At 34.3% G+C, this 144179-nt stretch overlaps 4 protein-coding genes and 2 long non-coding RNA genes across 6 annotated transcripts; 2 read left to right on the top strand and 4 right to left on the bottom strand.

Annotated features, from left to right (window-relative positions):
- Positions 1 to 3587: 3587 nt before the first annotated feature.
- On the bottom strand, positions 3588 to 25379 carry LOC138339470 (disease resistance protein RPV1-like). The gene is given in 17 exon segments (XM_069291071.1): positions 3588 to 7659; positions 7745 to 7790; positions 7869 to 8045; positions 18237 to 18256; positions 19408 to 19499; positions 19660 to 19735; positions 20072 to 20838; positions 21294 to 21345; positions 21692 to 21797; positions 21897 to 22278; positions 23489 to 23712; positions 23859 to 24118; positions 24375 to 24409; positions 24412 to 24448; positions 24491 to 24575; positions 24928 to 25280; positions 25341 to 25379. Coding segments are annotated over 17 exon segments (3117 nt in total). The 3' UTR covers positions 3588 to 7293.
- Positions 25380 to 36938: 11559 nt separating this feature from the next.
- On the bottom strand, positions 36939 to 40350 carry LOC544050 (ADP/ATP translocator). Its single transcript, NM_001247089.2, has 4 exons — positions 40282 to 40350; positions 38407 to 38917; positions 37921 to 38292; positions 36939 to 37555 (listed from the first exon to the last, which is right to left on the bottom strand). The coding sequence occupies exons 2-4, from the start codon at positions 38896 to 38898 to the stop codon at positions 37259 to 37261; spliced, it is 1161 nt and encodes a 386-aa protein (NP_001234018.2). The 5' UTR covers positions 38899 to 38917; positions 40282 to 40350; the 3' UTR covers positions 36939 to 37258.
- Positions 40351 to 46413: 6063 nt separating this feature from the next.
- On the bottom strand, positions 46414 to 64601 carry LOC101255059 (copper-transporting ATPase HMA4-like). The gene is made up of 9 exons (XM_004250827.5): positions 64331 to 64601; positions 62839 to 63127; positions 61634 to 62379; positions 61045 to 61516; positions 60762 to 60929; positions 59996 to 60250; positions 59244 to 59366; positions 47240 to 47725; positions 46414 to 46964 (listed from the first exon to the last, which is right to left on the bottom strand). The coding sequence occupies exons 2-9, from the start codon at positions 63094 to 63096 to the stop codon at positions 46572 to 46574; spliced, it is 2901 nt and encodes a 966-aa protein (XP_004250875.2). The 5' UTR covers positions 63097 to 63127; positions 64331 to 64601; the 3' UTR covers positions 46414 to 46571.
- Positions 64602 to 89552: 24951 nt separating this feature from the next.
- On the top strand, positions 89553 to 109261 carry LOC112940310 (uncharacterized). Its single transcript, XR_011212607.1, has 3 exons — positions 89553 to 89653; positions 108761 to 108818; positions 108900 to 109261. It is a non-coding gene; the product is annotated as an uncharacterized lncRNA (long non-coding RNA).
- Positions 109262 to 114066: 4805 nt separating this feature from the next.
- LOC112940304 (uncharacterized) lies at positions 114067 to 115121 on the bottom strand. The gene is made up of 2 exons (XR_003244289.2): positions 114559 to 115121; positions 114067 to 114485 (listed from the first exon to the last, which is right to left on the bottom strand). It is a non-coding gene; the product is annotated as an uncharacterized lncRNA (long non-coding RNA).
- A 6734-nt stretch (positions 115122 to 121855) lies between these two features.
- Positions 121856 to 136567, top strand: LOC101254561 (outer envelope protein 80, chloroplastic-like). Its single transcript, XM_004250826.5, has 16 exons — positions 121856 to 122615; positions 123566 to 123659; positions 123824 to 123906; positions 124013 to 124107; positions 124192 to 124261; positions 125206 to 125299; positions 131865 to 131949; positions 132052 to 132087; positions 132724 to 132877; positions 132956 to 133090; positions 134132 to 134202; positions 134293 to 134371; positions 134460 to 134575; positions 134700 to 134847; positions 135354 to 135423; positions 136013 to 136567. Exons 1-16 carry the CDS (start codon positions 122004 to 122006, stop codon positions 136165 to 136167), a joined length of 2097 nt encoding a protein of 698 aa, XP_004250874.1. The 5' UTR covers positions 121856 to 122003; the 3' UTR covers positions 136168 to 136567.
- The last annotated feature ends 7612 nt before the right edge of the window (positions 136568 to 144179 follow it).

The following is a 144179-nucleotide window of genomic DNA, read 5'->3' as shown; positions in this document are numbered from 1 at the left end:
ATGCTTATTTGTATTGAATCTGAAACACTATCGTGGGATTTGAATTCGTGATATGTTGATGAAAAATAATTTCGGCAATTGATGTTTATGCTTATGAAAAATGATTTAGGCTAATAATGTTTATATCGATGGAAAATGGTTTTGGTGATTGATGTTTATACCGGTAAAAAAATGCATTCAACGGATGCATGTACTAATATATCCCATTTTACGTGAGGTAGTTTGACTAGATAAGAAGTTTAAGAAAGAAATAAAGACTTTCAAAATTTATGGTTCAAAATGAATGATAGAAATTTGTGTGGTTGTAAATCATTTCATTAAGCATAAAATATACATCTTAGAGTTAAATTGTTATTTAATATAGAAATGTGTCATTCTCTTTTGGACTGACTAAAAAGGAAAGAAAGTCATATAAATTAAGACAAAGGAGTGCTTGTTATTAAATTGTCTGAATATTTGTTATGATCACCTGGGGAAAAATGAATGGTAGATATAATATTGTGTGATGTGCCACGAGTAGCTTGAATGATTATCTTGACTCACTTTTGATGATGTGTCATAATTGTGTGTGTGGATTGGTTATTGATATGAAATTTATCATCTTCTTATTATACATGTGAACATGCTTATTTGTATTGAATCTGAAACACTATCGTGGGATTTGAATTCGTGATATGTTGATGAAAAAAAATTTCGGCAATTGATGTTTATGCTTATGAAAAATGATTTCGGCGAATAATGTTTATATCGATGGAAAATGATTTTGGCGATTGATGTTTATACTGGTAAAAAATGCATTCAACGGATGCATGTACTAATATATCCTATTTTACGTGAGGTAGTTTGACTGGATACCAAGTTAAAGAAAGAAATAAAGATTTTTAAAACTTATGGTTCAAAATGAATGATAGAAATTTGTGTGGTTGTAAATCATTTCATTAAGCGTAAAATATACATTTTAGAGTTAAATTGTTATTTAATATAGAAATGTGTCATTCTCTTTTGGACTAAATAAAAAGGAAAGAAAGTCATATAAATTAAGACAAAGGAGTGCTTGTTATTACATTGTCTGAATATTTGTTATGATTACTTGGGGAAAAATGAATGGTACATATAATATTGTGTGATGTGCCACGAGTAGCTTGAATGATTATCTTGACTCACTTTTGATGATGTGTCATAATTGTGTGTGTGGATTGATTATTGATGTGAAAGTTATCATCTTCTTATTATACATGTGAACATGCTTATTTGTATTGAATCTAAAACACTATCGTGGAATTTGAATTCGTGATATGTTGATGAAAAATAATTTTGGCAATTGATTTTTATGCTTATGAAAAATGATTTCGGTGAATAATGTAATATCGATGGAAAATTGTTTTGGTGATTGATGTTTATACTGGTAAAAAATGCATTTAACGGATGTATGTACTAATATGTCCTTTGTAGGTCCTGAGCTCCTAATTAGCACTTTTGTAGTGAATGCATGAACATACAGGTTCTGTATGTGTCACAGATACTAGTTAGCCAATGTGTATCAACTGAACACACATGCTTCATTTTATATGACATTGCATTGCATTGTATTCACTCCTCATTGTCATTCTTGTCTTTTATGAGTGAGTTGTTATTTCATGGCTATCTAGATGTGACAGGTTACGGTGATACTATAGAGACTCTGATATGTGATATAACTGTGTATTACATGTAACGTGTTGCTCCGTTACTTGTAAAACTGTTAGGATGAGTTGGTTCTAAATACTATAGTAATTTTAGTTTGAAGAGGTTTAGAAAGTGTGACGGAGTGCTTGTGTTCGATATCACTTTACTTAGTGTTAGCTAGGAATGCTTGCTGAGTAACGTTATTATTTGGTATTTACTCCCTTTCTCTCCATACTTGTGTAGGTTACGAGTCTGAATCATCTTGATCGTCCTCTCACATCTTTATTAAGACTTACCTTTGGAGACGTTCGTGATCATCTCAACAGTTATCACATACTCTTGATTATGTCTTTCTACTATCTCATTATTGTATACTTGTACTTCTTTTAAATCTGTTGTATTATTTAGAGGCTTGTACACGTGACACTAGATTTTGGGGGAAAACTGTGTTATATTAAGAGTTTTGCATTATTATGTTATGTTTTGTTCTTGATTTCTTTCTTACTTTTGTTATTGCCCTTGTCAAGGATTGTTTAAGTTAACATGTATTGATGGGATAAGGCAGGTGTCACTAGATTTTTAGATCATGATAAGGATGAAGTCAAACCATCCCCTAAGGTCACAAGTACCTTCTTTAAGGACTAGGAATAGTAGAAAATCGAAATGCTCATGAATGGGAATGTTGTGAGACCCGATCCTACTAATTTTAGCTTTCAGCAATGGGAAAGGTGTGATGATATGGTCACAACTTGGATTCTAAATTCTTTGTCACCAGATCTGTGTGATATTCAAAATTTGTATAATATAATTTATATAATTGTTTACACTTGTGATGTTTGTAATTGTATAAATTCGTTTTTTTGACTTTTATAAAAATAACTGAATTATACAAATGTACCCGCAAATTATACAAACCTGTAAATTATACAAAGAGATTGCTTAAACTGTAGTTACTACCCATAAATATACAAACTATAACTATTAAATATTATTAAATTTATTTTGATGACTATTTGCAAAAGCTCCTAAAAATCATTTCATAACCCCTAACTGTAAAAGAAAGAAAATAAGAATAAGGTTCTTTAGAGATAATACTAAGGAAATTTTAAAATCAAAATATTGATGATAAAAATATTTTAAAACTATATTATAAACAAAATATATTTCTATTAATTTCACAATATAACCCTTTCCTGTAAATTAAATAAAAAACAAATAGTAGTACGATATTTTGCCTTCGTTTTGATAATTTGGAGCTTGTTGAACCACTTGAGCTTCTTGATCCATTTGCATCGTTTCCCTCTAAATAAAGGAATTATTTTTTTAGTATGCTTACAAAAGAATTATCTTAAATGTATTTGATATGACTTTAATTTAGGATCAAAAAGAATAAAAGTTTTTTAATTTTTTGATATATTTTGTGTTAAATCAAACTATGTCATTGTTTTTGAAACGGAAGAAATAATATGTCGTCTCTTTTTATAAATAGTTGGACCACAATATTTATCATTTTATAAACTTTATGTACTCCCGCCGTTTAAAAAAGAATGACCCTATTTCCTTTCTAGTTTGTTTTAAAAAAATGATCCCTTTTCTTTTTTGACAACACTTTAACTTTAATTTTCCACATGACATGCTTAAGACCACAAGATTAAAGGGCATTTTGGTACATTTGACATAACTTTAATTTAGAACCACAAGACTAAAAAAGTTATCTTTCTTTTCTTAAACTCCGTCCAAGTCAAATTAGGCCATCCTTTTTGAAACGGAGGAAGTATAAATTATTATATTTTGCTGATTTAAGAAAACACTAAATAAGAAAAGAAGGATAAAGTTATATTCCCTCAGTTTTAAAAAGAATGACCCTATTTTCTTTTTAGTCTGTTTCAAAATGAATAATCCCTTTCCTTTTTTTGCAACACTTTAATTTAACTTTTCACGTGACATGTTTAAGACCACAAGATTAAAGGACATTTGGTACATTTGGCATAACTTTAATTTAGAACCACAAGATTAAAAAATCTTATTTATTTTCTTAAACTTTGTTCCAAGTCAAACTAGGTCATCCTTTTTGAAACGAAGAAAGTATTAGTTTATAACGCAAGTACAAAATAAAAATGTTATATATAAAATGGAACGGATAAATTATTTAATTAGTGTGATAATATAAATGGAGAATTGTGGATGAAAATAATAGTAGTTTCTGGATGACTTTTGAATAGTTGATCCACAATCCTTCCTTGTATATAAGCAGCAAAGCGATAGTGAAATTGTATTTGTATAGTATAGTATGGAGCATCTTGTTGTTGATGAACCTTCAGAGGTATGTGAGGTAATGCCTTGTAAACTGGACTGGTCTCAACTGGAACTCAGTGATAATGGCAATGGCTGGGCATTTTGGAGCAGAAAACACAATGACAAGTTGGAGTACCAGCAATCTTCCCATTAACTCTTTTTCTTGAGAGTCTGTTGTGAATATTTTCCAATTTTAATTTTGTTTAGTTTAGCACTTTCTAACCCTTTTTATAACTCCAGCTTATTATGTTGTTTCCATCTTTCCAAATGAGAATTGGAGGATCCTATTTGCTATGGAGAAAATGTGGACTTCAAATATTTGTCTGTTTCAATTCTGGGCACCCATCAAGGTCAATGGATCTACTTTCCTGTCCACCGCGGATCAACCATTTGCTTTCTATAAGGGAATTGATAAGAGGCTCAAAGCTCTGTTTAGATACTTTGATTCCAATTGACAACAAGGAAATTTCATTTGGTCCCCCTTTTCTCAAGATGCTTGCCAGAATATAACCCCAACGTCTGAAGCTACTCCTCTGCAGAGTTTCCACTTATTCAAACTGCAATTCCCTCGGAAAATGCACAACTATCCCCTCAATCTATGCTCGAAATCTCAGAGACACACTTATACTACACTAAGGTCTTATTACCCTTGAACTTATTTTATAAGTAATTTTCTACCCCTTTTCGGCCTATGTGGCACTAACTTAAAAAAAAAAATCAACCAGCGTTGGGCCCATAAAACAGTGCCACATAGGCTGAAAAGGGGTAAAAAAATTATTAATAAAATAAGTTCAGAGGGTAACAATACCACTTTAATATAGTATAAGTGTCTCTGAGATTTTAAACATAAGTTGAGTTAGTACTTGTGCATTATCCCTAATAGTACAACACATGGAAATTTCTTTGACTTTCTTTTTCCCTTTCGCAATTTTCAAAGTGGCTATAATTGTGTAAGTAAAAAATTACTTATTGATTTCATAACGTAGATAAATATGATTGGACATTTTAAAATAGTACCGCGGATAATTATTATCGGATAGAAAAAGCAATTAGTGTGATATAAATTTAATAAAAATAAAATACTAGTACATTTTTTTGGCTTCGTTTTGACAATTTCCACGTTGGGTACAACGCAGAGCTTGTTTAACCTCTTGATCTTCTTGATCCATTTGCACCCGTGGGGAAGAAGTTCCCTGTACTTGACTCAATTTGTCAGTTGAACCCTTCTACTCATCACTTTGCTAAATTAACCCTTAAACTCGTAGTAAACTTGTTATCATCTTCCTATTCATGACATATAATTATCCCTTTTAATTAAACACATGAACACCAAATTGATATAAATTTATTGCCCTGCCTAAGGAATTGTCCAGAAATTAAAGAAAATTTTCATAATAATTTAGAAGAAAAAACAGAAAAGAAAGACTGACCTGGGAGAACCACACCCAAAAGCTAACTATTGAGGTATATAATTAGAGCCTGTTTGGATTCAGAATAGTTTTGAAGTGTTTATGTAAATTTAAAAAGAATATATTGAGCTACACAAATTTTCTCAACTCATAATGGAACATCCATTTACATTATATATACAAAAATTCTATGACTCAATAGTTATTAGGCATAATATATATATTAGACCCTAAACTTAACTTCAAATTTTAACTTTGACCTTCAACTTTCATAATGCAAAAACAGACACTTTCACTATTCAACTTTTAAATAAATAAACACATGAGTCCTACATGTCACAATACACGTAGGACACTACGTAGGACAAAAAATGACATGTAGGATGCCATGTGGAACATGTGTGTCTATTTGTTTAACTTTATACAAGTTTAAGTGTCTATTTGTGCACATCCAAAGTTGAAGTACAAAAATATAATTTAAAGCCAAGTTAAAGGGCACTAAAAATGCCTCTCCAGAGGATCTTAGGAAGATGGTGCGTATGCAACTTTACTCTTACCTAGTAAAGGTAGAAAAATTGTTTCGCACTCAAACATCAACATTATAAATAAAAATTTCATCCATCTATCATCGATACAAATTCCATACCATTTGAGAAGGGTACCAACAATGTAGAACATACACTTTCCATACCATTTTTTTTATGATACAAATTTAAGAAAGACAGAAAAATATTTGAAATTTGTGATGTAAAACAAGTCATAAACAGACCTTTGCATCAATCATTGCTTCCTTTTCATACTCCAGGCGAATTCCCCAACATACTTCTTCCCCAGATCTCTCCAACATGTAATAATCATTTGGGTTCTTCTCTTCTTTATTTTCAAAATCATGCCACAATGTTTCAAATGGTATGTAGGTACAACAAATGAAACGATCCTCAAACATAGAATATTCAAGATGTAGCTATACTCCAAGGAATAATTTCTTTCAGGGTCACACTTGCAGACCAATGTAGCTTCTAATCCTGCGTCCAGTCTAGTAGGACCGCAACTTATCCAAAAATCCATGAATTTATCACTATACCAAGATGGGTTCAACTCAATTGAGATTACATTTTGATTTATAAACCGGTCATAATTGAACAACTCTGGAATTTTGACTTCGGGAAAAGAAATTATAAAACAAGCCCTTTGGTGGAAGTCACACTGCATGCAATAGAAAATTATTATTACTACTAGAAATCAATTTAATGAGAATATATATTCAACATTCATATATGTGTGGGATAGATCAAAACCTGGATGTATTTCCTGAGAAAATGTTATAGGAACACATTAATATGTTCACTCGAGAAAGTTCCATGGTCGGATATTACGAGCCTACACATCTTAAGATAACAAATTACGAGATTTTTGCTACTATTCAAGGCTAGATGATAATCTGCAAATAGCTCCCTTAAATTTTGGGGTAGCTCTCTTGGCAGTTCAATAAGATTCTGACAGAATTGTACGTTCAGATGCTGAAGGTGTAAGAGTCCTTTGATGTTTTTTGGTAAACAAGAAATATTGCTTCCACTTACGTTCAAATTTTCCAAAGAGTGTAAAGATCCTAAATCCTCATGAAGTCCACTCAAGATGTTGTGATTATTAATATCAAGTGATGTCAAGGATGATAGACCTGATACTTGATTCAAGACAAAACTTGAGGAATGTTAAAATTGTTATTCATGTGAGAATCGTAACGTCCACAGTTTTCCAAGCTTAGTGATGGAGGGAGGTGGTTGGGAGATTGCAGCTTCGCTCGCATCAAGCATATGTAAATCTTGCAAATCACCAATGTTTTCTGGAAGTTTCTCTAGCTTTCTGCACCCATCGAGATAAAGACTTCGAAGTTTCATCAAATTGCAGAGGCAATCTGGTAGACTTAGAAGATCTCACAACCTGACAGATAGAGATATTCGAGTCCTCTTAGATGCCCAATGGATGAAGGCACTTCTCTTATCCTAGTAAAAATCAGAGTCAGCTGTGTCAAGTAATGCATATCTCCGTCAATTTCTGGAAATGTATCTAATTTTGGGGAATTAGATATCTTGAGCTTTTGAAGGGATTTCATCTGAATCGAGCTTGGAAGCTTCTTTAAGTTCTCACATCTATCTATTTCTAAAAATTGGAGCTTCTTTTGAACTCCAAGAGATATGGGGAGATTTACCAATCCAGAACATTGGTTTATTACAACCTGAAATACGGAGATATCTAAGATTTTGACTAGCGTCGGTAAAATTTTCAAGAACTTCACACTCAATCAATTGCAAATTGCTAAGGCTGCTGAAATATGGAGGTAAGTTTCTTATCCACGTGGATTTTACATAGAATACCGATAAGCACGGCATATCTCCACAGATTTCTGGAAATTCTTCTAAGCTTTGCATTCAAGTTAATTGAGAGTCTCAAGACATTCCATGCAGACAAATTTTGGAAGCTTCTTAACTTTGTGACAACCTTCCAAACTCAAATAAGTAAGCAGTCTGCAATGTCCAAAAGAGGGATGGACATCTTTCAAATTCACACACGTGTAAATTTAGTGTCTCCAAGTTTGGCATATCACCAAAATTAGGGGTTTTTCTTAATTCACAGCTAATCATGAGATCCAAATGCTTCAAGTTGCTCAATTTTTGTTTCCAAAACAACAAAAAAATGGTGAGCTTAAGTAGTACTCCTAATAGAAATATTTTCTCCAGCAAACTAAGTTTCTTGATCCTTCTTCGATTCACAATTTATCAAACTCAAACAGGACATGCAACAATTTTTAAGGTTGGGACCATATATAACTTGTACAAAAAAGCTATTTTCGCACCATTGTTTCTTATTTTGACAACATTTCAGCAGTAGTTGTAGTGAAATGTTTCGGACTAAAACCCCTTAGTTGAGCGGCAAAGATGGTAAAGCGAGAGACAATTGTTACATGAAAAATTGATAGAATTTCACACTATATTCTACTTGACTATCTTTTTTTTTTGGTAACAACTGTAAAAGATTACCATAACCATCAAAACCAATTACAACTAAGGAGCACCTTATTTCTATTAGCAGAAATGAGGCCTCCAACAAAACAAACAACTAATTACATCTCTAGTTCTCTAATAAAAAATCTACAAGTCTGTGCTCTCTTAGTTTTACAAAGTAAACGTATTCTCTCCCCTATCTCCTTTTTTTATCTGCGCGACAACCTCTATAATATATACATACTTATTTCTAAATTTCTTCCAGTTTCTAGCACGCCAAGTATGATAAAGCGCAGCTCCATAGCAAGCTGTTATAACCTCCTTCTAAAATTTCCTCCAATGCTTCTTCTTGATGTTTTCTAAGATTTGATGTATACCTCCAGCAGAAACCCTTACCCCTGTCAATTTCTGTATCTCAAGCCATACTTTTTTAATCCATTTACAATGCTCAAACAAGTGAGAATTATTCTCTATCACTTGTTCATCACATATGCAACAATCAGTCTCATCATCTTGAATTTAGAGCCTTATTTTCTTCTCTTATGTTAGAAGCCTACCGTGTACAACCAACCATACCAAAAATCTTTTCCTAGGAAAGGCCATAGAGTTCCATATTAATTCTGCATTCTTCAATTTTGGTCTCTGACCTATGATTGCCAAGTAGCTAATTGTAATAGAATACTTCTCATCCTTTGTAAGTTGATATGTGTCTTGAATATACCGTTCATGCATTTGTGCCTTGTGAGAAGTTAGTTTATTCCAATACCCATTTTACCCATAATGACTCATTGTTAACTATTAGTTGCCAAATAAGTTGTCCGACAGAGGTAACATTCCAATTACTACAACCTTTAATGCTTAATCCTCCTTGCCTCTTTGGAAAGCATACTTGTTCTCGTGATACTAGTGTAAACTTTCATTTATTCTCAGACCCTCCACATATATAGGTTCTACAAATTTTGTCCACTTCTTCCAATACACTCTGTCAAAGGATAAAAATTGCCCCCCAAAAACTCTGTATAGAAAATATTTATCACTTGTAGCCTACCTGCATACGACAAATGCTTAGAATAAGTCACAGTGATCCTTTGAGTGATTTCAGCAATGAGTGCATGACAATCCATCAACTTCCATTTTTTAGGAGAAAGACGTAGACCCAAATATTTAATAGGAAATTCCCCGACAGTGAACCCAGTCCTTATTAACAGTTGGTCTCTAATGCCATCGTCTACTCCAGCTAAAAACAAGCTTGACTTCTCCATATTAGCTTCCAGCCCAGACACCTTTGTAAAGTGTGCTAAGGCCTCCATAACTCTATTCACAGACTCCATATTACCTTTGCAGAAAAAACATCAAATCATCCGCAAAAATAATATTAGTAAGCTTCAATTTGTTACACATAGGGTGAAATCTAAAGTTTGGTAAATCCTCCATACTGTTAAGAATTCTAGACAAATATTCCATCACTAGCACAAATAGTAATGGTGATACAGGGTCCCCTTAACTAAGCCATGGTTTTCACCATTCACTTTGACTGAAAATTCTAGAGTTGTTACACAAAGCATAATCCATTTGACAAACTCCCCAGGAAACCCAAACCCAAGCAACATCTCCTTTAGGAACTCCCAACTAACCATGTCGTAAGATTTCCTCAAATCTATTTTCATTAGGCATCTTGGAGTAGCATTTTCCTATTATTGTGTCTCAATAGGTCATGGAAAAGAAGCACATTATGCATCATAGATCTGCCTTCGACAAATGCTGATTGATTTGTTGCTACTATATGACTCAAAGCATAATCCATTTGACAAACTCCCCAGGAAACCCAAACCCAAGCAACATCTCCTTTAGGAACTCCCAACTAACCATGTCGTAAGATTTCCTCAAATCTATTTTCATTAGGCATCTTGGAGTAGCATTTTCCTATTATTGTGTCTCAATAGGTCATGGAAAAGAAGCACATTATGCATCATAGATCTGCCTTCGACAAATGCTGATTGATTTGTTGCTACTATATGACTGATTGCTTTCCTTAATCTACTACAAATCATTTCCAATATGATCTTATGTATGATATAACAACATGAAATTTGTCGAAACTGGTTGGCAAACTCAAGACTTTCTATCTTTGGAACAAGAGCAATACTAGTAGAATTGAGTTGACTTAGAATCTTGCTGGATTGGAAAAATTCTAACACTGCGCTAGTTACATCTTGCCCTACAATGCCCCATGCAGCAATGTAAAAACAACTTCCAAAACCATCTGGACCTGGGCTCCAAATTCTGTTAATCTTGAATACTATCTTCTTCATATCATGTGGATCAAATGGTAGGATCAGCTCCTTTCTGTGCACCTCCGTAACTTCTTGTGCTTTATGATAGAGTGGAAATACCTTGTGTTATCATCTCCCAATCTAATCCATATAGCTTTACTACGTTGTTGCAAGAACATTTCAGCCAAATATGAAGAATTTCAAAACTTGTGATAAGCCTTGTATTCTAACTATTGACGTGCCTCATATGTAGGACAAGAATGTAAACCTTCCTGGGCTTTCTGTAAAGTATCCCTATTTGTATTGCCTTCCAACAACAATATTTTGAAAAACTTCTGAATGTAACCCATTAGACTTCGCTTTAAATGTTTAAGTCTCCTCACCACCTTATACATCATACAACCCTCAATATGTACAACCCATCCTTCCTTCATAATTGTCAAAAACTGAGGATGTTGTGCCCACACATTACAAAATTGGAAACATCTCTTAGCCGTAAGAATTTCTGATAGAGTGATTTTTGCAGGGCAATGATCACTTATGCCCTCAGGAAGGAAGATGGATTTACAAGAAGACATAATGTTCAACTAGTCTTCATTAATAAAAATCCAATCAATTTTTGAAAAAATTTCTCTGATTTGCATGTTTATCACTCCATGTATATCGAGGTCCCTGCGTTGGAAATTCTAGCAATCTACTTGCTATAACACAATTATGGAAATCTTCCACCTCCAACCATACTACAACATTCCCGCCTACCCCTTTAAAACAGAATTAAAGTCACCTAGCACCATCCACAGTTTCCGACACATTTTGCTTTGTTGCACCAAAATTTCCACAACTCCTTCCTTTCCTCCATAGTGTTAAAATCATACACATAGGAGATTTCAAATGAGATTTGTAGTGGTAAACACATAGCTTCACAAGTAATCAATTGAGTAATTTTCATTAGAGTGTTAACTCTATAATAATTAGGCCTCCATGTAACCCAAATTCTACCATTATAGTGATTATCTAAATTGGTGTCAAATTTCCAGCCAACAAACATCTTACTAGCTATTTCATCTATATTGTCCCTCTTAATTTTTGTTTCCAATAAACCTATCAAATTCATCTTTTGATTGTTGCAAAGGATTTGGACTTCCCTTTGCTTATTGGGACCATTAAGACCCCTCACATTCCAACTTAGGATGTTAACCATTCCCTAAAGCAGGATTAGCCAGTCCACTCACATTGCCGCTAATCTCCGAATTCACCTCCTTCCTATGTAAAATCTGGAATGAATTAACATTAGCCTGCTGATTGTGTCTTGGAGATGTCAACTGTGGTGTTCTTCCAGTTCTCACTGGAACCTGCCACCCTTCATTACTAGTACCTCCTTTTTCACTTTGTTTTCCTTTTTCCTTCCCAACATCATTGTGGTTTCTTGGTGTGACCTCACTACTGCTTTGATGTCTCATGGTAGTTTCTACAGTCTGTTGCGGCACCCATTCCATTCGTTGCGTCCCTTGCTTCACTTGCCCATCTCTTGGAATCTTCTTCTTCAATCTGCAGACTTCCTCACTATGTCCATATTTCTTGCAGTATTTACACAGTGTGGATTTCCAATCATATTGAACTGTTTGTTCGATAAGCTGTCCTTTTTCATTTTTGATATGTACTACTTCTGGTAATTGTGCCCCCAACTCAACCTCCACCAGTATTCTTGCAAAATTCAACCCACTCCTCTCCTCAGTGTTACGATTTACCATGAGAGGCCTACCTACTAGTCTTCCTATTTTACTTAGTCCTTTCATACTCCAATATTTGAAGTCCAACCCCAGAAATTTGATCCATATTGGCACTGTTGATAGCTCCTCCTTTGTGAATTCAATCTCTGGTGTTCACTCTTTGACAATAAATGGCTTATTATAAAAGTGGTAGATACCCCCCCCCTCCCCGTGATACTTCATGCTTTCCCGCCTCAGTTTTGTACCTCACTACTATCACCCTATTTTGAAGCTTGACCACTTTGTCTATACCTTGTTTACCCCAGATTTTGTGAATATATCCTTGTATAACCTGAAATGGGGGATGAGCTCCCAAAACATTGTCAGTTTTGCTGAACGCCTCTTAAAGTGAGTTTCCATTATATAGAGAGAATAAATATTACAAATCCCTAAAGATCCGTCATTCCTATGCCTAAAGACCAGCCATTCTATCTCTACAAATCTGCTATTCAATCCCTCCAAGTCCGCTATTTTATCACAATATTTATTCCTTTGATTATACAACAAATCGATATGATTATACTAATTTATATCACTATCTAATTACATTAATAAATACAATTATTTAGATTTCCATCATGCTAACATCCCACCTCAAATTGATGCCAGTGGATTAAGAAGCATCAAGTTTCCTACTAGGAACTGATGGCGTTGTCATGCCATAGATTTTGTAAACGCATCACCTATTTGAAGATCACTGGACACATGTGGTGTTGGCTGATAGAAGATTTCAAGAAGATATTCTTGTCATAAAATATGTGATCCTCTAAGATGAGAAGATATTTTTCATATCAAGATATGATCCTTTAAGATCTTGGATAATTGTAGTAATCTAGAATATCATATATGTGATTCTTTCTCTTAATTTAGGTGATTCTATTGCACAATCTTTTATGTATATATAAATCCATGTTCATGACATACAAAGATATGAATAAAATTATTCGACAATCTTTTTCCACATGGTATCAGAGCTTTAGGATTATTCCTGACCAATTTTATTCATCCTATCTTGAAAAATCCTATTTTGCTATCTTTGTCTACACAAACCATGTCTGAAAATGATAATGCCACAAATATTCCATTCTCTGCAAATGTTTCTGCAACTATAGAGAATAACTCTACCGTTTCAATTGGAGATTTGCAACATTTAACTTCAACGGGTAATAGTTCATTGGCCTTCACAGGTACTTCTTACTCTTTTACTACTAATGTCTCAGACACACTTCCTCCAATGTGGGTGGTTGATTCCGGGGCAACTGATCACATGACCAGTCTCTCTCATCTCTTCATATCATATTCCCCTTGTCCTAGCTATAAAAAAATAACTATAGCTGATGGTTCAGTTATTATTGTAGCTGGGCAAAAAGATATACCACTTGGAAAATCCTTGATACTTAAAGATGTCTTTCACATCCCAAAGTTATATGCAAATCTCATTTCTATCCAAAAAACTTGCAAAAGATTCCAAATGCCAAGTAACTTTCTTCCCTTCATATTGCTTATTTCAGGTTCATAACACGAAGGAGTTGATTAGGCGTGCTAGTGAGAAAGGTGGTCTTTATTGTTTTGATTTACACAATGGTGAATATATATCTCAGAATTCCTTGTCTAGTTATTTCTTGTCTGAATCTACCATGTCCAATAAAGAGAAAGTATTTCTTTATCATCGTCGGTTAGGTCACCTATCCTTTTATGCAATCAAAATGATGTTTCCATCTTTTTTCAAAGATTTGAATGTTGAGTCTTTTCATTGTGATGATTGTGAAATTGCAAAAAACAAACATATTTCCTTTCGAATTAGTCATTTCAAACTCCATTCTCTCTTATTCATAGTGATATTTAGGGACCCTCTCCTATTCCTAATATTTCTGGTGGTAGATGGTTTGTGTCATTCATTGATGATTGTACACGAGTTACGTCGATCTATTTTCTAAAGCAAAAATTAGATGTCAGACAAATTCTTCCTACCTTTTTAAATATGATTAAAACCTAATATGACGTGTCAATTAAAAGATACCGATCCGATAATGCCAAAGACTACTTCAATCAAAACCTCTCTGTATTCTTCCAAAAAGAAGGAATTATTCATGAATCTTCATGTGTCAATACTCCTCAACAAAATGGGATAGCATAAAGAAGAAATGGTTTGTTACTTGACATTACTAGATCACTATTGTTTCACAAAAAGGTGCCAAAACAGTATTGGGGGAAGTTGTCTTAATTGCTGCACATCTTAGTAATAGAATGCCATCAAGAATTCTAAACTTTCAAAGTCCGCTTGATACTCTTAGGAATTTCTTTCCAAATTTTGAAATTTCTAATAAATCGATTCTTAGAATCTTCGGAAGTATTGCCTATGTTCATATTCATTCTCAAAATGGAGGCAAGTTAGACCCATGTGCTCTTAAGTATGTTTCAATAGGATATTATCCTACTCAAAAAGGTTACAAGTGTTACCAACCATCATCAAAGAAATTCTTTGTTTCAACGGATGTCACATTTGATGAGAGTGAATCCTTTTTTAATCATCCTTAACATCAGGGGGGAGTCATTGAAGGGAGAGGAACCTCTAGACTTGTTACTATTTGATTTGTCCATTTCTAGTCATGCAAAATCCTTGCCTGAATCACCATTTCTTTAGTCACCTAAGTCTCTAAATCCAAATGAACCCATTGAGTCTCCTAATCCAAATATAGATAATGGAATTCTAGAGAATAATCTACCATTACAAGTACATTCCATAAGAAAGAGACTAACCAATCAAACTACTCAGTTGCAATCATCTCTTCCGATTACTGCTCGTGATACCCATCCTGAAATTGTTGAACCGTCAGAAACACCAAACCAAATTGATCATGAAGATAATCAACCTAATGACCTTGACCTTCCCATTGCACTAAGAAAAGGAGCCAGAATTTGCACGCAACACCTTTTGAGCCTCTCAATGACATATCAAAACCTATCCTCAAGTCATAAAGCTTTTCTCAGTAACCTCCACACAATTCCTATCCCTAGAAATTTGTCTGAAGCATTAGGAAATAAAGAATGGGAGAATTCTATGAAGGTAGAAATGGAAGCTTTGGAAAAGAACAAAACTTGGGATATTATGGAATTACCAAAAGAAAAAAGTTGGTCGGGTGAAGATGGGTGTTCACTGTGATATACAAGTCAGATGGGTCCATACAGAGATATAAAGCATGTTTGGTAGCAAAGGGTTATTGATTATTCAGAGACTTTTTCCCTAGTGGCGAAAATGAATACACTGAGAAGTTTATTATCATTGGCTGGAGTTTATAGTTGGAACCTACAACAATTTGGTATAAAAATGCCTTTATACGTGGAGACTTAGATAAAGAAATCTATATGGAGGTGCCACCTTGTTTTAAAAGCAAGAAGGGAATGGTGTGTATACTGAAGAAGTCACTCTATGGATTAAAGTAATCACCTCATGCATGGTTTGGAAGATTTACAAATGTCATGATAAAGTTAGGGTATCGACAAAGTCAACGAGACCACACTTTGTTCATACGACACTCAAAAACAGGAAAGGTGACAACATTGTTGGTTTATGTGGATGACATCATAATAACAGGTGATGATTCATAGGAGATGCAAAATTTGAAGAAGTGTTTACTCAAGGATTTTGACATCAAAGAGCTTGGGAAATTGAAGTATTTTTTGGGAATCGAAATGGCACATTAAAACAAGGAATCTTTATTTCGCAACAAAAATATGTGCTTAATTTGCTGAAAGAAACAGAAAAGTTAGGGTGTAAACCTGTGGCTACACAAATTGAATATAATCATAGATTGTACAATGCTCCAGAAGATTCAGTGGTTTATAAAGGTCTGTATTAAAGGCTTGTAGAGAAATTTATTTACTTGTCCCATACAAGGCCGGACGTTGCATTTGTTGTAGTGTTGTTAGCCAATTTATGTACGATCCAAGAGAAATGCATCTTCAAGATATCAACCATATTGTACAATATCTTAAAAAGGAAGTCCAAGAAAAGGAATATTATTCAAAAGAGGAGGATACATGGTTTATACAGATGCAGACTATGCTGGTTCATTAGTGGATCGAAGGTCATGTTCTAGATATTGCACATTCTTAGGAGGAAATATGGTGACTTGGAGGAGTAAAAACAAAATGTTGTAGCTAGATCAAGTGTAGGATCTGAGTTTAGATCTATTGCGATGGGAGTTTGTGAGTTGTTATGGCTAAAAATAATCCTTGATGATTTGAAGATAAGATGGGAAGGACCTATGAGGCTATAATGTGACAATAAATCAGCAATAAGTATAGCTCATAATCCTGTACAACATGATAGCACTAAAGATCAGGTGGTTGATGTTTTAACAAAAGGATTGCCAAAATGTTTTTCAAAATCAAATAAGTAAGCTAGGAATGAAAGATATCCATTCACCCGCTTGAGGGGGAGTGTTGGCTGATAAAGGATTTCAAGAATATATTATTGTCATCAAAGATTTGATCCTCTAAGATGATAAGATATTTTTCATATCAAGATATGATGCTCTAAGATCTTAGGATAATTGCAGTAATCTAGAATATCATATCTGTAATTCTTTCTCTCAATTTAGGTGATTCTATTGCACAATCTTTTATGTATATATAAAGTCATGTACATGACATAGAAAGATATGAATGAAATTATTCGACAATATTTTTCCATATGTGGAAGAGTAATGACTCCTTTATCTACAGTTTCTCGTATATAATGACAATCTACTTCGATGTGTTTGGTCCTCTCATGAAAAACTGGATTAATAGCAATCTGAAAGTACTTGTATTATCAACATGGAGAGGAGTAGGATGAGATTGAGGAAATCCAATCTCAGCTAGTAATCCACGAAGCCATACTACCTGGAAACAAGCAGTAGACATGGATCGTATTCAGCCTCTGTTGAAAATTTTAAAACATGATCTTTGCTTTTTACTCTTCCATGATATCAATGACTCTCCAAGAAACATGCACCAACCAGTGACTGAACGACGAGTATCAGGACATCCCCCCATTCAAAATCACTAAAAACATTAAGACGAATAGGAGAACCACTTGGAAAGAACAATCCACGAGTAGATGTTCCTAGAAGATACAGAATCATAAAACGAACAGCCACCAAGTGGAGATGACGGGGAGCTTGCATAAATTGACTAACTTGTTGCACTGCAAAAGAGATATCAGGCCGAGTAATAGTAAGGTAATTTAGACTCCCAACGAATTGTCGAAACATAGTTGGATTAGGAAGAAGATCGGCTTCCTCATGACGATACTTCACATTCAATTCCAATGGAGTATCTACGGAGGAGGAATCTTGAAGACCAGTCAAAGAAATCAGATCCTAAGTATATTTGTGTTGATTTAGAAACACACCTGAAGTAACATTATGAACTTCCAAACCCAAAAAAATATGTAAGAGTACCAAGATATTTCATATGAAAAGAATCTTTAATGTTATCTACATACACCAAAAGAAGAACACAACTTGTAGATGTTTTCCGAAGAAACAAAGACAAGTCATATTTGCTCTACTCAAAAGAAAATTGTAGCAAAGTAGACCAGAACTTATCAAACCAAGCTCTTGGAGCTTGTTTTAATCCATACAAAGACCACTTCAACTTGCATACATCTTATGTAGGTGATGAGAACAAACCAAGTGGAGGTTTCATATAAATCTCTTCTTTGAGATCACTATATAGAAAAGATTTTTGACATCTATTTGATAAAGAGACCAGTTCTGTGAAGCAGCAATGGCAATAATAGTTCGCACCGTAGTCATTTTTTCTACCGATGCAAATAGTCCACCCCATACTCTTGTCTATTACCATGAACAACCAATCGAGATTTGTGCCAATCAAGAGTTCCATCAGAATAAAGTTTAATTGAATAAATCCATTTACATCCAATAGGGCGGATATTTGAAGAACATGAAAGCATGTCCCATGTGTCATTTTCTTTAAGAGTCAAATGTTCCTCCTCCATTGCTTTTTACCAACATTCAAGCTTGGAGGCTTGTGAGTAACCTGTTGGAATAGAGATGGTGGATAAAGTAGAAGAAAAACCATACTGTTTAGGAGTTTGAGACACTCTAGTAGATCGCCGATGAGGCTCAAGAGGAGTAGGCCTTGAAAAAATCTCAGATTCTGATTGTGCAGCAATCTCAGGTTGCAGATCTATTTAAGGATGGGGTAAAGTTGGCCGACGTCGTTCATACGCAAATCTGGTTTGAACCGCTTAGAAGACAATGACAAATCCTAAAAAGTAGGAAGAAGAGGAGAAAAAGAAGATGACTGAATATGATTAGGAAAGAAATACTGATTCTCAAAGAAAATAACATTCATAGAAACACGAAATTTGTTAGAACTTGAATCGTAACAAATAAATCCTTTCTGGGATGTACTATAGCCCATTTAAGCACATTTAATAGACTCAACAGAGAGTTTATTGCGTTGAGAAGGAGGCAGGTGCACAAAACAAACACAACCAAATGTATGAAAACTATGATAGCTAGGATGCTTGTGAAAAAGATGATAATATGAAGACTCAAGGTTTAACACTTTAGATAGAAGTCTATTAATCAAATAGACAGCAGTAGACACAACTTCAACCTAATATTTAGATGGAACAGAGGATTCAATCAATAAAGTACGAGTGACATCCAAAAGATGACGGTTTTTACGCTCAGCAACCCTATTTTGTTGTGGCGTGTATGACCAAGAGCGTTGTGATACAATTCCTTTCTTAAGCAACAAATTATTGAATTCATGAGACATATATTCAAAAACTTCCAAAATCAGAATCAGATCTTAATATTTTGATGCATGTGGAAAATTGAGTCTCAACGTAATTCAAAAACTTCTTGAATATGGAAAACACATCAGATTTAGATCTAAGAAAATACACCCATGTAAACCGACTATGGTCATCTATAAATGTCACAAAATACTTGAAATGAGCATGTGAAGTTACTGGTGAAATTTCCCAAACATCCTCATGAATGGCATCAAAACACTTTGCGTGCCGACTACCAAAATCTGGAAGATGAAGAGTTTTACTTTTGCCTAATTTAAAAGTAGAACAATCAAAGGAAGCAACTGGAAATTGATTTTTATTTTCCAATAAACCAAAATTGCAAAAATGAGACAACACAATAGAATTTGGATGTCCTAGACGTTTATGCCAAACCTTATTCTTAGTAGTGGTGGAAGCAAAATCCAGAACAGGGAATAGCAAAGTGTATAGGAAACAATCTTCCAACTTTAAGCCCCTTCGCGATTATCGTCCCTAACACCTGATCCTGCACAAGGCAACCATTACGAGAAAATTTCACATTACAATTGTTATCTACAAATTGGCCAACCGAAATAAGACTAGTGGAGAGCTTCTTGAAATTTTTAGTAATATCCCCAACCTTGGTAATGTGTAAATAACTACCATTGCCAACCTGAATTTGTGTTGGACCATTATACTCATGAAAGTTTTTGAGTATATCAATTGAGTTGGTCATATGGTTGGAAGCGCCAAATTTAACAAGTCAAAATTTAGATATTACCTCATTACCTTGAAGTCCCAAAGTTGAAAATGCTGACAAGATCATTTGTTGTACCATTTAAGGAGTAATAACTAGTCCTACCGAAGATGATCTATCTGTAGTGGAATCATTTATCCCAACTTGGAAATCCTTTGTCCTACGATTTTGAGGACGTGTGGGACACTCTTTGATAATGTGTCCTTGTTGTTTACAATAATTACAGAACTTCTTACCACAATTGCGAGCAATATGAACATATTTCTTGCAACTGTAGCATTGAGTTCTAGTCATATCCACGCCATTTCCTTTCCCTTGAGCTTCAAATGCAACAGTGACAACATTTCCTTGATGAAAAACATTTTGTATGATGAGACGCTGCTCCTCACAAAGTAATTCCCTAAAACAGATATCCAACGAGGTAGATAGATCACAACTCATCAAGTTGGAGTGAACACTTTCAAAGTCAAATAGTAATTTCATCAAAAATTGATCTCGCTTGCTTTGTTCATGAACTCCTTGAATGATGAAGAGAGATTCAGAAGATATTTTAGCATAAAGGATATCGGTAAATTCAGCCCATAAGTTCTGAAATTCAAAGAAATAATCTTGAATGGAGAGACCTCCTAGTGAATACATAGCAATTTCATGTTCCAACTGAAAGCGCCTTGCGCTATGGTCTTGGTTGTAAACCTTTCGTAAATAATTCCACATGGCCTTTGCTGTCTTGCGTGGCATGAGATTAAGAACAATAAGAGGGTCAGTTGACCCTAAAATCCATGTCATCACTTGAGCATCTTTAATCTTCCATTGACCAAGCTTTTTAGGATCGGTAGGAATAGGATCGCTTCCATCTATATGGCCCCATAATTCTTTTTCGATGACAAATAGTTAGTGTTATGCGGAATTCGAGATAATACGAGAAAATATAAATGCGAAAAACAAGACAACAGATTTACGTGGTTCACCAATAAATTGGCTACGACGGGAAGAGGGGGAGCAGTTTTATTATGGAGAGGCAAGAACAGAATTCAGAATAGGGTTTGTCATAGCGTCTATATATAGTGCTAAGCTACGCCCTAACAGGCTTGGGCCCTAACAACGAGACCCCCGTTCTTTCTGTTGTAACGGGTCCGATTCAAGGCATTCAACAGTTAGAATTAAGATTCCCAGACGGAGTAATTTTTTCCCGTGAAACAAACATGGAAGGACTCGAACTGATATGACGACATGTTTTTAACAAGCTAAGGAAGATAAAAATGCAATCATGCAAAATAACCAGAATGACCAAGACTAAGATTCTAAGATGCCTTAACTTCCAAGATACTTAGGACTAACTTTTGACTAACAGTAAGCAGAACCAAAACTTCCAAAAAAATCTGGAAGGAACAACAGATGAAAGACACTAAGAATCAAAGCACTGAAAAAGGCTCTGATACCATGTCAGTTTTGTTGAATGCCGCCTCTCAAAGTATGAGTCTTTCCACTATATAGAGAGAATAAATATTACAAATCCCTAAAGATCTGTCATTGCTATCCCTAAATATCAGCTATTCTATCTCTACAAATCTGTTATTCAATCCCTCCAAATCCGCTATTCTATCAAATATTTATTCCTTTGATTCTACAACAAATTTATATGATCATGCTAATTTGTATCACTATCTAATTACATTAATATATTCAATTATTTAGATTTTCATCATTTTAACAAACATAACATACCACAACCTTACTCCGAAAATTGATTTCTGTTTTGATATCCTCTATCTCAATCTCCACCACCAATTTTTCCCTTACTTTCAATAGAGCCACATATTCCAACTTATATCTTGCATTAGAAATCTTAGCAATGTCAAAGTCATCCCAAATTGACCTCTTCTGTGCTTTAGAATGAGCCTCTTCTTCAACCTCATCTACCCATGATTACTTGGTACTGTTGGATGTACCCATTTGGTGAGCACTTGGTGGAGTTTGTAACTCCTTCCAAATGATTTGTGCCTCAGATTGTTGCTTCCATAATGCTTTCTTTTTACCTAGCGTCGTTCCTTTCGTAGTGGCATCAGTAGGTTCCCCAATTTCTATTCCAACAGTGAATGCCTCTAGTTCCTGACTTAAATCAGCTCTCTTATTCTTTGAATTGACAGTGCATTGTGTTCCCCCAACTTCCATACTTGATTCTGCTAATTGTTGCCCTAAATCGACATTTGTAGCTTCCATTAGAGCCAATTTCCTCCCTTTCTGCGTGTTTCCCTTCATGCTCTGCATCTCTTTTGCCATGATCGCCTTCTGTGTGGAAATACGAAACCCTCCTACACATGGTTGGCGCAATTTAAGTTAACTTGCACCGAGAGAGAAACATTCCCTTTTTTTAAGCTTATGTTTTAGACCCCTTGACTATCTTGTTGGATAAGTTCTTTCTAGAATTTCCATGGTTTCTAGTTATTACTCATGGTAACTCATTTGAACATTACTCTATTGGATTGTCATGATTATGAGTTCACTCATAGTACCTCATATACACTTATTCCATTTATTCTAGGATTATCATGATTTTCAGTTTTCACTTGTGATACCACATTCAAATGTAACATATCAAAGTATACTTATAAAACTGCAAATTATTCACTATACATTGAAAATATATATCAAAATATGTAACAACATGCATCAACTATTGTTTCCACGAAACACAACATCACCAACTAGTACCAATATGTACTAAGCAAATTGAGAAGTGTACATAACTTTGTATCACATTATCATGAAAAGCATAGGGACTGCAAGATTGGGCTTACCAAAGGGAAAATGTCAATTGTCTTGCATAATAAACAAAAGGAGCCTATTTTTACAACAAATAGTATTTAAAGACGGGACACAAGGAGGGACATTGGATTTCCATTCCACCTAATTAATTTGAAGATTTGATCAAAAATGAAAGATTAAAGTATGAGCTGCTGGACAGATGATGTGTTTGATTTAAGTCTTTGTACATTGGATTTACAAGTTTTAAGTTTTCACTTTACAAGTGAGAGCATAATAAATTTAAAATATTTATGTTAATTGTGTATATCAAAGGAATTAGTTTGTATATCAAAGAAATCAGAGATAGAGATAGAGAGTATACCTTGATGTTGGCCAAAGTTCAACAAGCCAACTTCTATGTACACAAAGCACCAGGAGCTGTGATGGTTCAAAGCTCTCTGGCAATGAAATTGAAGGATACCCCGGCCAACTTATAAGCCGCAAGCTCGAGGGAAGATAAGTGATAGCTCAGTTCGAGCTAAAAGTTCCACCACCAACTATAAGTATTTTTAAGCTTTGTATCCTCTTGAAAATATTGTTATAATTGAGAAAATCATTTTCAAAATAGTAATCATTTGGTATAGATAGGCTTTCCACCTTTTCAGTTATTTGTAAAGAATGAAACTTATGTATTTAATTGCTAACAAATAAAAATGAAACAAAAAAAAACAGAACTAAGAGCATATGAAATTATTACGAACGCTAAATATTGCTTACCAAGTTTTCTTTTAAAAAGGTCATAAACCTCCTCGGGAAGCCTTATTCTGCTGTTATCATACTCTTCCCGTATGACATTTTCACCCATTTCTCTTATCATATTATGCATCACGATACTGTTACTTATGTTGATAGATAACAGAGGTTTTTCAATAAGGTAATCTATTAGAAAATCCTGACCCACGTCTCTAAGTACTAGTTCCACACAAAGATGAAAATCGTATCTAGTCAAGCATGCAATATCCAGAAATACAATATCTAGAAATAATTCCTTCTCATCTTTGTCCAGGCAATCAAAACTAAGCATAAGCGTTCCTTAAAAATCCTTGTGAGGGATTCTCTTCAGCCGATCATTATATGTCTCCAGTGCTTTATGAATCGTCCGTAAAATGAAGAATTCAAAACTTTAAGAGCTAAAGGGAGCCCACCAGCATGTCTCACCACTTGTCTTAAAAGTTCCATAAAATCTTTTTTTGGTGATTTTTCTCTAAAAGCATGCCTACTGAACAATTCAAGTGCTTCATCCTCCGATAATAGTTGGACTTCATACACGTTATCCCCAACGTGACTGATTAATAGGTGCTTGTCTCTTGCCGTTAAAATAATTCTGCCACCCCATATCAAACCACTCTGTCCCTCCAACCAAAAATTCCAACTGTTCTTGATGGTTTAAATCATCGATGATGAACAAAACTTTCTTCCAGCGAAGTATATTATTTAAAATATTCACCTCTTCATGCTCACTAGTTAGAGTCGATTTTTCACCCAAGAGCTTGTGAATGACTACTTTTTGTAGTCATGTTAGTCCATTTTTCTGATGAAGTTTTCCAACATCACCAAGAAAACAATCAGCTTCAAATTAATGGCGGTATCTTTGATGTATAACATTTGCAATTTATGTCTTGCCAATGCCGCCCATACCCAAATTCCGGTAGAGCGGACATCATTTGATTCCATAATCTAATAATGAGGTTACTTTCTCAACCTGAGATTTATACCCACTAAACTTTCCGGGAAAGGTGAAATAATTTGAAGTGACTTAGGAAATATGTTATCAACTAACTTCTTGATGCACTCAGCCTCATCCCTACATTACAGTGAAAATACTCTCAGAGTAAATAATAGAAAAGGAAAGACTTGTCGATGTCATAAAGTAGCTTAAACCAACTATTATGAATTATAACATGTTAAAATCTAATTACATCATCAAATAACCATATAGCTAAAAGTTTGGTCCTTTTTTTAGGGTAAAAGTATAGATGATGATCATGTGGAATTACAGCTAAAAGTTTGGTCCTTTTATGCTCTTGATAAAGAGAAACCCGAATAGAAGAAGAAGAAGAAAGCTTAGTTGAAATTTCGTAAATGATACCCTGATATTTTCCCAGCCTCCGCAAATGCACCCCTCCATCTTTGAACCTTCTCCATATCATCTTTGCATTTTTTTCTTATGTTGTAAAAATGAATCAGCAAAAGGGATATGTTGATGGCTCACACTCACATCATAGAAAACTGGAATGAAAATCTGCTCCAATTCCTTTTTACACTTTATGATGTGTGAAAGCTCCTTTAAACACCATCTTGACGATGCATAGCTTTTGGAAAATATCACTATAGCAAATTTAGACTCTTGTATGGCTTTCAAAAGTTCATCAGAAATTGATTTTCCCGGTTCTAGTCGCTCTTCATCTTTAAAAGTGCGGATTCCTCTTAATTCGAAAGAATTATAGAGATGACTCACAAAGTTTCTTCGTGTATCTTCTTCAAATCTAAAACTCAAAAAGACATCATACTAGCAAATTTTGGAAGAAGAAGCATGAGACATTGTTGAAGAATATTGTTAAGGACTAACAGGAAACTTCTCAGCTTTAGGTATATGATGAGAAAACATATCACTTTTGCTGCTTAATATGTGAATGCATAATTTGGTCAAAAAGACTGAAAAGACAAAGACAAAATTTCTAGTTTAATATTAAAGAACAAGACTTTACCATTTTCACTATTCCTAATATTTATGAGGAACTTCTTATCATTTTCCATAAAATGTTAATTTTTTCATTATTAAACAGACAACAAGACTTGCACTACAAAAAGGCAAAACTCAAAAGAAAAAACTAAAGTCATTACATTTTTTAATACTGTTATTTATTATTGTAAAGACTTGACCTTTTCCATTATTCCAAACCTCTGTCGGAAACTTGTTATCATCTTCCTAATTTATGACATATAATTGTACCCTTTTAATCAAACAAATTGATGCCTTTTTCTGTAAATTGATATAAATTTGTAGCCGTATCTGAGAAATTGAAGAAAAAATCGTAACAATTTAGAAGAAAAACATACAAAAGGCCCTGAGACATCAAAGATATAAGCAGTAAAGAAGAGAACCAGACTCTAACAACTGATTGTTAAGTGCTAAAGGCAAAATAATTTTTTAAGCCCCAAAAGAATGGAGGTAATTCACTACTCCCTTCGTTTCAAATACTCGTTATATTTGAGTTCTTTAATGTTTATTTGACTAATATTTGAAATTAAATCAAATTAAAATAAAATAATATTTTAAATTTAAAACATAAGAATTCAAAACCTATATAAAAAAGTACTATTACTATTTAAATGAAAAAATACTATCTAAAAGGTTGGTCAAAATGTATTTAAAATAATTTTGAAATTATTTATAACTAATAAAATTATCCGCGCACATTCAATTCTTGTCATAAATATTAATTTTAATTTGAAGCAAGAACAAATAGGTGTTCATCACACTTTTTTAAGTTTTACTAATGGAAAGGGCGTCTTGAAGAAGGAAAAAAAAAGATGAAGATATCAACAAAGAAGAAGAAGAAGAAAAGTGTGAGACACTAAGATTTGAATAGAAAAAAAGGTGGGAGTGAGGGTTCAAAGAAGAAGAAAGGGGTGGTGCAAGTGGTGATTGAGGACGGGTGGGGTGGATTGGATGTGAGGAAGATGAAGCGGCGGGAGTTGGGGTTGGTGGTACTAAGGGCCGAGGTGGTAGGTTATGAAGAAGATAAAGAAAAGAAAATAATTGGGACCCACTTATTTTTTTCACTTTAATTTTTGGTTTAAACGCATTGTTACTTTTTGACTTGTAATGTCAGCGAATTGAGTGTATTTTAATTCACTTGAAAAAAGATTAGTGGGGTAAATAATTACCCGTAATGTTAAAAAGACAAAGTAAATTTTGCTACTAAGTTTGGGAAATTTTATGTTTTCTTCTTTATTATTTATTAGGTAATCTATCCGCACTTTGTACGGGTATATATAATCTTTCTAAACTTTTAAAAAACCTTTCCAATAATCAAATGTTATAAGGAAAAAAAAGATAAATTTTAGTAGGCTTTAAGAATATTCTAACGAATTATCACATATCTCAAGAATTGAAAAAATATAATGAATAATTAAAAGTACCTTGTTATCTAATTATTTTTTATCTTTTACATAATTTATCTTAATATATGTTTGATGATATAATTGTCTTGTTAAAACCGAGTGATGTTTTTATGTAACGATTAAAAATACTTTTTCTATTTTTTTGTACATGAAAAATATGGAATCTCATAATTTTAGAGTTAGATTAACTCCTTCTGATTAAAAAAATATGCAAAAATTTCAATAATCAATATCAGTTATAAATAGATTAAGACCGTTAGAAATGTACACCACACAACATAAATAGATTTTTTTAGAGACAATCTACTTGTCCGAGGTTAAATATTTGCCACTTTTTGTTATTGCTACTTTGTTACTCTAGCAAAATTCAAAGAAGGAGAAAAATAAATTTGAAACAACAGCACAATAATATTGTTAACCCTTTTAGAAATTTATTCTTCATTAAATTGCTACTTTGAAGGCCCTTCTAGAAGATACTTCATTGATGCAACTTTACGATTTTTTTAGAAATATGTATGTATAATTTTTGCATTATAAAAGTATGAGTAGATCAAAATGTAGAATTCTAGGCTCATGTTAGAGAAATATTCTCGAACATTAAAAAATTAAAAGTGAGTCTAACTTAAATAACTTAGATGCTCATCAATGATTTGGGATATAAAGGACAACAAATCTATGTTAATAGACATATCTTATATAGCTAAAAATATTACTTGTATTTAGAGCAGGTTTTGTTTCATATTCTGCAAATCAAGCTTGCTGAAAATAGTCATAACTCGCACCAAAAATATTTAGAAAACTAAATGAGAAGGGAAAAAAAAAGAAAAACATTAAACGGACAAAAACTTTGTCCAAGCGAGATCATATACATACAAAATGAAAAATAATCAATACAATTTTAACGAGATGACAAAACAACGGAAAAAGTACATCAAAAGGAATAAACTATGAGATATCCAATGATGATAACAAATCACTCTGACCAAAAAAGTTCTCTTGTTTTGAAATAACATGCCTCAAAAATAGACTAACACTTCAATCAACTTTCAATTTTTAAAGTACCCATAATATCCACTGATAAAATTTAGTGAAAAAATAGATAACAACAACATAAAAATAAAAAAAATATGTTCGTGCAAAGTTATTAACTCTCAAAGGATTTTTTTAAAGAAGGAAAATTGCACAAGTACCCCCAAATTATGCTCGAAATTTAAAAGACACGCTTTTAATATACTAAGGTCCTATTACACCGAACTTATTTTATAAATAATTTTCTACGCTTTTTCAGCCTACGTGATAGTAGCTTGAAAAAATATGTCAACACGCGATAGGTCCAGAAGATAATGCCACATACGCTAAAAAGGGTTCAAAATTATTTATAAAATAAGTTTAGGGGATAATAGGACCTTAGTATAGTATATGTGTGTCTATGAGATTTTGGGCATAGGTTAGGGGGTACTTATGTCTTTTTCCTCTAAAGAAAACAAAATGTTATCCTTGTATGTGAAAAAATGATGTCGTTGATGAAATTAGAGATTTGTAAGAGCTCTTTTTTTTTCTTGTAACAATTCTAATAGAGAAAATTTGCTTGAATACTCAAGTAACGTTTGTTATTTAATTGTACTAACAAATACTTATAACAATAATTTTGCAGAAACATTAAAAAAACTTAAAGCATGTGCTCAAAAGTAATAATTAATAATATAAGCATAAATTAATACCTGCAAAAAAATGTATATTCAGGATCTGTAACAATAGAGTGAAACAGAATGGAATAAATCTAGCCCACTAAATGCACATTATCCCCTTAAGGAGATTAATCCTCCCTACTACCTGAGATTTAAGGAATCTATTTTCTCATGATAGAACAGTTATATTCACCAGTGTATTGATACAAAAATAATGGAGTGAGGGAGTCATTTAATAGGAGCAAATGACACAATTATTTCAGTTTCCAGAAGAAGAAGAAGTTTAAAATTTTCGTTGTTTTAAGTTAGAGGAAATTCCTCTATTTATAGACAACAAAAAGTAGTGTGAACAAATGCTTATTGTGTCTTATCAGAAAGGTCACAACTCTTTTGAAAAGGTACAACCCTTCAAAAAGGTCACAACATTTCATAAAAGTCACAATTTTTCATAAAAATCACAAATTTTCATAAAAGTCGCAATTCTTCATAAAAGTCGCAACTTTTCATAAAATTCGAAACTTTTAATGAAAAGGGAAGGCTAGTTTTGGAAACAAAATAAATTTAAAGGAAATTCTGATTTGTGGTGGTGCCACGTAGGCGAGTCTAGAATTTTCTTTTATATATATATATATATATATATATATATATATATAATCATTGTTGTATTTTTGTACTTTTTTCTATTTTCACCATTTGTATGGGGGGGGGGGTTTCTTTTGATTCCGAACTTTATAAAAAAGTTAAGGAAAAATTAGTAAACTAGTCAAAATAAATAATATATTTAGTAAAAATATCCATACTTTATAAATATTAGTAATAATGTCAAAAATGTCATTATTTTAAGAAATTTATGTGTCCCAATTTTCTTCCTATTTTATCTCTCTTTTTCAATTAATTCTATATCCTTTTTTTAAAAAAATCATTCTCTCTCATATTTATCTTTTCAAATTGTTAATTCTCTCTCTCATTTAATTTTTTTTCTCTCTCATGCTTATATTTTCTGATTTTCCTCCAACATTCAAGTTGCAAATATTTTTTTGCCATATATTTTGATTGTTTTTTTAATTCAAAATTGAATCAACAAGAATCCCTTTGATTAAGGTATCTCTAATCTTTATCCTATTTTCAGATTTCTTTTCTAATTTTATTTTTGTTTAAATCTTAAAAAAATGTTGTTTGTATTTTTCAATTTTCGTTATGATTTACTCTCCAATGGCTGAATCCAAGAGGCTTACTAGAGGTATTCATCTTAATCAACCGATTTCTGGTGATTTTTCATCCTTTAATTTATTTATTACTTAACAAATAGTGTATAATGTATGATCCGCTGTTAAAATGAGGGAAGAAAGAGGGTAAGAACATTTACAAGACTCATTGGTGTGCAAAACCTTCCTCAAATTCAGAACGCAAATGTAGAATCTTTGTCTACTCGTGAGGATCTTGAAAAAGACGACGAAGATCGGTTAGTTGTCGAACAATTTTATATTAGTTTGTTTTGTATTTATAGTTATTTTTTAGAATTTGGTATGCTTTCTTAATTTGTATTCAAATCACTATGTATACTATCAATATTTGTATTTATTAAAAATTTTATATTGCATGGTTTATGAATCTTGTATTTGTCCCTAATTTGTATTCATCCAAATATATGTCAACTAGTTATGTATTTTATTTATAAGAAGAACAACTTTCCATTAGTTTATTTGTATTCAAATAGAAATACAAATAATAGACATATTGGAATGAATACGACTTAGAAAAGGAAACAAGATTTTGAAAAGAAAAATAAATACACAGTGAAAAATATATACGAATACAAATGTATTTCTTAAGTAGCTACATTTTATTTGACATACATATTGGAATGAATACAAACTAATAAAGGTATGTCAACTGAATTTGACATTTTTTTCTAATTTGTATTTATTTTAAAGATATGTCAACTAGGTATGTATTTTATTTAAGAATAAATACACCAAATATTCAATTATTTCTTTTCAATTTTATATTTCATTCACTTTTTCATCATACTAATTTTTTGTATTTTATATATTATTATACAAAATTCTAAATAAAAACTAGAATAAATAGAAATACAAATAAAATACATATTGAAATGAATACATACAGGATTTTTGAAGAAAAAAAATAACTATATACGAAAAAAATATATAAAAATACAAATATATTTCTTAAATGACTATATAGATAAATTCGGCATACCTATTGGAATGAATACAAACTATAAAAAACTATAATAAATATAAATAGAATATATTGGGAATGAATATAATTTTAAAAAGGTAAAAATTCTGGAGAAAAAAAAACAAAATTTAAATTTTATTTGAAAATGTAACTGATGAGAAAATTAAGGATGCTTGCCTTTTTTTGAAATATTTTCCCCTTAATTTTCTCCTTTTTGTTATTAAATAATTATATTCTTTAAATAAAAATAAATAATAAAAATATAAATAAAATACATAACAAACTAAAATGACATTTTTACTAAATATTAAAATTGCTACTAATGAGTCTTCTTAAATGCTAAAATATTGACATTTTGAAAAATTTCCTTTTTTCTAACTCCCTGTTTCGTACTCATAGTAAAGCCCAATTATTACGAAGTCATACCATGTAGGCCCCATTCGAATGGTGTATATTAGCAATATACAAGCTATTCTTTTTCATATTGAAATTGACTGTTTTTTTTTAATCATTCCATATTGTGTTAAAATAATAATTAGCGGATATTTGTGTTAAATCAAGATAACCCTAATGATATGAAAAAAACAAAAATATATGGTGTTATTTAATTTCATTGAATGTTTAAGAAAGAAAATTGAAGCACTTTTATCGGTTATTATACATGAAAAAGTATTTTAAAAAATCTCAAAAAAATATATCTATCTTCATACATTAATTTTTATTTTTTAAAAGGAAACTAACGAACACAAGTTATATGGACATACACCAACTAAAATCGCATACACTTGTCCATAGGACTCAATTATTTATAACAAGTATTAATTTTCAAATTAAAAATGTCTCTCCAAATCCAAATAACATTTTTGCATATAAACAGATTTTTGTGTCACGGATTTAGAGTCTCACTATTGATCAGTGTAACATTTGATAACTTACTCACGACTCTTTCACGTTATTGTAAGCTCAAATAAGCCTTTTAAAGTTAGATCGCTAAGAGAATGTAAAGAAAAACTAAAAAAAAAATTAAAAAGTTTTCAAAAAGGAATTGTATTAAGCTTGGAAGGTTGCTTTACAAGTTGAGTGATTACAAATGAGAGTCAACCTATTAATTATACTATTTTCTAGTAAATAAAAATTACTACACAAGTCCATAAAGTATCTACATTCTGGTCTCTCTCTCTCTAGAATTATCTACACTTTGTAGGAAATTCTAAAACTTTCTTAGAAATTATCTAGTCCTTCTTCTAGAACTCTCCAAAACCTTCTTGAAATATCTAAGAGCTTTTAGAGTTTTCTATAAACCTCTCCAAAACTCCAGACTCTTCCGCCCCTATTCGGGTGCAAAATTTGACTGTGAAGTGGCGGGACGTGACACTCTCCCCCACCTATTGATGTGATGACCACATAGCATAGCTGCTGCCTGGACAACTAAGTCTTGTTTCTCGTGTACGCGATCAGTAGTTCATTGACTCGATCATAAATGTATTGGAGTATTATCTTTAAGATTAAGTTGGACGAACAAGGGTAAAGAGGAATTGTACCTTTAAATACTTATCATATAAGGAAATGTGATATTTTTTTTTGGACTTACAAAAAAAGAAATGGTGTCATATAAAATGGGACGAAGGAGTACCTTTTAACTAAAAATTGGAAAAATATTAGTTTATTTTAAAATAAAAAAATATATTATAGATTTTTTAATTTTCTGGCTATTTAGCATTAGCCGTAAAAGTAATTAACTAAATGCATAAATTTTACAGCTTAGTTTAAGATAGACTTTTTTTTGGGATAATAGTTATCCGTTATTAACTTGACACATACTTTAAAAATAATAAATAATATGACAATTATACTATATTATCCTTCGAATATATTAAATTTAATATTTCAAAATATGTGTTTAACATTGAATAGTAACTAATAACAATGATAAAATGGATAGAAAAAATAAATTATCTTTTAATTTTTCAAATATTATTGAATAACTATTTTTAGTATAAATAAGTTAACGAGTTGAATTATTATAAAGTTTACAAAACTTGTATTGAAGTGAATTTTCCTATTTGAAAATAGTTTCACTGTCATATAAATCAAGAATTATGAATGATTTTATAAATTCAATAAAGAACAAATAGTACTTAATTAACTCCACAATTTTTTGCCTTCATTTTACCTCTGGCAATTTCCATAGTTTAGTGGGAAAATGTACAATTTCCAACAAAACGTGTAGTCTCTTTGTTCCTCTTGAGCTTTTTTATCCATTTGCACCCATTCACAAACTAAAATTTTGAACTTCTTTTTGTCAAATAGATGGATGATTTGAGCCGGTCATAATCATCTACTTGAACCCTCCAAAATTTATTTAAATTAAAATATATGTCATAGTCCAAATAATTGAGCAGAACTTATATATTTGGGGTTTAATTTTGTTGAGTTATATGTACTACTAAGTTTTAAATTTATTGTTATATGTACTACTAATTTTAAATTTATTGTTATGTTATACAATTCCGTAATAATTTCTTCCTTTGTTGAGTTAGTTATTTAAGATAATTATTTATCATAGGTAGAATAGTTTAGTGAACCCTCGTACTTGTATCGGATTGTATTATGGACTCTTTTACTTAATTTTTTATCATACTTAACCAAACTAAGATTTTTAAATCCCTCTGACCATGTGTGTACCTCACTTTCTCTTACATAGATGATATGTTATATCCATGTCATATATATTAATGTCAAGTCATAATTTTCTTTATAATAATTTTTTAATTATTATTAAAAATATTTAATAAAAGACAAATTTAAAAAAATCTATTTTATCAAATAAAATAAAATTATTATTTTTGTACACCTTTCCTCCGCTTTCCCTAACCCATCAACAGTGTCAAAACACCAGCATCTCCATATCCCTATTTTTTTCTTCTTCGATTTTTTCACAATCTAGCAATCTGATGAAGTCATGAAACTACTTCACTCCCCGCTTGTGTCATTTTAATTTATTATTGACATTTCTAATCCTCCCTATTTTTACTATTTCACCACCAAACCGGCATCGTAAAAAACATTAGAATTCAATTGTAAAACTCAATAGCATTTTCAATTTTTTGGCATGGGTAGCAATACAAACTGATCGAAACAAGGTAGAGGATTTCGTCGATGCCGGAGAAATCGATGGAGTCATTGCGTCGTCTCCATTTTTTACGGTGGCGTTCATTTTTGCCGGCGTCATCACCATTTTTACCGGCGAGATCAAAGTAACAACAACCTAAGTCATTTAACAATCACAATAACAACAACCAAGCCACCTAACAACCAGATCTAACCAAACTTTTCATAATCCAATGCTAACTACTATTTACACCCCAAATTGCTTACAAATACAAGAATAATTTACCACCAAAAGAGGTCAAGTTACTCATTAGAGATATCAACAACTCCACTAATTTCTGATTTTTCTTTGCTTATTATGTTCAAAATTTTTTGTCCAATTTCATTTTTTATTTAGGGTAACAAAAAAAAGAAAAATAAGAAAGAAGTTGAAAAGGAGCAAGGAAAGGCAGAAAGATAGAAATTCAGGTACGGGAGGAGAAAAAAAGGGAAAGTGATGATTGAAGAGGAAAAAAATAGGGATGGATGGGTGAAAGAAGAAAGAAATGAAAGAAAAATGAAGATAAATAACAATATGGTGTATATAAGAAAGAAAAATAGGTTGGGGTTGGGGTGACTGGAAAAAAAAGTAGTGTGGGGAAGAAGAGGAGTTTTTTTTTCTTTTTAAATTTTTTTTTTAAAAAAATAATTTTAATAACTTAAAAGTAAAAGTTGAAATTTCAAATATCATGTTCACTTGCCTTTGCAGGCGTGTGACTACACTCGCTTGCCAACTCATCTATATTAATGTCACATAAGGATGATCAATGGTCAGTGGGGTTTAATATATTGTGTTATGTTGAGTATAAAGGTCCAGAAGACAAAAAGCTAAGTAGAAAAGTCCATAATACAATCTGATACAAGTACGAGGGTCCACCAGACTATTGTGCCTTTATCATATTTTAGGAACTCCTTTGGTCATATGACTTTTAATAATATTAAGGGATAATTTCAGAGATCTCCCTTCAGGTTTTGCTTAATAACACTCACCTCTCCTATATTTTATAATATTACGTTTATCTCCCTTATTTTTATTTGCTTGTAACCATTCTTGGTATGGATTGGCGTCATGTATGTTATGCCTCAATTGATTGTGTTGTCATGTTTCAAATTTCAAATGAGTCAGTCTTAGTGTGGAAAACCAATTCAGAGTCCGAATTAATGATTCTAGTATTGAGATACCTCTTATTCAGTCAGTTCCAGTAGTAAAAGAGTTCCCAAAAGTCTTTTCTGATGATCATCTTGAAGTCCCTCCTAAGAGAGATAGACTTCGACATAGATCTTCTTCTAGATACTTGTCCTATCTCTATTCCTTCATATAAAATGGCTCCAGCAGAATTGAAAGAGTTGAAAGATCTGTTAGATAAGGATTTCATTCGACCAAGTGTCTCACCTTGAGGCTCTCCAGTCTTGTTTATGAGAAAGAGTGATGGTTCCCTTAGGATGTGCATAGATTACCGTCAATTGAATAAGGTTATCATTAGGAATAAATATTCTCTTCCAAGGATAGGTGATCTTTTCGATCAGCTTCAGGGTGTTTCCTGCTTTTCAAAAATTGATCTTAGATCAGGCTACCATCAGTTGAAAGTTAGGAAATGTGACATTCCAAAGACATCTTTTAGAACCAGTTATGGACATCATGAGTTTTTTGTCATATCATTTGGGTTGACCAATGCGTCTGCAGCATTCATGGATCTTATGAATAGAGTCTCCAAACCTTATTTATTTATGTTTGTTATTGTCTTTATTGATGACATACTAATTTATTTAAGGAATAAAGAAAGATCATGCTAGTAAACTCAGAATAGTCTTTTAGACTTTGAAAGATAAAGAGTTATATATCAAGTTCTCCAAGTGAGTTTTGGCTTAAATTTGTGGCATTCTTGGGCCACATAGTTTTTTGGTAATGGGATTAGAGTTGATACCCAAATGATAGAAGCAGTTCAAAGTTGTCCTAGACCTACGTCTCCAACTGATAAGAAAAGATTTGACTGACTACTATAGAAAGTTTGTTGAGGGGTTTTCATCTATCTCGTCTCCTTTGACCAAGTTGACTCAGAAAACAATTAAGTTTCAATGGTCTAAAGCTTGTGAAAAAAGTTTTCAAGAGTTGAAGAAGAGGTTGAATACTGTTATTATATGTGACATTTTTTCTTCTCCTATTATATATAGATAGATAGGGTCTTTCAGTAAGGAAATTAATAAAGAACAAAATAGTACACTACACATGGACATTCTTGACTTACTTTTTTCCGTATGGCAACTCAATGTCTCCACTGCAGATCAACCATTTGCTTTCTATAAGGGAATTGATACGAGTCTGTCGAAGCTCTGTTTAGATTCCCATTGACAACAAGGAAATTCCATTTGGTCAACACACTTAACTCTTCTGCAGAGTTTCCTCTGCTTTTGTTTGAACTACTCCATAATCCTTGTTTTAATTTTCCTATTCATACAGGTTGAATCAACAGAGTTGTACATTCCTAATATATACATTATTTATCTATAATAATTTTCTTTAATTTATAAGAAAAAAATTCACTTGTTCAATCAGAAATAATTTCTCTGTGTTAATCACCCATAACCAAGAATGACTTTTCATTAGAAAACACAACTTAAACTCCAGGTCAGCTCAACCTATATCACATACATTGAGATGAAGAGAGTAACTAGATAATATTTCTCCTTGAAAGAATCTTGACTCCTACGGTTCACATCCATTACCTAAGAAAACTGTTGTGCAACAATAGATGCAGCAAATAGTAAGAAAATAGGGGATAAAAAGTAACCACATTGATCCAACCTTCAATGACTCGTGGAGTCATGTCTACGTACTGTTTAAATCACACTGCCATATCAACCAATCAAAACAGAGATACAACTGATGGCTGCAGGTTAGGATTTTGTCATCATGTGTAGCGTAATTATGTATAGACAGAGGGGGCAAGCATATAAAATTTGTACACCCTCAAGATAAGAATGAAAACAAGATGGTTAGTGCAAAATATTGTATACCACACTTAAAATAACACAAGTCCCAAACTGATCCGCATTTGATTTTATCAAAAGATTTCATTCAGAATCTGTAAGCTCTGCAATTGAAATAAGGTCCGCCCAAACAAAACAGTAATAACCCTTCAACAAGGGAAACGAGTGTGGGGTTTTTAAACTTTGACCCACTCTAAGATTTTTCGAATTATTACGAAAAAAAAGTCAAAAGGAAAAATGATAAATGTCTCCCCAACTGAATACTCAAATGTAACACCAAAAAGATTTTCATCACCATCTAAATTCTAAAGGATGTTACGAGGCTGACTTAGGCACCACCAGATCCGTATTTCTTTCCCAAAACAAGAACCTGAAGCTTGTCATATCCAGCCAACACACCAGCACCAGCAACAGCTCGGAGGATGTTAGCACCAGCACCCTTGAACAGAGATTTGGGACCCTCATTCTTAACAATCTGGGAGAATGCATCAAGCGAGCTCTTGTACTTCACCGCCTCACCAGATGTCATCATCATTCTTCTTCTTACTGTATCAATGGGGTAAGAAGCAAGACCAGCACCATTGGTGATGAGCCAACCAAGAGCAAAGCTAGCAAAGAAACTATCCTGTATACAGCACCGTAACAAGGGTCAGACACTATGTTTTTTTATACTAAAACGTTTATTTATCCATATCCATATTAACTTCCCACGAGAAAATCAATTACAATTATCTATTTTCTAGCAAACAAATCAAGGAAGATGAAAAATTAGCAGAAATTGACAATATTTAATGACAAATACTGAATTCTTATCACTCTCCCACAGCAAGCTCTAAACAGTCTTCTCCAACACGAAAACATTGATGCATTTATACAGCCAACAAAATGGTAAAGACTAACAACATTTTGGTAAGACACAGCAGAGATAACATCCAGAGAAGTATAAAGACATGAAAAAGCAGAGCAAAGCAAACATATAAAAACACTAACCTGCAGGTTTCCTGTCAAGAGGACAGGCTTCAAGGAGTCGTACATTCCAAAGTACAAACCACGGTAAACAATGATACCAACACATGAAATGTTGAATCCACGGTATAGACCAGCAATTCCATCAGATTTGAGTGTCTTCCTGTAGACATCAACCAAACCATTGAACTGCCTCTCACCTCCCTTCTTTGAAGCCTTGGCATCATTAGCAAGACGGGTACGAGCATAGTCCAAGGAGTAGACAAAGAACAAAGAGGAAGCACCAGCAGCACCTCCTGATGCAAGGTTTCCAGCAAACCACTTCCAGTAGCCATCACGGTCCTTCTTGAAGTTGAAGAGTCTCTTGAAGTAGTCCTTGAATGCAAAGTTCAGGGCCTGTGGAGCAGAGCATCAGTCAGTCAACGCTCTACTTAAACAAACAGAACAATAAGTGAGCATGTATCTTTGATGCATAAATTTCATCCCTCAAAATGAAGACAAATGGTAAACCTGAGTGGGGAAATAACGGATAACATTAGCAGTGTTTCCTCTCCATAAAGACCCAAAACCTTCTTCCTTAATTGTCCTACCGAAACAATCACCAATTCCCTTGTATGGTTCTGAGAGCCTACCAGCCTTGAGCATCTCATCTTGATTTTGGATCAATAGTTTCACACGCTCAATAGGGGCAGCAGCGGTCTTTGATACAGCAGCAGAAACACCACCCATGAGAAAGTCAGTGGCAAAAGCTGCAAATCCTTTCTCTTGAGGAGCCTGCACAAACACAGGTGAGGCGTTTGAGGTGATCAATGATAGATCCTGAGTGGCTTGGCCTCTATGCAGTCCAGCATTGGAGTAGTTGCCATAAGCAAAATGCCTCTGGTAAATAGCAGGCTGAACGCCCCCATAGCGAGCATGGACATCTTGGGATAGACTAGAGCGCAAGTGCAGCTGGTTTGCTGCCTTCTGGAAAACAGTTGGATGCTGATTCATATCTGCCATTGCAACGTTTAAATAAGTCCTGCACAGATTGAGCATGATCAGATCTCTATACTTTAACCCAACTTTGACAAAATAAGTCCATAAATCCAGCAAAGGACAAAAATTTTGCTGCCATAAACACTAGGAGTTCTCATCATTCATCTGCTGATGTGCACGCTAAACAATTAAGACCATCTATCTACTCAAAATATATACATAACCCGACACAAACTTAAAAACATTACTAAACCAGTTAGACATGGTATTCTCACATTTAACCGCCATTCGAAATGGCAATTCCTTTGCACCCTTAGAATCAACAGCTACCAATTTTATAATCTCTACATGTTTAAAGTCTCAAGATAAATCTTGTTCAAGTAAGATCTCAAAATATTTTAGGCTGGAAATGTGCTTTAAAAGCTCAACCAACCAACTCAAACCAAAAGCATAACTTTCACAATTAGCAAGAATTCAAAAAATAAACAATAATTAGATTTACATTTTTTGCATTGCATCAATTCCAATTTCATTAGCTGATTTAGATTTACAAACAGACCGTCCTATCAATTTCAGAATAATGCACAATATCTCATGCACAAAGTACTGACAGTATGCATAGCATTCGTACTGGCACTAATTGATTACTGTAATTATATAACATAAAACGAACCTAACATATAGATAGAGAGATTCCCCTGATTCAACCTAAATGCTAAATTCTACATGAATCAACTCACAATTCATTAATAAAATTAGTCTCTCTCAGCAACAAATTTAAGTTGATAGTACCTCTTTTCTCGTCTGTCAAATTTCTTATGATAAAAAACAATTTAATTAGATTAGTTATAGCAACAAAAACATATACATAGCTTGTTTTAGATCAGATGTTTCAAAAAATATTCGTTCTTATACTCAGTGACTAGTCAACTACAATCACATAAACTGAGAGACTTTATAAAGTACTATAACCAGCAATTCTATGCTACGTTAAGTAAAAAAAAAACTAGTTAAAATCACTAGACGTTTGTCCATGGAGCAGCACAATGAATGAACATAGCAATACTATAACTCATTGACCAGATCTGCCCAGTCAACTGTCAAAATACTCATCCACAACTAAAAAAGCATTGAAAAACACAAATACGATTGGATCCATTAAACTAAATCACATATCTAACAAAAACAAAAGCAGATCTCCGTAACACCTTCAAAACTACTCAGTAATGAACCGCACTAACGTTACGAAACAGAACAATCACTATATATTACAGATCTAATCAGAAAACAACTACAAACAGAAAAATGAATACATATACATAAGCAACACGGAGATATAAAATCTGAAAAAAATGAATAAAACTATACGATCTATATTTAGACATTAGAGAGAGAAAAAAATTATACCTTCGTTCGACTCGCCTCGAAAGTAGTGATGGAGAGGAGAAGAACGAGGAGATGATGAGAAAGAGGGGTGAAAGGAGTTGTAACGGCGAATGCAACGCTGCTATATATATTGGTTTTATTGGGTTGGCTGCCTCACTGACCTATTTTTGATATTTTTGTAGGAATTTGACTTTTATTCCCTACTTCGCTGGCGCATGATTCCATTTTATGACCTCTTTCTTTAGGTATTTTACGCTTTAAATTTTTTTTGATTCAATTAATTAAAATTTGTATTTTCTTTGTTTTAAAATAAGAACCTTTTGATATGCAAAATTCTTTGATCTACTTTGAGGAGTTAGAAACTGGTTCTAAATCAACTTGATCTTATTTAAGGACTCTTTTAACAGATTTATACTCCACCGCCTAACCTCAGATGTATCAAATCAATCAATTAAATATCAATATTTTTTACTATACAAAATCTTGAATAGTGTCGTCTCAATACGCGAATAATAACTATCATTGTATGTTAACTCCGCTAAAGACAAAAATTGATTCTAAGGATCACCAAAGTCGATTACTCAAGCCCTCAAGATGTCCTCAAGAATCGAATAATCTATTCAAATTGACCATCATTCTCAGGGTGAAAGATTTTACTAAAATCTTTGTGAGTATCCAACTCCTTCTACATAGACCTCTAAAAATGAGATGTAAAGTGTGTATGTCGATATGAAATAATAGATTTGGACACCCATGCAAGCGAATTATCTCACGAATATTGATATTTGGCTAACTTTTCTAAATTATAAGTAGTATGAATCGATATGAAACATGCAAACTTGGTCAATAAACTCACATTGACCCATATAGTATCCAACATACCCGAAGTACGCGACAACCCTACCACAAGATCCATAGCAATTTACTCTCACTTTCCACTCATGTATGAACATCATTTGAGTCACACTTCTAGGCTTTTGGCGTTCACACTTCACTTAATGGTAACTATACATCTTCGTTAGAGTGGTTAAAAGTCACATATTGGTTGGAGAATGGACTAATGGTCTCCTTATATGGATTTGGGAGGACCTCGTGAGCTAACTTTTGGGATTGAATTAGGTCCAAGTGTTATATATTTACATGGTATCAGAGTCAGATCCATCCCCGTTTTGGCTTTCGGTCTATGCCTCAGTCGGGCCTAGGCGTGAAGAGTTGGCTTACTTATTGAATGGAAACACAGGTGCTATCATGATTTATGATTTTGGATCGTGACATTTTTGATAAATATCATAGTTATATCTATCCCTATTTAATAACTATAAAACCATAGTTATATTTGTACGTTGCTCTAAGAAGTATTTCTTGTACGTTGCTCGAAGAAGTATTTCAAAAGCACTTTTAAAGAGCTGATTTTTTTAAATTACATGTTTGAATAAAAGTGTTTAGCTAGAAAAAAAATTGTAGATTTATTTGGTTCACATATATTGTTAATCTTTTTTTGTCAAAATATTGTAAATACGCTTAAAGTTGTTTAACATTATAAAATTCTAATTATTATAAATTGTCATTTCTAGAATAAATTGGATTAAAAATTAATTTATATTTTAATGGGAAAAGAGTCAAAAATTCCCTTAAACTATGTGAAAGGAACAAAATGTCATTCGCTTATAGTTTAGCTCAAAACTACTTTTACTGTCAATACTTTAATTAAAAAAATGTTGTTACATTCAATACTTTGGTCCAAAAATACTCTTATAGTTATAAAATGGGTCAAAAGAGCCCTTTAACGAAGATATACATATATTTTTCTTTTTAAACACATCTCTTTCTAATTAAAATATTATTAAAGAACATATCTTGTTTTATTTCTTCTAAAATCACTTTAACAAATTAAAATGTAGAAAATATTTTTTTCTTCTTAATCTCCATTTTTCAATTAAAACAAAATAATTTCATCTACCCTTTCAACATATAATATATTTCATATATATATAATTATAATATATCCATCATTAATTTATATTTATAAAATGATAAAAAATAATGATAATAAAATAAGCAATATTTATTTTATTTTATTTTTTTCTGAGTTGAAGTAGGATTAACATTTGTTAATTCTAAAAAAGTATAATATTAGAAAAAGAATGTGTTAAAAAGAAAATAATAATATATTTAGATGAAAAATAAGCATTTTTGACCCACTAAATAACAATAACAACATTTTTGGACCAAAGTATTGACGACAACGACATTTTTGGATCAAATAACAAACGGAGGGCATTTTTGTTCTTTTCATATAGTTTAAGGGCATTTTTTAGCGGATGTATTGACGGTAAAGATATTTTTGAAACAAACTGTAAATGGGACAGATTTTTGTTCATTTCACATAATTTAAGGACATTTTTGACCCTTTTTGCTATTTAAATTTTACTTCAATATAATTTGGTTATATAAGTTATTTATATGTGTAAGTTATTTCTAATTTTTAAAATATATAATTTTAATAAAACACATAAAATTTGAGATACTTTTTAAATTATATTTATAAATAATAATGGCTATATTTCTTTTTTACTCAAAAAAAATTATAAGAAAAAAGTAAAAGAATGGGAATATAATATAGAAGGGGAAAAAGTAGGAGGAGAATAATATGGAGATTATAATAAAAAAAAAAAGGGATAAAGAAATATAATTATTGATTAAACATAAATGACTTTTGAATAAAAAAGAATATACTAAAGGGGCACCAACTTGTAACTTTTGATTTTTAAAAAATAAATTTTAATTTATTTTAAGTATCTTTTTTAATTTAACAAATATTTTACAAAATTAAAATAAATTTAAAAGCAAATTAAGTCAATTCAAATACCGAGTAAGGCCACCAAAGGAGAGAAGGAACGAGATTTTATAATTTTGACTATAAATTATTCAATAATTTAGGCTTTTTAGATTATATTTTGGGTCAAAAGCCACAAAGTGGGGCATTAAAATTTGTGGCAGCCACACAATGTAGTTACTCCATCTTAATATCCTAGTACTAAATGTTTCTAGAAATTTTCATCATTATTTACATTTGCTCAAATACTTTTTTCGATTATTTTTAATTATTACGAAAAATGTGACATAATTTTTCAAAAGACATTATAATAAAGAAGATTAAGTCAGCAATTAGTTTTTTCGAAATAAGGAAAAAAAGGATATTATTGAATCTTCTTGTTAGAAGGGCACTTTAGCAATTAGTGTTTTTTAATTTTTATTTGTTTATGTAATTCTTAATTTTAAAATAATTGATATTAAGGACAAAGTTGGGAAAAAAGATAGAATTAATTAAAAATAATTGAATTATTTGAGATATTTTTCATGATTCAAATTAATTTAATTGTTCAATATTTATAACTATTTTTAAATATTCTGTCATTTTTACATTTTAATTAAATTTTCTACGTGATGAGTTCAATAAACTTTAATTGCTTTAAGTATTTTTTTTTTGATATTGCTTACATTAATGTGGCGGAGATTTGCATAAACTTTTATAGAATTTCAACACATTTTTTTAGTCATTTTAAAAAATTTAATGAGTTGGGATTTGGGAATGATTAATATTTAGTCATTTAAAGATTAATTTGACAATAATAAAGTGTGATGTCTAATTTATGTATTAATTTTCTTTTTATAAAGATTGTGAAATACCTTTAATGATTTAATTATTTTGAAATGAATGAAGTATTTTAGAACAAATATCTTTAGCATTATATACATGACGATAAAAAAGGAATTGTGAAAGTGCTTATTTCATTTCAATGTGTTTGATTTTCTTTCTTTTCATAGTGTTCTGAAAAAAATATCTTTTTTCCTTTTTTTTATAAATTTTTAAATTTTAATTTTTATATCCCATGTTTAAAACCCTCAAGAGTATCAAATATTTTAATATATTTCATACTTTCTCCATTTCATAATAACTTAAACTATGAGCCCTTTTTCATTTTTAAAATTAATTAAGCTTTTAATTTTCAAGACTATTTTTAAAATATCTTTCAATTTTATCCTTTAAGTTAGTATTGTAATTAGTTATTACTGTCTCTGTTGTCCCATATTATAAGTCACCTCTTTCTAAAAATAGTTGAACAACAATATCTGTTATTTTACAAAACCTTTGCATAAAATATTATATTTTGTCCATTATATCCTTATTGACTAATTAAGTAATCATGAAAATATATTTATTTTGACTAACCTTGAAAATCTCCAACTAATTAAACAAGGGCATAGGGGTAAAAATACCTTATTTCTTAATATAAGTACAAATTTTGTTAATGTTTTGTTATTTTTGACAATAATTAACAAGGGTAAAAATAAAAATTTATGTTCAATTTATATCCTAAATTACTTTTTTAAAGGGTATGAAACACCTCAAAACTTAAGTTATTATGAGACGGAGAAAGTATATCTTTAATTTAATCATAAAATTAAAAAAAAAATTTGTTCAAAATCAAATCCAAATAAATAAAATATTTATTTGAGCATGTGTTATAAAATTGAAAGTCAATAATGACGAAGCATTTGGTAGGTGGGAAAAGTAGTGGAAATTGTCTTCCGCGTGAAAACAACGGAAAGGAAAAGTTGGCATTTTGCCTTTTTTTCAATGTAAGGTTATAAGTTTGACAACTAATAAAAAAAAATAATATCAAATTGCCTTTTAAGATGGACTTTAGGACGTTCAATACACCTTTCATATTTATTTATTTTTCAATGGAGTTAATGTCTCCTTGTTCAAGTTATGTCCTTTCACATTTCCTCTATTGTTATATTTGTTTTCTAGTACGTATTAAGTTGTAATGTATGCTTTTTGGAATCAGAAAATACATTTATTATATTTGTGGAGTTGCTTAATCTTTTAGGTTAGGATAAAATTATAATTAACCTATGATAATTTTAATATGTATGTCACTTCTAAAGTGGACAACTAAATAGGGACAGAGGGAGTATATGAATACGATAAATATAGTTGTTTGATATTTCAAGAGTTAGAATATATTTGATAGAGTCTTCTAATTTTTTTAATAGTAAATACATACTCCCTCTATTTAAAAAAGGATGACCTAGTTTGACTTGAAACAGAGTTTAAGAAAAGAAAGAAAATTTTTTCTAGATTAAAGTTATATCAAATGTATCAAAATGTCTTTTAATTTTGTGGTCTAAAACATGTCACGTGAAAAGTTAAAATTAAAATATTGCCAGTAAAGAAAAAGTGTCATTTTCTTTTAAACAAATAAAAAAGAAAATAGAAACTTTTTTTTTAAACGGAGAGACTAATATAAAAAAAAAACGGAGAGAGAAGGGGTGATAGAGGAGAAAGGGAGGAGAGAGGTGAGTTTTTGTTTAATAGAAGCTATAAGTTGTAAATATCAAAAAACTATAATTATAAATCTATAATTATGCTTAATGATAGTCATTTTTTTGAGATTTCTTCTGTTTTATCGAAATCATATGTAAAATAGTGAAATCTGTTGTTCCCTCCGTAGTGTCTTCACTTTTTCAGATTTTTTTTAAAAAAAAATAATCAAATAATCATAATGTCATTATCACTTTTTATTCTAATTAATTAATCGTACTTTAGTATTCTCTTTTATTGCTATTATTATTAGTAAATGACAATTGGTGAATACTATTTCTGTTTATATAAATGCCATTATCATGCTATTTTACAACATTTTTATCTCCCAAATTGAAACATACTAATTCTTTTGTCTTTATTAATAATATAAATTGTTGGAAATTTTGTTCTTTCTTTTTAAAATCGTCAAAAAGCTGAAGTACACAAAATGAAAGTTATTCTTCCGTAAACAAGCATCTGATTGGAAAAAAAATTTGATTTACAAGAATTTAGATAGTCAACATCATTTTATATTTAGAAAAATATAATTATTGTTGTTCTGGTGTCTGTTTAGAAGAGGAAAAGTTCTACATCAAATTTATTTTAAAAATTATCGAGACTTAAAATTTGTGATTCATAGATATTTGTATAACTATAATCATTTCATTAAAAAAGGTAAAAGAATAATTTTAAAATTTTGTTTCGAATTTTGAAAAATGACACTTTTTTTAGGATATACTAAAAAAGAAAACATTGTCATATAAATTTTGAGACGGATGGATCACAATAGTATGTAATACTTAATTCTTAGCAAGTAGCAACAGAACCATAATGATAAAACACCAAACCAAATGTTTTACTTGTAAGATGTTCACAATTGACAAGGGTATCCTATTGAGAAATACTAAATACAACAATGGTGATTATTTGAAAAAACTTAATTGACTCGAGTGTTGAGAGGTTTCTTATAAGACTGCAGCAGCAATGACGAACAGACCACGCTAATGGAAGAAGCAGCCATGCAAGCACCAGCAAGCCATGGGGGTAAACGGATTCCAGTGAAGGGGAACAAGACGCCAGCAGCAACTGGCATGCCAAGTACATTGTATCCGAGTGCCCAAACGTAATTGAGCCTGATACGTGACATTGTCTTTCTAGAGAGATCTATTGCTGTGACAACATCTTCAAGGTTGCTCTTGATGAGAACAATATCAGCGGCTTCTATAGCTACATCAGTGCCTGCGCCAATTGCCATCCCAACATCAGCTGCAACGAGTGCTGGGGAATCGTTTATCCCGTCTCCTACCATTGCAACAGGAGTGCCTTTCAACTGCATCAAAGTGGTAGAAATTAGAAGCTAAGTTGAGCAGAGTGGATCTTTAAAGCAATTTCCCGACAAAACTATTTGTTCACACACATCATTATAGTCTGGAGTTTCTTCCTAGCAATTGCAAATCATCCTCAAAATGAAACCATAAAGCATCAGACATACAGACAACAATAGCCAAGCCGTTAGTACACAAACAGCTTGCCCTACATCAACTGCTAATCATGAATCTTGACAAAAATATGCATATTATTAAGGAAGAGGAGAGAAAAGCTTGCCTGCAATTCTTTAATCTTATCAGCTTTTCCCAGCGGATCTGTTTCAGCAAACACTGTCTGAATTCCCACTTCACTTGCTATTGCTCTTGCTGTCGCCCAGTTATCACCAGTCACCATGACACTTGTGATGTCCATTGAGTGGAGAAAAGAAATAACACGTGCAGCGTCTGGCTTTACAGGATCAGTCACAGCAAAAGCCCCAGCTATTTTCTCATCCACAGCAACCAAGACACAAGTCCGAGCAAGATGTTCATGCTCTGAAATGTAGTTATCAACTTCACTGCTTACTGGGACGTTGAAAGCATGCATAAGCCTCCTATTTCCGACTAGGATTTTCCGTTCTCCAACTTTTCCGCTTACACCAGCTCCAGTGTGCACTTCAAAGTTCTCTATCTCAGGGTGATATTCATTTTCAGCACCGTGCTTCAGGCGTAACTTTTTGGCATGGTCCACAACTGCTTTTGCAATAGGATGCTCACTATTTGCCTGAAAATCAAATTCTGGACAAATGAATCCAACACAAATTTGCCCAAGATAATTGATACTTCACTAAATTTTTTTAAAAATAACTTCTTCACTGATGAATAACACAATAAAATACCTCGTCTTATTTGAATAGCCTAATTTTATAATGGAAAATAAAAAATATATAAAAGGAGTAAAAACTCATCTTTACTGAAAAATCGAAGAAAAACTCTTTCGCTAGAAGTAAGAAAGACCCTTCTTGAAAAAAACGAACGAGCACTGGAATCTATACATTGATTCACAATTTCTTGGAACCGTATGTATCAAAAGGTGCATGCATGGGTTTAGTGATTACTGATTAATAACTGAATATGATTGCAGGTAATCCACTTTCATATTGAAAAAGTCCAAAAATCTTTCACTTCCAATGGAATTAATGTTAGCTGTGGTAACTGATGTAAATATATAGCTGCGATAACTGATGTAACTACATTCACAACAATTAACACTCTCTTGTAAAACAATATAATATGTTCCCAAGTCAAATTTGCCTGCAATATCAAGGTTACACTTCATAAAGAAAAACGGAACTAAAAGTGGGAAGCGATGCATTATCAATTTACAAATACAAGTTGAGAAGAAATCATGTATGCACCAAAGTTATCTCATGTGCCAGAGGGCCGCAATATTCAGTTCAAATAATTTACTATTACGATAGTACTGAAGCTTCAATTCATGGAGAGGGCTATAGGATAGGAGGTAGACTAATTCATAAACTTAACGGCAATAATTGAAGGTCAGTCATGTTGAGCTATGAGCTATGAGGCCTTAGCTATGCCACATATGGAGTTTTGATGATTAACAAACATGATGTAAGAACTGGATTTTAAGCATGTCTCAAATAATGACAGATATTGTTTATGACAAAGAACTACTGAAGAATCAATTCATTAACATGTCTATTGTGTTTATGGCAAAGAACTACTGAAGAACCAATTCCTTAACATGTCTATTGCAAGAGCTGACTACAGAAGTACACTGCAAGAAGCAAAGGAACTAGGTCCTTCACAGGATACTACTGAAGATGTTGATCAGGAACAAGCAAATTCCAAGTGCATGAAGGATTCCTTGAGGAATTGGGATTACAGATAAACACATAGATCAAGGAACAAGAAATTGAAATGAAAATATTACAATAATTGCACACATGGAAAGAACTTTGGAAATATGAGAAACACAAAGAAGGCTGACGCACAAATGAAAACCAAGTTAAACTTGGATTAGGTTCTTGGATTCTTTCACTTATTGATAGCATCCACATTGGCATACCTCCATTAACATTGGCGGGCTTCAATGGAAAATCAAGAAGATGTTTATCATGGAAGAAGTGTTCAAATGCAAGCCCAAAGGAAGAAGATTGGGGCCACATGAAGCTCAAAAGTTGAGCCAGCCCAAAACACTGATAGTCCAAAGCCAATGTTTCCTTATTTAAAAGTTTCCTAGTTTAAATTTTCCTAATTTTTATTTCTATAAAAGTAGATTTGAATCTATTCTATTTGGGATATGTTTTCTCTATATACAGGGGTGGGTTTTGCTGTTTTAGAAGACATAATTATGATTATTTGAGAGGTTTCTCTTCTTCACACCTTTGTGTGTGTGACAATGAATTTATCTTACAACCATGTAAAAATAATTTTTAAGAGGTTGTTTTCTCATTTGAATCTTGTCTCCGGCTATTGGGGACCCCATTTCCGTACCAACGCAAGATATGTTTATTGGACTCTATGTATTTACGAGCGGAAATCATTGAGGTATGTGTAAATAGATATAACCCATGTAACGCCAGAAACCATCAAAATAAAAAAAAAGAAGTGACAATAGTTACAATAATTAAATGAAAGAACCCTTTTTTCGAATTCCTATGATGCAATTGGGGCTTATCGACAGAAACAAATCAATTTAGATAGTCCTTTGTGGCTCCGGTGGCGACTAGATCAACGTGTTATTGCTTCAAGAGAAACTCCCATCGAAGTTCACTATGAATCTTTAGGTACTTTTTATGAGATTTATGGACACTATCTAATAGTAAGAAGTCTAAAAAAAATCCTTTTTATATACATTCGAACCACTGTTGGTCATACTGCTCTTTATCGAGAAATCGAAGAAGCTATGCAGTGGTTTTCTCGGGCCTATTCATATGCTACCTAATTCTATGATACCGAGGGACTTCGGGGCTCTCTAGTTCAGCTAGGTCCATAGTTCCGGATTTATACGCGAATCAAGATCGATAACAGGAAGTTTTACAATCACCGACTCAAACCCATTGTTGAATCCTACTCAACTAAGATTAATTCTTAACTTTATATCTTTGATTTCTATTAAAGTAAATTAAAGAAGGTGATTAGTTTTTACCAAATGTTATCTATAATTTCTTTAAAATAGGGTTCAATCAAGATCGATAATAGGAAGTTTTACAATCACCGACTCAAACCCATTGTTGAATCCTACTCAACTAAGATTAATTCTTAACTTTATATCTTTGATTTCTATTAAAGTAAATTAAAGAAGGTGATTAGTTTTTACCAAATGTTATCTATAATTTCTTTAAAATAGGGTTCAAAATCACTTTTAATCTAAGTTCTTAAATTGACTCTATTAGTATTCTTGGCCTATAGAGGATCTCCAAAAAGATAGAACCATATCAAGATTTGATCATCTAAGATCTTAAGATAATTTTTGTAATCTAGTTCTCCTTATGTAAAATATATGATTTTGTATAGGGATAATGCACAAGTACCCCCTCAACCTATGCCACAAATCTCATAGACACACTTATACTATACTAAGGTCCTATCACCCCCCTAACTTATTTTATAATTAATTTTCTTCCCCTTTTCGGCCTACGTGACACTTTCTTGTGGGCCCAACATTGGTTGACTATTTTTTTCAAATTAGTGCCACGCAGGCCGAAAAGGGATAGAAAATTACTTATAAAATAAGTTCAGAGGGGTAATAGGACCCTAGTATAGTATAAGTGTGTCTCTGGGATTTCGGGCATAGGTTGAGGGGGTACTTGTGCATTTTCCCTTTTGTATAATTCCATATTTTATGGGATCTTGATGATTTGTTCCACAATCATAGATGGAAAGACATTAATTAAATTATTCAACTATCTTATTCCACATAGTATCAGAGCTTTAGGCTTAATCTTGACTAGTTTTATTCATCCTGTCTTGAAATTTCTTTTTTGGCTATCTTTATCCTCCTAAAGATTGAAACCATTGAAAAACTATGTCAGAAAATGTGACTGCTGGAAATATTCCAGCCTCTGTAAATGTTTATGCAACCATAGAGAATAACTCTATATTTCCAACTCTCTTATCGGTTGAATGGAAAAAATCACCAAAAATAGGCTCAACTGGTATTTATACCTTTTTAGATGGTATAGGGAAAATACGACACCTTCTCAGTACAAGACCATCTAAAGAAGAACCCATGTTTGACATATAGGATGAACACGATGCAATGATGTCTTAGTTACGAAACTCTATGCTTCCAAAAATCAGTACAGTGTTATGCTTCTGAGCACCACTATGGAAATTTGAGATGTAGTGAAGGAGACATACTCTAAAGTACATGATGCTGCCAGGATCTATGAAATAAAAACAAAACTTTCTGCAGCAAAACACATAGCTTGACCTGTCACTGAATATTCTAAATTTTACAGGGGTTATGGCAAGAAATGGATGGTTATCAATGCATTCAAATGGATTGCAAGACTAAATGCAGAATTTGATTTCGTGAGAGTTCAAATCGTAGAAAAAGAAGTGGTTGGTAAAAATGATGTTGTAATTTAGAAAAGATTTATTGAAAAAGAAAGGATTTATGATTTTCTTGCAAGCTAAATGCAGAATTTAATTCCGTGAGAGTGCAAATCTTAGGAAAAGAAGTGGGTTGTAAAGATGATGTTGTAATTTTGAAAAGATCTATTAAAAAGGAAAAGATTTATGATTTTCTAGAAGGCTAAATGCATAATTTGATTCCATGAGAGTGCAAATATTAGGAAAAGAAGATCTGTCATCATTAAATGAAACAATGACCATTATACGGACAAAAGAAGGACAGAGGAGTGTTATGCTTGAAACTCAAATTAATGAAGGATCAGCTCTTGTAGCAAAATGGACAAGTTCAAAAGAATTTGGAGTTTCACAATGGAAGAGCACCATCAAGCCCGCGGGTTCATTCAAACCGCCATTCAACAGGGACAATCTTTATTACACCTATTGCAAAAGATATCTACACACCTGAGAGAGATGCTGGAGACTCAATTGTAGACCTCCAAACAAAAACATTACTTATGAAAGCAAGCACATATATCTAGCAACCCTCTAACTGATGAAACAAATCCACACTCAACTTCAACAGGTAGTTATTCATTGGCCTGATTTCTTGCTCTGTTGTTACTGATGTCATAGACAAACTATCTCCAATATGGGCAGTTGATTCCGGGGCAACTAATCACCTGGCCAGTTGCTCTCATCTCTTCATAACATATTCCCCATGTCCTAGCTAAAAATGATAACTATAGCCAATGATTCAGTTAATACTGTAGCTGGACAAGGAGACATACCGTTGGGAAAATCCTTGATACTTAAAGATGTCCTTCATGTCCCAAAGTTATCTGCAAATCTTATTTATATCCAAGAACTCACCAAAGATTTCAAATGCCAAGTAACTTTCTTCCTTTCATATTGTTTATTTCAGGCATAGAACAAGAAGGAAATGATTGGGTGTGCTAGTGACAAAAGTGGTCTTTATTATCTAGATGTCCACAATGGTGAAGATACAACTAAGGATTCCTTATCTAGTTCATCTTGTATGAATTTGTTATTCCAATAAAGAGAAAGTATCATTTTATCATCATCAGTTAGGTCATCCTTCATTTTATGTAATCAAAAGGGAAAAGGCATAGATTCCCCCTTAAACTTGTACCCAAAAGTCGTTTACACACTCAAACTATCATGATGACCTATTACACACCTATACTGTTTAAAATGAATTTTTTTATCCCCTAATACTGATGTGGCAAAATAAATTAGAATAAAAATAAATCATGCGCATCAGATAATTATTAAAGTTAAAAAAAAAATCAGAATTAACCTTATACCCCACCCCCACATCTCTTCTTCTTCATACCCTACCCCCACATCTTTTCTTCTTCATACCCCACCCCCACATCTCTTCTTCTTCATACCCTACCCCCACATCTTTTCTTCTTCATACCCCACCCTTCACCCCACCCCCACATCTCTTCTTCTTCATACCCTACCCCCACATCTTTTCTTCTTCATACCCCACCCTTCACCCCACCCCCACATCTCTTCTTCTTCATACCCCACACTTCTCATCTTCTTCAAACCCAAATAAGCTTAAATGAATTAGCAACAAGAAGCAATGTAGTAACTAGTTACTTCAAAAACACCATTCTTTTACCCATAAACCTTCAACAAGAAATCAAAATAGTAATAGTGACTTAAGATTTGTGTTTGTTCATGTCATCGGAGAGTAAAACAAAGTTTGGGGGTTCTCAGTTGTGAAACTATGGTGAGACTTTTAAGAAAACTAGATGAATGATCGATCAAAAAGGGGAAGAAAATTATTTTTCAATTATTCCTATCTTTTAAGAAACCTACATGGAAAACATAGAAAAAGTAAAAAATGTGTTTGAATCTAAAAATATTTGCAATTGGATCTCGATTTTCATGGTCAATCAATGGAAGAAACTAAAGGAGTCTTCTAAAGGTTCATTTTGGAAAGAAAGAAATTCTTTCACCATACGGTCAACTTCGAATTTCGAAAAATTTTCTTGACGGCCATTGTACAAAGCTTCCTCTTTGCAATGAAGAAGATATAATTATTAGAGAATTTTACTAATTAATTAGAAACTAATTAAAGTATATATAGCTAACAAAAGAAAAGTTAATTAATAAAGAAAAGAACAAAAAAGATATTAAAAAATTATAATTTCTGACATGGTGCTGACGTATCATTGATGTGGTAGCGAGTGTAATACACCACATAATGTGAGAGTATTGTTATACCTCGTAGGTGATATTAAATTCACTTTTAAGTAGTAAAAGGTGTGTAATGGATCGTCATAATAGTATAAGCGTGTAACTGATTTTTCGGTACAAGTTCAGGGAGAAATTTATGTCTTTTCCCTAATCAAAATGATGTTTCAATCTTTGTTTGTAATGATTGTGAAATTGCAAAAAACAAATGTGTTCTCTATCCAATTAGTCACAAAAAATGTCAAACTCCATTTTCTCTTGTTCATAGTGATATTTGGGGACCCTCTGTCATTCCTGATATTTCTGGTGCTAGATGGTTTGTATCATTCATTGATAATTGTACAAGAGTAACATGGATCTATTGTCGAATTCAACCTACCTTTTGTAATCTGATCAAAACCCAAAATGATGTGCCAATTAAAATATCCTGATCTAATAATGGCCAAAGACTACTTCAATCAAACCCTCTCTATTTTCTTCCAAAAAAGGGAGATAATTCATTAATCTTCATGTGTCGTTACTCCTCAACAAAATGGGATAACAGATAAAAGAACCAGTGTGTTACTTGACATTATTAGATCTCTATTGTTTAACGGTAAGGTGCCAAAATAGTATTAAGGAGAAGCTGTCCTAACTGCTGCACATCTTAGTAACAGAATGCCATCAAGAATTCTGAACTTAAAAAGTCCGCTTGATACTCTTAGGAATTTCTTTCCAAATTTTGAAATTTCCAATATATTGGTTACTAAAATCTTCAAAAGTGTTGCCTATGTTCATATTCATTCTCAAAATGGAGGCAAATCAGATCCACGTGCTCTTAAGTGTGTTTTCACAAGATATTCTCCTACTCAAAAAGGTTACAAGTGGTATCAACTATCATCAATGAAATTCTTTGTTTCAGTTGATGTCACCATTGATGAGTGTGGATTTTTTTATCATCCTTACAATCAAAAAGAGTCATTGAAGGGATAGAGATCTCTAGACTTGTCACTATCTGATTTGTCTATTTCTAGTCGTGTCAAATCCTTGCCTGGGTCATCATTTCTTCGGTCACCCTAGTCTCTAAATTCAAATGAACTCACTGAGTCTTTTAATCCACATATAGATATTGGAATTCAAAAAAATAATCTACCGTTGCAGGTTTATTCCAGAAGAAAGAGGCTAATCGATCAAACTACTCAGCAACAATCATCTCCTAAGGTTACTACTCCTAATACCCATCTTGAACCTGTTGAACCATCAGAACACCAAACCAAATTGATCATGAATAAGAACCTAACAAACCTAGTGACCTTGACCTTCCCATTCACTCAGAAAGGAACCAAAACTTGCACACAACACCCTTTGAGCCTTTCCAGACATATCAAAAATTATCCCCAAGTCATTAAGTTTTTCTCTGTAACCTCCACACAATTCTAATCCCTAGAAATTTGTCAGAAGCATTAGGAATGGGAGAAAGCTATAAAGGTTGAAATGAAAGTATTGGAGAAACATAAAACTTAGGAAATATGGAATCACCAAAAGGGGAAAAGTTGGTCGGATGCAGATTTTAAAGCACTTTAGCTAGCAAAGGATTATACACAGACCTATGGAATTGATTATTTAGAGACTTTTGTCATATTGGCAAAAATGAATATAGTGAGAATCCTATTATCATTGGTTGCGGTTTTCAATTGAACCTACAACAATTTGATGTAAGAAATGCTATTTTACATGAACTTAGATGAGGAGATCCATATGAAGGTGCCACCCGATTTTGAAGGCAAGAAGGGAATGGTATGGACTTAAGAAGGCACTCTATGGAATTAAAGCAATCACCTCTCATGCATGGTTTGAAAGATTTGCAAAGGTTATGATCAAGCTAGGGTATCTACAAAGTCAAGGAGATCACACCTTTTTCATACGACACTCAAAAGAGGAAAGGTGACAACATTATTAGTTTATGTAGATGACATCATAGTAACATGTAAGAAGATACAAAATTTGAAGAAGTGTTTACTCATAGAATTCGACATCAAAGAGCTTGGGAAATTAAAGTATTTTTTGGAAATCGAATTTGCACACTCAAAACAAGAAATCTTTCCCAACAAAATATGTGTTTGATTTACTAAAAGAAACATGAAATTAGGGTGTAAACTAGTGGCTACACCAATTGAATAATCATAGTTTGTGCAATGCTCCAGAAGGGTGGAGTGCTGGTCAGTATTGATGTTAAACCCACATTAACGGAGGAAATCAAGCCAAAAAGTTTGAGGATAAGCACCAAAGGCCTGCATGATTGCTTCAAAGGATAGTAATTAACTTTGTGGTGGGTCTTCCTAAGACTGAAGGGAAGTATGATTCAATTTAGACCATTGGGATCTGTTCTTATCGTTGTGTAAGTTTCTCATGCAACAACAGTTGCCCCTCTAGTATAAATATTGCACCATTCGAGACACTTTATGGGAGGGGATGTATATCACTCATAAGATGTTGAGGTAGGCGATGTAAAGCCTCTACGTGTTGACTTAGTAAGGAAACTCAAGAAAAGATGAGGGATATCCCAAAACGAGTTGTTGACATCCAAACAAAAGAATAATGAGGTTTAGCAAGAAGGGTGATGATCGGGATGTCCAAAAATTGAGGATTAAAGAAATAAGGTCAGTAAAGGTTCAATGAAAGTATCGTCCAATTGAAGAAGCCATTTGAGAAACCAAGAAGGACATGCAGGACGTGTACCCTAACCTAAGGTACTACGACTAAGCTCACTTTTTCTTGTTGGATTGTTCCGAGACAAACTATGGGTAAATTTAGGGGTGGGCGTTCAATTCTTTAGTTTGATTTTATCAAACTTCTATTCGTCGATTTTTTATTTTAAAAAGTGTGTACTGTATACCAAACCAAACTAATTTGATTCGATTTTTCAACTTCATTTCGATTTAGTTCGGTGATTTTAAATTGGGTTTTTAGTTTGAACAAAATATAAAATAAGGACAAAATCAAAGTAGAAAATACTTAAAAATTAACAACTACGTTAAGGAATGATGTGTCTCATCGTGGAACACTTATTATGCTAACTAAAATACTACATTTGTCTTTATCAAGAACATTGTGCCTCCAACTACTTCTCGAGAAAAAAAATGAAAACGGTTCCTCTACATGACGTAAATTGATAAAATATGTTTGAGTTCCTCCTAGGATATAATATTTGAAGTTAACTATTGAATTGTACATTTGTTGCTACATTGATTTATACATGAATGATTCAATTGTTAGTTTATTCATTTCTTTATTTTCTTTAATGAAAGTCTAGTTCTTCGGTGCACCGAAGTTCTCATACCCTACACCGAACCAGTGTTATCAAAGGCGCGCTTAAGCCCTGAAGTGAGGCTCAAAACATGTTGAGCGCTTCGCCTCACTTTATGTGCGCTTTAGTTTCGTCATCAAGGTTCTAGGACAAACAATTCCTTGCCAATGAGCCTCTTATGAAGAAGTGACTCTAAATAATTGATATTTCACTTTATCATAATTTTTAGTCAATTGCTTTGGTCATATATATGTCATTCATGTTTATAATTATTAGTTTTGGACTAAACATATACATTTGTTTCTTTTTTCTCCCTTTGAGCCTTTTTCCATTAAGGCTCACGCTTTATTTGCGCTTGACGCTTAAAGCCCCCATGGACCTTAGAGATTTCTTGTGATTTTCGCTTTTGATAACACTTGACCGAACACCTAGCTGAAGAACCAAACTTCTGAAAAAATAACACCGACGACCGATACCAAACCGAAAATCGAAGAATCGAATTAGTTCGATTTGGTTTGGTTTTCGGTATTTATGCCCACCCCTCGACAAATTGGTATCTATTTTGTAACGAATTTTTCGATCGTTAAGGTCAAACTATTTGTAAAAAAAATGGGGCAAGAAAACTTCCAAAATAGTAGTTGAAAATTTCAATTTAGGCTAGTTTCAGATGAAATCTGAGCATGGTGAAGTATGAGACAATCCAAGGAAAGGATTGGGTGAAACGTCTATGTTGAGTTTTATTTTTCTTGTAGTTAAGATAGTAGTCTGTATGACTTTTCGGAATAAAAATCCCTATAACAAACTTGGCGTGAAAGGGTTGATTTGGAACGTCAAGATTTGAGGGTGGAAATAAGCTAATTTTGGAAGAGTTTCAAGTTTGTCCTATGCAAGTTGCTATTGCGGGTGACATAGCGCTATAGCAGTGGATTTAATTCCTGCTACAGCGTCGTCGTGATAGCGTGGTTAATCGTCGTAAATGCAAAAAAAAAAACCCACCTATTATTGTCCAACATTTTGGGGGACATGGGCGGGTTAGGGTAATTTTCATCCATTTCTCATGAGAAACCTTCATAAAGTAAGTAATTTGTTTTCCAATGCGATACTTTGATTTCTAGGCCTAAGAGGCGCTAATTTTAGCCCTAGAAAGGGTTTGGGTTCATCCTAAGATGGGGAAAATTCGGGTTTAAGAGGATTTTGAGTGTAAGACCTTAGGTTGTTTATAAAAACATGTATTCTTGATAAACTTACCGTCATTCGCTAATGTAAACATAATTGTTAAATTTGGGTGAATTAATGGTGGAAAAGCCCTAAAATGGGTGGAAAAATCATGAGCTTGGCCTGAGGTTTGGGATTAAGTTATAATTTGGAAATGTTTAGGTCAATGTGATTAATTTTGTACTTGTGTTATTATTTTAGACCATGAATAAGCTAAAGGTTCACAAAAGGAGTCAAAAAATCGTGATCAGAATTTTTCAACTAAAGATGGATTACTTGTAGAAATTGGATTTTCTCAATCTAATCAGACTCCTCTCCATATTGATAACAGAAGTGTCATTCAAATTGCTAGCAATCGCGTATCATGAAAGGACCAAACACATTAAAGTGGAAATGTATAAGAGTCATTACTCTTCCAGATGTATAAAGTGATCTTCAAATAGCTAATATGTTTACAAAATCTATGGCACGGAAACACCATCATAATTGATGTTTTTTTTTTTGATCCACCAATATCAATTTGGGGTTTGGGGGGGGGGGATAACTCTTAGATATATGTATAACTATGATGTCAATTGCTTTCAATATGTAGGAGATATTAGGGATTAATGTAGCATAATTTTAGAGATATTACAACTAGGAATAACAGATATTTGGGGGACGTAAATATCAGATTTTTAGGCATGTAAATCAAAATTCTTTCTACTTGATGGAAGAAATCTCAATATGAGAGCACTCAATCAACAAACTTGACACATCTAACCTTCTCCACTTAAATACAAGCTTTAGTAATCAAGGGGTTTGAATCTGTGATGTGTGCCTAACCTACACAAGGCACTGCTCTCTTACCACTAGACCAAAGGTTGGGGACATCTCCACATAGCAAAGTTACCAGATAATAGGGTAGGCATCACATCTAAGAATGTATAAAAGAAAAGAATTATGAATACAAGGAAAAGAAGCCTACCTCGGCAGAGATAGTTACATCACAGAAGTCTTTCATGGAGATGTTAGAAAATAGCACAGCACTGACAACACTGGGTTTCCCAACTGTCAGTGTTCCTGTCTTATCAAACACAACCAGTTTCACCTGTGCAAGAACAAGATGTGTTTACATTAACACTCACATAAGAAAACAGAAAAATGTAATTGCTTTTCTGTTCATGAATTAAAATTAGTCTTCAAGCACAATTGAACTCCCAGTTAATCATCTATTACTCCCTATGTCCCTAATTACTTGTCCACTTTTGAATTAGCACACCTATTAAGAAAACAATGATTGACATAGTGAGTTTACCATTTTACCTCTATTAATTATAGAGTGGGTGAATTAAAAATTAAGATTTTCAAGAAGTTCTACCTTTTTCAAAGTAATTAATTGAGGGTATAATAGGTAAAAGAAATTGTCCTTTCTTGATTTGTCAAAATGGACAAGTAATTAGGGACAACTAAAAAAGAAAAAGTGGACAAGTAATTAGGGACAAAGGGAGTATTATCCATAGAAGTAAACAAGAACTTCTAGAACCAAGGATTGATCTCATTTCTGGCTCTGAGTTTGAATTTTCAAGGCAATGAACTGACAACTCTCACGCCCTTGACCCCTCAATTCCCTCTCAGTTCAAAAGAGAAAAAAGAAAAAGATGAGTGGACAAATTTTTTGTGTGAAATTGATCTACTTTCACCTATATGCTACTTATAAGGCTGGAGAGGTGAACAAACCTTATGTGCTTTTTCAAGAGCATTTCCACCTTTAATAAGCACACCTTGAGAAGCGCCCTTCCCGGTAGCAACCATAATTGCTGTAGGAGTAGCTAAACCGAGCGCACAGGGGCAAGCAACCACCAATACCGATATACCAAACTGAAACGCAAGCTCAAACACATTCATTCCTTTTGGTGTCCAACTTGAAGGATATGCACCTAGTTCTCCAGGGATAAACCATCCCAGCCATGTCACAGTTGCGGCTAAAACAACCTGAAATGTGATAAAATTGGGTTGTTTTAGCTCTCCAGCAGATAACTGACAATATCTGATAATAAGATCAACTCAAGCTATTTCAGATATTAAAAAACATATGCACGGTGCAGTATACACACATTAGAAACTATGACAAGCTCCAAATTTCTTCATCCTAGTCATTCAGATTAAAGTCTTAGAATAAACCAGAGTATATTTGGCCATGGTCTTCGCTATAGATTTCATTGCTTGCATCCACCCGTACTTAAATATGGTCCATCGTCACTAAAGAATTCTAAAATGAATATACTGAAGATATAAATTGCAACATATATCTTGATCACATATCGAGGCAGTACCTCTTTTGCCTAAACAAGCATACGCCAATTAAGATTCTGCCTGGAAAAAAATTAGCCATCATGCAGATCTGAATAGTTTTGTATGAACTGCTCGGATTTAATTTCATTCATAAAAACAAAATGAGCTTACAGGATTTGTACTGGTTTCAACTAATATTGATAGTACTCACCGTGGGTACAAAAAATCTTGATATCTGATCAGCAAGTTTCTGAACAGGTGCTCTTGCAAGCTGAGCAGCTTCAACTAACTGAACAATTTGTGAGAGGGCAGTCTCCGAACCAATATGAGTGGCCTTGATGAGTACACACCCATTCTCATTTACAGTTCCACCAATGACCTAACAGTTACATGTTTATTATTAAAAAGCATGTTAAAAGATATACAATCTGTTGATGATAGCCTGCATTTGAAAACAAAAAGTGTGAAACGCATGGCCAACAAATCTTGAGTACCTTATCACCTGGCATCTTGGAAACAGGCCTAGCTTCTCCTGTGATCATACTCTCATTCACATAACTGTGACCATTAATAACGACGCCATCTACAGGAACCTTTGCCCCTGGAACAATCTTAAGTACATCATTCTTTTGTATTAATTGAGAGCTAATTTCTGTCTCAGAAATAATATTCCCGGCACCATCCAGTGTCAATAGGTATGCAGTCTCAGGAGCCAGCTCTGTCAACTTTGCCAAAGCATCTGATGTCTTTCCTTTTGCAAGAACCTCAAGGTATTTCCCCAATAATATAAATGATATCAACATGGGACTAGTCTCAAAGAAATCTTGCCCCTCAAAGGAGTTTGAGGTCAATGCTTTTACCATTATATAAACTGAATAGAAATAGGCAGCATTAGTTCCCAATGCAATCAGAACATCCATGTTTGCAGATACCCGTCTTAGTGCATGATATGATCCTGCATAGAACCTAAAGTAGAAGTTCAGAATTAGAAATGATAAGATTTTACTCATATCTCTATGAAAGACAGTTTGGAATAAAAAAGAAAATCACATCGCACATAAAATTCAATGAAGGAAAGAGTACCTTCGACCAATAACAAACTGCACAGGTGTACAAAGGATCCATTTTAACAATATTCCAACAGTTAGCATGTTGAAAACCTTATACTCCAACCATTTTCCATAAGGGGGGAGCATTGGAAGTACCATTGAGAAAACAAATATTGGCACTGAAAATAAGCAACTCCACAAAAACAGGTTCCTGTAAGTGTGGATTTCCTGCTCTTTTTCTATTTCTCTCTGTCTTGGTGGGATAAACAGACTTGCACGGTAAGTACTTGACTCATGCCCAGATTCTTGGATGCACTGCATTAGGGTTCTTGGACCAATTATATCTGGTTCATAACTTATTGTCACTCTATGCTCTTGCTGGTTAATGTCAACAGTGTTTACACCTTCCAAAGCATCGAGACAGCATTGAATAGCAGTGAAATCATCTGGAGAATTGATGCCTTCTAGCTTGAAATGTACTTTATTTAAATCGCTGCCTGAACTAATTATATCAGCTCCAAATCCAGCATCTTCAACTGCTTCAATAATCCGGCTGGTACTTGTAACATTCGGATCAAAATGAACTTTTGCTTCTTCAAGAGATAAACCAACCACAGCTTTCTTTACTCCATCAATCATCGAAAGAGCACGCTCAACAGACTCAGAACAGCTTGTGCAAGCCATCCCTTTGATTCTGATCCGGCAGATAGCAATGTCTTGCTCTGGGAATTCATCAACCAGAAAACCAGTGTCTTCGACAACCTCTTTTATCTTTTTTGCCTGGTATAGTCATACATTTAGTTAGAAATACGGAAACATAAATAAAGAAAAAACCTAAGAGGAATCAACCCCAGCAAATCAATCTCTGAAGACATAAAAATGTATTTGTAAAATTCCTCTTCACAGTGAGACATGCATAAATATGTATTTGTATGCTATAGCTATGTTTGCTCACTCTCCAAAAATGTAGCTGCACCTGTATTGGATCCTCCAAAAGAGCACAACTTTTGGAAGCAGACATAATACTGGAAGTGGAAAAAGAAAAGCACAAAGAAAAAAATCAATCTATCAGTTAACAATAATAGATTTTGTGAATTTTATAATCAATGGATTGTCGACAACATGAGAAGGCAACAAAGCTAATTTGGTTGTCTAGGACTCTAAAGTCCTTGAATGTTTGATGATTAAATTCTTGGCTTAAAATTAAGAGAGTATCACATTGTCTTAAATTGGACATACACTGATAAGTTCGGGCACATATTTAACAACGGCCTGGCCTTGAAGTGGAGACACTGTAGCACTCTCAATCCCCTTCAGCTTTTCCAACGCAGATTCTATGGAATTGGAACAAGATGCACAAGTGATGCCATTAACTTTGAAGAGAAGAGTTCTAATCTTTTTATTCCTACTGTCACTTAGTTGAACCACAGTGACAGCTACAGCATTGTCATCTTGTAAAAGCGGTTTCTTCAATTCGTCCTTCCCGTTAGCTTCCATTTCTTTATCGTGGGAATCAAAATCTTCAACACTGAAAATAGATGATAACAATAGTCAAACCACAGATATTATTCAGTCCAAATTGAGCAATCCCGCAATTTCTCATAGTTAGTTCAACAGATTAACCATTTATGGAAATGAAACCATTGAAGTCACCCCTCAAAACACACCATTATGCAGATAATGTCTCCAATAAAACCAGTTCAAACTTCTACATACTATCAGACACCTCCGTAAGACAGATTAATGGGAGAGAATGTCCACGAAACTCGCTCTCTCTCTCACACACACACAAAAGTGGGTAAGATAGCAATGGATAAATCGGATTTCAAGCACCACATTCACTATAGCTGAAGACTGATCACTTGCAGGGGTGGAGCCAGGTGGGAGTAAGGGGGTTACTTCAGTGAAAAATTACATTGTATATTCAAGGTTAGAACTATTGTATACGTGTAATATACTGTAGGTGTTTAATCCCCTCAACTTCTTTTCATATTTTGAACCCCTTAGTGAAAATCAGGGTTCCGACATTAATTACTTGGGATTACTTTATCGGTTCTTATGAATCAAAAAAGAGAAGAAACAGGAAAAAAAGACATGGCAATACATAGTAGACAAACGAAATGTCCACCACGATTCACACACATAAATCCAATACCATAGTAACCTCAGTAAGAAATTAGCTCATCAAGAAAAAGAAAAGAAGAAGCCGAAAAACAGAGTGACCCATAAGAAACAAAGTACAGAAAGTGAAATACCTTTATCTATTTTGTGGCATAACTTTCAGCATAACATAAATTGATATGTTGGGTTTTCCTTTCTTCACTTAAAAAGTATATAAGAAAAACGTGAAGAATCATGGAATAAGAAGGTGAATTTAAGCAAAAATTTAAGAGACATCCATTCACCGATTAACCATTTGGCCAAAATTCATCATCACAAAGCTCCAAAATCCATAAACAGACCAACCCATTAAAAACAACATACAAAAATGAAATGCCTTTTAACTATTTTCTGGCAATATAACAGAAGATTGATCAGTTGGGTTTTCCTTTCTTCACTTAAAAATTCAAAAAAGTGCAAAATTTTGGAATAAGAAAGTCAACCTAATCAAAAAATTTAAGAGACACCCAATAACATATAAACAATTTAGGCAAATTTTTACTATCACAAAGCTCCAAAATCCACAAAACAAAGCGACCCATAAGAAAACAACGTACAGAAAGACAAATACCTGCAAAACCTTCAATATAACAGAAGATTGATCAGTTGGGTTTTCCTTCCTTAACTTAAAAGGTCAATAAAATATGAAAAAAATAGAACTTTTGATAGGGTTTCACTGGTTCAAAAATATAGGGTTTTGAGTCGGAGTAAGAATGCGGAAGTTGTAGACGGTTGCCGGAAAAAGGCAAAGGTGACGGTATGGTTTTATTAGGGAAAAGTTGAATTTGAAGTATGTGTCTCTTTATATAATGGGCTGGAAAAGATGCTTCTCATTTGGGTCCACTACCATCTTTTAAATTTTCGAATATAACGAACTGGTCCTCTACTTTCCCACCAAGAAAATAACTCTCGGCTATTTATTTTACCCCCCTCAACATGTGCTTAATTGCATAAATAACCCTTCATTTTTTAAGAAAAAAATTATTGATATCTACATCAACTAATGAATATAGAAACTACTTAGAGTTGAACTATTAAAATTATACTTGTAATTTTAATAAATACACAAGGTAGAATTTTCCTAAACATAAATAAATAAAAGATTTAATTATTTGCTCATAAATGTACCTATGTCTAGGTAAATATATATAATATTTACCTTTGAAAATTTTTAGTGAATCTTGTCTATTTAGTGCTTCTTTCACATGCATAAATCCAAAATCAAATTACTGCTAAGAGCAGAACGTATGAAGCTAAAGAGCTTAGTTGTACCAATGTTTGACTACTAAAAAAGATTTGACAATAGAAAATCAGACTCCATCACGATAAAAACTCAAATGTTTTTATGGGAAATTCTAACACAAATATTTTTTATTTAATTTTAAAGGTGATTAAGTGTATACGGATTGATGAATTTTTTTTTATGAAAAAATAAGAAAAAGTGAAAAAATAGAAGAATGAAAATAGATGGAAGTATTATGACATACAAAATACTCAAAGTTGTAAGCTTATTTTGTGATAGATATTGAGTCCTGAAAAGTATGACAAAATAATAATCAATGTAAAAAAAGATTATGAACAAAAATTAAGTACATGTAACTTTTGAGTTTGTAAGATGTAAATATGAAATATTAAGTAAAGATATTATTGGAAAAAGAAATTAAGTAACAATGCAAAAACTTTAAATTGTTTGCTCCATAAAATGGGTTTTTAATTATTACATAACAACAAAATTTGGCAATACAATATATTTTAAGTAACAATCAAAGCAAACATGTATATATGGTAACAATACAATACAATACAATGGGTAACCATGATCCAAACATAGTGTAGTAAGCTCAAAAATACCCTCATGTCTATTAGATGATGCTCATAAACTGGATGAAGAGTGATATTGTACCAAATCTCAAGGCCCTTTCCATTAAAATAATTTGAAATTACTTAATATATAAGCTCACGTGATTAACTTGATTCTGAATAGTAAATTAAAAATAAAAGAAAAGGTTATGTATTTACTCTCTACACTCTCCTCTCCCACCACAACCCCTTCACTTCCTATTGACATCACACTAAACCTCAATGAGAGAGCCATTACTTCAGCCCAACTAAGCAACCTTAACCAAAATACTATGCATTTAAAAATACGGAAGCAGGTTTAAATGGCTAAAAAATAAACTTCCCATAAACTCTGGAAGTTCAAGAAACAACTAACAACTATTGCGGAAGTTAAACCCTAGAACTGAAAGTCATTATACCAAAATATCTAAAGTGCAACAAGTCTAAGAAAAAAGAGTACAACCCCAACCAAACATAAGAAATATCTAATCAACAGTCTCAGTTTTAAGAGAATGGACTAAACAAAAATGAATGATTCCACCTGAAAAAACTTGTTCACCATTGAAATCCGGTCTGGATCACTAGATCCCCTAGCTGAGGACTATCAATAGTCGCCTGAAAATGTCTTGTACTCAACAACAAAAGAGTGCAGTACCAGTACAACCATAGTGTACTGGTAGGATCACGCGGCTATTCCAGTAAGCAAACATATAGAATCAATCACAACATAGTAAAATACAACATATATAAATCAGTTATAATTTTGGGAACAATGCACAATTTCACATTCTCAATAACAAATAGATACAACGGTATAATGGTCCTCTTATGGAACTCGCACCTTAATTGTTAGTGTGTCAGAACGTGACATCTGATCCAATATATGTATCAAAACGTGACACTCGATCCAATCAGCACAACCACAATCACAATCACATCCATAATAAACATTACTCATAATCACACAATCAAGTATTAGGTTCATGACATGAAATTGTTCATTTATACTCATTTTCATTAAGTTTAATCTACATTGTCTCAATTCATATACATGCATGCATACAATGAAGCAATTGTCGGCATATACCACACAAACAGGCAATTAAATCCTCACCTACCTGAAAATCAAGATTGAATCCTTCTAAGACACTTGAATCTTTTATTTCCGCATCCTTTCCGCTTATTTTTTGTCTAAAAACTAATAATTAATGCAAAGATCAATAAACAAGGCCTAATTTACCCGAATAATAATCAATCTGATCCATGGCCAATCCCAAGATCCTAGTGTTCAATTAGGGCTTTTGCCACCATTAGTTTCAAGTCAAAACCCTAGGTATCTAAGTTCTACGGATCAAAAAATGGATTAGGGAGTAATGAAGCCAATTGAGAAAGAATTGGGGTCAAAAAACTTTTTGGTAGTAACTTGGAATTTCTTAACCTAGTTCAGATTTGGACGAAGTCAGAATCAGTAAGGTCTAGAGAAATCTGGTAATGAATGAGAGATCTAATTATAATTTGGATCACATGAGTAGATAACTAATACGTTAAGGAACCTATACCACTTTGCGAAATCAAATTTGGATAAGTAGAACCCCCAAAAATGATCTTAGCATGAACGGGTAGTTGTTGAATGTCAAGGGATGAAGGTGTATGGTGAAATGGGGGCATGAGACTCAAACTCTAACATTTTGTCCCCGTGCATGCCGCTATAGCGAGATAGATCCATCTGTAGCGGGATAGTCGCGACTTAAATAGGGTAATGCCCCCCCCCCCCAAAAAAAACATTATTTTCTGCAAAAGTTCATTTTTGAGAGCTAAGAAACGACCTAAGACTATTTCTTGAAGGGTTTCCACCTCTTCTAGCACCAAAGGTAAGGATTTTACTCCCCTAATCCATTTTTTTATCCGTAGAACTTGGAGTCTTGGTTACTTACTATTGGGGGAGGGTTTTGATATGAACTTAATGGTAGAAAAAACCTTAAATTGGGTATTGGGATCTTGGGTTTGGTCTCAGATATTGGGTTTGTTGAAATCCAGATAATTAGACCTTTGATTGTTGATCCTTGTGTATATTAATTATTTGTAGCCCTAAAACAAGTGGAAAGAATCGGGAAAGGGAACGAAAGTTACAGAAAAAATAACATTTTTTTGGGGGGGGGGGGGGTTTACCCGACTCAAATCGTGATTGGCCCGCTAAGGTGGACCCCATTCCGCCACAACCACCCTTCCTGGCATGATTAATCTCACCCTGGCATCTTGCACAGAGACAGAGAGTCAAAATTTGAGTTCCTAATTCTCATTTCACAACACACTTTCAACCCTTGACGTTCTAAAACTCCTTGTTCACGCTAAGATCACTTTTGGGAGTTCTACTCACCCGAATTTAATTTTTTAAAGTCGCGTGGGCTCCTTAACGTATTGGTTATCTACTCATGTAATCAAATTCATAATTAATTCTCTCATTCATGAAACACCTCAGAAATAATATGACCTAAGTTAAAGCCCTACATGAGGTCTAATAACTTAAAAAAGGGTCAAACTGATGTTTCTAGACCTAATATATTGCTATTAACTTATTTTGGTAATTTTAGAAGTAAAACATCAAGAAGTGACCATAACGCTCGAAAACTAGTCGAGTTGAACTAGTGTGTGGTAGGGTCTTGTGGTTGAGTTTTAGAGTGTGGTATGAAGGTGAAATTGAGTATCAAGGGTTTCTACACATCGAATGACATATTTAGGGTCCAAACCTCCGGGTACTACTCCCCACAGACCACCCTAATGGTCCTTGAGGAGGATCCAAATACTGTCAAATGACAGTGTGCCATCCACAAGTCCTATTGACGGGCCGTCAATAGTTTGATGGGGCGTGGATTGGGTTCGTGAGTTGAGACTTAGTCTCCTAACCTAAGCCTTTCTAACACCTTCTCTGAACTAATTGACGGATGCCCAGGACGGGCCGTCAATCCATATATGGTCTGTCAATGGTCAGCTGCAAACTGTCAAGTGATTCCGCCAAGTGAAGGGTGAATTGGAAAATTCACCCCATGTTCCAATTAAGTCATGGACGATTATTTTTAGTGTTTTTAGGTATGTTAATCATATTAAAACAATTAAGTAGTCATTTATACTTCATCCTTCAAAACTATACCCTTCCCTCCCTAAAGTTTTATCAAGATCACCATTGAAGAAGAAGAGAAGAAGGAGGCAATAACTAGGTCAAATTCACCAACATTTCAAGCTTATTTTAAGGCATTAATCAAAGGTATGTGAATCTCCTTCATCAATGGATTCTTCCATCCATGGAGCCCCATATTTTTCCTCAATTGTGAATCCAAAATACCCCAATCTAGCTAAGGTTGTGACTACCTTGTGTGTAAGGCTTTATTGTGATTTCAAAGTAGTGGATAACAGTAAATTATGTTTATTTGATGATTATATGATGTTTTTTCATGTTAATTTCTTGATGAAACCTAATCTAAGTTGATGAAGGTGATCATTGTGAGCTTAGGCCATTAGAGGAAAGGTTGAAGGTTCTAAATTGATCTTCTTAATTCAATTGTCTTGAATACTAATTGATCATAGTTAGGATCATCTAAACATGAATTGAACTAGGTTTAATTGAATAAGAAGGATCTTGACTTTTAAAGTTAGAATTAGACTTTTATGATCAAGTATGACTAGAATTTCCTTCTAATAATCAAGGTGATCGAATAGCTTGTAATTTAGACATGGATTATGAAGCAAGTATTGAAAATAGGGCTTGTAGCCATTTTTGTTAGGGCTTTGGGGGGTAAATTCAGTATGAGGAGATCTTGATTAAGTATTTTCTTTCTCTTATACACCTAGACATGAATAGGCTAGGAGAAGTAAGTTCTCTCACATTGAAGAATTATAGGTTGGCTTGAAAACCTAAAATGAATTAAAGCATGATAGACTAGAATAGCTTCAAGTTGTGGTATATGATCCTTTCTTATGTAGTTGACTTGGTAAGATAAGACCAAGATAGAATAGCTTGAGGTTAAGTTTTATAACTCCATCATGGATAGTTGAATTGGGTAGCTTGGGATTGAAGTTTTCATGGTAGCTTGGGATGGAAGATCTCATGGTATCTTGAGATGGTAGATCTCATGATAGCTTGGGTGGAAAAGTTAATTTCTCTCATGGTTAGCTTGATCTTGCATTGGTAGAATGCTTTTCATGATAGCTTGCAGTAGTATAGCGAAGGTAGCCTAGGATGGAGGATCGATACTCCCTTAGGGGTAGCTTAAAGTAGCAAGATTAGAATGTCTTCATGATAGCTTGACTTAGTTAGGCCAAAACCATTTCATGGTAGCTTTAGGATAGATAACTTATACTCTCCTAATGGTAGTTTGGCTCATGAAGGTGCATTTCATGAAATAGATTGAGCTAGATCACTCATGGTAGCTTAGGGTTGAAAATTCATACTCCCCTATAGATAGCATGCATATTGATAGGATGGGTGCATGGTGGCTAGGTTGGTATAATTGTAACCTTCTTATAAGAGCTTGGATGGTATGATATGATGTTTCCGTGTTAGGTAGGCTTAGCATGATAGAATGTTATTCTTGATAGACTAGTATGAAAGATAATTAGCATTAAGTAAGCTAGCCTAAAAGAGTACTTAGTGTGAATGGTACAATGGGATGTTATTCATACATTGCACAAGTATGACTTGAAGCTACTTATAAAATGTCCTCTTATGAAGTATGTCTGGCTTGGGTAGTGTCTATAATTGCCTTCCATGTTAAGATTTACTTAATATGATAGTTCCTTGTCAAATATGAAGTAGGTCAATAATGACATTTAGAAATGGTAACACATGAATAGGGTGACTTCAAGATATGCTTAGTATGTGTGGTAGAATGGGATGCCCCACATGCATTGCACAAGTGTGCCTTGAGGTGACCTAAGGCTATAGTGTTCTTATGTCATGAAAACCTAGGTCTTAAGTAAGAAGGTGGGCTATGACCAAGAATGACCAAAGAAAGGTACTTAGTTTATGTAGTAAAATGGGATGCTACCTTGACCTTGCACAAGTATGCTTGGAGATGTCTTGTGAAGTACTTCACTTGAGTATGAAAGACTAATGGTTGAAGTACGAACTTATGTATGCCTTATGTTGATTGTTATGATATGATGTTTATGTTATGATTATATTATTATCTCTTTTGCTTATATCTCATGTTGGCTAATCATTTGAGATGCTCTTATGATGTTATGTTAGATTTCATACTTAGTACCTTTGTACTAACACACCCAAATGTAGGGTTGGAGCTTTGAGTTGCTTGGAGGATAGAGTTTCTAGGACTTTGAAGAAGTGAAGAAGTGGTGAGTCATCATAGCATCGAGACAAACCTTTATGTTTCCTTATGTCTTTTCTTATGTTTTTAGACTTTATATGGGCTGCATCCCAAAATTTTTATTTCTGTAATTCATAGATGGTTGAGACAATAATGTTAGAAAGACTTCCGATATTATGAAATACTTTTCGGATTATGTTTTAAAGAAAATTTTAAATTCTTCCATATTTTCTATGCTTTTATGTAATGAATGCTAATGGCTTGTATAAGATCTCTTCAAGATCGAATACGACATGTTATGATTTGAGGGTGCTCTCCGGTCGTGACAATTCATTACCAGATTTTTCTAGACCTCACCAGACTCAGATTTCGTCCAAATCTGGATTAGGCTAATTTCCAAGTCACTACTCAAAAGTTTTATGTCTCAAAGTCTTTCCCCTATTGGCTTGTTCATAACGACAGAAACAGGTTGTTACAACTTTTTTTTAATTTTGGATCGTGTCCACCGTTTTAAATTTTATTGTTTATGAATTAATAACAAAAATAGAAAAAAGAAGAAGGAAAATAACAATGCATATAATAGAAATATTCAGTCTAATTAAAAAATGACTTAATTAAGCAAGTATATACGAATATTGCATTTTTCTTTTTCGTGTACCCAAAATTAAAAATAAAACATTTAAAATAATCATTTTGCTTATTCACATGCTCATCCCAGCATAACAATAATAAAAATTAAAAGAAGATAGTAAGTTCATTTCAAGTTTGAATTTTAAGATATCCTAATTAAGAATAAGAGACTAAAAAGGGAATAAAAAGAGAAAATCAAAAACATATTTTGATAATTAATAGAAAATTTTATATTTATAAAAATAATAATTTTTTTAGATGAACAATTTGTCCATGTGAGAATGAGTTTTAGTTGGATCCCCATTTATGAGTTGGCTAACGTTATAATAAATTGGGGGTTGATTTAAAATAGGTCAATTGGTAGATATCATGAAATTAGTTATTTTTTCAATATTATTTTCAAGTGTATCAGGTCAAAATCTGAATCAAATATGGTTTTAAAAAAATAAAAAACATTAATTTATTATTTATTTGAGAATGGTTTAAACTTGGACCAATCACATTAAGCAATATAACAATAAATGTTTAATATTTTTACTTTAAGGGAGCTCTTAAAAGTAAGGGTAAAATATGAGTCAATGGATAAACATCGAGGGTATTTTTCAGCCGAAAGGTGAACGTCAGAGATATTTTAGGGCCGATAGGTGGATGGAGGATAATTTTGTATCAATTTAAATATTTAAGGGGAATTTTAGACCCTTCTTCGAAATTGAAATTCTTCGATGTTCGTGTGAAAGACAAAATCATATCCTAAGCGAATCTAATAATTAAAATCATAATCAAAAGAAATCTAATATTTTAAAATATCTTTAAAATGAGAATGAATAAAAAGGATAAACACTTGAAATTATCAATATTAATGATATTTGTCCAATATTTTTTCTAATGAGATGATTTATTATATAAATATATAATTTATTTTAAATAAAAATTTTAAAATTATAGGCTAGGGGCAAACATGTTCATTTTAAGTTAAATAATAATTTTGTTACCATAAATATGTCAAAGGGGAGATTTAAGTAATATTTATAAGCACAAGATAGGTATTGTTATAACCCCAAGCCTTAGGGGAGGTTTGTGAAATTATTTCATTTTTTACTGAAATGAATGAATTTTTTCATTAATTCACATCGAATTGAGAGAAAAATATTATCTCAAAGAAGTTATTAATTAATTAAGTATTAGTTCAGAACTCTAGGTTAAATCCTAACTAGAAGATAATTTTAAAATATAATTAAAATTTAACAGATGCATTATTAAATCTGAACCTATTCATAAAGTATTTTGCAATGTAAATCACTCAAATTTCAAGGACAAGTGAGACCCAATGTGGTATTGTCAAAAATATGAATGACATTAAAGCATAAGAAATAATATAATTAAGATGTTTCGTATAATTAATAAACAAATAAAGATAAGTTCCTTTTATCTAATGAATAATGAATAAATGTTATAAAATCAAGCTCATAAGAATATAATCATAAGAGAAGAAGACAAGAGAAGTAGATAGAAGAAGAAGTTTTTAGTATATGTAAGTCTCATATGTATATCATACAATAGTGAATGAACAACTCTATTTATAGGTTGAGAAATCACTCCAAAAGTCACCATATTAAGTATCATAATAAAAAATACATTCTTATCCAAAAAGATTCATGAAACCTAGTGAATATGGATAGTTGTTCATGTACTAACTATGGACTATCCACTCATTTAATGGATTTATAACAATCCCCCTTGGATGTCCATAAATATTGTGCCTCGTTAAAACCTTACTAGAAAGTGAGAAAAAATTCTATTGAAGGAAAAAGAGTACACATATCTTTTGATACGCATTATTTGTTGCCTCATTAAAAACCTAGCCAGCAAAACTCAGTGGGACAAAACCTCGGTCAAGAAAAAAAATTCAACGTGTATTATACATCCCCTGTTAAAACATCACTTAACTTCTTGTGATAATGTCTCAAATCTTCGTACATTGTGGTTGGTATATTCTTTTTCAGAAAAAAATCACACATTTTCTGAATATTATGTGTCATTTATCTCAATCAGACGCACTTTCGACTTGCTTCATGGAGGACTTTTATTTCTGCATATCAACATTTGCTCCATTGATCACCAGGATATTATTGTGCCTCCATATGCAAACAAATAGCGTGTTTGAGATCGTAGTTTATGCGAATCAGATAAATATTTTGCATCTGCGTAACCAATCAACTCTGACTTGAATTCTTCGGAATAGAGTGAACCCATGTCTATGGTCCTTCAAAGACATTCAAGTATATACATAACACCATTTCAATGTCCTTTGGTCGGGAAGGAACCGAATCTTGCTAGTAAATTTACTGCAAAACAGATATCCGGTCGAGTATTGTTAACAAGATGCATTAGTACCCTGATTGCACTAAGATATGGAGTTTCATCACCAAGAAGCTCTTCATCCTTCTCTTGAGATCAAAATGAATCATCATTTATTTCAAGCGATCTCATTATCATTGGGGTACTCAATGAATGTGATTTATTCATATAAAAACGCATCAAAACATATCTGAGTTTGTGCACTTATAGATAAATATTTCATTTGTCAAATTATCAATCCGTAGGTCAAGACAAAATTCTATCTTACCAAGACCTTTTCATAACATACAAGGACAATTAAGGTCATTCTTTTGTACCCTTTTGTTCCTTTACAATTTAAATCCATATAAGGATTCTTGAAACTTTATTGAAAAAGTTTCTTTCAAACTCTTATATGCTTCAGACACCTCGATTACTTCAAGAATTTTTATACAACCTTCATTATTGTCTAGCTGGACATGATAATTATTCATTATATGCATTCAAGTTTTTCATATATTGTCAGATCTAAACAAACCTCATTGCATCCACCATTGGAGAAAACATCTCCAATAATGTCAGAAATTTTGCGAATTTTTTTTATGCCCCAAGGCATAAATTGTACTTGATATATTACAATTATACCATCCGCATAATAATTTATTGTACCCCACAGACATTATACCTTGATTTATGAACTACCAGTCCAAATTATCATTTTTCTATGTGAAACAAAATATACTTGAATTGTACATTTTACTTCGCCAACCATTTAACTGTCCACACTATATGACAGATTTGAACTCAAGATCCTCTTCACAATTTATATCATTGAGCGCTATCTCATATCAAAGATACCGTTGACGATTATTTGATATCGATTCCAACAAGACATAACTTATCGAGATCTCTTCATTTTTCAGGTACCTGAATCTTTTCCAGGGTTTTTTAAAAGTGTTATGTAATGTGCTCTTTTATAGCACTTGTCTCATTATCATGACCATATTGATCATTTGTTCCTTCCTTCTTCAAGGAATTTTATATTTGGAACTGATTGGTCTATTACGCTTTTGGCGTATCATAGACTATGTCCTTTAAGGACTTCACATTGAAGCATTTGCAGCTGAATTATTTCATAGGTCAGTTATTCATCTGGCAATTGATTTGCAACATTATGCAAATGAATTATCCCTTGATCTTTAAGTTCACATATTTATTTAACGAGGATTTATATAATTCATAATTAACCTCACACATAATTTTTCAGGTGTCAATCATCTCTCCCCCTAATGTTAGCAAATCTAACATTCATCCCAACCTTATGCGTGGTGGAGCAAATAAAATCATAACCGCACATTCAACATTTTAGATGAAAATTATATGGTTTCTAACCCTGAACCAATTTTAATGGGGAAACCTTGTTGGCTTGATGCATATTTGTGTTGCTACATGTTAAATTATCTCATACCAAATCTCATTTGGGAGTTTTGTTCTCATAACCATGATTTAGCTATAATTGGAGGCATACAATTCTGCTAAATCAATCAGCATTATCAATATAATTTCATAGTTTGGAACTGTGCTCTTAATGTTAACAATTCGAGCAAACAACCTTACAAAAATCAATTTGTAAGTTGACAACAAAATATATGTGACCATCGCATAAATACATCGATCATACAGTTGCAAATGATCCACATGACAGGTGAACGGACTCATATTCACTTTTTTATATGTTCTAAAATTTTTACAGAATTACAACCCCAACCTTAATTGGTACAATGATCACTTTATGAAGAGAACAAGCAACACATGAGAATTCTTGAAGAATCTTTTATTTCTTCATCATATAATCCACATGAATTCTCAATTACATTTGCATCACATTTAAACCAGAATGGTCAACCAGTCATCTAATCTTTATTTCAGTACACTTATAATTTACTTTCGCATGTGATTTCATCAGCATATCCACATTTGTGTGCAACAAACAAGAGGAAACAATGGGCAACCTTTTACATAAATATTTATAACCTCTTCGGTTGTAGTGATTTATAGTCCCGATATTTATTTTCAATTCATCCGAAACTTAAAAGATTTCTTTTGAGACTTACTACAACCCCATTTTATTCCTCTGATAATAACACAACTCGTTAGAGCTTGCTATTAATTTTGTGTATATCACATATTGCATGACACCATCCCTATTGTGAGCATCTCCTTCAAGGAGAAATTATATCATTATTGTCATGGTCAAAAAATTACGAGCAAGACATGTTTCTTGCTTTACTTTTTTTGTACCATAGGTACACAATCAATGACAAATTTGTATTGCCACACAATAATGACCACAACCCGTATAGGCAAGAACTATTTCTTTCTTTCGCCCTTTCGATAGTTCACAATAAACAATACCATAGTGATGTATAAACGTACAATACCATTAGCCATTTCTGCCAAATAAAATTTATTTCCTCTCACACCTCCCGTAAAGGTGAGTTTTGACATATATCATTCTTTTAAACCTCCCATAAGTTGAGTTGTGGCATATATCCAACCCAAAATGATTTTATCACATCTTGACCCATTCTCTTATAGAATGGTCGAGCATTCACGATACTAATCACAAGTCACATTCTCTTCAAGGAATGAACTAATCATTTATATGTACTTCATAAATTTGCATTATAAGAACATTGTCATGGATTTTAAAATTCATCATATTTTCATGACACACCTCAACATCACTTTGAAAGATCAAGTGTACGAACACTTTATCTTTTTGTACTTTTATGGAGGATTTATAAACTTGTCAAATTGGGTCGTCAACATTCACAAGTCCAATGACCTTTTATACCAACTTATAATAAAAATTGCTTTCACATTTTGTAGTATTATTTGGAGAACCCTTAGTACTCTTCCTTTTATAATTACCACAATGATGACTATTATAATTCCGTCACTTCACGCCCTTATTTATTTCATTAATTATTTGTCATCTTTCAGACTAATTATTCGCGCAACCACATTCATATGATTGAATGGAGCAAGTCAAGAGGCAGATTTCAAAGTTATCACATGTTGCTACCACATTCTTTTCAAGGAATGGAGCAAATTCAATATGATGAATTTCAAGACTTTTCATTAAAAATATATTACTTTGCCTCAATCATCATTTTATCATCAATATGGTGCATTGAGACTCAAACTCAATGTCTTATCCATACAAGGCACATTAGGCCATATTTCAATGGAAGTGGAACCCAATATCTTATCATTATGGTGCATCAAAACTCGAATTGATATCTTACCCTCTTGATGCGATAGAACATGAATCTACCGTCTTACCCTCAAATATTTTTCATTATGTCATCCAGACTTTAACCAGATGTCTTACCCTTTTGGTGCGATGGGACTTGAATCCATCGTATTTCCCTTCAATCATTGTTATATAAGTCAATACCAATAGAACTCAACCATGAGTCTTTAAATGAGATCAAAAATTATAGAAGCAAATTTAGTCAAAATAAAATTGAGAGTTTTCTCACATCTAGCAATTATAAATATTAATAAGTTCCTTATAATTAAAACTAAGAAAATCAACATGAAGATTTTACTTTTTTATCCTTCAATTCTTTTGTGAAACAAAAAACTGTTAGTATAATCATAAACCAATGCATAAAATTGTTAAAATAAAACAAACCAATATGTTTAATGTTTTCATATAATACATATACACTACAATAAATTATTAGTATAAGAGGAACTGTTGAAAATATAAATCTGTAACAAGAAAAAATAAATAAAACTTGTTTCCGCTCACAAGTGTTTCAACTTGCGAAGTGCTACAATTTTTAGAGCATATTCGTGCTGATAACGTGTTATAAAATTGAGCTCATAAGAATATAATCATAAAGAGAAAAAGACAAGAGAAGTAGATAGAAGAAGATCAAGTTTCTTCTTATTCATGTATATGTAAGTCTCATATATATATCATACAATAGTCAATAAACAACCATATTTATAGGTTTAGAAATCAATCCAAAAGTTACCATATTAAGTATCATAATAAATAGATACATTTTTATTCAAAAAAAAATCATAAAACCTAATGAATATGAATGTTATTTATGTACTAACTTTATGAACTATTCACTCATTCAATCGAAAGAATATATGGGATTCTTTTTTCAATATTAAGACAAATCAACTAGAACAAATGCTACTAAAAACAAAATAAATTCATGTGACATGTCGTGCCAAAATCATTGGGTACTCCCACAGTATACAAAACCAATGTTGAAGAAACTTTTATTTTGTTATTGTGTTAGAAAAAAATAAAAGTTGACTTATGTAGGTAAATTTTTCTTTAAAGTTATATGCCTTTCACTAAAAAGAGTTGCGAAGCAATGACGAAATTAAAAATTTCACTAAAAATATTTAAAATTTAATATAGTATATTAATAAAAAGTGCTATTAGATATATGTAGGTAAAAAATATCAATGAAGCATGTTTAATTAGTTATCTTTTTATTTATATATAGTTATTACATTATTGTGTGATGAGATATTGAACAAGATCTATCCATTGTTAATCAGAGATAGCAAGTTTGAGCTTTCACTATGATAACAAATCTTATTAAGAGTGTTTCCTCTTCAATGAGACTCATGTCACGAATTTAAATTAGTCAAAACTTCAATCTAAATACTAAACATACAAGGTGAAAATAAAATAAAAAATCAATTATTCAAGATTAGAATTATATTCTTAGTATGCCTAATTAATTACTAAATTGGTACTTAAAATCTCAACCTGAACCAAAATCTCTCTTTCTCAAACATTTGTATTAAGATACAAAATAACAATAACATATTTAAAGTAATTTTATAGGTAAAGTTCGAAAAAAATTAAGTATATATATATTTTATTCTTATTTTGTAAAGCTAAAAAAGTTAATGTATGTTGAAAGATATAATTGAAAATGCTTTTTTTTATTTAACAATAGATAAATATAAAAAATTATGTCGAATAACAAACATTTAGCATGTATTAGGTGTTATGGCTATAGTTTAAGAAAATTGTAATTTGCATTTACGATTTTTCAGTTTTTTCTATTCGCTTGATTTGTATAAATTCAAAATTTGTTTAATTCAGTTCATCATTGTATAAATTATCAATTTTGTATATGCTTATCATAACTATTTGTATATGAGTATTAAAAAAATCATAATAAAGTATTTTGTCTGTATATTGACAAGCGAAATATATAAACGGAGTTCTGAGAAATTCTTAAATGTATAAATATAGAATATGTATATACGTATACTTATCTTATTTGTATATTCATAAGCGAAGTATACAAAGCATCCGTAGCAAATAAAACTACAGCTATGAAGCGCAATTATAGAAACTATTATTATAAAATCTTATTATGTCTATTATGTTTGTTTTTTCTAAAATTTTCTCTTAATTTAAAAGAGAAAATTTAAATTATCTCTGAATAGGCTCACACTAAGGTCTCATTTGTTTGCACTTAATGAGGGTCTAAATATCAATCATTCAGATTCGCCTCATTAAGTGTGTTTGTTTTTTATGACTGAATCTTAATTATTCAGATTCAGTTCATTAAGTTTGTTTATTTTATTTTCTTATAAGTCTCTTAATTGGTCTGAAAATATCTGAATGAATCAGATATGTAACGCACTCTTAACACCATCCAGACTCAAAAATAACCTCCTATATTAATTCAACTACATTACAACAATTCATAAAAGTTATTTTCTATTTAATTAATGTTAATTACTGTCACGACCCAAAACGTGTCGTGAGTGGCACCCACATTTATCCTCCTATGTGAGCGAACCAACCAATCAAAACCTCAACATTTCAAACATAATAAATAGAAAACAATGCGGAAGGCTTAAAACTCGTTAACAAAATCAATAATCAACTTCTCAAACTCAAACACTTATTATTATCCCCAAAATCTGGAAGTCATCATCACAAGAACATCTATCCTCAAGTTACTAATTCTAAGAGTATCTAGAAAGCAAGAATAACTAAAAAGCTAGTCCATGCCGGAACTTTAAGGCATCAAGACATGAAGAAGAAGATCCAGTCCAAGCTAGAAGCGTTAGCTCACCCTGAAATCCGGTATAATGAAGACTGTCTAGAGTTGCGGTTGAATTGAAGACGACGGTACGTTTGCTGCACTCCACAATAACAAAGAAAGAAACATACAAGTAGGGGTTAGTACAAACACAAGTACTGAGTAGATATCATTGGCCAACTCAAAATAGAAAACAGTATATATATCAGATAATATCATAAAATCAACCATATTCCTCAATAGGTGAAAGCAACAAGTTCACAAATCATGTGTAACCACATCAAACACACCTATGAGAACTCAAGTCTCCACACCATACTCATTTGGGATATAGAATCTTTTCATTCGAATTTATTAACATAATTTCAAGATTCATTATCTTTATTCCTCTTATGTCGGTGCGTGACACTCCGCTCCCCTACTACTATGTGCCGGAACGTGACACTTCGATCCCCTAATTCTACGTATCGGTTCGTGACACCTGATCCCCTAATTCTACGTGTCGGTTCGTGACACCCGATCCCCTAATTCTACGTGTCGGTTCGTGACACCCGATCCCCTAATTCTACGTGTCGGTTCGTGACACCCGATCCCCTAATTCTACGTGTCGGTTCGTGACACCCGATCTCCTAATTCTACGTGTCGGTTCGTGACACCCGATCCCCTAATTCTATGTGTCGATTAGTGACACCCGCTCCACTAATCTCATTCTATTAATTCATCAAGCCTTCTCTTATACCAAGGCATCATCAATCTCATTACTTTAGTTCATCAAGCCTTCTCTTATACCAAGGCATCATCAATCTCATTACTTTAGTTCATCAAGCCTTCTCTTATACCAAGGCATCATCAATCTCATTACTTTAGTTCATCAAGCTTTCTCTTATACCAAGGCATCATCATTAACAAGGTAAATTTAGGATTAGAGATTCAATAGACTCATCATGCTTATTCATCACAATTATATAATTACATCATGTAAGCACACAATTAAGCATATAGAAGGTTTTATAATACTACCCAACACATATCATTCGCTATTAAGAGTCTACTAAGAATAGCATAAAAATCATAACCTACCTCCACCGAAGATTCGTGATCAAGCAAGCAATTTCCCAAAGCTTTGTTTCCTCTTCGTTTTCCTCTTCTCTCGATCGTTCTCTTTCCCTCTCCTTGTTCTTTCTATTTTTCTTATTCAACCCTCTTTCTTTTACCCTAATTAGCATATAATTAAGTATAAAAGATGATGAATTAACCCATTAATTAATTCAAGGTTATCTCTTTTAACCCTCAAGGAATTGGATTATTAATATTCAACCACTAACTTTATAATTATAAGCAGGAATAGTCCAAAACGCCCCTTAAAATATTTAACAGAAATCCAACCCAGCCTGGGATTACGCAGTCTGTGACGGTCCGTCGTGCCTGCGATGGTCCGTCCTGCTGCTTCCGTCACAGAGTTCAGAGACTCAATTCCTTGAAAAGTCTGTGACGGTCCGTCGTTCCCACGACGGTCCATCCTGCCATGTCGTCACGAAGTTCAGAGAGTCGATTTCAGTACCCAAATTTTAGAATTCTAAGTGTTTTTGAACGAGACCCCCTCGACGGTCCGTCGTGCCCATGATGGTCCGTCGTGGGATCCGTCGACCAAGATAGTTTTTCCAGAAATAAAATCTGCGGCTCAAAACGACTAAACAGGTCATTACAATAGATACCAATTTACCCATCGTTCGTCCTCGAACGATCATAAGAAGAAAAGCAAGAGCGAAAAGGAGTACCTGAATCTGTAAACAGGTGTGGGTATCTTTCTTGCATATCTGCCTCCTTCTCCCAAGTGGCTTCTTTGACTGGTCGATTCTTCCATTGAACTTTGATGGATGCAATCTCTCTTGACCTTAACTTGCGGACTTCTCTATCTAGAATAGCAACAGGCTCCTCCTCATAAGACAAATTCTCATCAAGCAGGATTGAATCCCAACGAATGATGTAGTTTCCATCCCCATGGTATCTTTTCAACATAGACACATGAAATACCGGTTGCACTTTGGACAGTCCTGGGGGCAAGGCTAATTCATAAGCTACCTCCCCCACGTGCTTCAGAACTTCAAATGGACCAATATACCTTGGGCTTAGCTTACCTCGCTTACCAAAACGCATCACCCCTTTCATGGGCGAAACCTTCAGCAAGACTTGCTCACCCTCCATAAACTCCAAGTCCCTAACCTTTTGATCTGCATATTCTTTTTGCCTACTTTGAGCCGCTAAAAGCTTTTCTTGAATGCATTTCACTTTATCTAACGATTCTCTCAGAAGATCAGTACCCCACGGTCTAACTTCAAATGCATCAAACCACCCAATGGGAGACCTACATCTTCTCCCATACAATGCCTCGAATGGGGCCATATCAATACGTGAGTGATAGCTATTGTTGTATGAGAACTCTGCTAAGGGTAAGAAGTTATCCCAATGACCACCAAATTCTATCACACATGCACGAAGCATATCTTCCAACACCTGAATTATTCGCTCAGACTGACCATCGGTCTGAGGGTGAAATGCAGTACTAAGGTCCAACCTAGTACCTAATTCAGCATGCAATGTTCTCCAAAACTTAGAAGTAAACTGCGTACCTCTATCTGATATGATGGAAAGTGGAACTACATGCAATCGAACAATTTCTGAGATGTAGAGTCTAGCTAACTTCTCTGCATTGTAGGTCACCTTGACCGGGATGAAGTGAGCAGACTTAGTTAATCTGTCCACAATTACCCAAATAGAGTCAAACTTCCCCAATGTCTTTGGAAGACCAACCACGAAGTCCATTGCAATTCTCTCCCACTTCCATTCAGGAATGGACATTTTCTGAAGTGTTCCTCCGGGCCTCTGGTGTTCATACTTTACTTGCTGACAATTTGGACATTTGGTAACAAAATCAACAATGTCGCGCTTCATTCTACTCCACCAAAAATGTTGCTTTAGGTCACAGTACATCTTGGTTGCACCAGGATGTATAGAATATCCGGAACTATGAGCCTCTGTAAGAATAGTGTGGATCAAATCATCAACACGGGGCACACATACCCTTCCCTTAATTCTCAAAACACCTTCCTCATCCATTATTACTTCTTTAGCCTCTCCTCGCAACACCATATCCCGAATTCGGCTTAGTTTCTCATCATCAAACTGTTTTCCCTTGATCTTGTCAAGAAAAGAAGATCTCGCCTCCACACTGCCAAAAATCCTCTCTTCTCATTTACTTCTAACCTTATAAAGTCATTAGCCAGAGTTTGAACCTCTCTAGCCAATGGGCGTCTAGAAACTTGCAAGTGAGCTAGACTTCCCATGCTTCCTGCCCTTCTACTTAAGGCGTCTGCCACAACATTAGCCTTTCCTGGATGATACAAGATAGTGATGTCGTAGTCCTTCAGTAGTTCCATCCATCTCCTCTGTCTCAAGTTCAAATCTTTTTGGGTAAAAACATATTGTAGGCTACGATGATCTGTGTAGACTTCACACTTAACCCCATATAAATAATGTCTCCATTGCTTTAATGCAAACACTATCGCAGCCAATTCCAAATCATGGGTCGGATAATTACGTCCATGCACCTTTAATTGCCTTGAAGCATAAGCAATTACGTTCTTCTCTTGCATTAGCACTGCACCCAAACCCGAATAGGATGTATCACAATAGACAATGAAATTCTTACCTTCTACTGGCAGGGTAAGGATTGGTGTAGTAGTCAACAAGGTCTTGAGTTTCTGAAAGCTTTCCTCACATTCGTCCGACCATACAAATGGAACATTCTGCTTAGTCAAGTTCGTCATTTGGGAAGCAATGGAAGAGAATCCCTTGACAAATCGACGGTAATAGCTAGCTAAACCAACAAAGCTCCTTATTTCTGACACATTAGTAGGTCTTACCCAATTCTTCACTGTCTCAATCTTAGAAGGATCCACCATCACCCCATCCTTAGAAACCACATGCCCCAAGAAGGACACTGCATCTAGCCAAAACTCACACTTGGAGAATTTGGCATAAAGTTTTTTCTCCCTCAACATTTCCAATACAATTCTCAAGTGCTCCTCATGTTCCTTCTTGCTCCTTGAGTATACCAATATATCATCAATAAATACGATCACAAAGAGATCCAGATATGGCTTAAAAATCCCGTTCATCAAGCTCATGGCAGCAGGGGCATTCGTAAGACCAAAAGACATCACTACAAATTCGTAATGCCCATACCTGGTCCGAAAAGCAGTCTTTGGCACATCTGTTGCCCGTATTTTCAATTGATGATAACCGGATCTCAAGTCAATCTTAGAGAAGACACAAGCACCTTGTAACTGATCGAACAAGTCATCAATGCGAGGAATGGGATACTTGTTCTTAATAGTTACCTTGTTCAACTGCCGGTAGTCTATGCACATCCGAAAACTCCCATCCTTCTTCTTCACAAATAACACCGGAGCACCCCAATGAGATGCACTTGGTCTAATGAAGCCTTTGCTCAACAACTCTTGAAGTTGGGCCTTTAACTCTCTTAACTCCGCGGGAGCCATTCTATAAGGGGGTATAGAAATGGGGCGAGTACCCGGTTCCAGATCGATGCAAAAATCAATATCTCTATCCGGGGGCATACCAGGAAGATCTGCAGGGAACACATCCAGAAACTCACGGACTACCAATCCGACTCAATTGAAGTACCTGGGTAGTGTCATCCCTGAGATGTGCCAAGAAAGATAAACACCCCTTACTAACCATTCTCTTAGCACGAAGAAAGGAGATGATACGAACCGGAGTGGAAGTGTAGTCGCCCTCCCACAATAACGGATCTGTCTCAGGCTTGGCTAACGTTACAGTTTTAGCATTACAATCCAAAATCGCAAAATTCGGAGAAAGCCAAGTCATACCCAGAATTACATCAAAATCAACCATTTCTAAGATAACCAAGTCTACATAAGTATTGCTCCCCATAAAAGTCACCAAACAAGACCTATATACTTTTTCAACTATCACAAACTCACCCACTGGAGTAGACACACGAATAGGTATGTCAAGTAATTCACAATGTAAATTAAGACTAGTAGCAAATGAGGAAGATACATATGAAAATGTGGAGCCAGGATCAAATAATACAGAAGCCATGCAATCACAAACCAGAAGATTACCTGTGATGACAGCATCAGATGCCTCCGCTTCAGACCGCCCAGGGAAAGCGTAACATTGGGCCCTATCGTTCGTCTGTCCATTGCCCCTACCATGTTGTGATGTAGTGGCCCCAGTTTGCCCATTACCTCTGCCGTTTTGGTGACCACCATTACCTCGACCACCACGTCCTCCAGAATAACGGCCTCTACCATGACCACCTCTACCTCTAGCTATTGGGGGTCTATAACTCTGTTTTGGATAATTCCTCCTAATATGTCCAGTCTCCCCACATCCATAACACTCTCTGGAGTCAATCATAGGTATCTCAGAGAAGTGTTGACCGGTCTGAGGTGGACCCCCAACTACAGTCTGTAGTGAAGACTAAATTGGTCGGACTGAGTAACCTCCTGAACCCTGTCCTCTATAGTAAGAACCATTAAACTCACCTCCCTTTCGAAACCTTTTTGATGTCGATGCCATGGTGAAGTCATCTGGCTTCACTCCTTCCACCTCTATCACGAAGTCTACCACTTCTTGAAAGGATTTTGCCGTAGCCGCTACCTGTAAGGCTGAAATCTGCAATTCTGACCTCAACCCCTTCACAAAACGGCGAATCCGCTCTTGTGGACTGAAACAAAGTTGGGTGGCATACTTGGATAATGCACGAAACTTAGCCTCATATGCAGTAACCGACATCCTACCTTGCTCTAGGCTCAAGAACTCATCTCTTTTCCTATCCCTCAAAGTACGGGGGATATACTTCTTCATAAACAAGCTAGAGAATGATGCCCAAGTCATAGGTGGTGCCTCTGTTGGTTGACACTCAACATGTGACCGCCACCACATTTTGGCGTTTCCCTGAAACTGATAAGTCACAAACTCAACACCAAACCGTTCTACTATACCCATCTTGTGTAGTAGCTCATGACAGTCAACCAGAAAATCGTAGGCATCCTCAGATTCAGCACCCTTGAAGACTGGAGGTTTCAATTTCAAGAACTTACTGAAAAGTTCATGCTGATCATTTGTCATTATAGGCCCTGTAGTCAGACGAGGAAACCTGCCTATTTCCAATGAGGCATCCATGCGGGGAGCCACAGTAGTTGCATGTTGTACCTCCGGAACCGGAGGTGTTGGTGCAGAAAACACTGGAGGTGTCTGGCCCTGATCAGATAACCCGCTAAGATAAGCAAGAACCTGATTGATCATCTCTGGGGTAGGTTGGGGTGGCAATTCCTCATTCTGCACTTTTTCATTCTCCCCATCCTCACCCTCTCTTACCACTTCCTCAGTTGGTGGAGGAGTCACCGCCCTAGTACCAGATGGGCTAGGTGCTCGTCCTCTTTCTCTAGAGGGCGTCCTCCCACGACCTCTTCCACGGCCTCTTGTCACTACTCCTCTTCGAGCTACAGCCCCAGTGGCTGGCTCAGACGCTTCTTGTCTTGTCGATGTTGGTGTTGGCGCAGTCGTTGCTCTAGTTCTAACCATCTGCGAAATAGAGTGAAGATGGTCAGATACCAATTTGTATCACCTAGATACCAATTGGATCCAAGTAATAGCAAGAAAGAAAGAAAGAATGGAATTTTCCTAAAGTCTTATAGCCTCTCAAAGAAAAGTAAAGGCGTCCCCCTACCGTTCCTTAAGACTCTACTAGACTCCTTCTTGTGTGATGAGACCAACGAACCTAATGCTCTGATACCAAGTTTGTCACGACCCAAAACGTGTCGTGAGTGGCACCCACATTTATCCTCCTATGTGAGCGAACCAACCAATCTAAACCTCAACATTTCAAACATAATAAATAGAAAACAATGCGGAAGGCTTAAAACTCGTTAACAAAATCAATAATCAACTTCTCAAGCTCAAACACTTATTATCCTCCCCAAAATCTAGAAGTCATCATCACAAGAACATCTATCCTCAAGTTACTAATTCTAAGAGTATCTAGAAAACTAGAATAACTAAAAAGCTAGTCCATGCCGGAACTTCAAGGCATCAAGACATGAAGAAGAAGATCCAGTCCAAGCTAGAAGCGTTAGCTCACCCTGAAATCCGGTATAATGAAGACTGGCTAAAGTTGCGGTTGAATTGAAGACGACGGTACGTTTGCTGCACTCCACAATAACAAAGAAAGAAACATACAAGTAGGGGTCAGTACAAACATAAGTACTGAGTAGATATCATTGGCCAATTCAAAATAGAAAACATTATATATATCAGATAATATCATAAAATCAACCATATTCCTCAACAGGTGAAAGCAACAAGTTCACAAATCATGTGTAACCACATCAAACACACCTATGAGAACTCAAGTCTCCACACCATACTCATTTGGGATATAGGTTCTTTTCATTCGAATTTATTAACATAATTTCAAGATTCATTATCTTTATTCCTCTTGTGTCGGTACGTGACACTCCGCTCCCCTACTACTATGTGCCAGAACGTGACACTCTGATCCCTTGATTCTACGTATCGGTTCGTGACACCCGATCTCCTAATTCTACGTGTCGATTCGTGACACCCGATCCCCTAATTCTACGTGTTGGTTCGTGACACCCGATCCCCTAATTCTACGTGTCGGTTCGTGACACCCGATCCCCTAATTCTACGTGTCGATTCGTGACACCCAATCCCCCAATTCTACTTGTCGGTTCGTGACACCCGCTCCACTAATCTCATTCTATTAATTCATCAAGCCTTCTCTTATACCAAGGCATCATCAATCTCATTACTTTAGTTCATCAAGCCTTCTCTTATACCAAGGCATCATCAATCTCATTACTTTAGTTCATCAAGCCTTCTCTTATACCAAGGCATCATCAATCTCATTACTTTAGTTCATCAAGCCTTCTCTTATACCAAGGCATCATCATTAACAAGGTAAATTTAGGATTAGAGATTCAATAGACTCATCATGCTTATTCATCACAATTATATAATCACATCATGTAAGCACACAATTAAGCATATAGAAGGTTTTATAATACTACCCAACACATATCATTCGCTATTAAGAGTCTACTAAGAATAGCATAAAAATCATAACCTACCTCCACCGAAGATTCGTGATCAAGCAAGCAATTTTCCAAAGCTTTGTTTCCTCTTCGTTTCCCTCTTCTCTCGATCGTTCTCTTTCCCTCTCCTTGTTCTTTCTATTTTCTTATTCAACCCTCTTTCTTTTACCCTAATTAGCATATAATTAAGTATAAAAGATGATGAATTAACCCATTAATTAATTCAAGGTTATCTCTTTTAACCCTCAAGGAATTGATTATTAATATTCAACCACTAACTTTATAATTATAAGCAGGAATAGTCCAAAACGCCCCTTAAAACATTTAACAGAAATCCGACCCAGCCTGGGATTACGCAGTCTGTGAAGGTCCTTCGTGCCTGCGACGGTCCGTCCTGCTGCTTCCGTCACAGAGTTCAGAGACTCAATTCCTTGAAGAGTCTGTGACGGTCCGTCGTTCCCACGACGGTCCGTCCTGCCATGTTGTCACGAAGTTCAGAGAGTCGATTTCAGTACCCAAATTTCAGAATTCTAAGTGTTTTGGAACGAGACCCCCTCGACGGTCCGTCGTGCCCATGACGGTCCGTCGTGGGATCCGTCGAACAAGACAGTTTTTCCAGAAATAAAATCTGCGGCTCAAAACGACTAAACAGGTCGTTACAATTACATGCTCACCGTTATAATTTTCTTTATTCTTGTTAACTCAATACATGCCTTTTATTATCATAAATTAATCAATATATTTGAATTGATAAGCAATCTATGATATAATATTTAGCACGATTTCAGAAAATATTAAAAGTATTAATTATTTGATCGATAACAACAACAAATATGTATTATAAAATAAAATATTTTTATAAACATTATATTACTATTCTAAATAAACTATTTTACATTGCATTATATTAGATTCTAAAAGTTTTTGAGTGGAAATAATAGTCATATTAATGATGTAAATGTTAAATTCTTAAAAGATAAATCATATCACCTTGTTACGATAAAAGTGTTCAAAATATTATTTTCTTTTTAAAGATAATGTTTTACTAAAATGAGGTTTTTATAATATTTTATTGATATAACATTTGATTTCATTTGCACATTGAAAACAAATAGTCTTTATAATTCAATGCTCAGCTTCAAAGACAACATCTTAATATTAAAATACTTATTCAGATATACATTTAGATTCAGACATTTTAATATTAATGGAAACAAATGAGGCCTAAAAAAGGGACCACGAACAGATCTCTCCAAATGGGGGCAAAACCACCCTTTGCCAAGCCCAAGGAGTGTCATCCAACATGACTTCGTCAAAAAATTTTTTAATATTTTATATATATATATATATATATATATATATGTAAAAAGACTTCTAGGCCTTCTGCCTCTAAGCTAACTGAACCCACGGAACTCCCTTTGCTTTGTCTCTGGATCGACTCAATCAATGAGAATCATGGCGAAATGCTTCTAGCATGCCAAACAAGGTAAGCGATCGATTCTCTTTTTCAAAGTCAAATGCTACTGTTTGGTCCCAACAAAAAAAACATTAGAACTCGCGGACTCAGTTGGCAAAATCAGGGTTGTTGCCCGTTGTGAAAACAACTGAATGCTATTGTTATTTATTTCACTTGAGATAGGCCTTCTTACCACTGCTTCTGCCTATTACTATTCTTTTGTTGTGCTTCCTGGACAAATATATATCTGGAAAAAGACCAACACATTAGTAAAAATAATAAAAATGACACTCTTGCCTTGGCATTATTTTTTATTTTTAAATTTTAAATAATAAACTTTTTTATTAATGTAATATTATTTTAAACATTATTTATTATTAAATAGTGATATTACTTATAAAAAATATTGTGTGGGCACTTATTTATTCACTCTCATAACTCAAGTTCAAAAATAAAATTTCATCAAAGACAGAAAAATCTGTACCATCTGAATATATTTTTGGGCTTTGATAATCAATACTTTATCCATTCGATGTTGTTTATCATATAACGTTTTTTAAAAGTTAATTTGATTAATTTTTAAAGTTAAATTAGATTATATTAATTTGATATTTTAAATAAAAAATTAAATATTATAAAATTATATAAAAAATATATTTTAAAATGTTAATCAAAAAAATTTATTATTTAACTTTAAAAATAAAAATTATAACAAATAATACCTGAAGATTATACTAACAAAAATATTAATAGAGTTTCGTTGACTTGTAAAATGCATGATTCACCCACCCACGTGAAAAATAAAAAATAGTTTTTCTAAATTATTATTATTTGTTTTTTTTGGATTTTAGCCCCATAAATAAAAGAAAAAGTCGCCCACCTCCCACTTCGTCTTCTTTGGCGGCCCCCTCTTTTAACCCCAACTCACGCTTTGTTTAGATCATTATTATTTATTATTTTATAATATATTATATTATATTGTATTATACGATAAATATAATGTTTAAGTAGATTATATTATTTGTTATTATTTAATAATATTTTAATTGTTTGATTTGATCATATCATACAGTAGTATAATTTATAAATTTACTAAAATCTCTTTAATTATTTTAAGATAAAAGGTTTAACTAGATTTAAATAATTAAGGTATAGGATAAAATTGTATTTTGAAATATTATAAAAAGATATAATTGAAAAAAGAAATTAAGTAATAATGGGAATACACAAAATTGATTGTTGTATAAAATAAGAGTTTTCATTGTTAAGTAACAACGAAATATAATAATACAATGCAATACATTTTAATTAACAATCAAAACAAACATTGTAGGTATGATAACGATATAATACAATACGATAGATTATAATAATCCAAACATTGTGTTAATGTTTTATGACAATCGCTATTAGGAATGTCATTGTCTCTTTTTTCGTTTAGGTAAAAATAGTGAAGTTTAAAACTTCTTTTAATAGTAAGTTTATTGATTGAAATTCATAAGTTACGTGATATAATTCGTTTTAATTATTTTTTATTTTGAATGAACTGTTGTCTTTTTTCCCTTTTGATTTAGTTTTTTTTTTTTTTTGTGTGTGTATGGTTAATAACTAATCAAAATTAATAACAACTAAATCAATAAATATATACTTATATTTGACTTTAAAATTATAATTTTGAAATCAATTAAATTAGTTTGATTTTGATTAATAATCGATTCGTGAACGCCCGCACATCCATATATTTAGTTGAATCAATAAAAAGTATCAAAATAACACGATAAACTCTACTACTCTATAATTATTTAAATAATACAAATTTTAATTAATGTGTCTAAATAAAATTTCATTCCAAACTTTATATATTTGTGTATGACATATTACGTAGCATGTATATATGTAACTACCTGTTTAGTCGTTTTGAGCAACAAACTTCAATTCTGGAAAAACAGGCTGAGGCGACGGACCAAACGACGATCCGTCATGGGCACGACGGACCGTCGCAGGGTCTCGTTTCAAAACACTTAGAAAATCTGAAATTGGGTACTGAAAATCGACTCTCTGAACTTCGTGACGGAATGGCAGGACGGACCGTCACAGGCGTGACGGACCGTCACAGACCCTTGGTGGAAATTTGGGTCTCTGAACTCTGCGACGACCTGCAGGACGGACCGTCGCAGGCACGACGGCCCGTCACAGGTTGCGCAAATCCCAGGCAGAATCGGATTTCCTTACACGTTTTAAGGGACGTTTTTGGACTACTCCTTCCTTAATTATAGATTTTGTGGGTTTATATTAATAACTCAAATTCTTGGGGGTTAAAAGAGGTAACCCTAAGTTAATTAGTGGGGTATTATTTCCATTTTTTACACTTAATTATATGTTAACTAGGGTAAAAGAAAGAGGGTTTGAATAAAGAAAATAGAGAGAACAAGGAGAGAGAGAAATTGATCGATCAAGAGGCAGAGGGAATATCAAAGCTTGGGAAATTGCTTGTTGATTCCAATTCTTCGGTGGAGGTAGGTTATGGTTTTCATGCTTCATAAGTAAACTCTTAATAGTGAATGATATGTATTGGTAGTATTCTGAACCCTACTATATGCTTAATGGTATGTTTGCATGAATATGATTATGTGATTGTGATAAGATAAGCATGATGAAAATATTGAATCCCAAATCTTGAAAAGAAACTTTAATATACATTATTAATGATGATGCCTTGGTATAGAAGAAGGCTTGATGAATTAAAGTAATGGGATTGATGATGCCTTGGAATAGAGAAGGCTTGATGATTTACAGAATGATATTAGTGGATCGGAGTGTCACGTACCGACACATGTAGGGGATCGGAGTGTCACGTTCCGACACATAGAATTAGGGGATCGGAGTGTCACGTTCCGACACATGTAGGGGATCGGGGTGTCACGTACCGACACATGTAGGGGATCGGAGTGTCACGTTCCGACACATGTAGGGGATCGGAGTGTCACGTTCCGACACATAGAATTAGGGGATCGGAGTGTCACGTTCTGACACATAGAATTAGGGGATCGGAGTGTCACGTTCCGACACATGTAGGGGATCGGAGTGTCACGTACCGACACAAGAGGAGGAAAGATAATGAATCTTGAAAGATGATAATATACTCAACTTAATATACTTAATTCCCAAATGAGTATGGTGTTGAGGCTTGAGCCCTCATGGATGAACTTGATAGTACTTATTGATGATTATAATACTTGTTGTTGCTACATGTTGAGTTTTATAGTTGATTTATGATATTACTTGATATATACTGTTCTCTATTTTGAGTTGACCGATGATATCTACTCAGTACCCGTGGTTTGTACTGACCCCTACTGTTATGTTTTTCTTCTTGTTATTTGTGGAGTGCAGCAAACGTGCCGTAATCTTCGACTCAACAGTAACTCAAGCCAGTCTTCGTCACACCGAATCTTCAGGGTGAGCTAACGTTTCTAGCTTGGACTGGATCTTCTCCTTCATGTCTTGATGCCTTGAACTTCCGGCATGGACTAGCTTCTTATGTATTTTTAGCTTCTTAGAAACTCTTAGAATTAGTAGTTTAAAGTAGATGTTCTTGTGATGATGACTTCCAAATTCTGGGGATAATGATAAGTTTTTGAGTTATAGAAGTTGATTATTGATTTTACTTATGAGTTTAAGTCTTCCGCATTACTTTCTGTTTATATTATATTGAAATGTTAAGGTTTAGATTGGTTGGTTCGCTCACATAGGAGGGTAAGTGTGGGTGCCAGTCGCAACCCGGTTTGGGTCGTGACAAAACTTGGTATCAGAGCATTAGGTTCGTTGGTCTCATCACACAAGAACAGGTCTAGTAGAGTCTTAAGGAACGGTAGGGGGACGCCTTTACTTTTCCTTGAGAGGCTATAAGACTTTAGGAAAATTTCACTCTTTCATTCTTTCTTTCGTGCTACTACTTGAGTCCAATTGGTATCTAGGCGATACGAATTGGTATCTGACCATCTTCACTCTCTTTCGCAGATGGTTAGAACTAGAGCAACGACTACGCCAACACCAACACCGGACAGACAAGAAACAGCTGAGCCAGCCACTGGGGCTATGGCTCGAGGGAGAACAGCGGCAAGGGGCCGTGGTAGAGGTCGTGGGAGGACGTCCTCTAGAGGAAGAGGACGAGCACCGAGCCCATCTGGTACTAGGGCGGTGACTCCTCCACCGACTGAGGAAGTAATAAGAGAAGGGGAGGATGGGGAAACTGAACAAGTGCAAAATGAGGAAATGCCACCCCAACCTACCCCAGAGATGATCAATCAGGTTCTGGCTTATCTTAGCGGGTTATCTGATCAAGGTCAGGCACCTCCAGTGTTTTCTGCGCCAACACCTCCGGTTTCAGAAGTACAACATGCGGCTACTATGGCTCCCCGCATGGATGTTCCATTGGAAATAGGCACGTTTCCACGTCTGACTACTAGGCCTATAATGACAAGTGATCAGCATGTACTTTTCAGTAAGTTCTTGAAATTGAAACCTCCAGTCTTCAAGGGTGCTGAATCGGAGGATGCTTATGATTTTCTGGTTGACTGTCACGAGCTACTACACAAGATGGGTATAGTAGAACGGTTTGGTGTGGAGTTTGTGACTTATCAGTTTCAAGGGAACGCTAAAATGTGGTGGCGATCCCATGTTGAGTGTCAATCGACAGAGGCACCACCTATGACTTGGGCCTCATTCTCTAGCTTGTTTATGGAGAAGTATATCCCCCGGACTTTGAGGGATAGGAAAAGGGATGAGTTCCTGAGCCTAGAGCAAGGTAGGATGTCGGTTAATGCTTATGAGGCTAAGTTCCGTGCACTGTCCAGATATGCCACTCAACTCTGTTTCAGTCCTCAAGAGCGGATTCGCCGGTTTGTGAAGGGGTTGAGGTCAGAATTGCGGATTTCGGCCTTACAGATAGCGGCAACGGCAAAATCCTTCCAAGAAGTGGTAGACTTTGTGATAGAAGTGGAAGGAGTGAAGCCAGACGACTTCACCACAACATCGACATCAAAAAGGTTTCGAAAGGGAGGTGAGTTTAATGGTTCTTACACTAGAGGACAGGGTTCGGGAAGTTACTCAGTCCGACCAATTCAGTCTTCACTACAGACTGTAGTTGGGGGACCACCTCAGACCGGTCAACACTTCTCCGAGGGGCCTATGATTGACTCCAGAGAATGTTATGGATGTGGGGAGATTGGACATATTAGGAAAAATTGTCCCAGACAAAGTTATAGACCCCCAATAGCTAGAGGTAGAGGTGGTCATGGTAGAGGCCGTTATTCTGGAGGACGTGGTGGTCGAGGTAATGGTGGTCACCAAAACGGCAGAGGTAATGGGCAAACTGGGGCCACTACATCACAACATGGTAGGGGCAATGGACAGACGAACGATAGGGCCCAATGTTACGCTTTCCCTGGGCGGTCTGAAGCGGAGGCATCTGATGCTGTCATCACAGGTAATCTTCTGGTTTGTGATTGCATGGCTTCTGTATTGTTTGATCCTGGATCCACGTTTTCTTATGTATCTTCCTCATTTGCTAATGGTCTAAATTTACATTGTGAATTTCTTGATATGCCTATTCGTGTTTCTACTCCGGTGGGTGAGTCTGTGGTAGTTGAAAAGGTATATAGGTCTTGTGTGGTAAACTTTGTGGGAAGCAACACTTATGTAGATTTGTTTATCTTAGAAATGGATGATTTTGATGTGATTCTGGGTATGACTTGGCTTTCTCCGCAATTTGCAATCTTGGATTGTAATGCTAAAACGGTGACGTTAGCCAAGCCTGGGATAGACCCGTTAGTGTGAGAGGGTGACTACACTTCCAATCCGGTCCGCATCGTCTCCTTTCTTCGTGCTAAGAAAATGATTAGTAAAGGGTGTTTAGCTTTCTTGGCACATCTCAAGGATGACACTACCCAAGTACCTTCGATTGAGTCGGTTTCAGTAGTTCGTGAGTTTCTGGATGTGTTCCCTGCAGATCTTCCTAGTATGCCACCGGATAGGGATATTGACTTCTGTATTGATCTTGAACCCGGTACTCACCCCATTTCTATACCCCCTTATAGAATGGCTCCCGCGGAGTTAAGAGAGTTAAAAGCACAACTTCAAGAGTTATTGAACAAAGGCTTCATTAGACCAAGTGCATCTCCTTGGGGTGCTCCGGTTTTGTTTGTAAAGAAAAAGGATGGCAGTTTTCGAATGTGCATAGACTACAGACAACTGAATAAGGTAACCATAAAGAACAAGTACCCTCTTCCTCGCATTGATGACTTGTTCGATCAGTTACAAGGTGCTTGTGTCTTCTCTAAGATTGACTTGAGATCCGGTTATCATCAATTGAAAATACGGGCAACGGATGTGCCAAAGACTGCTTTTCGAACAAGGTATGGGCATTACGAATTTGTGGTGATGTCTTTTGGTCTTACGAATGCCCCTGCTGCGTTCATGAGCTTGATGAATGGTATTTTTAAGCCATATTTGGACCTCTTCGTGATCGTATTTATTGATGATATATTGGTATACTCAAAGAGCAAGAAGGAACATGAAGAACATTTGAGAATGGTATTGGAAATGTTGAGGGAGAAAAAGCTTTATGCCAAGTTCTCTAAGTGTGAGTTTTGGCTAGATGCAGTGTCCTTCTTGGGGCACGTGGTTTCTAAGGAAGGAGTGATGGTGGATCCTTCTAAGATTGAGACGTGAAGAATTGGGTAAGACCCACTAATGTGTCAGAAATAAGGAGCTTTGTTGGGTTAGCTAGCTACTACCGCCGATTTGTCAAGGGATTCTCTTCTATTGCTTCCCAATTGACGAGCTTGACTAAGCAGAATGTTCCATTTGTATGGTCGGACGAATGTGAGGAAAGCTTTCAGAAGCTCAAGACTTTGTTGACTACCGCACCTATCCTTACCTTGCCAGTAGAGGGTAAGAACTTCATTGTTTATTGTGATGCATCCTATTCTGGGTTGGGTGCAGTACTAATGCAAGAGAAGAGTGTGATTGCTTATGCTTCAAGACAATTAAAAGTGCATGAACGTAACTATCCCACTCATGATTTGGAATTGGCCGCGGTAGTGTTTGCATTAAAGCAATGGAGACACTATTTATATGGGGTTAAGTGTGAGATCTATACGGATCATCGTAGCCTTCAGTATGTCTTTACTCAGAAAGATTTGAACTTAAGACAGAGGAGATGGATGGAGTTACTAAAGGACTACGATATCACTATCTTGTATCATCCGGGGAAGGCGAATGTTGTAGCGGATGCTTTAAGTAGGAAGGCGGGAAGCATGGGAAGTCTAGCTCACTTGCAAGCTTCTAGACGCCCATTGGCTAGAGAGGTTCAAACTCTAGATAATGACTTGATGAGATTAGAAGTAAATGAGAGGGGAGGATTGTTGGCTTCTGTGGAGGCAAGATCTTTCTTCCTTGACAAGATTAAGGGAAGACAGTCTGATGATGAGAAACTGCGCAGAATTCAAGATAAGGTATTGCGAGGAGAGTCTAAGGAAGCACAAATCGATGAGGAAGGTGTTTTTAGGATCAAGGGAAGGGTATGTGTACCCCGCGTCGATGATTTGATCAACACAATTCTGACAGAGGCTCATAGTTAAAGGTATTCTATACATCCGGGTGCAACCAAGATGTATCGTGACCTAAAACAACACTTTTGGTGGAGTAGAATGAAGCGTGACATTGTGGATTTTATTGCCAAATGTCCAAACTGTCAACAAGTAAAGTATGAACACCAAAGGCCCGGAGGAACACTTCAGAGAATGCCCATTCCGGAATGGAAGTGGGAAAGAATTGCAATGGATTTTGTGGTTGGTCTTCCAAAGACAATGGGTAAGTATGACTCCATTTGGGTGATTGTTGATAGGTTAACTAAATCTGCTCATTTCATTCCGGTCAAGATGACTTACAATGCAGAAAAGTTAGCCAAACTTTACATCTCGGAAGTGGTGCGATTGCATGGGGTTCCACTATCCATCATATCAGATAGAGGTACGCAGTTTACTTCTAAGTTTTGGAAAACATTGCATGCTGAATTGGGTACTAGGTTGGACCTTATTACTGCGTTCCATCTCCAGACCGATGGTCAGTCTGAGCGAACGATTCAAATGTTGGAGGATATTCTCCGTGCGTGTGTGATAGAATTTGGTGGCCATTGGGATAGCTTCTTACCCTTAGCAGAGTTTTCATACAATAATAGCTATCACTCAAGCATTGATATGGCTCCATTTGAAGCATTGTATGGTAGGAGATGTAGGTCTCCCATTGGTTGGTTTGATGCGTTCGAGGTCAGACCTTGGGGTACTGATCTCTTGAGGGATTCGATGGAAAAAGTGAAGTCTATTCAAGAAAAGCTTCTAGCGGCGCAAAGTAGACAAAAAGAATATGCAGATCGAAAGGTTAGAGACTTAGAGTTCATGGAGGGTGAACAAGTCTTGTTGAAAGTTTCACCCATGAAAGGGGTGATGCGGTTTGGTAAAAGGGGTAAACTAAGTCCAAGGTACATTGGACCATTTGAAGTACTTAAGCGAGTAGGAGAGGTGGCTTATGAGTTAGCCTTGCCTCCAGGGCTGTCCGGAGTACATCCGGTATTCCATGTGTCGATGTTGAAAAGATACCATGGGGATGGAAACTACATCATCCGTTGGGATTCAGTTTTGCTTGATGAGAACTTGTCTTATGAGGAGGAGCCTGTTGTTATCTTAGACAGAGAAGTTCGCAAGTTGAGGTCAAGAGAGATTGCATCCATCAAGGTGCAATGGAAGAATCGACCCGTTGAAGAAGCCACTTGGGAGAAGGAGGCGGATATGCGAGAAAAATACCCACATCTGTTTACAGATTCAGGTACTCCTTTTCGCCCTTGTTTTCCTTCTTTTGATCGTTCGGGGACGAACGATGGGTAAATTGGTATCTATTGTAACGACCTGTTTAGTCGTTTTGAGCAACAAACTTTAATTCTGGAAAAACAGGCTGAGGCGACGGACCAAACGACGATCCGTCATGGGCATGACGGACCGTCGCAGGGTCTCGTTTCAAAACACTTAGAAAATCTGAAATTGGGTACTGAAAATCGACTCTCTGAACTTCGTGACGGAATGGCAGGACGGACCGTCACAGGCGTGACGGACCGTCACAGACCCTTGGTGGAAATTTGGGTCTCTGAACTCTGCGATGACCTGCAGGACGGACCGTCGCAGGCACGACGGCCCGTCACAGGTTGCGCAAATCCCAGGCAGAATCGGATTTCCTTACACGTTTTAAGGGATGTTTTTGGACTACTCCTTCCTTAATTATAGATTTTGTGGGTTTATATTAATAACTCAAATTCTTGGGGGTTAAAAGAGGTAACCCTAAGTTAATTAGTGGGGTATTATTGCCATCTTTTACTCTTAATTATATGTTAACTAGGGTAAAAGAAAGAGGGTTTGAATAAAGAAAATAGAGAGAACAAGGAGAGAGAGAAATTGATCGATCAAGAGGCAGAGGGAATATCAAAGCTTGGGAAATTGCTTGTTGATTCCAATTCTTCGGTGGAGGTAGGTTATGGTTTTCATGCTTCATAAGTAAACTCTTAATAGTGAATGATATGTATTGGTAGTATTGTAAACCCTACTATATGCTTAATGGTATGTTTGCATGAATATGATTATGTGATTGTGATAAGATAAGCATGATGAAAATATTGAATCCCAAATCTTGAAAAGAAACTTTAATATACATTATTAATGATGATGCCTTGGTATAGAAGAAGGCTTGATGAATTAAAGTAATGGGATTGATGATGCCTTGGAATAGAGAAGGCTTGATGATTTACAAAATGATATTAGTGGATCGGAGTGTCACGTACCGACACATGTAGGGGATCGGAGTGTCACGTTCCGACACATAGAATTAGGGGATCGGGGTGTCACGTTCCGACACATGTAGGGGATCGGAGTGTCACGTACCGACACATGTAGGGGATCAGAGTGTCACGTTCCGACACATGTAGGGGATCGGAGTGTCACGTTCCGACACATAGAATTAGGGGATCGGAGTGTCACGTTCCGACACATAGAATTAGGGGATCGGAGTGTCACGTTCCGACACATGTAGGGGATCGGAGTGTCACGTACCGACACAAGAGGAGGAAAGATAATGAATCTTGAAAGATGATAATATACTCAACTTAATATACTTAATTCCCAAATGAGTATGGTGTTGAGGCTTGAGCCCTCATGGATGAACTTGATAGTACTTATTGATGATTATAATACTTGTTGTTGCTACATGTTGAGTTTTATAGTTGAATTATAATATTACTTGATATATACTGTTCTCTATTTTGAGTTGACCGATGATATCTACTCAGTACCCGTGGTTTGTACTGACCCCTACTGTTATGTTTTTCTTCTTGTTATTTGTGGAGTGCAGCAAACGTGCCGTCATCTTCGACTCAACAGTAACTCAAGCCAGTCTTCGTCACACCGGATCTTCAGGGTGAGCTAACTGTGACGTCCCGCCATCCATTCAGGCTGAACGCCACCCAACGAGGCAGCCAGCAGGCGCAGCAGGCGCAGGGGAGCAGGCTGACCACGCAGGTCAGCAGCCAAGGGGGCCTGCAGTAGCTGAAGAGGCAGCAATTTCAGCTGTTATGGCAGTTACAGCCGTTTCAGCTGTTACACTTGTTAGTGGGGCGGCTGTTACAGGAGTTACAAGTCTTTGAGAGGCTTGTGGAGATCATGGGGCAGACTAGGAGCATCTAGGAGTCCTTTTTGGAAGACTTAGAAGCTTGTGTTGTAGGCATAGTCTTAGGAACTTGTATAGTTTATTTACTAACTCTTAGGCAGCATTAGAGTAGTATAAATAGCAGATTATTTTACTTGTAAAGCATCCAATTATTTTCAAGTAATAGAAGTTCCTTCTTCCAAAGTTCTGTCTTACTTCTTATTTACTTAGCGATTCGAGTTTTAGGCTTACTAGAGTTTGCAAGAACGTGCAAGAGTCGTGAGTAAACCGTCTAGTGCCGCACGGAACATAGTCCGAATCAAAAAGTCCGTGACAGTTGGTATCAGAGCGAAGGTTTATCGTAGGAAAATGACGAACGGAGGAAACGGTGGTGGCACCGCCAACGTTCAGGGAGGAAAGAAGAACAAAAAGGGAAAGAACAAGAAGGGCAACGAACCCAGTCTGCCCAACCCTCCACCAGGCGACCTGCCAACAGGCAGTCTTCCACCAGGCGACCTGCCATCAGGCAGTGTCCCCTTGGGCGACCTGCCATCAGGCAGTTTACCATCAAGCGATCTGCCAACAAATGATCCTCCACCAGGCGACGGACAAACATCTTTCCAGGAGAATACAGATGAGGAAAGTGAAGACGACGTCAGCGAAGACGTTATAGACGTCACTGTTCGACATGAATGGATTGCCAGCGTTGAGAGGGCAAGACTTGCTGTTGAGATTTTGGGGCAACGCTTGAATGGTTTGGACAGCGATGTTAAAAACCTTGAAGAAAATTCCCTTGAGGAAGTTAACATCATCCGGAAGGAGTTGGATCTACGCAAGCGGACTGAATTGGAGTTGAAGGAGTCCATTACTTCCTTGGAGTTCAGGTTGTTGGATGCCACCACAATGATCCAGACCCTGAAGAACAAGGTAGTAGCCCTCGAAGAAGAGAGGGAGGTTGCAGCAACAGCATCACTTGGCCAGGAAAGGGAGACCAGGGTCGAGGTTCCCAAGCCACCAACATTCAAGGGTGTCCGAGACGCCCTAGAGGTAGGCAATTTCTTATGGCACTTGGAAAATTATTTCAGGTGTAATCGGGTCAGGAGCGATGCAAGCAAGATCAACACTGCCGTGTTGTATCTTTCCGACGTAGCCATGTTGTGGTGGAAACGCAAAGATGCCGAGATCAAGAGGGGCACACGCACCATCGACACATGGGAACAATTCCTTGAGGAATTCAAGAAAGCTTTCTTCCCCAACAATGCTGTTTATGAGATGAAGCGCAAACTTCGGGAGTTGAAGCAGACGGGAAGTATTAGGGCCTATGTGAAAGAGTTCACAATCTTGACCCTTCAGATTCCCCAACTTACGGAAGATGACATGCTGTTCACCTTCATGGACGGGCTACAGAATTGGGCGAGGACCGAGTTAGAGCGACGTCAAGTAAAAACCATCGATGAGGCCATCACTCAAGCTGAGACCTTGACAGATTTCAAACATGATCGTTTGAACAAGGCGAAGGGCAAGGAGGCAAAGGGCAGTCAAGCTAAAGGCGGGGGAGACCGTGGCCGAGGCAGAGAACCGTCGGCACAACCCAAGCAGCAAGACACACCCAAGTCCGATGGCAAACGGTTCGAACGCTGGAAGTTCTCGGAGAAGCGGACGCAGTCCAGTAGAGGAGACGGGTGCTATATATGTGGCGGACCACACGGTTACGCCAGGTGCCCAGAGATGAAGAGTCTTGGTGCCATCGTCCGTGAGCGGAAGGAAAAGGAGGCACAAGACAAGGCGAAACCGGCAGACACCACTCAATTGGGCATGGTTGGAATCTGTGGTGCCATAGCAAAGCAGGCTGACAACCCGGGGGATTTCAGCACACAATATGTGGATATCTCCATCAATGGGCAAGTAGTTCGGGCCATGGTAGATTCCGGGGCTGAGGCTAACATCATGACCAAGGCGGCGGCAGAGAAATTGGGACTGAAAATTGTTCCAAGTAACAATCGCCTCAAGACGGTCAACGCCCCACCAACTCCCGTGTGTGGAATTGCTCATGGGGTCAGCATCACTTTAGGACGGTGGAAAGGTAAGACAAACTTTACCGTAGCTCCTTTGGATATATCCGATGTCATTCTTGGGCAGGAATTCTTTCAACGTTGCCACACGATGATCGATCCCTACCTTCAACAACTCATGGTGATGGAGGGGGAAGGGTCTTGTATGGTGCCTCTTATTAGGGTGCCGAAGAAAGACGGATATGCCCAACTGTCGGCCATGCAGATTGTGAAGGGCCTGAAGAAAGGAGCGCCAACCTTTTTAGCCACCATCGCAAGTTCGAGTGAAGACCATGGTGCTATGCAGCCACTGCCACCTATTATAGAATCTGTTTTGCAGGAAAACAGTGATGTGATGCCGGAGGAGCTGCCGAAGACACTACCTCCAAGGCGCGAGGTAGATCATATGATTGAGTTGGAGGCGGGAGCCAAGCCACCTGCGCTTGCACCTTATCGCATGGCTCCGCCCGAATTAGAAGAACGAGGAAGCAATTGAAAGAGCTCCTCGAAGCAGGTCATGTTCGTCCATCCAAGGCACCCTATGGAGCGCCGGTGCTGTTTCAGAAGAAGAAAGATGGGTCGATGCGTTTATGCATTGACTACAGGGCGCTCAACAAGATCACAATCCGGAACAAGTATCCAATCCCGCTGATCGCAAATTTGTTCGATCGTCTTGGAGAGGCCAAATACTTCACCAAGATGGATCTCCGGAAAGGCTACTATCAAGTGCGCATTGCAGAGGGGGATGAGCCAAAGACAGCATGTGTGACCAGGTATGGAGCATTCGAATGGTTGGTGATGCCCTTCGGCTTAACCAACGCACCTGCCACATTTTGCACGCTGATGAACGAGATTTTGCATCCCTACTTGGACCAGTTCGTAGTGGTGTACTTAGATGACATAGTCGTCTATAGTAGCACTTTGCAGGAGCATGTAGAGCACTTGAAGAAGGTCTTCAAAGTATTGCGAGAAAATCAGCTCTATGTCAAGCGGGAGAAGTGCGAGTTCGCCCAACCAAGGATACATTTCTTGGGCCATGTGATCAGCCAAGGTGAGCTTCGTATGGACGAGGCTAAGGTAAAGGCGATCCAAGATTGGGAAGCGCCTACAAAAATGACCGAGCTACGTTCTTTTCTTGGACTTGCTAATTATTATCGCAGGTTCATCAGCGGGTACTCCGCTATTGCTGCACCACTGACCGAGCTGCTGAAGAAGAACAGGCCTTGGTTGTGGAGCGAGGAGCGCGAGGAAGCGTTCGAGGGTCTTAAGGCTGCGGTTACTAAAGAGCCAGTCTTGATGCTGCCTGATTTCACCAAGACCTTCGAAATCCATACGGATGCTTCTGATTTTGCCATTGGGGGAGTCTTGATGCAGGAGAAGCACCCCATAGCATTCGAAAGCCGGAAGCTGAATGAAGCGGAACGACGGTACACTGTGCAGGAGAAGGAGATGACAGCCATTGTGCATTGTCTACGCACATGGAGGCATTATCTACTAGGCTCCAAATTTGTAGTAAAAACTGACAATGTTGCCACTAGCTATTTTCAGTCGCAGAAGAAGATCACACCAAAGCAGGCTCGTTGGCAGGATTTCTTAGCTGAATTTGACTACAACTTGGAGTACAAACCAGGAAGGGGCAATGTGGTAGCCGATGCATTGAGCAGAAAGACTGAATTAGCGGCCATCTCCTCAGTCCGCAGTGAATTCCAAGGCGCAATCAAAGACGGTATGCAACACAATCCGGAAGCCAAGAAGATTATGGAGCTTGCTGCTCAAGGCCAAACCAAACGGTTTTGGGTAGAAGACGGATTCTTGCTTACCACTGGCCGGAGGATCTATGTACCAAAGTTCGGGTTCATCAGGCAGCGTATTATCAAAGAAAGCCACGACACTCCGTGGGCTGGGCATCCGGGACAGAAGAGAACGAGGGCGTTAGTGGAGGCCTTCTATTTCTGGCCACGTATGCGGGAAGAGATTGAGCAGTACGTGCAGACTTTTCTAGTGTGCCAGCAAGACAAGATAGAGCAAAGGCAACCAGGAGGGCTGTTGGAGCTGTTACCCATAGCTGATCGTCCATGGGAGAGCATATCTATGGATTTCATTACTTCTTTGCCGAAGTCAAACGGGTTTGGCACTATTATGGTCGTAGTGGATAGATTTTCCAAATATGCTACATTCATGCCTGCCACAGCCGGTTGTACTGCTAAGGAAGCTGCACAATTGTTCTTTAAGAATGTTGTGAAGTATTGGGGGCTGCCGAGGTTCATCATTAGTGATCGGGATCCTCGTTTCACAGGGAACTTTTGGAGTGAACTCTTCGAGATTCTTGGTTCAAAACTTCACTTTTCCACCAGTTTCCACCCCCAAATTGATGGCCAAACTGAACGCGTCAACGCCTTGTTGGAATGCTATCTTCGGCACTATGTTAGTGCACATCAGAAAGATTGGGCTAAGCTCCTAGACATGGCGCAATTTTCTTATAATTTGCAGAGGAGTGAATCTACAGTGCGCACACCGTTCGAGTTAGCAACGGGCCAGCAACCCCAAACTCCGCACTCATTGCCAACATTGTTCGAAGGGAAGAGTTTGGGCGCTTACAACCTTGCCAAGGGTTGGGAAGAGCAACTCGACCTTGCCAAATCTTATTTGAGCAAGGCGGCAAGGAGGATGAAGAAGTTCGCCAACCGCAAGCGTCGTCCCACCAACTACAAAGAAGGTGATATGGTTTTGGTAAAGTTTAATCCGAGGCAGTTTAAGGCGCTTAGAGGCATGCATCACAACCTGGTGCGGAAATATGAGGGTCCGTTCAAAATTGTTGCCAAGGTGGGTAAGATTTCATACAGGTTGGAGTTACCTCCACACTTCAAGATCCACCCAGTCTTTCATGCAAGCGTCCTTAAGCCTTATCATGAGGACAAGGATGATCTCAGCCGGAACAAGTCACAACGGGCCCCTATCACCGTTACTGCCTCGCATGATCGTAAGATTGAAGCTATCATAGATTACCAAGCCAAGCGGAAACGAGGACAGCAGGCCAGTGCCATGTTTCTCGTACATTGGAAGGGACAAACTCCGGAGGAAGCCACATGGGAGAAGTACGAAGACTTGTGGCAGTTCAAAGACAAAATTCAGGAGTTCTTGCAGCAATGCGTCGCGGTCGTCGCATCATGGGGTGGGGGAGATTGTGACGTCCCGCCATCCATTCAGGCCGAACGCCACCCAACGAGGCAGCCAGCAGGCGCAGCAGGCGCAGGGGAGCAGGCTGACCACGCAGGTCAGCAGCCAAGGGGGCCTGCAGCAGCTGAAGAGGCAGCAGTTTCAGCTGTTATGGCAGTTACAGCCGTTTCAGCTGTTACACTTGTTAGTGGGGCGGCTGTTACAGGAGTTACAAGTCTTTGAGAGGCTTGTGGAGATCATGGGGCAGACTAGGAGCATCTAGGAGTCCTTTTTGGAAGACTTAGAAGCTTGTGTTGTAGGCATAGTCTTAGGAACTTGTATAGTTTATTTACTAACTCTTAGGCAGCATTAGAGTAGTATAAATAGCAGATTATTTTACTTGTAAAGCATCCAATTATTTTCAAGTAATAGAAGTTCCTTCTTCCAAAGTTCTGTCTTACTTCTTATTTTCTTAGCGATTCGAGTTTTAGGCTTACTAGAGTTTGCAAGAACGTGCAAGAGTCGTGAGTAAACCGTCTAGTGCCGCACGGAACATAGTCCGAATCAAAAAGTCCGTGACATAACGCTTCTAGCTTGGACTGGATCTTCTCCTTCATGTCTTGATGCCTTGAACTTCCGGCATGGACTAGCTTCTTATGTATTTTTAGCTTCTTAGAAACTCTTAGAATTAGTAGTTTAAAGTAGATGTTCTTGTGATGATGACTTCCAGATTCTGGGGATAATGATAAGTTTTTGAGTTATAGAAGTTGATTATTGATTTTACTTATGAGTTTAAGTCTTCCGCATTACTTTCTGTTTATATTATATTGAAATGTTAAGGTTTAGATTGGTTGGTTCGCTCACATAGGAGGGTAAGTGTGGGTGCCAGTCGCAACCCGGTTTAGGTCGTGACAATATACATCTTTTGCACTATACCTAAAAGAATCTACGTGGTATGCATCATACTAAACTTTCTTTTCTTAGCAACATCACTATTTTTTAACTGAAATTTCCTACAAAAATTGTTTAGTAGTTATTTTTATAAATATTTTAATTGAACTAATGACAAAAAAATATAATATATTTTCATACAAAATTTTTTGAAGTGTTCTCCAGTGTTTTAGTGAAAAAATATTTGAACAAGCTACTTCAATAGAAAATGAATTGAAAAATCAATATTTTAAATTAAATTTTTTTATTGATTCGCGATTAAAAAACCCCCATCATTTCTAGTAACGGATGTACCACTTCAAAGCATGCTTTCCACTACATTTTCTGATAGGAAAAAGATCTGCAATAATCCAAAATACTGGGAATATGAATGCCTCTAGAAAAAAAAAATGAGTACAATAATCCCAATATGACTTTGTTCTCTTTTCATTTATGGGGAAATAATTTTGATTGAGGCCTATACTTTTTTACTTTTTTTGTAGTGACCTATAATAAGATGTAAAGTTGGGATGAGATCACATAATTGAACAATAAAACAAACTATAAAACCTTTACTCATACAATAATGTCCAAAAGCACATGTAGGAGTGAAGAGATGATGAGGATTTTCACTTGTGGGGTGAAAAGAGTTAGATGATGCATCCATGCATTTAACTTATCCAATGTATGGGGAAAGAACTTTTTTATTTATTAGGATCACTTTTGTTGTGTTTTTTCTTTTTAGATTATTCCGATAAAGTAATTATATAAATATAGTATGATTAACTTGTGCTTTAAATATTTCTTTAATTCTACAAAAATATAATTATTCAGACTATTTCTTAACAAAAGAACATAAAATATGAAATGAGCGACGAACATTAAAATATTCAACGAAAAATAATAATAAAATCGCGTAAAATAAATATGACAAATTAATAAGTCATAATGAAAATAAATACAATTTAAAATACTAAATCGTGCTAAAATAAGTCTACTAAGTATTAATTATATGACTAAATATTAAAGAAAAATTAAAATTTAATTATGTATTTTGATTTTCTAAACCAATGTAAAACTAAAAAAATATATTCAACATTAGTGTTGAGTTGATTTTTTTAAGCATTACTATTCATTTGATTTTGATTTGAGCTTTATTTGAGTTATTAGTATCTATAGACTATAATCTCTATTGGGTAATTCAAAATTCTAAGTTTCAAACTTCAAATAATATGTTAATATATAAAAACTATGAAGTATAAGAAATTTAGAAATTTTATCCAAATAAATATTTAATATAATATATATAAAATAAATTTTAAAATTATATATATATATATATATATATATATATATATATATATATATATATAATGCTGAGTTAATTTGATCTCGGATTGATCTTTTTTAGTTAAAACCAAACCAATTCGAGCATAGTAAAAAAAATCAATACTAAATCAAGTCAAAACAAAACTAGTCGAATTTTTTTTCTTTAGTTTGACTTAATTTACTGTTTAATTCAGTTTTTAATTCGATTTTATACACCAATACTTCATAATATTAATTCTAATGCCAATTTCAAAAGAGGTATTTGGTGAGGATGTCATTGACAGTGCTCCAAGCAAGAGGGAGATAAAGAATGGAAAAGAAAGATGATGGTGTGAATTTATGATTTAGAGAGAGCCAATTTTATTTGTTCATTGGATCTCTAATGGAAATGAAAATTTGAACAATCTATTAAACAACTATTTATAAAAATATATATTACTATTTGTGATGGTAACTTTAATGTTCTTGTTTATATATATAGGAGCGTTAAGTAGATATGTTTTAAGAAGGAAAAATTACGTGGAATGACAAACATCCCTAAGTAATTAGCCAATAAGGGTATAGTTTAATTTATTTACTCTCAATAACTATAGTTTCATTTTTTTTGCCATAAGTATGGGACCTACCACCTGTATACCCAACCATAAAAGATTTTTTTATCTTTTTATATATAATTTTATCAAATCAATTTTATCTCTCCTATATTCATTCCATATCTTTCTCCTAAAATCACTCCTCCACTCCTATTTTGAATTTTGAATTTTGAATTTTGAATTTTGAAAAATTTCACGATATCCCTGTTGTCTTACTTTCATTATTCCAATCTTTTTTTTATTTTTTTCTTTCATCAACATAATTATATATGTATTATGTTTCTTAGTTCTTTCATTTTTTTAAAAAAAAATTCTTTCTTTCTTATCAGTTTAAAGTTCTTCAAAATGAGAATAAGGATTCATCTCTATATATGAGGATTACCAGAGGTATGTCATTGCATGTCAATAATGTTGATAATCCACCTTCGTTTTCAATCGGGTTATCTCAGGATTTTGGGGTTAATGTAGGGTATATGACAGAACATAAACAAGTTCAAGTTGAACAATATCTTGAATAGAAATTCAAGAAAAAAATGACCCAATGACAATCAAGAAAGTCATCAACAACGCGAAATCTAGCGGCATTAAGATTGTTGAAGGTTGAAGCAAGAGAAAAGTCATAAACATAAATCCAGACGAGATTGCATCTATCTCATTAAAATTGGACAAAACTAGACAAATCTGAAAAACATCAGGTTGTGTAATTTATATATAAATTAATAAAGTTACGTATATAGTGATTTGTGTATTAATGTAATATATACAAAGTATTATGAGACAATTGTTATTTGTATACAAATATTTAGTTTTCTATAAAAGAAATTTGTTAATCATTGTATAATTCATATATAAAATTATAGTATATTATACAAATTTGTCGATATATACAAAAAGTTATGAACATGATAAAATATTGTATATATAAGCATTACACATTAAATACACAAACATATTTCAAGCTTACCATATATACAATTGACAAATGAATATACAATCGTTTTAACCATTAAGTTTTTTTAAAAAAACATGAAATTACTTATGCATATATACAAATATAATCCATATACCAAATTATTGTATATTATACAAATCCATTGATATATACTATAAAAAAATGAACATAATAAAATATTGTATACAAACAGACTACAAAAAATAATTAAGAAAAAATAAAACACACTTATTTTTTTAAAAAAAAAAACATGATTGTCATATATACAATTTTCATATTATGATGATCACACATACATTTAATAATACATAATAAATTACACACAAAAATTGTATAAAAAAATTATTTACAATTTCTCAAATATATACAATATAATCAATGTATATATATACAAATAAAATCATTAACGTCTAAGTGTTTCATACGACTTATTTTTAAACATAATTGAGAAAATATTTGATTTTGAATGGTTAGCTTAAATAATGGAATTGTATAAATGTTTGTTACCTTATTTAGCGATATTGTTACCATTCAATGAAAAAGTAAAATATTAAATAAATTAAAAAAAAGATATTTTATACAAATTAAAATTAAAAGATACATAACAAATTAAACTATATCAATATAATATAATTATGCAAACTACATCCATATAATGTTATTTAATAAATTATGTTTGTTATATATGAAATTTTCCTAACCCTTTTAAGAATTAATCAGTGTAAAAAGGAAAAAAAAGAGGTGTGAAGAAAAAAAATACTGATTTTTTTTAATGAATGGTTAGTGTGGCACACATATATGTAATTATGTCTAAAATCGAGTTGATATCTAAAAGGAAAAAGGGTTAAAAATATCCATAACATATTTTAAATGGTTCAAAAATGCCCTCCTTTAACCTTTTGGTTTAAACATGTCCTCAACGTTCTTTTAAGGTTTAAAATTGTGCTCTTTTAACAGCCAACTGACATGACAAATAATAAGTCATTAAATTAGACAAATAACTTCATCTTATTGGAATTGTTGGCTCTGTTAGTGAGTCGAATGCAATAAATGGTGAAAGAAACGGATCATAAGTAGGTTCAACCCAAAATTTATGAGGAAAAGTGCATGGAATTGTGAGCATCCTCAGAATTAACATGTCGACATTGAAAATTTTTCATTATAGAACTGTTCGAAATTGTCGTGAAAAGTGATAAGAAAAAAATGCTCAAATCAAATAACAAAGACTATGGCAAGAAAGTGAAAATCCAGTTCTAGTACACATATTCTATTGAAAGAAGACAAATATAATCTTTAGTTTGGATAGAAATACTGTGAAGTTTGGAAATTTTCTATGCATCCTTAGCCATGGTCTGCAATTGACTAGAGAATGGATAACAGATGAATTGAAGGTGAGAATAAAAGACCCAAAAACGATCAGTCTAACGGGTCACATTTGGCTCAGATTTTTCGAAATGGGTTTTTAGACTATATTTTGATATGGATAAAGAAAATCCATATCACATTTGTCATGTCAAGCCGGGAGTTAGAAAAGGATAATTTTAAACCTTAAAAAAATGTTGATGACATTTTTAAATAAAAAGATGGATGGAGAGCATTTTTGAACCATTTCGGATACGTTAAGGATATTTTTAACATTTTTCCCCATCTCAAATGGTCACTCAACTTTCAATAGTTATCTTAGAAAGTCACTCAACTTAGAAATAGTTAACTTGAAAAGTCACTTACCTTTGTTTTACAACTCAAAAGTCATTCAATTATAAGTATTTATTGAAAGTTACACAAATATGATATTTTACATAAAAAGTACTCAACTAATTTAAATGTTTTTAAATTAAATTTTGTTAAAACACAATTTTTGTTTTGAACCTATTTTTAAAAACTAATAAGACGCTCTTAATTATTTTAATAATTTTTTAAAAATATATATTTTTTTGAACCTTTTTTTTAAAGAAATAATAAGATTGCTACTGTTTTTTTTTCTTTTTGGATTCTTAACTTCTTGATTCCAATCTTTTTTAAGAAAAAAAACAACTAATTTTTCGGCATTAGTTCAAGTTGGACAATTGCTGTTATAGAAAAGAAAATTTCTTTTTTTTTGTCAATCGCTAGGGTACGTTTTCCAAAGGAAAAATATAATTAAATAATTAGAATTGGTCAATAAGATAATTAAAATAGATATTTTATTTTAATAAAATTTAATGAAAAAATATTTAAGTTGATTGAGTGACTAAATAAATGAAATATTAATAGTTGAGTGGTTTTCTAAGTGAAATACGAATAATTTAGCGACTTTTGAGTTATAAAACAAAATTGAGTGACTTCCTAAGTGAACAAACCTAAGTTAAGTGATTTTCTAAGTAAAGTATCCAAAGTTGAGTGACCACATGAGATATTACCTCCTCTAAAATCTCAAACTATCCATATTCATATGTGTAAACAGTGAAAGTAATCAGTTAGGAAGTTAAACTTCCATTAATTAGTTACTAGTTTGTTATGATTAATTAGTTATAAGTGTAACTTATCCTATACAATCAGATCCAGGCGAAAGTATTGCAAATCGAAATTCGAGAAAAGTCATCTTTTAATAATATAATTTTTTTTTCTGACGTCTCCGACATATCATTTTCATGTCAAGATCAATTTTAGGAGTTCTACTTATCTGAATTTAGTTTTGTGTAACCCTATGGTATCCCCATTATCAGAATTCAATTTTGTGAAACCTTTGGGATTTCTTAATGTCTTGGCTAGAAAAATATGTCAACTAAGCCTCAACATTACACCGAATCTGTTCCTGGAATAGCTCTAGATCTCACCTAGCCCAAATTTCGTTTGAGACTGACCTAGCAAAAAAAAAAAAAGTCACTATCGAAATTTTTTTTGGCCAAATTCTTCACTATTGGCCTACTGACCTACTCATAACGATCGGGCCGGAGTGTTATATTATGAAATTATTAGAATAACTTTCACATATAGCAAACACAAAAATCATATTTGTATGTTATAACTATACTTTGCATTATTGCGCTCCACAACAAACATAAATATGTATATCTCACTACACATATACAAAAAAAATAGTTGTATAATTCGCTATACATATACAAAAAAAAAGTAGTTGTATACAAAAGATCAATTGTATAATTTGTGTATGTATAAAACGAGAAAGAGAGAAAGACAAAAGAAAATTGGGCAGGGGAGTATCTGTATTGTATAATCATAAGTGTATAGGACGAAGATATATGTATTTGCATGCGTACATACAATTCTCTCTCGCTTTATACAAATAGAAACACAATTTACACATTCCGTTTTTGTTTGCATAAGTGAGAGAGGCGAGGGTGGAGTGCGAGAAATGGGAGAGTGGCGAGCGAGATCTAGGATAGGGGGGAGAGGGGAACGAAAATATATGTATATATACAATTTTCTGTCGCTTTATACAAACACAAACATATTTTATACATTTGTGTTTGTGTAAAAGCGAGAGAGGCGAGCGAGACTGCCACCAAACGAGAGTGGCGAGTGAGATTCCACCAGGGAGAGAGGCGAAAATAATAATAATTTGCTATATAGTACAATTAAATCAAAATATATAGTTATAGAACTTAATTTGAATTATAGTTTGATATTATATACCATTTTTCCTTATTATTATTATACTTACTATAATATAATCTTCATAACCTGGTTTTCTTGAATTCGCTTCTTCTACTCCATCTTCAGTTTTATATACTTTGTGAATCATAGCAATTTGTAGCTTATTCTTTTTATATATGTAATATATATTTAGGTTTCAATTGAAATATTAATATTTTCATGTCCGATTTTATATTTTTTATTTGACCAAATACATACGCAGGTTCTTATTGAATCCTTGAACCCCCAATAATTTGATCCTTTTAAGTATTCTTGGCTGATGTGTAGCCAAACGTAATCTCACGTCCTTTAAGCGCTGATGTGGATCTTGAACCACCCACCAACAGTCTTCTTCCCCCTTTTAACTCTAATTTCTCCCATTCTTCTCTTATTTCTCCTCTTTTGTTTCTCTTCATCATTATTTCTCCTCTTTAGCTCACTATATTATGTCTCTTTTTCATTGATTTCTTCTTAATCATCAAGTTCCAATGTCAAATTTATCTTCTTCATTGATTTCTTCTTCTTCAACTGCAAATGTGCTATGTCAATGTGGGAACATTGTGGAAATGAACCTCATGGACGCAATCCAATCCTTGATGTAGGTTCTTTTGTTGCAAAACTTCAAAGGTAATTCAAATTCATTTTTTGTTCAATATAGTAAAGAATCGCCTTATTTGTGATTCAACTTTTTCTTTAATTTTGTAGGCACGAGGTGGATGTGAATATTTCCGATGGTATGATGATGAAATGCTGGCTCAAGCTAGGAGGGTGATATGAGGTTTGTTGAAAAAAGTCAAAATATATGAATTGGAGAGGAATCGATCATGAAAAGTTTGGATGATATGTATTGTCGTAGGGGTGATATTGACTACTTGGATTTGTGTAACAAAACGATCTTAGTTGTTTCATTTCTCTTCTACTAAATTACTTCATAAAAGTATGTATGGTAGATTGTAGTGTTCTTTATGAGGACAATTTTGATCGATTTTTCTATTGTAAATGCCTTGTGTTTTTATTGTAATGATTTAATTAAAGGAATGAAGATAATTTGTGCATCACAAGCAGTAAAAATTGATCATTCATATCATTAATTTGCTTTAGTGAGCTTCAATCAAACATAAGTTAATGTACTTAAAAACACCAAAAGACATTTCAAAGCAGTCAATACAAGTTTTGGTGCTTATTACACAACCAGGAAGTGACATTTCAAAGCAGTCAATACAAGCTTCTGCTGCTGATTACACAACCAAAAAATGACTTTTCTACAAAAATTAGGCATTCTTTGGTGCACTAGATGTTCCACGTTTGTTTTTTCTTGTCTGAGTGATTCGTTGCAACTGTGAACCTGTGACAACATCTTTAACATTCCACTTGAGTTCTCGAGGCTTATAATCAATATCAATATTTATTGGAGATGTATCCTTATAACCTCTCAGATTGATAGCTCTTTCTCCTGAAGTACCAGGCTGCATAGAAATGTCTTAGAACGAGACTTTATATAGTAGAGCAAGAAATGAACAAAATTATGTATACACTTACATTAAAGGTTTGACTACCACTTGCATTTGTATAGATGCCAAATCCTATAGTCTTGGTCCTCTTTTATCTTCCTGTTGATATTGAAGCTTCTACAACCCTTGGTTGATTAGGTTGCTAACTTGATACACCTCCATTCCCTCTACCAGTGCCTCTTCCAGTTCCTCTGCCAGTACCTCTCCCAGTGCCTCTATCAGTGCCTCTTTCAGTTCCTCTGCCAATGCTTCTCCCAGTGCCTCTTCATGTGCCTCTGCTTTTAGCAGGTTGTTGCTTTCTTCTAAAAACTGAAGAATCAAACACATATAAAACTGCCTTGATGATTGAATACTGGTGGCTGACTTGAGCTTGATGGTCTACTAAAAAGTGGTGGCTTGCTTGAGCTTGATGGTTGGATAAACACTGGTGGATGACTTGAGCTTGATGGTCTACTAAAAAGTAGTGGCTGGCTTGAGCTTGATGGTTGGCTAAACAATGGTGGCTGGCTTGAGCTTGATGGTTGGCTAAACATTGGTGCTGGCTTGAGCTTGGTTGCCTGTTTGGGTAGCCTCCAGGTTGTCCATCCCAGCCTATTAATACAGTAATAATAATTGATTATTGTAAATAATTGAAGCTTATTATAGATGTATTAGAAGAGAATAATAACTTACCGATGTTGGACAAGATTTTTTGTTGTGGCCTACTTGATGATACAGGGAGCAGGTCATTTTTACTCCTCTTTTGGACAACTTTTCATACTTTTTCCTAGGCTCATTCTTTGCCTTTCTTCTGCACTTTTGTGGCCTATCAGACATGACTTTTGGTTCAGGAGGTTCTATCACTACACCACTAGTGTGAGGCCACATTTTCATGTTTGGTATTGGCTGTAGAAAATGGTTATAAGCCTTCAAAAAAGTCTCTTTCCTATCAATGTACCACTTCATGTTCAGGTTTTATGCCTATGTGCTGATATACAAGCACAACATGTTGACATGGTATGCCCCTCAATTGCCATGTTCTACATGTACATGTCTTCTTTCTTATATCAACAATATGCCTGTACTGACCATCTAAGGTTTCATACCCAATATCACCATTGAGTCTAACTTCAAAAAATCTAGCAAGATCTTTGTTCTCTTCAAGTACTAATCTAGCCATAGGAGAGAAATCTGCGATCCAAGTTTTAGCAAATTGTCTCATTGCAATATTTCTATCCATTATTTTGTGCCTAATCTCCTCTAACATAATTATGATAGCCTTATGTCTAGCAGCTAGTATCAAAGAATTAAAAGTTTCACACATATTGTTTTTAACAATGTCACACTTAGAATGCTCTTTATAATATGCTTTGCACGAAGTAGTTTTTTTCATAATGCAACAAGTCCTCACAAATTTTATTACCTAATTTGTTGAGTTTATCCATCTCATCTTCAAATTGCACTTCAAAACTTGACTTAGCACATCTCCAGATTTGTTTTCTTCTTTCTTCACCACTCCATAATTTATTTCAGTTGAACCAGATATGTCTAGCACACCTTCTCTACTCACTATCTGGTAGCAACTCACATAAAGCTGGTACAAGGCCCTATGTAAACAGTTGTAGCACAAACATTAAAACGTATTAGCAACACAAGAAAATAAAAAAATAAAAGATCAAGCTACAATAGAAAAATTATCTAACCTTCTGCATATCTGACATAACAATCAGTCCATGTCCTGTGCCTAAGTTCAAATCTTCTATCAAGTACTTGAGAAAAAACTCCAACTGTGTTTTGTCTCTGTGTCAACAACATCCCATGCGATTGGAAACATCTGTTGATTTTCATTTTTACCAACAACAATCAACAATTCTCCCTTGAAAGAACCCTTTATAAAGCATCCATCATAACCAATAACTTTTCTTCATCCTTCCAACCAACCCCTCTTCAATGCATCAAAGCAAACACAGAAGTAAACAAACAAAGTTTTTCCTGGCTGAGACTCTCTATCTGTCCTTACCCAACAGGAAGTACAAGAATTAGTATGTTTAATCATGTCTGCATAATCACCCAATCTTGAAAATTTCATCTTCTAATCACCTATGAACTTTTTGATAATCCTCTTTTTTGCCCTATGACAAATAGTTCTTCCAGCATACAACCTAAATTTTTTTCTCACCAATTCCTGAATTTTTCAAAATCTTATATATGGTTGACATATAATTTCATCCTTGAACTTTTCTGCAATAAATTTAGATGTACACAACTTGTTCTTGGTTGATTGATGACATACATACATAGGATAATAATTTTTGACAATAAAATCACCAGAATCCTTATCTATACTAGCAAACAACATCTAGCTCTAACTCTTTTTTTGTCATTAGGCTTCAACTTTAACCTAGTTTTATATTCATAAGAATAGTCTGCAACAACTTTTTTAAATTGTTCAACACCTTCAAATATCATATCAAGCTCAAAAATTCCTAGAACACAATCAGGATCAAATCTTACTTTTTTATTTTTTCTTCTTCTTGGTAAATCAACACCCTCCACAAATTCTGGATCCAATTCATCCCTGTTGTCTTCACTTTCCAATTCTGAGCTATCTATATATTGCTCATCACCCCCTAATCTTCCAGTATATCTAGCAGCCTTATTCCTTCCTATATCTTCAAAGCCTCTATCAATACCAGTTGTTCCAAGCTTTATTTTCTCAGTTTGATTAGATTTTTTTTTCACTTTGTTTCTCCTTTCATTTCTAAGAGATCTCAATTCTTTATCAACCTCAGAGTCATCCACATCAGGAATAACATCCTCTTGAGAGCTATCACTGCTTTCTTGATTTGATTCAGTCCATTCCACTTTTAGAACTGATATATCCCTGACTCAACTTCCACATTAACATTTTCAGATTCAGCCTCATGATTCAGTCCTTCACTTGCAGTCATATTTATATTTTATTAAGTCTTCTTCAACTACAGACCCATAAAGCAAATCAGTTGTGAACATTCCTACATCATTCACCACATGCTTCACATAAAGATCTAAAAAGTCACCATCCTTTATGTCTTTGATAAGATTTAGTAAAGTGAAATTAGTGTCCACCTCAATAAAGCCATTTTTTGTGGGGTATTTAACACAGAACAAACCAACAGTAATATATCCCAATTATTTAGTGTAAAAAAGTAACTCGATTATTGAGAAGTGATCCTTGTCAATATTAACATATTCCACCTTGTTTTTCCCTTTATAAGTAATTCCATTTTTGTCCTGAATAAACTTTCCACCATGATGAAAACGAGTTATAATAATGGCATCCATAAGATTTCCAAGGCCCCAAAATTTTCTGACACGTAATGAACAATAAAAACCAAAAAATCTTAACTTTATCAGATATTAACAACAACCACATTAATACTAAAAACCAGTATATATCAACACAGGCCAAACACATATATTAACAACACACCACAATAAAAATTACATAGAAATTAGGGAATGAACTTACCTAACACTCGTCAACTCGAAAATCGTGATTAAACTCTAAAATCGTCTGCGATCTTCAATGATTTTTGTAACAAAATACTCGAAATCACTTTAAAATCTAAGAATTTCAGATCTAAAATTCATTGAAAGAGAGCGATTCTCAGGGTTTTCTCGTCTAGAATCGGGTTAGAAGTGTTTTGGGGGGAAATTGGCTTTTAGGTTTGAGGATTTAATATGTGGCATTAACGTGCAATTGGGTTGAAGTATATTGATCGAAATTTCCACGTGGGGAAGGTTCATCTCACGCGTCCAATTACCAAAAATAATTTGTTAAAATTTGGCTCCACATCAGCCAATAATATTTAAAAGGAACAAATTATTTGGGGTTCAAGGATTCAATAGGAATATGGTTTAGTTGAGGTACCTGGGGAAAAAAAATTGAAAAACTTTAGGGACCTACGTATGTATTTGGGCTTTTTCATTTTTATGCATTGCAATAACTGGATTACTATTTAATCATTTCTTCTCTTTCTTTTCTATTCTTTTATGATATTCATGTGTTTGATTTAATATAACACCAAGTTCGCAAGATTACCAACCTCAACTTACACAACTTTTTTTTGTTCTTGATTTTTATTTTATAGCATAAAGAAATTAAGTTAATAATATATGTATCATATAAAACATATTACTTATAACACAAAATTTATATTAAGCATTTTAGATAAGTGTGCAATGCACATTATCAAAAATTAGTATATACGTCGTAAAATTTTTAGGAATTCCATAGTGTAAGGAGCAAATTACATATTTTTTCTATTCTTTTTCAATTTAAAAAAATCAATTGAAATTGTTGTCAACTAGATACATTTGATTCGTCTGGATACACCACATTTGATACACTATACACTTTGGTTTGTTGAGATTAAAAATGAAATTAAATATAAAATTAAATGTCGATTCCCCAAATCATGCAAGTCAAATTGATGTCAATCTCTTCCAAATAACAGCTCCAAACAATTCAAAACTTAAAATTTCTTCTCTCAAATCTCTCCCAAATAGTAACAAATTAAAAAGAAATCGATAATTTTATATAGTTATGTATCATATAAAAAACTATGAATATGATATACAATTATTTATTTATAAAACATTGTTGAAGATACTTAACAACATCTGATACATAACTATATGTTATATACATAACTTTGTTATATGTCATATGCACGACTATGAGTATGATACAAATTGATTTTGTTATAAAATATTAGTATTTATGTATAAGTGGTAATATTTGAATAGTGTCTATAGATATATAGTCTTCTAATAGTTGAATAAGGCTAAGTGTATGTGTCAGTAATAAAAGACAATGAAATTTATAATAGTTGTGGATCTAATACGTAACTATGAACATGATACATACTAATTTGTGTTTCAATAAATTAAGGTTATGTATCAAAATTAATATTTAAAAATGATGTATTGTACATGATAAGATTGAAATATATCATAAAGGTGGAACGAATGAATTGCACATTAATTTAAGAATCAAAATAAACTTAAAGATCTAGTGAAAGCAACAAAAAATTAAATTTTCTTTTAATAATTTGATATGCTAAAAACAAAAAAATTAAAAAATAATCCTTCTGCACTTTCTCCTTTGCTCTGCATCAACTATTGTAGCTTTTTTTTCACTTTGAACAATGACGTTACTCATGGATCACGACCCAAAATCCTTACCAAAGCCACCAATAACTCTTGATAAAATTGTACTGTTTTTTTCATGTTAAAACAAATACATTATACATTATTTTAAGAAACAAAAATAACTAGCTAGATACATTTAAAAACTAAACCCATATGTATTAGAAAAAGATGAACAAAAAAATGTCAACATCTAATCTAATGAAAGTAAAAAAAGAATCTTTTGCTCTACATTATTTTTTGTACCTTTTTTTTCCACTTTCAACAATGTCATCACCCATGCATTTCGCCCCAAAGTTCTTAGTGGAGCCACCAATATTTCAACATTTTGGCCTTTTTTGGACCTTTTATTCACAATCAATTTTGAAATTGAAGACACATCATTTTTCGATTAAATTTGTAGATGAAAAAGCTAAAGAAAATTATATAAAATTCGATACCCAATGAAGTGAAAAGAAAAAAGTGAATGAAGTAGAAAAGGAAGAAGAACCACCTCTTCAATAACTTGCAATCATAAATCTTGAAAGAGAAAAAAAATTGAAACTCATAAATAGAGTGATAAGACAATTGGTGATATCATAGAATGATTTTAAGCGTGAAAAAAGAAACCAAATCTTGAGTTGTTAATTTACAGTGATATATCAAAAAAAGTGATAGAAATTGTGGATTAGAGGGATTTTTGTAATTTCTTAGAATGTTAGGGAATAATAGAAAACGGAGTAAACAAAGATGTGTAGTTAGATAATTCTCTCATAATATAATTTGATTTATTAATAAGTCTAATAATGTGAATTTAATTGAGTCTAATTTCATTGGGTTAATCCGTCAACTTGATCATAAATGATGAGCCCACATAGTTAAGCCTAATGTGTCATCTTATTTTAGAGACTCAATTTGATATTATGTGTCAAATAATGTGGCTTGCTAAGTTGAAAGAAGAAACCAACAAGATCATGTCACACGTCAAATGACATGTCACCCTAGCCAAATCGAAAGACCAATAAAAATGTGCCACATGTGCACAAATGACACATCCCAACCTATTTAACATTGTCATTTCACTTACATATGATTGAACACAAAAAACACTTCCTCATCACAACTCTTACATTCTACACCTATAAATAGGAATTCTCATAATTTAAAAAATACACAAGAATTCTAATTAAAAGCTAAAAAGAGCTCGTGAATTAATCACTGTAGATTTCTCAAAAAGCTACAAGTTTAACCTAGTATGCTATGTCATTTGACACGTGGTAGCAAATAGAGCCTTTCTTTAGCTTCTTCATAGAATTCTGGTGTCTTTTTTTGGATTATGAGGATTCTTATTTACAATTGTTGATTGAAAGAGTAGGGATGAAGACACTCTTCCCTCAGTCAATCAAATTTAAGTGACTTGTCGATATTTGATTGGTTGGAACATGTCAGTTATGCACATGTGACACATTTTTATTGATCTTTGATTTGACTAGCCATGTCATGTCATTTTGACTTGTTACATGTTTACATTAACTTCTTTCGATTAACTTAACACACCATATTATTTAACACGTGACACCAAATTAGGCCTCTAGAATAACATGACATATTAGGCTCATCAATGTGGGATCACCCTTTGTATTCCCATTTGACATACTAGCCAAATAGAACTGGACTTCAATTAAATCTTACAGTGTATAAATAATGAGATGAGTTACTCCAAACATAACAATCAATTAAGATATAAAATTTTTGTTTCATCACTCTTTTAGAATGTATGTTTGCCTAATTGTGTAGACTTTTTATTTAAGAAAAAAATTTAAGTCTAAGGTTCATTTCATCTTGAAACAAAATTCAAGCCATCTATCAAGATGACTTAACTTTCCTATCGGACTCAAGACAAGCGAGAAAATGTCACATGTTCAAAAAATATGACAAAAGTTTGATCAAATTCAAATATTATCAACTCTCTAAATTTTACCATCAACACTTAAGAGTAGGACTAAAGAACTAAATACTCTACTAAAGTGATATTATAATTGCACATTTAACTACTTTACTAAACAAATATAAAAATCTTTAATTCTACATTAATTTTCTCGCCTTCAATTTTGAGATTGTAAATTCGAAAGCCGTTAAAAAAAATATATATACTTAAAAGAAAAAGAAAAGAAGGTGGTGAAAACTTCCTAGTGAAAGTTAACAGAAGAAGAAAGGAAGGAAGAAATGCTTTTCAACCAAAATAATTTCATGTTAGGGAGTGCAAGCATCACTCTCTTCTTCAAACCCTAAAACCCTAGTGAACTACTGTAACATTCAACTATGCACCAAAACGAAGACGTACGCTTCACTTCATCTTCTATCAAACTTCCTCAATTCACTCCCCTTACTCTACACCACCATACCCTAAACCCATTCTTCACCAATCTACACTTAATTCTGCAAAATTTTCCCAAGTTCCAACACCCTTTTCATCGAAATGGTGGAATTTCACAAAATTTATCCAAATTCACACACCCATTTCATCAAAAGTTCAACCCACAAAATGCTATTCTGCAATTTCTAAGTAAACCCAGAAACATTAACCCATTCTCATGGAGTTTATCAAATACTCCTCTTCTTTGCTGTGCATCAATAGCATTAGCTCAGAGCAACTTGGATGGGACTCCGTTGTCGGGCCCGAAAACAGGGAGTGGGAATGAGGAGAGAGTTCTTATTAGTGAAGTATTAGTGAGAAACAAGGATGGTGAAGAACTTGAACGGAAGGATTTGGAGAGTGAGGCGTTGAATGCACTCAAAGCATGTCGACCTAATTCTGCACTTACTGTGCGAGAGGTGCAAGAGGATGTGCATAGGATTGTTGCTAGTGGTTACTTTTGCTCTTGCATGCCTGTTGCTGTGGATACTAGAGATGGTATTCGCTTGGTATTCCAGGTACATTTCTTTCCGCACATAGTAAGCTCGTTTGGTAAAGGGGTAAGTTTATTCATGAATTAATTTCTGAATAAGTTGTACTATCAAAACTCACAACAATGGTGAATACTCAACTGAACTGAAGCAGAGAAGCCATGAATGGCAATTGAAAGAAAACAGTTATGGGAGTTGTATTATCTTACATTTCATTTATGTGTGTAGGATTATATACACGTGATTGAGATGATTCTACCTACCTAACTAACTGCTATATTAACAAACTACTACACTGCTATAACTAACTATGGCTAAGTTAGATATTACAAGATAATTAATTATACTCTGTAGCTTAGTTGTTTATATGTACCATGCTTGGTAGCTAGTCAGGAAGTTAGTTATCCATGTATAAAATTAATAACATGTTTGGTTTGCAATTTAGAGATATGAACTATTAAATGTATAAATTAAAAGGGAATTTGTGTATTTATTTTATGCTGGTAGAAGGTGAAATAATAATACCTGCAAATTTTAACCTGCCTAAGGATCTCTTATGGTTATTAGAATGATATTTGTCCAAATCGAGGGGAATATAGCCGACCCCAAGTCGAAGTATTTTGTTGTATTAGTTTCTAAGTACTACTTAAGCTTCAGAATGATTAGCTAAAAAGGAAAAACAAATTGGGATATAGATTTTTGTGTCTGCATAGGTGGAAAAGGTAGTAATTTCAAATAGTGTTATTTCACATTATTAATTGAAATTTCAACAACAGCAGCCAGTATTTGACATGGATAAAAGTTCAATCAGATCTAAAGAGTTCTTTCCAATAAGCAAATAAAGATCGTATTATCAAATTAGAAAATTTCAAAGTATTCCCTGCAGTCAAAAGTGGTTGTGATGATAAAACAAAAATGTATTATTTCCTCATTTCTTGCCATGTTTAATTGCTTATATCATTACGTTTTGGCATAAGGTAGAACCAAATCAAGAGTTCCATGGTTTGGTATGTGAAGGAGCAAGCGTGCTTCCAGCAAGGTTTATAGAGGATTCTTTTCGAGATGGATATGGTACACCTTCCTTATACTCTCTCTATACACCCTGTTGTCATTTCTTTACATATTCATGAGCTTCTGCTTTTTATTTTTTTCTTTCAAGAATATTTTATAAAGTGTATATTTTACATTCTGGTAAGTACCCCATCCTGCACTTACTTTGGTGTCAAGGAATGCAGGAAAAATCGTTAATATCAAGCGGTTAGATGAAATAATAAGCTCTATAAATGGTTGGTACATGGAGCGGGGTCTTTTTGGAGCGGTTAGCACTTATTTATGACATATGCAACCTGTTATTATTTATTTTCGTTTTGAATACCGTACATTGTGATTTGGGAAATCTGAGTTAGAGTTATCTTGTCCTATAGGTATCGGGTATAGAGATGCTCTCTGGAGGTATGATTAGGCTAGAAGTTTCTGAAGCAGAGGTGAATAACATAACCATCCGTTTCCTTGATAAGACGTAAGAACCCTAATTCCTTCTACCTATTTTTTTAGTGAATGCAATAATTCTTAGTAATTTCTTACACTTGCTTGCATGTCTCAGTGGTGAGCCAACTGTAGGGAAAACAAGGCCCGAAACTATACTGCGGCAGCTTACTACAAAGAAAGGACAGGTATAATTGAACAAGTCTATTCTATGCTAACATTGATTTTTATTTTTTGTTCTAATATACATCTTGTAATACCTGAAACTTTAACAATTTGAAACACATTCTTAGTAGTGTTGTGATTCTATATATAGGTTAAAGTATGTAAGAGTAGTGAACTAAAGTAGGTAAAGTATGTTAAGAGTAGTGAATTTCCTATTATGTTTTTCTTTTTTGTTTGTTTGTTTTGTGTCCTCTCATTCTGCAGAACCTGTAGCTTTAGTAGAATGTTCATCCTGTAGCTATTAGCTGGTAATTGCAGTATCTGGACGTACGTAGGAAGAAAAAAATAATGCTTTAAAAATTATATGCCTTCTTTCCCTTACCAATTTGCACCTTCTGATTGTGTGAAATTGTCTATTGAAAACAACTTCGCTACTCTACAAACGTAGGGTAAGGTTTGCACAGAGTATGTTGTTGCTGTGATTGTGTGAAATTGTTGGAAGGTGCTATCCTTTTTTTTTTTGCTGCAAAATTGATTGACCCGCAATTTAATTAATTTGGAAGTGTAAACAGAGAAATAGTTGCTTAGCACAGACCCTCCTTCTGTCCGTTTCTTTTCCAACTTCTGCTTATTTGTGCCTGCTGTACAACATAAAGCCCTTGCTTTTTGTAGTTTATTTTTTCATAATTTCAACAGAAGTCACAAAGTTTACATTGGTTTTCTTTTTGTTTATTGCAACAGCCCTTAATCATTGGTTTCTCCTTGACAGGTTAAAACAGTGTATTAAATTACCAAAATAGTCTAACTTACACTTAACTGCTTGTATAACTTCTTAATTGTGAATTGGCATAACTGAAATTGCTGGTTTTGCAATTCCATTGAATTTTTTCAAATTATATGCCATATTTCTTCCTGGGAAATCCACTATGTGCTTGTTTGAATGTCAAATGTCATTTCTCTTGTTTAGGTTTACAGCATGCTTCAAGGGAAAAGAGATGTGGATACTGTCTTAGCTATGGGCATTATGGAAGATGTTAGCATTATTCCCCAACCTGCTGGAGGTGCTTAAGTGAAGATGGTTTCAACTATCTCTTGTTGCACTTCTCCTTGTTCATAATGCATTTTTAGCTTTGTTATAACTTGGGCTCGCAGGGATGTTTTCTTTTGGATATGGGGGTGGGGTGGGGTGGATTATATGACAGAAATCAAGGGTGAAATGGCACGATAGTATCGGGAAAATTATGAAGTTGTAAATATATGGTGTTTGCAGGCACTGCAAGGAAGAAATAGTTAAGGAAACCAGGGAAAATCTTTATTAGGAAAACGGATTAGGGTCAAAATGGCCTTAACATATCATAAATGGTTAAAAAGTACCTTTCTTCCATCTATCAGATCAAAACCACCCTCAATTCGTTTTAGGTCTAAAAATGTCTTTTTTAACAGCAGATTGACATGGCCATTTGATGAGTCATTTAATTAAACAAATGGCTTAATCTTGTTGGTTCACATAGATTTTTAAACCCAATCCAATGACCTGGCCGTTTCTCAATACAAAACCCAAACCCATCAAGTAACCCGTTTTAAAATTAACCTAGTCTGTCTTTCTACATCATTTTACAGTGATGTTTTAACCTATTTATAGCATCTGTAGGATTAAGGATTTTGGGTTACAAATTACATCAACGACTGCTTATGTTCTTCGGATAAATACCATTTCTTCCTTCAATTCTTCACTCGTTTGTTTCTATTACTCTTCAACTAAGGTAATATTTTGCCTCCGGAATATTTGGGTATCTGTTAAAATATTCAAACTTCTATGAACAAATCACAAGAATCTGCGTCCGGCATTCATCGGAGTCCATGCCGTGAAAGGATTGACAAACAATTCGCAAAGACATCTACACAACAAGCCTTGACCTTGAGAATAAGTTGATTCTTTGGACATTATAGTTCTTTTTTTCTGAATATAACAGGAAGAGACGCAGAAGACAGAAGAGGGTAATTTAAGAATCTAATTGGAAGAAAGAAGAAAAACAGTTGAAGGAAAAAGATAGAAGAACAAAGTGAGAGCCTAAATGGTACAAGAAACAAAAATAATTGGACTATGTAGTTTTAGCATTAGGTTATTATGGGTCTTGGATTTTTAGAATAGTAGGGTGATGGGTCAGTTCGTTTGAAATGGGTCCAAAATCCATGTCACCATTGCCATATCATGTGTACTTAAAAAGGGTATTTTTAGATCTAAGAAAAAACCCTGAGGGCATTTTTGATCTTGTAGGTGGAAGGAGGGCATATTTGAACCATCTATGATATGTTAAGGACGTCTTACCCTTTTCCGTTAGGAAAGTAAATAAACCAACAAAACATTAGGTCTACATCCCCTTTGTATAATTTGGATTTGGGTTATATGGCTAGAGAGAAATTGTAGGCGTTTTGATGGAAAGAAAGAACATTTTGCTATTGTAAAATAGAGATGTCTTCAATGCTTGATGATAGGCTGTAATTGTACCTCCCTAAAGAAGTATAAGCGGTCGTAATCAAGTAGAGAACCCAACTAGTAGATTGGGGTCGATCCCACGAGTAAAATGGTTTAGACTTAACTTCCATGTACAATTATGTCTATTTAGCCAAGGTCTTTCCGAAAACAAGTAATTTTTTTTTTTTTAAAAACAAGTTTCTTAAACACTTCTAAGTTAACAAGTGAACAAAAGTAAAAACTGAGTTTTTTATCAAGTTGTGAGACTAACTAGGGTATATGTGTTCCCCATAGGTTCATAACGCCTTATCCCTAGCAATAACAATTCTTCCCTAGTGTTTTGCATGTAAATTGGTAAGTTATGTATCTCTAAATCCTTGGGCTCATATCTAGAAAAATTTCACTCCATACCTTGGTCCGGCTACGTGTGTATAATTTACTAATCATTACCTTTACTTTATATTAGACATCATAATCGATGTGTGACTTAGTTATTACTTCGCACCAATCGACACTAGCCTATTAGATAGTATCCCACTAAATCTATGTTGATAATTCTTTTCCTATTACTACCTCTTTGGTCCGACAAATAGGAACAAGACAAGTTCTAATGTTGGGCACCGTCAAAAAGACTTCTAAAACGAAAGAATTATCAATACATGCAAGAACCTATTTGAAAATTGCTTATTTGCTAGGTTTACTTTGTTAATTACCCATGGTTCCCACAACCCTAGTTGTGGATCTAGTTACCCATGCAAGCAAGATCACAATTCATAATTTCTAAGGGAGAAATCATAAACTTACTTCAAAAATAAGAATAAACACCAAAAAATCAACATGAAATTGCAAGACAAATCTTCAAACCAAATCTAGAAATTGAATTATTGCCAAAGTTTAGAACAATAATAATAATGTCAAACCCCCAAAAAGGAGATTTTAATCCCCATTTATAGAAAACATTGTTCTAAATTAAAGGAAATTGAAATAAGGAAAGTTTGTCCAAAAACGCGGCGTTGATCGACGACCCCTACTAATGGACTGTCAATGGAACGACGGTTCGTCGATTGCCTCCGTCAGTTCAGACTTAGAATATTTTTCTCTCCTTCAGATGGTACTTTCTCTAAATCAATCAACGGACCAACAACACGGTCCGTCGATGCACCTACGGTTTGTCGATGCCCTCTGTTGCTCCATCCTTAGAATTTCTCCAACTTCCGGTACTGGAACTATCTCTGATCAAATCAACGGTTTGCCAGTACAACGGATCGTCGATGAATCGACGGACTGCTGATCCCTTCCGTAGTTCCACACTTTGTCTGATTTTCCCAAGTTCCTCCATCAGTCTGAACTGCAATCGACTGTCACCACCTATGGACTGTCGCTTAAACGATGGCGTTTGTAGGTTGTCTTTCTGCACTATTTTCCAACTGCCTTCTTCGTTTTTTATTCTGGACAACTTTCCAGCAAAACAAACATAAAATATGTTAAAACTACTACAAAAAGTCTCTAGACACATACAACTCTTAAGCAAAAAGCATTGAAAGCACCGTGAAACCACGGTACATCAACACCCTCAACTTAAATTCGTTATTTGTCCTCAAGCGAGACACACTATGACTCAAAACCACACTTGTACAAAAGTATACTCTTTTAAGCTTTCACAGTCACATGGCTATCAATCCCGACTCTTTCTTTGATTTAGTGCATGATTACGCTCTCAGGTTTAAACAAGCTAACTCATGCTGATCACACCATTAGAACAAACTCACCATGCACAAACACTTCTACTGTTTTGCCTCTCATCAATGTACCAACTTTCCGACATTGCAACTAGTGCCCTCACTTCAAAAGAAATCCTTATTTTTCGCACAGTGATTTTTAGTTTGAGTACAAGGATCTTTATCCAACACTCACGCTCGAAAACAAGTTCATACATAGGTTGTACTTGTCGCCATAGGCTTGCCCTTATTTTAACTGCTTAAGTTCACCACATTAGACTTTAGGATCACGGTAGGTGAAGCAAACCTGAGGTGCATACTGCCGACGATCTCTCAACAAGTGGGCGGGTTTGATTTCTCGGAACCTGCAGCAACAGTACTTGGGTCACTCTCAGTGGTGCACACATCAATCTCCGCACCCTTAGTGGTGCTCATCTCACCGGTCACTGGTATGGAACTAGACGCCCCAACAACCATCTCTCGTGCCCTCATTTGACGGGCCTCCTCATCTATCAAAGAAGCTCTCGTCGCAGCCTCAAGGTCCGTCTTCTCTTTCATCATTGCACGGGCATCATCTCTTGTCTCAGTAGTGCGGTTAGAACGGTGCCTCTTGGCATGACCACGTGGCTCAGACTGCGGCTCAGCGGGGATTTTGAACAAGGTGTAAAGCACCGTGTCCTCCGCTAGCTTGATGGGCACTCTCGGGCTCCGCTCTCTTATCAGCCCTCAAACTAGCAATCACTGCCTGAAGAGTAGTAAGGTCAATGGTGGGGGTTGGTCGTGCTAGTACCCGCAGCTCAAAGTCGTCAAGGCGCATGTGAACTGCCTGAATCTTTTGCTCAGTCTGCTGGGCCACCCTTTTTTTTTTATTCTGGCCTCAGCCTCAGCGATAGATTTTTGCATCTAAGGCTACATATGATGTAGTAGGGTGGCCATTTTGGCCTCTAATTTCTGGACCCGCGCTTAAGGGACAAGTGTTGCAGGTGGCGGCGTGGATCGGGATGAGCTAGGGGCTCGACTAGCGGCATGGGCGAACTCTGCCGGGGTGGTGTCCACTGGCTCTGAAGTAGCAGGGTCATCCCCTTGGACTAACTCCACAGTGTCCGCTAAGTTCTCACTCAACGCCTGCAACTCAACTCTGGACCCTCTCCGTGGTGCGGCTACATTGGCCTGATCTCTGATGAGATCGATTTCAACCGTCAGTGCCAAAGTGGCACTCCAGCATTCCTGCACAAATGGAAGATAAGACAAGCGAAGGGGTAAGTAGTAGAGGTCTTGAAAGCCCTCTCATGGATCACCGTGATTAGCAGATTCACAAAGTCAATCTGCAATCCTGCCACCAAGGCTGCTACCAGCACCGCCCTATCTCAAGTAAGAATATTATCGCATTTGTCGGCGATAGGCAATGTCGGACCAACAACCAGAAGAACTCGGTCGTGAAGGTGAGGTTGGCCTTTTTAATCAACCCTCGGGGGTCTAACACCCAGTTTGCACTCTCACCCTCAATAGCCAAATGCTGGGCTAGCCATTTTTTCATATTCTCCCTTAGCTCGGCTGTCCTCTGAAACACGCCACTTCTGACAGTCTCCCATCGGTAGTCGAATTCTAGAGTCATGGGAGCGCATTGTGTCTTAGTGGTAGGGCCATATAAGAATTGGTGGAGAGTAGGTGAGCGGGTCCTGTTTGGCAAGTTGACCCGCTTATCAATAGAACCTCGGAGAGTAGCCACGTAGGAAGCGTAGAACTCTGTGAGTATCTCCTCATTGTAAGTACCCAGACCCTGAGCCATCCACTCTAACTTGTGTCGGGTAAACAATCTATGCACCTCGGGGACAGTGTGCAAACTCCCCGTAAGAATCCGACGCTCAACTGTCACCAATCGGGTCATCACCCCCCTCTCATTCAATATCTTGACGTCGCTGTATATTTGGTGCTGCCCATCAACCACCACTAGTTGGGTAAATCAACGGTTTGCCAGTACAGTCTGTCGATGAATCGAAGGTCCGTTGATCCCTTTCGTAGTTCCATAGTTGGTCAGATTTCCCCTAGTTTCTCCATTAGTCTGAACTGCAGTTGACGGTCACCACCTACGGACCGTCGATTGAACGACGAGCCGTCGATGGCTTTCTTAGGTCGTCTTTTTGCACTATTTTTCAGCTGCCTTCTCCGTTTTTATTCTGGACAACTTTCTTGCAAAACAAACATAGAATATGTTAAAACTACTACAAAAAGGCTCTAGACACACAACTCTTAAGCAAAAAGCATTGAAAGCACCGTGAAACCACGGTACGATCACTTTATTTTTTTCTTTTCTTTGGGAATGTTGGGGGGGGGGGATGCTGTGTAGGGCTTAATTGACTCCTTCAATCAATAATTGGAGTTTAATGTCTGGTACATTTACTTTATATAAATCCACTTGATAACTTGATAAGAAAACTACTGACCTACACCAATTTCTTTTTGGGAGATGTATTATGAGGCAAATGAATGTGTTCCCTCTTGCTAAAGTTTCTTTCTTTTATCTTTTGGAAACATGAAAAACGGTTTTTAAATTTTAATTACTCCCTCCAGTCCCAATTTATGTGGTACACTTCCCATTTTAGTTTGTCCCAGAAAGAACATCACCTTTCTATAATTTGGAGAAACTTAACTTTAAAATTCTGTTTTACCGTTAATGAAATGATTTATAGCCACACAGATGTCTAAGGTTTGTTTTTGACCACCAATTTTCAAGAGTCTTTCTTTTTTAATTTTTGTGCCAAGTCAAACAGTGGCACAGAAATGGGGACGGAGCGAGTATTATAATTGCTTATCTTGCTATTTTGCTGTTGTTATTTTCCTTTCTATCCTTCTTTAATTGCACTTTTTTGAGCCGAGGGTCTACTAGAAACAACCTCTCTCTATCCCACATAGGCTGCTCTCCCCAGACCCCACTTATTGGATTACAGTGGGTGTATTGGTTGGTGTTTAAGTTTTTGGACTTGAGCTAAAAACTAACGTCTTAATTTAAATAAGTAACTTTTAAACTGAAGTCTAAATCTAAATTCGAATAATAAGAGGGAAAATATATCATGTACTACATCCAAGAATGAATACAAAAAATAAACTGATTTGTGAAAAAAGTGGTTTGTTCTTGGAGATGACATTAGAAGTTATGGCAAACTATGTTTGCTTTGTGAAATGTACACCTAAAAGACTTAGTGATAACTAAAAGCTGTTTGCTTGTGGGTTTCTTTGGTTGTGCTTGGTGAATAGTGGTTAGGCAGAAGCTTTATATAAAATATTTAAATATCGATCATATAAAAGAGACTGTATGCACAACAAAAATTTGGTTGGCGCAGGCTCCTCCTTACCCTTTTGGCTGTCTACTGTATGTTCTACTATTGTTCTTTCTGTAGAGTAACTTTCTGATGTAATATTGCAATATTGCAGACACTGGTAAGGTAGACTTAGTTATGAATGTTGTCGAGCGCAAGAGCGGGGGTGGTATTTCTGCCGGTGGTGGAATTTCTAGTGGGTATGTGATATTTTAGAAGCTATTTTTCTAGGAAAACTACTTTGTTATTATGTTCCTTTTGGTGTCTCCACTGTTGTTTACTGGTATGTATTTCAATTTTAGGATCACAGGTGGACCCCTTGCTGGATTGATTGGCAGGTATCGCAATATTATGAAATTCTCTGTGGTGTTAAGATCTGTTTTCAATTTTAGGAGATCTTGTTGGGGTTGATTGGTTAAAGCTTGCTTTCTTCCATGTTACTTTAAGATTGTTCAACACTTTGTTATTTACATTTCTAAATGGATAATTTGAATTTTTTAACGGCACATACTCTGGCTGTGCTTTATCTAGTTGATGTACTGGTGAATCCTGCACATATGCTAAGTGTGTAGAGTTTTCTGTATTAGGTTGAGTTAACATTTGGGACAACTTCCCAATAAACCATTATGGATTTAAAGTGACTTCCTGTTCTGAAAAAAACAGCATATACGGTGACTACTTAGAAGCACTTACAAAAAGCTTAACCCCTTGGAGAGTACTTCTACAAATATTTAACAAGCTGCAGATCTACCTCTAAATAGCTTTTCTGAGAAGGACATTACGAAGGGGATGGCTCTCTCAAAGAAAGCCTACGGATACATCACTGCTAGTAATCAACCTGCTGAGTATTAGCATTTAACTATTATAGTTGATATGTCACTAAATTTCCACCTTGAATTATTTTCCCTGAAAGAAAGGATCACTTTCAATTTCTTCCCCAAGGATATGCTGTTCATTATGTCCGTCCATTTCAGTTGTGCGATATACCACAAGAATCTTTTCGGGAGAAATCAAAAGCTGAATTTGTCACTAGAGCGGGGGCAAATTGACTCTATCTTTCGGATAAATTATACAGATCCATGGATTGAAGGAGATGATAAGAGGACTTCCAGGTCAATTATGATACAGGTAATGTAAAGTTCCCTACAGTAAATATCACGGCAGTTCTTGAGAGCTCGTTTCTGCCTAACTTTCTATTTTGATTAGAATTCGAGGACGCCTGGCACACTTGTTCATAATCACCCTGGTGGTAGCCTGACGATTGGACGTGTGACGGCCGGGATTGAATACAGTCGGCCATTCAGGCCAAAGTGGAATGGGACAGCCGGAATCATATTTCAGGTAGCTTTTACACTAATGTCTTCAGATAATTTATGCCATCTCTTGAAATGATTATTTTACTTTTGGCTATGGTTTCCATGGTTATAGAGGGAATATGCTGATAAAGATCGTTATTGATTTTTGGAGAGTATAACAGTTGATATAGTAGTCTCCGGTTGACATTGAGTTGAATTGGTTAATCCTGGAGAATGGCCGTTTCTGCCTGTGAGAAACTCAAATGTTGTTCCGGTAAGGCCTAAAAAGATACGTACTTAGTGTCAATATGCATAGACATTTCCGTCCTTCCAACTTCAACAGGATGTCCTAGCGTGCAATTTGTGGTATGCAGGATTTAATCCCAAGTCTTGTTTAGATGGCATTTCTGGGATATGTTTATTAGTAATTAATTTTCTTGAATTTACGATCCCTAGTTATTACTTCCTCCATCCCAATTTATGTGGCACTTTTTCCTTCATAGCCAGTGCCACAAAGAATGACACCTATCTATGTTTAGTAACAAGTTAACTTTAAACTTCTCATTTATCCTTAATGAGATGAATTATAGCGTCAGCAAATGTCTGTGGTTTATTTTAAACCTCAAGTAAGAAAATCTTCCATTCATTCTTAAACTCTCTGCCTGTGCCTGGTCAAACACCTTTGCATAAATTGGTTTGTAGGGTGTAATAAAATTTCGTTGAACTGGACCAAAGAGTTCCTAATACATGTACTTTGGAGTATTCATTTCTAAAAAGAGAAACATTAAATGTGCTTTATATAAAAAATAAATATAACTTGTGCTTAGCGATGCAATGATAACAATCTCAAACAATTTGAGTCATTTATGCTATAACAAGCAGAAGCTAGACATGAGTAGTTTGAATATCTTTTGAGGAAAAGATTGTATTGTAAGAGTGCCATGGAGGATGAAGGCTCTTTTCTTTGTTTCTAGTCTTGGGACATCAAGAGAGTTGTTTTATTATTCTTCCCAGCGTCTTGACATATTTTTGTTTCCCATTTCTCTTAATGCTCTTGCTACTTGTCCTTCCTATTTGAATTTCTCAGCGGGCTGGTGCTCGGGATGACAAGGGGAATCCTATTATAAGGGACTACTACAGTAGTCCACTTACTGCAAGGTATAGATTGATGATGGTTTATGCTGCCTAACGTGTTGTATATCTGACCATAAGAAAGTGTGCAATGTGTTCCTTTCTTAACTGCTGCAGTGGCAACACTCATGATGATATGCTACTTGCCAAACTTGAGACTGTCTATACTGGTTCTGGCGACCCTGGTTCTTCAGTGGTCAGTTCCTAATATTCTGCCAGATTCCTTGTCTAGTAAATGTAGTTCTTGATGCACCCGTTCACTATTTCTCCCTGCTGTTTTGCAGTTTGTTTTCAACATGGATCAGGGACTTCCTGTGTGGTCAGAGTGGCTAGTTTTTAACAGAGTCAATGCTCGTGCTAGAAAAGGATTGGTATTAGGTCCTATGCGTCTTCTCCTAAGGTACATTCTCCCATCTTTTATGATGATTAGCTCGAAAGATGCTGAATTTGTTTTTTCTTCCTTCAAGTGTATCTCTTAAAAAGTTCCTGTAACTCAAATTGATGGCTATTGTGAGTCTTTGCAGCTTCTCTGGTGGTCATGTGGTCGGTAATTTTCCGCCTCATGAAGCATTTGTGCTTGGTGGAACCAATAGTGTAAGAGGATATGAAGAAGGCACAGTTGGCTCTGGCCGGTCTTATGCAGTTGGCTGTGGAGAAATTTCCTTCCCTCTGGTAAGTGGAGGCTGTTGGAAACTATAGTTTGATAGTTGAACTCGTTTCTCTAGATATTGGTGGGTTTTGCTGTATTTTTCATCCATCCAATGATGCGCTGGTCCTATCTCGACTCTAACCAAGATGGTTGTTGCTAATGTTCTTTTAGTTTTCAAAAACACCGCTCTTTGTCTTCCCCTACAATTTTATAGCTCTCGCTCTCTCCCGGTTGTTGATGACAGCGGATTCTTAACCGTGATTACATCGCGAGGCCCTGCATCCTTCCACTCCACCAGCACGACTACCAGATAACTCACTGCCCCAGTGTTGAGATAGATGAGGAGGAAATGACCAATTTTTTTTGCCTCTAGTATCCCATAGACCCCACTCTCCCATGGTCTTTCTTCCAGCTTCATTGACCATCAAGTCTCATCCTTGGGTTCCACAATATATTAGTTCTTTGATAAGTGTCTTTGTCGTGATTTTTCTGTGTATCATCTTCCTCATCATATTCCCACATTTTGCAGATGGGGCCACTAGAAGGGGCTGTATTTGCTGATTATGGCACAGACCTTGGATCTGGTCCAAGTGTTCCTGGTATGTATATCTGGTCTGATATTGTTTACTTTTCTGGCTAGTGCCCCCCCACCCCCCCACCCCCACACACACACACAATTGAAAGGTAATATTTGGAGTTCGTACCATTTAATCATTTTTAACGGAAGAAGTAGTCTAACTGCGACCAAATTGGTAGAATAAACATGAGCATACTTGTTGTAAATATATTTTATCTTAGTGTAAAATTTATTTACTAGACTTGAGGCTTTATTGACAAGCAATCTACTCAAGTTAGTGTAAATTTTGCTTGTAAGGGGATGTTCTGCATAATTTGTTGTTCTGTCATGCTAATGCACTATATTGACAAAATCTTGATCCCTGGAATTACCCGGGCTTTGGCCTAGTGGTAAGAGTACAACGTGTGATGTATGTGTTGGACACACATGGCAAGTTCAAATCATGCTGTAGACAAAAGCTGGTATTTAAGTGGAGAGTATATAGGGTGAACCCATCACCACCAAGTTTTGAACCGCATGCTAGCTAGGCCATTTTTTTTTTTCCTTTTCGAACTCTGATTTTACATTGTACTTTGGCAGCCTTCCATTTAATTGTTGTTTTTACTTATTAGGTGATCCTGCTGGAGCAAGGCTAAAACCTGGAAGTGGATATGGATGTGGGGTTGGTATTCGCGTAGAGTCGCCACTGGGACCTCTAAGATTAGAGTATGCCTTCAATGACCAGCGGACCGGGAGGTTTCACTTCGGGGTTGGCCTAAGGAACTGATACTATTCCTTTGGACATTTATATCATCTTATTCTTTTGGTTTCCTTTCTTAGGTTAATTCATTTACATCTCTCACGGGTTTGTATGTAACATGCATGTAGTGTTTACAAGGCCCGATTCGCGGCTCCTTTAACTTGGCTAAATTTTCATTACACACCTCAAACTATGGGCATGACCTATTAAACGCTCAAAAGTCTGTAGAATTTACAACCACATACTCAGTGTAGTCTCACATAGTGAGTTTAGAGAGGGTAGAGTGCTCGGAGATAGGAAGAGGCTGTTTCTGAGAGTTCAAAGTCAAAATGACCACTTTTCTTATTAAAACTACGTAAAGGGACACTTGTTTTTTTTTTATCAAATGGTTGTTTATTCATTTTAATTAATTATGTTATTTTAGTAAGTTGGGCCTGAATGGCTTACTTGGAATTATTATTACTTTGAATTTAATCTGTTGTGTTACCTATTAGATTTAAATGCACTTAAGGGTGCAATTAAATAATTTAATCTAATACAGTTTCATATTAGAGATAGTATACTAGAAGTTCTTCATTTTTTTAATTATTGTTTCTATGAAATGTCAATTCTGGCCAATCTAAATTAAACCATTACAAATTGCTTTACGCACTAGGTTTCTTTGATTACATTTTTACTTCTTCAGAAAAAGCAAAAGAACTTGAACGTTATGTTTTTTTATCTATTTAGAAAATCTTCATACAAAGTTGTCCCAAACCAGTATTTAGATTCTTTCTCTGAAATTCCTTTGAACAACAGGAAAATAAAGCACTAAATGTATAAAAATAATAATACAAACGTTTTCATGTGTTTTATTAACATATATATATATATATATATATATATATGATTTATTAACATATGAAGGTGAACTTTTGAAAATTTCATAGAAGTGAGACACTTATGAAGCTTGTTTTTCTAATTGTAATTTTTATCATGGAAGTTATTGTTTATTTTTAAAAAACTTATCTTAAGAAAAATAGTTTGACCAATTAAACATAAACTTTTTGACTTCAATGGATTAGAAATACTTTTTACGATGTGGTAACTGATCAAACTCCTTTTTCTTGAGTCGAAATAAGGTCTGAATTAAATAATTACATAATCAATCAATCATGTCGTTATGATTCCCCGTTAACAACAACAAATAGAAGTATTGAATTAGATTTAACAAATAATTCAAAAAGTAAGAGAATATATATTCAACTATACTAGATTAGTGATATCATATTCAACAAAAGTACTCTTCCAAAAGATCAAGTGATTGATATACTATGCTAAAGGAGGAACCCAAGGCTCTTAAACCATTGCCTAGATCACCTCCATTCTCTAAAAAAATTAGTGAAATAACAAGAGGGTTAAGGTTTTATGATATATTGAAATAATTGGTTGTGAATATTTTACTTGTGAGATTTTGGAGTGAATGTTGGGATATGCAAAATTTATGGACCTCAATTCATAGAAGAAGTTTGTTGAAGTTAAGACCTTCAAGATCATGAATCAAACAATGACAATTACTGTGAAAAATATTGATCATGACTTTTCTAAAACAAAAGTAATTTATTTTTAATCTTGTGGTTTTCAGCTAAAGACACGTAAAATGTATTAAAATGTCTTTTAACTTTTTGGTTTTAAGGGCCCGTTTGACCATGTGATATGTAATCGAAATCATATAAGATGGGGTTGAAGTTTTGTTTGGACATGCAATTTTAATTTTTAAATTGTATTTTTTGCTCATAAATGTAAAAACTTCATAAGTTGTAAAAGTTATCGAAATTGCTGCAATTCTTTATACAATCTTATCAAATAGACAAAAAATTTATAACAAAAATATAATACATTATCACAAAATTATTCTAATAAAATATAACATTTATCGATTAAACTTTAATTCAATAAAAAAAAATTGAATATGAATTGTAGTGTACTACTCTTGTTAATAAATTGGGTTGAGGAGAGTAATGATTATCCAATATAAATGACTTAAAAGGTAGGTAATAGTAATAACATGAACTATAAAATTTACTTATGTGTGGAATAAATGGTTGTGGTTGTTAGATATACAATGATGATATATATTTTAAATATAAAATATAAATTTGTGAATTAATTTTTATAATTAAAAAATATATAATTATGACAAAAAATTTTCAAATTATGCCTTTTTTGGAGAATTTAAAATTTTATAGCATGATTTTGCATGTCATGAGACGAAATCACATGTCCAATACTCTAATTTTATTTCAAGATTTAAAATCACCAGATGGAACTACATGTCCAAACATATCTATTTAAATATGTCACGTGGAAAATTATAAATAAAGAAAATAAAACTTCTTTTAAACAGACTGAAAAAACAAATAAACAAAATAAATCAAAGAGATTATAACAATAATAATAATAAAACTATTTAACATCTAGCCTATGTCATATTATCATAGTAAAAGGATGTAATAAGAATGGATGTTGGACATATTTTTTTATGATGTGAATAGAAAACATGGTCAATTCCCATGGACTAATAAAAACCACATTCAATTGTGCCTCGAACTTCAAATTAATCAATTCCTAAAGTTTGGAACATTAAAGAAAGTGATACTTGGATCCAACTTTATAATTAAAATATTATATTTTTTAGACAAGTTAATTGTTTGTTCCTGGGACTCAGAGAGATGAACAAGAGATATGTCTGGAAATAATGGGACAAACTTAGACAAGAAATTAATTAAATTAAGAAATAAAACAAAGAGAAGACACATTCTTTGTAAATGATAACTTCACACTGCCACCTCGTGTACTCTAGGGAATGGTAAAGGATGTCTCATAGCTCCCAACTCTAGGCCTTTTTTTAATTTTTTTTTCATAATATTAATCACTTAAAATATTATTTTATTATCACACAAATCCCAAAATATAATAAAAACAATGAAAGGAAATGGTTTGGTATAATCTTTTCCTTTTCGATTAGGTATAAATCGCTTCGTAGAATGTATAAAAATAATATTAAATAAAGTATATTAGTAATGCTCATATTAATATATTAGTTATACATAATTTTTTATTATTATGTATTATTCAATTTGATGTATTAAAAATAATATGTATTCTGTAATTATGTTTATTTAGAAAGAATCCTCTATGTACAAATATGATAGAACCAACGTAAAAGTGATTTCGAGGATTGAAGTTACTTATTTAACTTATATCTATGCAGAATGAATATATCTACTTGTTTAATTTTATACAAGTATATATATATAAGTATGTCTATTATTTATGATCTTTTTCTTTCCAAATAGGGCCTAATGGGTAGGGGTAGGGAAGGGTGATTTTTGATATGGAATGACATGACAATTTTATTTTAACCATATGATGTTTAATTTCACTAATTTAATTTATGTTAAATAGGTCTATTAAGGAAAACCGTTTGTCCCAAAAAGTAATTTATTTTCGTAATTTAAATTCAAAATATATGATTAAAAAATATAATAACAGAGTAGAAGATATTTGTACTACATAATTTTCTCAACCTTTTTCATTGGCTTTGTCCAATACCATAAGGGTAGACTATAGATCGATTCCAACATTCTACCACACACCTTGATTGTGACATAGTGATTCATATAATAATAATTCATATATAGATGATAAATACTTCTCGTTCAAAGTGTTTATATTATTTTGTATTTATTAATTTGACATAAACAATGTTCATGCGAGAGCTTTTTACCATGTCATTTGGGAAAATATTGATGTCAAAGATTCACATGCTTTTCGATGTAAATAATTTGTTAGAAAATAGTTTACAACTAACATTGTGTTCATCGACAACTCATAAATTAACGATACAAAAATATGTATACTCTACTATGCTCTATAGGGGTATTTACTCTCTAGATATAACAAATTTAAATCAATTAAATAAATTAATTTATTTGAGTTTTTGATTTAATTTAATGTACGTTTTTTAAAATGAATAATATTTCATTTGATTTTGATCATATAAAAAAAATAATCGAACCGACAAATTATATATATTTTCTTGGGGCATGATTCATTGGTTGACTCTTGTTATTTTGATTTCATTTCCTCCGTTGTCAATGAAGACTCAACTTGAAAGGAAAAGTATATAATGACAGATGATTTTGATAGATATCTTGCTAATTAACTAATTTATTTATTTTATTCCCCATCCTATTTTTTGATTTTATTTTCTTGTATTATATTTAATTTGATTTAATAATTTTAAAATTAATTAAGTTGACTTAATTCTGATTTTAATCAATAATCAATTCGTCCTCTGTGCCTAACAAAATATTTTATGAAGCAATAAAAATAATTAAAGATTGGGCGGTGTATTAGTAGTTCAACTTTTATTCCTCACTGGTACAATTTAGTGGACAAATTTTAATGGCGTAATCATGAGTTCAAATTAAGCTAATTTCTATCTAGTACTATCAATTGACTTTTAATTCCTATCTTATGTAAAATATGTTAATAAGGAAATTCAACTTCTGCATGCATTTATGTATTAGAAACAATTCATTAGGTAAGAGTTAGAAATCATGCATGCATGTTTGACTTATTCCTACTACTATTGACAACTAGGTATGGACTATTATGTCAAAACTTTTAATAATTTCATGATAGAGAATGTTGTTAGGTTTAGTTTAATTATGACTATTATTAAATGTGATATATTATATAGTACAAAAAAGAAAATAGTAGGATCACGTACAAGTCAACAAGCCTTAAGGACAAAAATCAACAACTATAAGATTCTTTGTCCTCCAATCAACAATATAATCACTAACAAGACAAATATTAAGGGTCCAAACTATTACTATAGAAAAACTTAAGTTCAATAGAAGAAATGGAGAAGACTCCGAAGCTAAAAGGGTAAAAGAATTGAGCAAAATTTTTAAAAAGAGAATGAAAATTGAGTAGAAGGCAATGTTTAAATTAAGGGCAAACAACGTTAAATTGTATGTATAAAGCTTATGTTAGCATAAGCCTTGTCAGAATGAGCCTTGTTATGAGCCTTACGCTATAACAAAAATGATCATTAGCGATATTTAATTCTTAATTTCTGTTAAATATATATTTTTATCGATAATTGTCACTCTTTGTATATGACCCTAAGCTTTTAGCGATATTGGTTCTAATGACACTTAACTAATGTCTAAAAAGACTTAGCATTCTTTATTAATGTCAATATTTAATGTCGCTAAAAGTTAGTTTTGTTGTAGTGTTACGAGGCTCATGTTTACATGAATCTTCATTTTTTTTTTAAAAAAAGGTGCATTTTAAAATAAAAAATTAATATTTCTTCTTGATTATTTATACAATCGTTTTGTTGTTGTATTTTCATGTTTATGTTTTTTCTATTTTAACTCTCTATTTATATATATGTAAATAAAATGTAAGCAGTCAAGTTTGATAATATTGTGGGAAAAATATAGGGACATAAAAAATATATATATATTAAAGACAACATCTAGACATTGCATATTATTTTAGAGATTATCATCTGCCTCGACATGATTATTGTTGTTTATGTATACCCGTTTCATGCATGGTTGGTACATGTGTTCTTGTTGTTCTTCGATGGTTGTTAATGACCTTATTTATTATTATTATATTCAATAATAAATATAATTTTGCGAGACATTAACAATCCTCGAAAAACAATAAATAACATAGATGAGTTTTTTCTCAAAGTTCTGGCGTATTTGAGTGGTTTTCCCTTTAAATATTTACAAATGACACAAATATGCCTTTTCTCAAAATTCAATGATATATTTGAGCTTTTCTCCCTTAAAATATCTTAATATTAAAAGTGCATTGATATTTGCTCTTTTTTTTTTCTTTTTTCTTTTTTTTTTTAATTTTGACTCTTGAAATTTTAGCCAAACACAATCTACTTATCAAAAATACCTTTCATATGAATCAATCAAACACAAATTATTTTTTTCAAATGCACTTTACTATTTTTTTTTAAAAAAAAGTACTTTTAAAACTAAATACTTTTTAGCCATAATTATAATATTATACTATTTAGTACTTCTAATAGTACTGTCCTATATTAGACTTTCATGTGGACAATAATAGGACGACTAATAGTACTTCAATTTAATAAAAATAAAATAGTAAACACAAGAAAATACACGGTGAAGAGTAATCATTAGAATAATAAATATGTGTTATATTAGTATTGATTAATGTGAAAAGAAAAATATTATAACGTAGCACAAGATTATAGGAGGTGTTTCGAATCACTAAATAAAATGAAAAAGAGGAAGCAAATCTTTTATAAATTTGATGGGTAGATCCTGTGTAGGGAAAAATTAGGAAGATTGATTTATTTTCAAAGAGATATAGATATATATGAAAATAATAATTTATTACTAAAATTATGGTATAACAATAATTTTTGGACTCAACATATATAATGTATTTATTATCTAATTTATAGTTAGAGAGTTACTTTGATTAATCATAAAATTTAACTTATACCATTTGTCTTCATCAATTAAGAATTTGAGGAAAATGGAGAGAATTTTTTTCATAGGAGTCAGACTTGAATAAGTATAATATGTATTTGTATATAAGGTTATCATTAGACTGTTAGTTAATTAATAATTTTATTGTTCAATCTGTTTATTTTACTTTTAGTTTGAGTTTGTTTTAAAGAGAATGTCTATTTTTTTAGGCTGCTTTTTAATTTTAATTTTTCATATTACATATTTAAAATCAAGGATATTTTTGATATATTTTATATATATTTAGTTTAAGACTATTAAATTTAAATATATTATTTATTTTTTAAAGTTTCATGTCAAATTAAAATCAAATAAATAAACTAAAACACAAAATACATATTTCAACTCTAATTTGCTACTCAAAAATGATATCATTAATTGGTTAAGTTGATGTAAATATGATAATGTGAACAAGGGTTTTCGAAGTACTTCCGGGGTGCTTACATATTTACATTGGCAGAGTTAGAAATTTCATAAAAAATGTTTAGAAATTGCATAAGTATATTCTTTTATGGACGGCGAATGTGTATTACAAATTTTAAAACGAAACTATATAATATTATTTATTAATATTTTTATGAATATATACTAAAAAAAATAAAATTAGACTGCATAATATTTAGCTGTAATGTTCATACTTAATTTAATACAAATTAAACAAACATAAGAAAAAATAAGAGAAAGAGAGGAGTTTAATTTTCCACCAAGCTCTGCTATTAGTGAGATTCAAACACGCGAGCATTTCAAGCATTGACTCTTTCAAGGCACCTCAAATTACTGAGGTACTTACTTGTTATTTCATGAATGTCCAGAATATATTATTTAACCACTTCGATGATTGGTTTAGGTGATGCTTTCTTATTTTCACATAAAACATGGCATTGCTAAGATAATGTTGGTTCATATATATATTTTTATGACTAATACATGTATAAATTATATAATAATGGGTTCTTTTCGATCCCTTAAAGTTGTTCGCATAATTCAATTAGATATCTCAATCGAGACTACTAACTATTGAACACTTTTAACTATTTAAACTTTGTTTTTATTAGATATTTTTCGATAATCAATAAAAAATGTAAAATATGTGTAATACACTCTCGACGACATGACAAAATGTTTAATGAAAAGACAACATGTGGCAAGTAGACCCCCAAAATTATAGAAATTAATTTTTAAATTTTTAGAAATAAAATTTATGTCAAATACATTTTCAATCTCTTTTTCTTATATATAAAAATGTTAAAAATACTTACACATACTACCCCACCTCCACGCTACCCCACCCCTTTCTTCTTCATCTTCTTCCCTTCGACATTTCATTTCCTAAACCACAAAATTCAATATTTTATCAAATTATTTATTGATTCCATTTTTCTTTTTTTAAAAAATCTCAAACCTAATATGTGAAAGAAATATATAAAAAGAAACACATAAGTCGGATTTTGTTGACGG

Source organism: Solanum lycopersicum, chromosome 11 (genome assembly GCF_036512215.1).
Source record: "Solanum lycopersicum chromosome 11, SLM_r2.1".
NCBI lineage: Eukaryota > Viridiplantae > Streptophyta > Magnoliopsida > Solanales > Solanaceae > Solanum > Solanum lycopersicum.
This window is presented reverse-complemented; position numbering and strand designations above follow the sequence as displayed.

Excerpts from the sequence above, each read along its gene's own strand:
- LOC544050 (NM_001247089.2), bottom strand. The coding sequence starts at position 38,898 with ATGGCAGATATGAATCAGCATCCAACTGTTTTCCAGAAGGCAGCAAAC. Across the intron at positions 38,293-38,406 it reads TCCGTTATTTCCCCACTCAG|GCCCTGAACTTTGCATTCAA; the intron begins GTTTACCATTTG and ends TCTGCTCCACAG. Across the intron at positions 37,556-37,920 it reads TCTTGACAGGAAACCTGCAG|GATAGTTTCTTTGCTAGCTT; the intron begins GTTAGTGTTTTT and ends TGCTGTATACAG.
- LOC101255059 (XM_004250827.5), bottom strand. The coding sequence starts at position 63,096 with ATGGAAGCTAACGGGAAGGACGAATTGAAGAAACCGCTTTTACAAGAT. Across the intron at positions 61,517-61,633 it reads CAGTTTGTTATTGGTCGAAG|GTTCTATGCAGGATCATATC; the intron begins GTACTCTTTCCT and ends CTTCTACTTTAG. Across the intron at positions 47,726-59,243 it reads ATGTAACTATCTCTGCCGAG|GCAAATAGTGAGCATCCTAT; the intron begins GTAGGCTTCTTT and ends TTTGATTTTCAG.
- LOC101254561 (XM_004250826.5), top strand. The coding sequence starts at position 122,004 with ATGCACCAAAACGAAGACGTACGCTTCACTTCATCTTCTATCAAACTT. Across the intron at positions 123,660-123,823 it reads TTCTTTTCGAGATGGATATG|GAAAAATCGTTAATATCAAG; the intron begins GTACACCTTCCT and ends CAAGGAATGCAG. Across the intron at positions 135,424-136,012 it reads ATCTGGTCCAAGTGTTCCTG|GTGATCCTGCTGGAGCAAGG; the intron begins GTATGTATATCT and ends TTTACTTATTAG.